Source organism: Eublepharis macularius, chromosome 7 (assembly GCF_028583425.1).
Source record: "Eublepharis macularius isolate TG4126 chromosome 7, MPM_Emac_v1.0, whole genome shotgun sequence".
Taxonomy (NCBI): domain Eukaryota; kingdom Metazoa; phylum Chordata; class Lepidosauria; order Squamata; family Eublepharidae; genus Eublepharis; species Eublepharis macularius.
Genome location: NC_072796.1, coordinates 89377187 through 89521365, shown reverse-complemented (window position 1 = coordinate 89521365; position 144179 = coordinate 89377187). Strand labels below are relative to the sequence as shown.

The 144179-nt window shown below is 41.4% G+C and overlaps 1 protein-coding gene across 2 annotated transcripts; it reads right to left on the bottom strand.

Annotated features, from left to right (window-relative positions):
* Window positions 1–26860: 26860 nt before the first annotated feature.
* On the bottom strand, window positions 26861–142537 carry FAM110B (family with sequence similarity 110 member B). 2 transcript variants are annotated; one of them, XM_054985341.1, is made up of 2 exons: window positions 142462–142537; window positions 26861–30029 (listed from the first exon to the last, which is right to left on the bottom strand). In XM_054985341.1, the coding sequence occupies exon 2, from the start codon at window positions 29677–29679 to the stop codon at window positions 28567–28569; it is 1113 nt and encodes a 370-aa protein (XP_054841316.1). In that variant the 5' UTR covers window positions 29680–30029; window positions 142462–142537; the 3' UTR covers window positions 26861–28566. The 2 variants fall into 2 exon arrangements, with proteins under 2 accessions (XP_054841316.1, XP_054841317.1); XM_054985342.1 differs by lacking the exon at window positions 142462–142537 and adding an exon at window positions 141741–141758.
* Between the last annotated feature and the right edge of the window lie 1642 nt (window positions 142538–144179).

The window sequence follows — 144179 nt, the reverse complement described above, 5'->3', positions numbered from 1 at the left end:
GACTGCCATCTTTAACCTATCCTTCTGCTGGAAGCATCTCTGTAGTGTACAGATAAGAAGCCACATATTTAATGAGAAGAGCTGCAGCTTTACAAATCAAGGTAAAAGTTTCTTTCCAAATCACTCCGAGAAAGTGCCATCATTTCCCCAGTGGCTCAAAGCAGATAAAACATCCCCTTTAAAGACCTCAACAGTTTTTTATCTTAAAGAAAATGCTGAAGGCAAATCATTTTCTGGGCTCAGAAGATATAACATGAACAATGATTCCACTGCACAAAGAGATTTTGCTTGCTGCAATACTGGTATGTCTTCCCTAAAATGTAAATATTTTGTTTTGCACCATAGGGAAGGGTAGAGTGCAGGGAAAGCATACATTTTTATAAAAGTATACATGCATACACATGCTAGGGAAGAAAATAAGCACACTTTGCAATGTGCATTCATTGTTAGAGATACAACTAAATTTTGTATAACCAAATTCATGGAATACAGATTCCTTAATCACACACTGGCTCTGCTAATCTTTGCATCTGTCATTTGGACTTGATCATAGACTGTGTGTGTCTTGGTACAGTTTGGTGTAGTGGTTAAAAATGATGGGACTCTAATCTGGAGAACTGGGTTTGATTGCCCACTCCTCCATTTGTTGTTGTTGTTCTTGTTGTTGTTATTATTACTCTTTATGTCCTGCCTCGTTTACCTTGATTGTCTATTGGGAATCTCCTAAATGCAGCTTCAAATATTTATAGCTACATTATGAAGTCTGTGCTACAGATTGTTTTCCTGTTGCACTTATGCCTTAGAACTAGAGATGGGCACAAAATGAATTACGGAACAAAATTCCATACGGAATGGCCAGTTCGTAGTCAAAAAACCATGTGTTCTGTGGGACCGCATTTTTCTGAACCAAACTAACTTTTCTTACCATTCCGTTGCCGGTTCGGACACTTTTGGTGCCAAATACTCCCTTGCCCAGGCAACGGTGGCAGTCTTTAGCTTGCCCCCAATCTGAGGCCTCCAGGCTTGATTGGCAGCTGTCCATACCAACTAAAGAGCTCCCACTCTGGCCTATCCAGCCAGGAAAAGGGAGGGAGGGTTAGAATCTCCAAGGCAACTGAGGAGATGGGCCTTCAGCAGCCATGGTAACACCAATCTCTTCCTTCCAAAACCATGTTAGGCAGGTTTTTCTGCCAACCAGAGTGCTCCTCTGTTGTTCAGTCTCTTGGCTTTTTCCATAAATAGGGGAAGCCGTGTAATTCCTGGTTTCAGTTTCTCTAGAGTGGGAGAGGGAGGAGAGCTTGGTGGCTGGCTGGCTGGCTGTGGTGTTGGGATTGGGATTGGAACTTGGATCTTTGGCCTGCACTTCTGGCTGCTGGAAAAGGGGCTGAAAAGCTTCTCTTCTTTTCTCTTGCTTTCTTGTTTTTCTTACTGACTGGGGACTGGGGAGGTGTTTGGGGAAAAGGTGCTTTTTTCCTTTCTTTCCCCCACATCCTAATCTTCTCCCCCGAACCTCGAACCGGTTCAGAAATTGAGTGAGTTTGTTAAGTTCGTGTTCCGTGGAAATTAATGAACCACGAACTGAGCAATTCATTTTTTTCGTTCCATGCCCATCTCTACTTCGAACCTATACAACACCTGCAACAAAACGTATTCCACCTTTATTCAAAATTCAAGAAAATGAACAAAGACCGGCTGGTTTCCTTTATTACAACAATCATAACGTGATCGTTGGTTGTTAACTTGGGACTCTAGCTCTAATGAGCAAATTCTGATGACCACACATTTTGTTTTGTAAACATACAAGCTTGTACCAGCTTTTGGCTGGTGCTTTAGCAAGCAACTGGAAGCCAAAAACCATTTGCTTCCCATAGCACTAATCAGAAGGCTTCCCAATTAACTTTGTAGAAAGCTGATGGCCTTTCACTGAATTAGAAGCCCCCATGCACTGTACTGAATAGAAGGTCCTTCACAAACTTGTGCACCCTCAAATAAGTCCTGTTGGACTTTCTCCAAGTAAGTTGTAGTGGAACTACATCAGTTCCCTGATCAAGTCAGCTACTGTGTTAGATCACTGGCAGGTCAGCCCTGATCAGCCATAAACTAAACTACATCCTATTAGCTCTAGAGGTTCAGCTTTATCCCTGCTGATTGATAACGAAGCTGAAATAGACTCTCTTTGACATTCTCTGCTCTGTTACAAACTGCCTAGCTTCTTCCAGACTCAAAAGGAACAAGAGTCCCAAGGACAGCTTGCCATTCTCATACCTCTCTGAAGAACCAGTGCAAATAAAAAGGAGGGGGAAAAAATAGAGCCCCCAGATGTTTTTCTTAGCTTTCTCATCCTTTGCACCTATTCAATGTTTGCTTGAATTGGCTACAATGTACCTGTACTGTGGATGTACCATTGGTTTGGACTGTGAAAGTTTTCAACACAGTCAATTCCCATGAAGTCAATGTGCACACATTTAATATAAACAATCGCTTTTGTCAGCATTGTACTCTGGTCTGTGTTTGTGTAACTGATGTTAGATTTGCTCTCTGCTTCTCAGTTCCCTTAGGGGAGAAGAATTCAGAGTGAACCAGTCTTTCTTTTATCTCTATAATTTCCAGAAAGATCAAAGTTGTATTATCATTAAAATATAAATATCACAGTATTATAAATCTGGCAAACCAGATTGGAACATGACATCTTTTCAGCACTGAAAAGATTATTTTTACATGATGTGACATTTGGGTAACATTTGAGGGCATTTTTGAAAAATGATCTAACATTTTTAAAACAATCTGCCCAATTCTTCTTTGGTAAATAAACTGTTGTACAGTCACTTTACTAATGTTAAAAATAAAAGGTTGTCCCTTGATCTTGATTCTGATCTAGTCGCATCTCCAGTTTATCTTTTTTCAGGTTATTACCCAAGACAGAAGAGTTTATTTTGAGCAATAGACATTCAGTAAATGTGGCCCCAGAGGTGGTTTCCCATCTTCGGAAATTACTCAGGTACCACAGTGAGAGTCAAGAGGTTATAGACATAGAACGTCTATATGTGAAAAATGAAAAGATAAGGTCTGTTAAAATGGTTGTTTTCTGTGGGAACACAAAGGCAATATGGTTTCAATTTAAGTCTGGGAATCAAATTTAACTGTGGTTATTACAGGATTTGAAGCCCTACAGTCTTTGCAAGAGATACAAACAGCTGGTTATCTGAGTGAAAGAAGCCAATTCTCAGCTGGCACGAGTTACTTCATTCATTTGAAGCCAATGAAACTTAGCAGATTTCTCTAAAATCTGAACAAAACTCTGACTCTCTAATCCAGTATCTTTTCTTGATTTTTTTATTCTTGGCACCAGTTCAGAATTGGACTGGAGTCTACAGTTTCTCTAACTTTTCTGTACTTAAACTCAAAGGACGTCCTGGCTTTCCACAAACAATGCAAAACTGAATTATTCAAAAAGGCCTTTTTCTCAGCTAAGGGGATGGTATTGTAGGAAAGGGGTCCCAGATATTTTGCTAATGGGTTAGGAACCATAGATTTCACCATTTTGTTGCCTTACATATTATCTGTTGCTTTAAATATGTACTCCTATATACTACCTGTGCTTCATGTTGTTTAATGTATGTCCTAGAATTGATTATGTTCTGTTTCAGCAATTCTTCAAGACCATATTGGATCCTTGCTAATACTATGTCTTTGTAAACTTGTATTCATTTACCCTATGACATTGTTTATGGAAATGTTCTTGACACTGTATGGAAATGCCTGCCCTTGTCCTTATTTATTTATGAATGAATGAATGAATGTACCATAGGCTGATACCAAAACCAAAGTTAGAAAATAGCAGAGAAATCTGGTCAAGACTCTATAGACACGGAACTGTAATCATTTCTAGAGCTAGTATGGTGCAGTAGTTAGAGTGCAGGGCTTGGATCTAGGAGACCCAGGTTCAAATTCTTGCTCTGCTATGGAAGCTCACTGGGGGACCTTGGGCCAGTCTCACTCTCTCAGCCTAACCTACCTCACAGGGTGGATGTGAGGATAAAATGAAGGAGAGGAGAATGATGTAAGTTGGGGAGAAAGGTGGGGTAAAAATGAAGTGAATAAATAAATGATACTGGTAAGCTATTCAGATGCTTTAATTTGAATTGGTATAGTTATATAGGATATTTACAAGAGATAAGTCTGGACACTTCTACTTGATATATGTGTGTGTGTATATACTTGAGCAGAATAATTAAGAAAACAATTCTGTTTTTAATGAAAGCAAATTACAGAAAATATGTTTAACTACTTAATTCAGAGCTAAACTACATGAGTCACCCAGCACATGTCATGTTCCCACAAGTTTACCCACAAGTGTAGTTGAGCCTTGCCCCCGAGCTCCCAGAGGAAAGCTTGAGTGGAGTGGAGCTTTGCAAGAGGGCAGAGGGCATGTCAGAGCAGCAGCAGAGCCAGAAGGATGGGAAGGAAAGAATCAGAGAGCGTAGCCCAAAGACAGCCCGAAAAAAGACTTCAGCTGCTGCTAGTTGCCTGTCAGCTTCAGGCTCGGCTCTCTTTGGGCTCCCCTCACTGACTCTTTCCCTCCCACCCTACTGCTGACATGCCTTCCCTCTGACATGCCTTCTTCTGCCTTCCCTCTGACATGCCTTCTTCTGCCTCTGAGCTCCTGGAGAAAAACCCAAGCAAAGTGGATTTTTCCAACATAAACTCTTGCAAAAAATCATTCCACTTGGGTTTTCCTCCTGGAGCTTGGGGATGGGGCCCAACTACACTTCCCAGGTAAACTTGTGGGAACCCAACACATGTTTGACGTCTCTTGCAGTTTAGATCTCATTCTCATTATTTATTTATCTTGTATTCTAGTTTTCTTCCTAGTTCCCCCACACAGAGTTATCTCATTTTAGCCTTTCAACAACTCAATTAAGAAAATTAAACTGAAAGGTAGGACCTATTTAGTCATTATTTATTTAAACTCTAAATCAGAAGGGGAGGTCAGCATATAGAGGACACAAGAATTTTTAAAGTACAAGTGCACAGGACCTGATTCAGAAGAGAATGGTGTTGTATATGCACGCATGTGTGTGTATGAGAGAGGGGGGAGGGGGAGAGTTAAGCTACCTCCCTCCTGCACCATTTTTCCAATCTGAAACACCTTTTATTTGCTCTATTTTGATATTGTTTTCTCTAATGGGGGAAAAGCAGCTCTTCAGGGCCATTTTAGATAGGAAAAGTTGGCTGATGGGGGAGCTTACCCCCTCCTCCTGTGTTTTGTTCCCAGTCTGAGTTAGGGCCCTATATGTCTGCTATTGTTCAAAATTCTTGGCAGCCCAATACATGAAACTCCCAGTGTCTTGTATGCTTTGGCCCAGAGAACCTATTTGGCTTTCCTCCTTGCAATTCTCTCCTCCTCTCCTGTTTTCTAAGGAGACTCCGGGAGCACCTGTATTCAGATAAACATAGGATCTTACAGTGCACTGATTTCTTAACCTAGCAATCAAAGAAGCAGTGAGGCAAGAGGTAACACAGAAATCATGAATCTCAGTCCACTTCTTATATCATGGGAATCATGGGGATCAGGCTTGTTATCCCCAAGACTACTCACTGAGCTTTGATGTGAAGCAGAGATTTCAACCTATATGAGAACCAAATTGCTTGTTAAAATGCCCCCATCTGGGCATCATAATAGATTTCCATTAAACTGAAGAGTTCCTTCAGCTCTGCATGTGAGGGGCAGAATCATAGGAACCTAAGAATAAACTAACCACAATATCTGTATAGACAGGGCTTTTTTTCAGCTAGAACTTGGTGGAATGGAGTTCCGGAACCTCTTGAAAATGGTCACATGGCTGGTGTCCCTGCCCCCTCATCTCCAGACAGAGGGGAGTTTAGATCTAAACTCCCCTCTGTCTGGAGATCAGGGGCGGGGCCACCAGCCAAGTGACCATTTTCTCCGAGGGCAACCCACTGAGTTCCACCACCTCTTTCCCCAGAAAAAAACCCCTGTGTACAGATATGATATATGAACATAGCCATACAATGCAGATGATATACTATAAGAGCAAAAGAATACTGCTCGCAAGGATTCAGATGTCCAGTTCAAGAAACTGACTTGCTGTCATATGTAGCAAGCCATTTTATTATTCATAAATGTTTGGGTAAAAACGCTTAAAAGTAATAAAACCTGTTAATTTAGTGTGAGAATATAAATTAAAGCATCTTGTCCAGACTATACATTTTTCTAATTTATTGGTTGGAACTCCATACAGAATAGCAGCAGTCAATGAAAAAATGTGTTTTGTTATTTATAGCATAGTCCAAATTTTATTCAGCATCTGCTGTGATCACATTTTTGGAAGCCAAACAAAGACTGAGAAAAATTCTAATTCTAAAATTTCCATTTTTGCTTCTCCTCAGTGTTATTTCAACACTTTTGTCCTTTGTGCCCCAAGTAGAGTGGTCCTTCCTTTTCACTGATCAACCCCGACCTTTGTCTGTAGACAAAGGAATGTCAGCTGGAACTGGAGAGGGGAGGGGGTTTGCAGCACCTGGTTCATCCTCGACTCATTGGGTCTCTCCTGCACAGCCTGGGAGATACATAAAATAAATAAATAAAATCCCTTATATTGCTAGTGCATCAGGCTGTACATGCTCAGTCAATTCTCCTGAAGTCTAACAAGACCTCAAGGGAATCTTGAGCTGCACCAACATCCTCTTTTCCTCCCCCCATTGCCCTGGTTGGGCTAAGCTGCCACTAGCTGTTGGCAATGATTGACATGGCGCCTTAAAAGGCCCAAACGGCATTACTAATGATACAGCACTTTTCCTTGTTGCTGCTGTTGTCCCGGATGATTTGGCAGCTATTGGGTGTGGTTGAGTTGGGGCCTTAAAGGGCCAGTACTGTGTTGCTGTTGTTCCAGCCTTTTCTCATATGGCTACTGTCCTGGTGGGCTTTCCTGTTACTGACACCTTAGGCTCCCAAGTGTACATCCTTTAACTGCTGGGTAAGTGTGGGCGTGGCTCTGGCAATGGAGTTGGGCCCACTCTCAGAAGGATACAAATAATTCTCAACAAATGACCTAAAATGATGCTACTTTTATCATATGATTTTCACCATATCCAAGAGCAGGCCAATGAAGTGTTATGAATCTGTACTGAACTTGAAATGGCAGAACTTGGAACCCTAAACAATAGGGGCAACAACAGTCCTCCACATTATGGCAAGAAACTAGAAATTACCTTAGGCAAGGTATTGCATTTTTTCAGTGGAATTTTTACACACACACACTCCCTACCAAAGGCATATCAACATATCCAGTCTATGCCATCAGGCCACGTGCAGACAGAACGGACTTTCTACAGATTTAGTGGAACCCCAGGTTTGCAAATATATCCAAAAAAAGCAAATAAAAAAGATGAAGGGTGTTTAAAATGTCCCCCATAATGGAGAATGCCAGCTGAGATCTCTTGAAAGCTTACAAGATAACAATTAGAGCCTGGAACTAGCCAACCCAGTTGGAGACCAGCTATCTTCAGGACAGGAATTATCTTGTGGGATTCCACAGGGCATAATCTTATCCTCTATGTTATTCAACCTCTATGTAAAGCCTTTAGGAGAAATCCATCATAGGTATAGAATTGGATGCTGTCAAATATATGGATGGACACACAACTCTACTCTATCCAAATCCCCTGAGGATGTATTAGAGATCCTAAGTCGCTGTCTGACAGCTGTGGTCAATTGGTTGAAAGTGAACCAATTGAAACTGAACCCAAGCAAGATGGAAATAATGCTGGTTGGGAAGCCAGAGATATTGAAGGACATTGTCCTTTCCACTTGTGATGGAGTTCAGCTGACCCTTGCAGACTTGGTTAACAGTCTAAAGGCTATATTGTATCCAGCACTACTGCTAGAAAAGCAAATTAAGCAGCTGCAACCCCCCCCCTTGTACAAACTAAGTCTAGCCTGTAAGACAGCCCCCTGCCTTAACATGGACCCTGGACCCATGGCATGTAACATCAAGATTTGAGTACTATAAGGACTCTACATAGATGTCCCCTCAAAGTCAACTTGAAGACTCCAGTTGGTGCAGAACACCACAGCTCTGATATTGTCAGGAGCTAGGCAGAGAATCCTTATTATTCCCATTCTGCAGTCAGTTCATTGGCTACCCACTCTCCTTATGCTCTGCCAGAATAGCTTCGCTCATCTGAACATGGCCTTTTGCAAGTGCCACCCTGCAAATGGGCAAAATCTACAGCCACCTGTACACACACATTCTCTGTAGTGTCCCCCACCTTATGGAATGGTCTGCCTAAAAAGGTCAGGAAAGTTCTCCTAGCTTTCGGCAAACTGCAAAACCGATTATTCAGGAGGCTTTCCTATACAGGTAATAGGGCTGTGCTGTAAGGAAATAGTTCAGAGAGATCTGTTGGTACAGGGATAGGAACTGTAGACTGTAGTACTACATACTGTCTGTTGCTTTAAGTATGCTCCTACTGGATAGTTCCATGCTGTTTAATATGTCATATCAATCTTCTTATGTTTCTTTTTGCATTGTTTTCATCTCTGTATTGAATTTCTGCTTGCTTTTCAGCTCTGTATTGGATTGCAGCTTGTTTTCAAATTTCTGCTGTTCTTACCCTATTTTTTATTGCTTATTAAACACCCAGTTGTTGATCATTGACTTATATTATGCAATCTACCTTGAGTCTCAGTAAGAAAGGTGGACTATTAATAATGTAAATTAAAAAATAAAAATAAAAAACCCTGACAGGACAGAAAGGCTAGGAGAGGAAAACAAAGCAGTAAGTGGGGAGGGAGAACAGGTGGGGAAATCATCTCTGTGTGTAACAGGATGGGGAAAGATAGTGGATAAAAATCTGAGGAGAGAGGGAATGTGTGTGTGTGGGGGGGGGATAATGGGGGCAGGAGAAAGTGGAGGAAAGGCTGGGGAGAAAGAGAAAGTGATGTCAGTGTGGGGAATAGCATTTCCTTCCCCACTGAGTCTTGTGGTCTCCACATTGTTATAAACTATTTTTAGAACTTCTCTCAAATAGCTGCCATGAAGCAAATTCCAGAAACAAAGTCCATATGCCACCTGAGTATCATAGAATTAATTCCCATCCTATAACTTATCAACATATGACATCACATTGGCAATTTGAAGTATTCATGCTTAACACTGAATAAGAACATTCCTGCTTCAATCTGATGAGTCTAGATCAGTGTTCTTATTAATAGGCAGGGCATATATTCTGTTAACTTTTGATTACAGCTTGGCAGCCTGCTTCCTATTCACATTGGGTACAAACACTGAATAATGAGGAAGCTCATTAAACATGATTTATATCAACCTGTGCAATGCTAGAAGCACCCCGGCTTGAAACAACTTAATTTGTCTGTAATAAGAATTGTCTGAAAGACTAGCAATTACTGTAGCAGGACACTTATTGGGAAGAGAGCATCATAAATACAGAAGCAAAACTCTATGCTAGAATTTTATACGCTACATTAAAAGGAACCTTGGCACAGTGTTGCAAACTGATGACAATTTATCACAAGTCTAATGATGTACAGTGCAGCTTGTAAAACATGATCAGTTTTTAAGTCCCACACAAAGCAACTTTGAACATGTATTATTTAGTGGTTTGTAATCCACAAATCACCCAATCAGTCTTTAACTCTAGATTTAAAACATTTGGTTGATTATGTATCTTGCTTTTTCCGGATTAGTTACCCCATGTATGCCAATACAAGTGCTATTTGATATTTAGTGCTAATTTGCCTTTTTTCTCTCCACAGCAACACATTATGTTTCCCCCCCACAAAGGATGTATAGTTCACACTAGGAATGTGTAACCTGACTCAGTTGCTGCATAAGATCTAAATAAGATTTTCAAATTTCAAAAGTAGAACTTCTATTGCATAAAGAGTAAAGCATCATTTGCTAAGTTAGCATTTTCAGTATGGGAAAACTGCCTTTTCTCACCAATAAATATAATACTTTCCCAACTGCTGCATCAATTCATCTTGAAAGCACTGGATACTGGGCCTCCAACACTGGCTGTTGCCTGTGATATTAAATATGAGTAGGAACAATACACTTGCCCCATCATGCATGTTCGCAGGGCCAGACTAGAGAGAGTCATAATCACAATCTCCCCTTTTATTTTGTGCTACAAAGCATTGAAGTTTGGACTAGAGATGGACACGAACTGGAAAAAAACCGAACCATGTGGTTCGTGGTTTGTCAAATTTCACGAACCATGAACTTTCACGAACCTGCCCCTGGTCCGCAAACCAGTTCATTTGGTTCATGAAAATGTCACATCCAGGTCAGAAAATCATCACTTCCAGGTCAACAGAAGGTCACTTCCGAGCCAGCCGAAGTTCACTTCTGGGTCAGCAGAAGGTCTGCAGGAAGTCCATCCCCTGTTGCCTAGGAAACCAATTGATTGGCACCAGGCTGTCTGCAGTGACGAACCAAAAAACGAACCAAACAAACCAGTCTAAAAGTTTGTGGCGGTTCATCAGAAATGGGATTTGACAAACCATGGTTCGCGAACCATGAACCGGCCTGGTTCAAGCTTAATTTGATTCGTATTTTGCTTTGTGACCATCTCTAGTTTGGATCCTAATTTAATTGGGGAAGCGGTGCTGAAAAAAGGTTGTTTAACCTTTTCCTTTTTTGCTATTGAACTAAATCTCTCCCCCTTGCAGCTGCTATCTGTTCTAATGGGGGAAAAATATAAGTGTATCTCATCATGTTAGAATCTGAGAAAGAAACAGACATAGCAAAAAAGCAAACTGGTGGGTTTCTTGGTATCCATTTCTTCTTCCCTAAAGCATCTCTTCCACAAAGCAAGCAGCCAGCCCTGTCTTTCCTCCACCTCACTGGAGCAGGAGGTGCTTTAAAAGAATCTAGTAAGAATAACCTTTATGCCTGCAAGGAACACCTATTCAGGAAAAAGCTTCTTCCATCAGACGATTATTGACTTGCAATTTACCAACATTTTGTGTGTGTCACAGTACCCCATGGTAACCATTTTGTGACTGGCCTCTTCTCCTCATTTTGTGGTGGTGCCCACTCCCCTTTCTCAAAGTTCCAGAAGTATCACGGATTGATCACGTTTGAGAACCCCTTAGCTTCAATATTCCACAGGATTTTAGGTAGCAGAGTTGGGAAAAGCCTGTACATGAGGCATCTTGGACAGCTACTGCTAGTCAGAGGAAACATAATTGGGAAGGATGGGCCAATGATCTGTTTTGGTATAAAGAAGATTCATGTGATCATATTTTTAGTTCTATCTTTGGCAGTAACATTTTTTTTCTATTTCTCTTGCCTCATCTGGGAAAAACAGTGCTAGAAGTGTACTTATTGTGGTGTAGAACATAAAAAAATGAAATGGTTCCTATCCTAAGGATTTCAGTGTAAGCAAAATAAACAGGACAAAAGTAAGAAACAGGAAAGATGGCATAGAAGATGATAAACTATCAAGGAGTAAAGTCATAGAGTACAGTTGACTATTAACTGGGTTAAAAACTGGATTTATTATCAGTCCTATTCCTTGCTGGATCCCCAAAAGACTTCCTGATTAAATCCTAACTAGACATGGCTACCTCATCTAAGAAATGACATGTTCACAGCTCAGTTGGATAAGTAATCTGACAGTGCCGTCAATCAAATGTCATCCTTTTCTGGTTTCCTAGGCTACCAGTTCTCAGCAATAAAAGTTAGTTACAAAACTAGCCCAAAGCCAAATTGTAAAACATTTAAACCTTTTCTTACCATTTGGAGTTTCTAAGATTTGAAATAAGGAAGATATATTTTAAATAATTTTAGTAAGGGTATTTCATGTCTGTCATCTTTAATGACAAGAAGAACTACAAAAACCTTTAAAGATACCTTTAAAAGCTCTACAAGGGCAATGTTAACACAAAGATCTAAAATCAGATCTACAGATCAGATAACGATCTACACATCAGGGTTTCTAAGGCCAAGTTACTACATATCTGTGCTAACAATGAGCTTCATGCACTGGAAAAGTAGCATGGGTGTGCTTGCCTCTGCTCCCATGCAGATAATGTCACTTGCCTTACCAAATATAGACTCTATTATCCTGGTTCTTTTTCCTCTGGGAAAGGGAGAATGTCATGAATACAGTGCATTTATATAGGCTACCTGGGTCACCAATGACAGTGCCTGCATGTTGAAAGGAAGGGGTGCAACAATATTTGTTCTCTATGAGAATTCCATAGCCAGACTCTGAAGGTAACAAACTAAACATGTGAGAACAAATGTGTGTTCAAGTGCTGAGAGGTTTTTTTAATGCAGCCATTTAAGAAATTTATCTAGATTCCTTAAAGCCTGGCAAACAAGGAATTAATGGAGTATTGTCAAAACAATATAGGTGACCTTCAGTGACTGAAACACCAAGAAGCCCCAGAAACCAAGTGGAGTGGAGCCCATTTGCTTGAGGAAGACTAGAAGTGAAGCCTGGCATACACTGGCAATCTTTGCTGGGTGTTAAAGCTACACTAATGCATACATGCTACATTAAAAAGGCTATAGGATCATACATCTTCCAGACCTCTTTATACAGATATTCAAATGCATATCACACTGCTTATTCCAGGTGCTGGAATATTCCATCCAACTCAAAGATGGATGACTTGAAAATTGTTTGTCTTGCCTATCATTTACCACTCCAGAGCTTGAATTCTGTCAGAAGCCTGAAACTGTCTCCCTCCCATCCAGAGGTCAATTAAGGTCTGAAATGTATTAAAGCACATGGCTTTGGCAATGTGCAGAATGCCTTTCTTTGAAAGCTGACTAACTCACATATTTAAGATTAGAGCTTTAAAGGTAAGAAGGAAGGGCTGCTGAGGCACAGGGTTCACACAGCCTCTAATATTACCAGCACATTTCACACTTAAAAATTACTTGACTGTACAGGTCAGAATTATTCATTTTTGATGGCTTCACTTTAGATGAAGAACTCAGTAGCATTTTAAAGGTCTTCAAACATTCTGTTGTAATGCATGGTAGCTTGCAGAACAGCATGTGGCGAGCCTATGCACCTGTGATCTTCTGGATCACAACCAAGATTACATATTTTGCTACATAGGCATTTAGCGAGCATTATTGGCATTCAAAGGGTAGGATATACTTCAGTTTTCTAAACAATGTAAGGGTACTCCTCTTTTGTACTATAGGATATTTAGGAAAGTGCCAACTGGATAATTAGGAAATGCTCAAATGGGTACTCACTTCTGAGTTCCCAAGATTTCCTTAGTTTCCATCCCTCCTCTGAAAGGTGATTGGAGACTACAAGTATACACATTGGTCCAGCAAAATCAAAATACAAAAGCCTTGTAGTGCCATTTCTTAAGTAATATTATTAAGTAATATTACCTAGAAGTGTCTAAAAGAAACCTCATAAGCAGTTTCTTCCCAGTTAATTTTCCTCCAGTTGGATAATCTTAGAGTTGACTAAATCAATGTATTTCCAAAATACAGAATATCCAAAAGATGGGTTATGTATCCATCAAGCCAATACATGCAAATCACAGAGCAAAAATTGATTGAAGACCATGTCAGGAGGCTGTCCTGCCCCTGAAAGGTAAAACAGCCACTCAGCTGTGTCATCCTTGCGTCATCCCTGCCCCAGCATCCAATCACCTTTCAGAGGGGGGATGGAATGCTGGGGGAAATGCAGCAGCAGTTCAGTTGGTGTCTGCCTCAGCAAAAGAGCAGATAGTATCAAGGGTAGTGTGGCAGAGGGGTAGTGTGGCAGAGAGGTTTAGCTCTGCCTCTGGGAGAGGACAGAGTGCCCAGTGAGGCCTGTCACTGGTGATGAGTAGACCTAGTACCAATTACTCAGATACTTGGGAAAGGGCAGGCTGATGTTAGTGTTATCTTGTGTGCAAGAGGATCAAACCTGGTGGTGAAACTATGAAAACCAATTTGTAACTGCAAGCATTAATAGGAATTTTAATCACAATGTGAAGCCATAACTAGCTGAAGTTTAAATGCCTCAGCCAGGTTTCTTCTATGAGTGACTGTCTGGAGAGCTAGGTTGCTGTTCTGTTCTTTCAAAACCATCTGTGTACTCTTCGGGTGTGATACAAAATTTACCTCACAAGAACAAACCCAAAACCTTTACATTTGCTACCATAAGAACATCTAGCAGCTGAAGGGAAAGATAACATTTCAAAACAAGCCAAGTTTCCCTCAGCTGGAATCCAGAGAGTCTGTCAAAAAGGAAAGGCCTGTCGCAAAGACTACTTACAAGAGCACTGTATTGGTTCTTGAAACATGTTAGATAAATTCTTCTTAAGTAGCACAAACTGTATCAACCGTTAATTCCTGAATAAACGTAACTTGGAAAAAAACCCAAGATGAACATTGTAAAAGAAAAGAGCATAGGCTTTGCATATAGGTGTCCTTCCTTTTTCTAGCTTGCCAATATAAGCAATTATCAAGGAAAAACATATTTACCAGTTCAAAAGTCACAATGCTGAGACAGACACTCTTTTCATGTAATACCATACAACGTCACGATAATTCATACCTGTTCAACTCTATGGTCTACACAGCCAGTTTTTTTCCTCTGTGCGTTTCTTTCCCCCCCTCTTTATCCCATTGTCAGTATGTGGGCTAGGGAGGCACCTGAAAGGACAACTCACAAGTAAGCACATAGTTGGCTGTTTTCTAAATTGTCTCAGGTGCAATTCCACAAGACGGGTCATGAGAATTATGCTATTCTTAAAGTTTGAACAAATCATATTGAGGAAAATGACTGAATCAGTTAAGGTTCCATTACCCAAACAGAAAAAAAAATCAGTTTAGTTTACAATAGCTCATAAAACTGAACACTCAAATACCGCAAATACTTGCAACAGATTTTAAATAGTGGGATGGACATTATGGCAGGATGTGGTACTTGGAAGTAAGCTGGTTCCAAGCTGTTTAGGGCTTTAAAGATGAGAACTGATGTTTTGAATTGTGCTGTAAATAGGCAACCTGTAAAGTTCTTTCAGACTAGGGGCATTATATAATTCCTGGATCCAGCCCTAGGGATGAGTAAATGTTCCCTATTTCTTTAATTTCTTTAAATGTTTTCCAATTTTTTAAAATGTGTTTATATTTTAAACTTGCAGTTAATATTGTAAGTTGCCATAAATACAGTTTACAAAGAGACAGGATATAAACATGAACAACCAGGATCAGCAAATACCAATCAGCAAACCAGAAAAAGAGCAATAAAATCAAAAGATTTAATTACTAAGCCCTGAGGTATTATACTAGTTTTAATAAATACACTACACAGAAATCAATCATCATGTTGTACAAATTCAGTTATTTAAGGGCTTGGCAGCAAGTCATTCAAACCAACCTCTTTTCTAAATGCCATAGGTATCCAGTTTTAATAATTTCTGAATTGTAGGCCATACTCTCTCAAGCTTATCTTGCAGATCCACATTCCTCAGAATATTTGTTCCCATTAAGATAGGTTTGCAATATACATCACAAAGTCCTGTTTGCAGAAACAGAGGCAAGGATTTGAAAAATAAAACTATGCAGGGAGATGTAGATCCATTATTTACTATTAGTTTTGTTCTGGATATGCAATATGAGACAGAAATAGACATCAGCATCTGCAACTTTTATGACTGCTTACTAGAGTTGTTTGGAGCATTTGATCTTTGTTGTAATGTTCATTGCCATTTCCTCCTCTCGTATTTTGTGCAGATTGAGCATGTCATTGGCAATTTTATTTGGAACTAAAAATCTTCCAGTCTATGTTAACTTACCTTTGTTGCTTTTGAAAACTCCTGCCAAGATCTTGGGCTTTGATCAAATATAGGTATCTAAACTGTTTTGCTAGATCTAGTGGCAGAGCCTCTTTTTAAACAAAATCACTAGTCTTTGCATCTTCCAGGAACTAAATTAGGTCCTTGGTTATACCCAAGGATGAGAAGATGAAAGTCACTTGCCTGCAGTTCCTATTCAATGATCTTCACACATAGAAAAAATAACTTTATCCTGCACACAAAGAAAATAGTATATTGATCAGCTGATATTTCCATTTAAAAAATCCATCGAGGATTTCTTCCATAAAAAATCCATCTGTCTGTGGTTCTTTTACCTGTGCCAGCAGTTCGATACATATAAGACATTACTTATTTCTTCAGTCATCAAGGATGAAGAGACCCCAACAAACTTGAGGCTGATTTATACTGAATCAGACCATTGGTCTATCAAGATCAGTACTGTCTACTCAGACTTGCAGTAGCTCTCTCAAGGTCTTTCACACTACCATCTACCTGCTCGTTTTAACTTGCGATGCTGGGGAATGAATCTGGGACCTTCTACATGCAAAGCAGAGGCTCTTCCATTGAGCCACAGCCCAACAACCTTATTATGTCATGATCTGACATAGGCTACAGCATGATTGATCAGATATAAAGCGTCATCTATGAAAACTCCTTCCATAATTCATTAAAACATTGCAAGACATGTTGATTTTGCTGTGACACATTAATATGGTATTGAACCTATAATACACACATTTCAGCTGCTGGAACTGGGCATGATTTACAGGCCAAATATAACAACAAGTTGAGCAAACATACTTTGTGATATTTGTTCTCCATGGCTCAACACCACTTGAGTTTCGTGAGAACTTATCTGACAGTTATAGTGCTTCATTAACAGTTTAGGCACCTGATATTTCAGCATTTTGGCTTGTAGCAGTATATGTTCAGCGTGTGAGAAAGAGATGGAAACAAAAGCAAAATTCTCATGTAGGTGCCCACATTACATAATTCATGTAATACCTAGCCACCACATGCTTTGTTGTATACCCATGGTACAGAAGTAGACATAGGGAAATCTCCATTTGGCTGATCTAATACTAAATCTAATTGTCTGTAAACACTGGTTAAGAATTGGAAACATATCACTAAAGATAACATTTCTCCATTTATTTCGTACCCCACTTATATGGTATGGTACAGCTTTAAACTTCGGAAACAATACTTGGTTTTGGTCTTATTGGCCTGCTCCAAAGGTCTTCTGAGTATCTATCTGAACATGTACGGCATTTTGAATTAATTTGAAACAGTACTTTATGTTTAACAGCTGGAAAAAGAAAAAAATGAGAACCTTGGGAAACTTGTAGGCCTATGACAGCTCTCTTTATTCACAAATACTTTATAAAACAGAAACATCAGCAGATGGGAGTCCAATCCATAAGCTCACAGGAAGGGTTTTCAGGAGAATAAGTTCATTTTGTGCCAGATTCTTGTAAGCTGATATGCTTGGAGATATGCTTAACACAGATACAGTGAATTAAGCATTTATTGAGATTTAATACTGTAATTTTCATGCAGCTAGGCACATTAAGCGAACACACATTCCCAAGTCATTTGCAGGTCAAAGTTAATAGAGAAGAAATGTGGAAATTGTCTGGCCTAAAACAGAAACGAATTTATTGAACACTGCGGAGACAGCAGCATAATATTCTATTATTTTAAAATGAGTGAGGAAAGGGCACAAATCTTTTCTGTATACTCTAGAATATTGTCTGTAGATGCAACAGAGCGGAAGGAGGACAACTATTCAATCTAATAAAGACAAGATTTTATTTCTCGTTACAGCCTGCCTTTCTGATAATATTAAAACCATTTGTTGTTCCCTTCTATAATTTTAATTTTTCTATTGACAAGCAATTTACATAGCTAGCCCTTTTTTCCTTGTCCCCCCCACTGCCCTCAACCTGGAGTTCTCTTAGCTAATGAGCGCCAGGAGCAGCTGCCATGGGCCCCATTCTGTCCACAGCTTTGCAGGAGCTGATTCCTGCTCCTGTTTGCACCTGCCCCATCTGAGGCTCAGGTAGCTGGCTTCTGGCAGCAGCGGTGGCCTTGCTTGGCCCTGGCGAGGGTGGCACCAGTGAACGGTGGCAGTGTTTCTAGGGCCCCATCCATGACTTTGCCCGTGGCTGCCACTAAGAGTGCCCCCATCCTCACCCATGTTTGCTTTCTTCTAGGATTCAGAATTGCTACATTTCCCCCCAAATGCCATAATACACTGTTTCTATACTCACATATTTCCATTTTAAGATGCAAGTTATTCTTTATCGAAATTTTGATTTTGTTTTGGAATGTAGCAGAAGCTGCTAATATTTCCTCTGTGGCGTCACCTAGTCATTGCTGAGTTGAGATACAACAGATCTGTGAATAGCCACCATCGTTCTTTCATACACTGAAGGCTATAACCTTTACTTCTCCCCTCCAAAAAATCTGAAAATGGGCAAGTAGATCAAGCATGACTGTTTCTAAATCCCAATACTGCTGTACAGTCGGACTAGATGAGAACTCACATGGAAGGCTGGGATCCATGGGGTTTCTCTTGTCTTTGGATTGCCTGGAAGCCATGGTGCATAGCACTAATTAGATACTATGTTAGTCAGCTGCTTTGGTGCTGCAGTCTGCTTCTTTTTCTGATGAGAAACTGAAGTGGGCCAAGGATCATGGCAACAGTTTAAATGCCTTTGGGTATCCCTTCCCCTGACAGAATGGTCAGCTGGGCAGGGCCCCTTTCCCCTGTCTCTGACGCTCCCTGAGGCCACTGCAATAGTGTCCTTCCAAGAAATTAAAATACCCCCCTCAAGTTCTGAAAATTGGCCTAAGGGAAGGTCAAGTAAAACTTACAGTCATAAAGTCAAATTGATTTTATTTTTCTCCCTCCAAGGGAACTGAAACAGCTTATTTTTGGTTTGTTTCACTAGGTGTGGGAAAATTATACTTTGCTTCAATATTCTGAAAACAAATCAAAGAAAAGATAATGAGGGGGGATGTTACCAACTCTGTTCCTTGACTGTAGCATTGCAGCATCACTATAAGTGGTTGAGCTTTGAATGCTACCTTGCGCTCTCAGGGTCCCAACTTTTAACCTTTCAAATTATGGGCATTACAGCCAGTCAGTGGTACAAAATGAGTAGCCTTTAACAGGTATAATGTGTCCAGATTATAACAATGAGTACCTATCATTTTAATTTTCATAACTATTAGAAAAAGAGCTGGGAAACAGGTACACTAATGCCCAATAGCATAGCTCTTTATTATCCTACTCAGCAATTTACATTTTTCCAGAAGGTATGACAAAATAATACTATTTCTACAAATATCTTGCTTTTAAAAAACTTGCTGTTGATCCTGTCCACCTCCAGAATGTCATTTTATTTATCAAGCACACTTTTAAAAAGTTAGTGTAAGAACATTGCTTGGAGGCACAATTCTGTTCAGCAGGATGAAGAAGGGATATTCTATCCATAATAAGTTTTAATATCTGAAAAGGATGGATTTTTCTGAAATATAACAATGAGGACCAAGTAGCATAGTTATGTCCAGAATAAAAAAATAAATAACCACTGTGTAATCCATTATATTGAAAGGAATTTTGAAAGCTTTCCGATTCTCATTCTACCACTCCAGTGACCTAAATTCAAAGCCTTCTTTCAGTTTCAGGGATCTGGTTGGATTCCTATGACAAGGAAAGACTTCCAGAGGAAGACACAGAAGGGACTCACAGGATCCTGCTTAGTGAAAGGGAGTCGCTGGATTAAATCCACTGTTTCAGAGATTATAAATTCAGTGAATTTTAAGGCTGTGGAAACATCTGTTAAAGTTTAATAATAAAGACTGAAAGAACAGCTCTCATGGTCATAAACCATGTATTTTAATGCATTTCAGCTTTTTAGGCCTTGTGGGTTTTACCAGTGTTAAATATTTTACATATCTGGGACATTGCTACAATTTAGGGAAATATAGTGAGGAGCTATATTTTAAGGAAAGGATTGAACATTCAAAAAATTGGATTGTCACTGAATGAATTATTCAAATTATTCATTTTCACTAATCAGCCGGCTGATAACATTAAGGCTAGAAAATAACTGTTTTCAACTCTCTCTCCTCATAAAAATATTTTCCTCAATGCTGTCTTTCCCCGCTCCTTGCTTCATCACTTGTTATATAGAAATACATCATCATGTGATATATTCAGCTGTAATCCGATTGTCACTATTGTATTTCTTTTACATGTTCTTATTTTTATAGCAAGATTGCTTTGTTACATGCTACTTTTTTGTTTTTTATACTTACCTATGACTTATAAAAGATTGGCTTAACAGACCTGTCAGGTGGAGAGCTGCTGTGTATTGTTGTATCTAGTGGCCTAAGTACTGAGAATTTGCAACTTCCACCTGTGAAGATGTTGGTGTGCCAGAAAACAAAAGGAGTGTGCAGAGATAAGGGTTGGGCACATCCCAGTAGCACGAATGGGTATCAGATGAAAACAGTAGATTTGGGTTAAAATTCCAGTTATTCATAAAGGTCACTGGGTAACCTTGTGCTGGTCACTCTGTCTCAGCCTAACATACTTCACAAAAATTGTTGTGATGATAAAATAGAAATGGGGAGAACCCTGAAGAAAGAGGTGGAGACAGAGTGGCTATTTGGCTGGATTTTTAAAAAATACTGCTCTTCATATCACTTCTTTTTCCTCGGGGTTCAAATGAAAGATTTTGAGAGGAGCCCTGTACCGTTGAAAGTGTTGCAAAGAAGAAAAAAAGTACCTGGTATGCGTTCAGATCACAATGGTTCTGTAGTGAGAAAAATTGCACCTAGCAGTATTTCTTCTTTTGTGCAGCTGTGAAGATGCAGAAGTCTCATCAAGGTCTGCTAGGATAAAGACCAGGGAGGGGAGATTTGGGGTTAAAAATGCCTGGGAAACACTTCAGCGATTGTTGGGTCTTTGCACTAAATGATCCTCTAAATAAAGCTTTTTCAGTTGTTTCGTGTGACATGGGCCCCTTTGTTTCCATCCCTAGTTTCTGCCGTTTCTCTCTTTCTCTCTGGCTTCAAACTAACTTTTTTTTTGTATAAGAGAAACAACTTTACTGATCAGTATTTCATTCTTGGGTAGTCTGAATGTTTATGAAACTGAAAAATATCACAAGAAGTCAGAGAACTGGTGTCAAAAGATTATCCCTACCACTAAAATTCCTTAATGTATTACAACAGAGGGCATGTATACATCCTAACCTATAATCCACAGGGCATCTATCACAGAGTAATTCCATTTAGAAAATTTATGTGTCACTCCTCCAGAGATGGGTTGATGCATCTCACAAAATAAAAACAACATCACATATAAAAACAACCACCATAAAACGATCAATATGAAACCAAGCCATTAAAATAAGAGCTTGCCCTTAAACAGCCTAAAGCCCATGAAACAGGTTAGAGACAAATAATAAAAATAGTCTTGGGAAATGGAAATATAGCCTTAGGGCCATAACAGGTGCAACAGAGATCTGTTTCTTTTCAAGGTTAATGACAGCCATACCTCAGGCCCAATTCACATAATTCTGTGAGGTTAAAATTCAAACCTACATGCAAAGTAAAATCTCCCACCCATAGCTATTAGTCTTTTAAAGAAAATAAATGCTTTGCCTACCCTTTTTCCCTTAAAGAACTATAATAGTGCCCAGGGTGCTCATGGTAGCTTTAGTGAAACTATGTATGGGTCCAGCAGAATTGTCCTATACAGCTATTATTTAGCTCAGAAGGGTGGTAGGAAGTTCCGACCAAGGATCTCTCAGCATCTCAACTATTGTGACCTGTATCATTTCCCTTGTGTTAAAGTTTATGCTACTGGTTTATGTTTATTTTTTAAAGGTATTTTTTGGAAGTCTCCATTCATAACACTACAAAAAGGCATGAAAAGTCTGCTCCAGCTGCTGATACTTGGCACCTTCCAGGTGATAGACTTCTGCAGTGAGTTTATTCAGCTCCTTTCCCAGAGCTCCATTAAGCACTTTGTTTCTCATTGAATGAGCAGAGAGACTCGAATCAAATATGTGCAGCTTCCATGGATGGATGAAGCTGCAGTGAAAAAAAAAAGTCAGCAATGCTGATTGGTTGTGTTTTCTAAATGTGTCTTTTGATTGTTGAATTCCTGCCAAACACATTATTCCTTCTCAGCTTGCCCTTCAAAAGCCCTTGATCATCAGATGGTACATTTCCTTTGAAACAAACAGAGCATTTTCTAGTGCAATTTTTTTTTCATAATTTCCATCCCAACCTTTTCACAATAATTTCTCTTTCCATTTTCATTCCAGGATTTAATTGCGAAAGATGAGGCAGCTGTCTTTCCACTTCCTTGCAACTTTCTCTTTTAGGCATATGCAGGAATGTACTGAATTGTTCCTCTAGAATTCTGAAAGACAGTTCAAGATGACACACAGAACTACAAGTAATGTGCCTTCTGACAACTGAGAATTCTAGCTAATGGAAGTACACAAAACAATAGTTTCTGTTTGCATTATCAGTGAAGGAGGAGTAAAGCTCAGTATAAGGAGAATCAATTCCTGAAATGAAAAAAATGGTTCCTGGGTAGGGCTTGCAGTTTTCAAGGGAGGGGGGAAGGCTCTGTTCATCTAACTATCAAAAGGCTCCTATCATGGACTGATACCATCTACACATATATCAGGCCACCATAGAACTCATCCCAACCCAGGCTACACCTGTGCTGCAATAAGAAAGCAGTCAAAAATAGTCTATGTAACTTAGAAAGGTAAGCTGAGCATCATGCCCAGATCAGGTCACACATACGCAATTCAGGAATTTAAGAAGTATTTAGTCATTTTGCAACGGATAACTTATGTCACACTTTTGACTGCATTTACAGCACAGAACTTAAAACACATGTACAACATATAATTCAGGAATTTGAGCCAAAATAGTAATTCAGGTCAAGATACATAAACAATATAGGAGTGAGGAATTATGTAGAAATGCACACCATTTTCTCTTTTCAGAGTAGACCGGAAAGCCACCCACTCAAACACACTGAAAGAGCTGGTGGGCTCTCCCACTTGCTGCTGCTGCTGCTTTCTCCTATCTGATGTTGTCAGGTTGTCAGTAGATCTAAGGAATGACTCTCCACTTGTAGGCAGATGAGAATGAAGGCTGGGCAGCAAAGCTGGTGGCTGTGGCCTGGACTCGAGCGACTAGAATGAGCCAACATGGCTCCTCCTAACCCACCATCCTCCTGCCTCACCTTGGTGTCCCTTCAAGTTGCCACTCTGAGGCTGGGTGGTGGTGGTGGTGGTGAGACAGGCCAACTAGATTCCTTCCTCCTGCTCCAGTTACAATAGGGAGACTGAGATGACAGTAGCTGGATGTGGCAGCCATTTGAATTTAGTATGGGTACTGCTATGTGCACAGACCCCACTCAGTCTATGTGTGTGTACAACACAGGCATATGCCACACCCACCCACAAATTAAGTGCAAATTAACAATGGGAATCATATAGGGAAAGGAAAACTTACTTTCCTTGCTCCTGTCAGGCAACACAGCTCCAGGCATCAAGAAAATTTTCATCTGTTAAGTGGGGATATTTTGTCCCAATTTGCACTTTACATTTGTTTACAATGAATCTTATTTGCGATTTTGTTACTCACTCATCCTAAAGTAGAGATCATTTTGAAGTTTCTTGTAGTCTGCACAGACATTCATCATTCTGAATCATTTGTGATCATTTGCTAATTTGGCTTTTGATTGCTTATTCCTGACTCCAGGTTATTTATGTACCTGTCCCAAAGCAGATCCCAGGATAATCCAACAGATTATCTCTCTCCTTTGGAATGTTGTTTACCATCTTCTTCCAGTACTTTAAGCAGTTACTGATCACTAGAAGAATCTGTTCTTGCCCCATTATTGTTAAGCTTATTCAGAAGACTTTGGTGAAGGACTCTGGCAGAATTTTTAAGGAACTCCCTTTTCAGAAACAAGACTTGTTTTTCTACATCCTAGATCCAGAGGAGTTAGCTGTGTTAGTCTGTAGTAGCAAAATCAAAAAGAGTCCAGTAGCACCTTTAAGACTAACCAATTTTATTGTAGCATAAGCTTTCGAGAATCAAGTTCTCTTTGTCAGATGCATAGTACAGAAACTGGTCAAATATAGAAGAGGAGGGGAGGAGAGAGAAGATGCAGTTAGGGGGGGAGAGGGAGGGTGCAATCAAAACATTCCTTTGCTAGTAAATGTAAACATCTCCTTTTAGTGTCCTTTTGGGGTCAGTTGGCTTGGGTGAGGCTTCAAGGGAGTTTGCCCTGTTAGTTTGCAGCAGTAAAACAGCTAGACCATCCAATTCCTATGTAGTATACGTTACAACCGTATCTGCTCCAATGCTCTCGACCGAGACTTACACTTAAGAGATTTACAACAAGCATTTTTGAGACTACAGTACCCACCAAATGAAGTGAAGAACAAATCAACAGGGCCAGACTAGTACCCAGAAACAGTCTGCTCCAGGACAAACCTAAAGGAACTAACAACAGAACACCACTGGTTGTCACCTATAGCTCCCAGCTCTAACCCATCCAATGTATCATCAGTGAGCTACAACCCATCCTGGAAAATGATACCTCTCTCTCAGAAGCCCTGGGTGGAAGACCTTTCCTTGCCTACAGACAGCCCCCCAACCTTAAACAACTTCTCACTCACAACCATGAATCGGCCAGCAGAGTCACCAGCACAGGTACCAGGCCCTGCAACAGACCCAGATGCCAGCTCTGCCCCTATATCTACTCAGGGAATACAATTACAGGACCCAATGGCATCAACTACACTGTCTCTGGCTCTTACAGCTGCTCATCCTCCAATCTGATATATGCCCTCATGTGCCAACAATGTCCTTCTGCTCTGTACATTGGACAAAGCAGCCAACCTCTACGCAAAAGAATAAATGGACACAAATCTGACATTAGAAATGGAAACGTCCAAAAACCAGTGGGAGAACACTTCAATCTACCAGGACATTCCATCAAAGACTTAAAGGTCGCTGTACTTCAACAGAAACCTTTCAAAACCAAAATCCAACGGGAGGCTGCTGAATTGGAATTCATATGCAAATTTGACTCTGTCAAGCTGGGACTGAATAGGGACTATGAATGGTTATCACATTATCACAGGTAACAGATTTCCTTTACAGAGGCGGGGTCTGGGGGAGCCCAGTGGCACCTGGCATGGGCTTTCGGGGACCACAGTTCTCTTTGTCAGATGCATCTGACGGGGAGAGCTGTGGTTATCGAAGGCTTATACTACATAGGAATTGGATGGTCTGGCTGTTTTACTGCTGCAAACTAACAGGACAAACTCCCTTGAAGCCTCACCCAAGCCAACTGACCCCAAAAGGACACCAAAAGGAGATATTTACATTTACTAGCAAAGGAATGTTTTGATTGCACCCTCCCTCTCCCACCCTAGTTGCATCTTCTCCCTCCTCCCCTCCTCCCCCCTCCTCTTCTATATTTGACCAGTCTCTGTATCATGCATCTGACGAAGAGAACTTGATTCTCGAAAGCTTATGCTACAATAAAATTGGTTAGTCTTAAAGGTGCTACTGGACTCTTTTTGATTTTGTTTTTCTACAGCTTTGATAATTCGAACTTGAATAATGCTTTCTACCAAATTACCATAACAGAATTTAGGCTAATGGGTCCTGGTTTCCCTCAGGTCCCTTTAAACATTATTCTATATATTACACGGGCTACTTTCCAGTCTTCTGTCAGGAGGAGTTTGATAAGCAAATATTGTTGTTTGAAGGTCAAGAATTGTACATTTCAGAATCTCTTTTAGAGCTCTGTGCAACAGGCTTGTGAGGTGTTTTAATTTGTAATTAATCCTAGCGTTTCCTCTTATCAGCTTTTTTTTAAATTTTGCATTTCTGATGCCTTTCTGGAAAAAGGTATTTTGGATGTCTGTATCTCTTTAACATCTCCCATTGTGAAGCTAACTAATAATGCAATTAGCTATTCCTATCCTCTTTCAGTTATGTTTTCACACCTTTGAAATCTAATGGACCAGCTGCTTCTCTGGCTGGTTTCCTGCTTTTGATATACTTAAAATGCTTATTGATTATCTTAATGTTTTTTACCAATGTGATCCTCAAATTCCTTTTTTGTTTGCATTACTATCAAATTACTTTTGCTTTAACAAAATTTATCCTCTTTTCCCCCTTTTCTCACCTGGGCAAGACTCTCTGTAAATTTTGTGGATTCTACTTGCGGACCATGCTGGCATCTAGCTCCTTTTGAGGGATTCCCTGTGTTGAAATTATATGCAACTGTGCTTGACTTTATGAGAAATGCTGCACTTAGAGATGGAATGGGGGGGGGGGGGTTACATTCTTAACTATCTAAAAGCATTTCTTGAATCTGAAAGTTTCTATAATGTAGGATGAAGTTTCTTGGTTTTCATATTTTTGTCAGTCTCTGACCCTTTGGTTCATTCTGGATTGGTACCACTTTAGCATAGTGGTTAAATGGCTGTATTAAGAATCAGCACTCTGCTAGTTCCACTACTGCCATGCACTCTGTACGTGGCCTTGGGAAAGCCATTCCTCTCAGTCCTAGCTCCCCAGCTGTATTGTGAGGATAATAACACTGACCTTGTTCACTGCTCTGAGTATGGCACTAATCTGTCCAGAAGGGTGGTATATAAGCACACTATTGTTGTTATTACTGTTATAAGTGCTGGTGGGAAGAAGAGTTTAAGATTTGTAATTAGGGTTTAATCTCTTTCTTCTATCAGATCAGGATCACTTCATTTATTTCGTCTGAAATAAATACAATAGTATAGGCATATGTGGTATGTGCTTGTATTTCCTATAAGTTTATAACGAAGAGCTGCATTCACATTCACTGGAATCCATCTTCCTTTCTACACTGAAGGTTAAAAAGAGTACAAGAGCAGAAACACACAACCAGTAACTGCACCAAGAGCTATTTATTAGCGTAACACTCTCTTTTTTAAAGATCTCATAAGAACTGAAATATGTACAAAGTCTTACAGCATTTACACAATAAAAAGTTTCCTATTAGCTGATGAAATATTAGATAGTGCTGCAAAGTACTTCAAAGCATGAATATAATAATAATGAAGCAAACCACTGCACTTTCAACTTTTCCGCTACGCACCACAACTGTCACTTTGACATGACAGTTAAACCATAGGGAAGACACAAGGTTGTCAAAAAATGTGTAACAAATTGACGTGCAGCACTAAACACCATAGGAAGGGGGCAGGAAGAGAAGGGGCAAAAAAAAAAAAGAGCTACATACTGTCATGTCTCTACAGTTTCCTAGAGCTGTAACAAACTTCCACAGCCTTAAGATATAACATATTTAAGACAACATTATCACAATTCTCTGATATACTTCAGTTATACTGAGTGTGTTTCATGTCCGGGTAAGAAAGAGGCTCTTATACTGATATGGCTGTGTACTTCCATTTTCAGTTCATGAACTGCTCAACAGGTCTACAAAAACGTAGTCAGCAGCAGGAGCTTGTAATCATGATGTGCTTTGTCTCATTTAAAAGGCATTCAAGATCAACAAATAGGATCTAACCATTCCTGTCAAAAGTTTAAGACAAGGAACCTTCCTTTCAAAATCAACCCATCTTTCACTTGTTATTTTTTTGGCCTCTTCTAATAACATTGTGATTGGTGGAACCATTGTAGTCCATTGTTCACCAATCACCCGCAAGAGTAGCTTATACACTTTTGAGTCCTTTTTTGAGGAAGGTTTAGTGTGCAGGAACCTTTACCCCCACAGAAAACCTTAATCTAAAAAGGATTATAAAAAGGGTTCTAATGGAACCTTTAAAACTAGAAAATCCTGGCTACTTCTTTAAAAGGTGAACATCTTGTTTCAAAAGATTGCATCTTAGGTACTTTATGTACAGATACTTTAAATCATTTTCTGGTGATAGCAGATAAGGTTTTAGACTACTGGTTTGAGCCAAAGGCCATTTTCTGCTGGCATAAGGCACTTCCACCAGCAGCAGAGGAGGACAATGTTCACTAATTTCTCCATTGCAGACCTTCCCACTTTGCTCCCCGTGCTGTTCTTAAGGGTACTCTGTGCCCCACGAATAGCATTTTGAGAAGCTCTATGGGCTGCAGCAGGAGGGGAAAGGTGAGAAATTTCTATTCCATTGTCAGAGCTGGGCTAACAGTACATTGGATCAACCCAATATCTCTTACTTTGGCAATGTTCCTTTTTTGCCTCCAAAATTTATTTCAATTGAAGCTGAAAAGATACCTGTGTCTATTAACTATACCTGCAATTAAGACACAAACATTGTGAGATTATTTTTAAAAAACCAACAAGGAACTACAGAAATATTAAAAAGAAGCCGTACAGCCATTTAATGTAAACATATTTGTTTATAAACAAAGCCCTATTTGGATTCTGGTCTTAAACTTTTGGCAGATAATGTGTGTATGCTCAGCCAGGCTCTGTAGCTAATTATTGTTCAAGTGGAAGCCAGGTCAGTTCACATGTTGACAGGCATGCAACTTGAAAACATTGCACAACAAGCAACACAAAAAGAGATCTGAGAAGTGTATTAAGACTTCAAGTAGACTTCACAACCCTTCACAACTGAATATTCACAAAGATACAGTCCTTGCCTGTTCCCCTGTGCATTTACTTACACATGGGACACTTTCTGTGACTCTCTAGCTTGCTTGATGCTGTATAACCACTTGATGATTCTGGCATTTCTTTCAATTGCAGAAATACCATATGGCACGCGGTCATTGGCACTATCATCGTTTCTAAGGTCACTGTTGCTGTCCTGAGACTGTTCACAATCTGAACTGATCATACTTGCACTGCGAAAATTGAGCGAGATAATATCAGAGTTAGCCCTTGCAAAATTTTCCATCCCAAGATTTTCAAGCTCTTCAGGATCCAGTCCACAGTAGTTAAAGAATCTTTCAACGTCTGCATCAACACGAAAGTATCTGTCACTTAAGTCTGACTTTGAGCGCTGGAGTGAAGGTCTTCTGCTGACGCCACAACTGGGCTCAACCATGTCCATCTCCGGTGATTTCAAAGTAGTGATGGCGGTGATTTTGGGTTTGGGAGGCAGAGGTGGAGCTGAACTACTGCATGGTATTGCTTTTAAGGGTTTACCACTAGATACTTTTCTAATGTCTGATGAGCTGTGGGAAACATGCAGGAATGACTCTGGCGACTGTTCCAGTAGTCTTCTGCTCACGCTGGAGTTGCTTTCTTGAGGACTGCTACGGCCTTGTGTTGGGAATACCTTTAAGGATTCTGCAAAGGAGTGCCGGTTTAGGTCTCCTGAATCTGATCTGTGGGGAGGCCAGTTTCGTGAACTATGTTTGTGACCTGAACCTGAACTGGAGCCCTCTGAGCTGTTGATGATATTTTTCAAAATCTCTAGCTTTAGATTCTCTCTCTGGACCCCACTCTCAGTCTTTACATTATTGTTGAACACTTTCAAGGTAGGGCTGCCCAAGGCTCGCTTAGCTGCAGGACATACTGGTGGCTTGGCAAGCACTGCTGGCTTCACAGGCTCTTGCTTGGCATTGATGACCTCTTGGCTCTTCACATATTTTGCCTTGTCAGCTTCCAGCCTCTCTACCGCACTAAGTCTTTTTGGATTAGGCTCTGCTTGCCTGCGGAAATAGTCAGGTCCTTTGTTCAAAATGCGAAGAGGGACAGCGGAAGTGAAAGTGATGGCAGGGCTGACAGGTTTGACCATGCTACCTGTCTGTAGTGTTTCTGTAGGCATGTTTGGTGGCCTTTCCCCAGCAGCCGTTTTGAACTCCTTTCTGGAATCTTCTAAATGCACGGTACAGAAACATGTATATTAAGCACAATGAATAGCAGATGAATTTTGGAATGTGAGGGTTAGGAGCACTGATGGTGGTGGCGGTAGCAGCAGCAGAAACTGTGCTTCATTTCACAGCTCATTAAATATCATGGTGTTTCTTTCTTTCTTTATTCTCTTCCAAGGCAGCCTTTGTACCAAAAGGCCACCAGAAACAAGCTTGCATTAATCCTGCTCTGCTGGCTTCTTTCTTCTCATTGAAGGATGTGGAGGCTTCTGTGGTTCCTTTGTGCTCAGCTATAAGCAGTGATCTGAAACGCAAAATAGCCAATCACATGTTAGTAACTGTGCATGATATCACAGCAATAGCAACAGAGATCCATCTGTACACTCTTTCACTTGTTGGCTGGACTACACGTAGTGGACTATACCAGCTGAAACACTTCTTCATACCTTTTCCTAATGATTTATACCTTATTAAGATGGTAAGCAAACTGGGATTAATGATTCCCATTTACATGTCTATACAGGTGGTATTTATTCATTTTATAAAGATGCTACTGATTCATAACCTAAGGGTTAAAAAAGATTTCAAATTATAGTAGTATATCCCTTGGCTTATCAGGTAATTCATATTTTCTGCTTAGAGACCTCATGTGGTTTTAGGCTTCCTCCATGTGGTGACTGCATTTCTGACTTTCACGGGAAACAATGTTAAGGGCTGTGATGAAAATGTATCTTTTATCATTGAGCCATCCAGGAAAGGCAGGATAAAATAATTTAAAATAAACAAAATAAACCTGCTATCATGCCTTACACACAGTTCATGTATGCACCCCCCACCCAGGGTTGGTATTTAGGCTAGCTGCCTTCTTTATATTTTATAACAGCAATTCATTTTCTCTTGCCTGGGCTAAAAATATTTCTGATAACCATACAATCAGAATGAGTACATGTTCTCTCAGAGGCAAATTAATTCTGAAAATGTATTATATAGCATTGGAAACATATGCCCTTTTTGCCTCCATCTGGCTCCTCCCCGTTTTTCAAGATGGCTTGTTGCCATCTACTGCTTGCTACTCTCGTTTAACACACCTTTCTCTCTGATGGGCTTTCTGTTTCCCTCCTGCTGCTGCTATTTGCAGTCAACAATGTGGGGCTCTTCTTTGAGAAAGACCAACAGGAAAAGCAGAAAAGCAGCAGATGCAGTGACAACAAGGGGTACTGGCAGAAAAGAGGGAAATGATGTGGCTGCTTTGGGGGATTATAGCTATTCAATAGACAGGGCAAGTTATATGGCTGATAAGAGACATCCAAGTGTCATGAAATAATGCAGGAGATACAGGCACATCACAATTTTCTTGCCAAACAATATGCAATTAAGAGAGGAGCCAAAGACTACTAGGCCAAGACAGCCAGATAGTGTTCTCACATATAGTCACCATGTATCTGTCATCATCACGGGGGTTAATAGATGCCAACAACAGTACAAAGATATGATAATCAAGAGCCGTGTTTGAAAATTGCAACTGGTTCAGAATGGCATGGCCAGACCCCAGGAGCAGGCTGCTGGGAATTTTTTTTGCATCAGCTACAATAGCTATCTACTAGTTTTAAAGTCTAGTTCAAACTACTTGAGAATAATGGTTTTAGACTAGGAATGTGCAATTTGGCTTTGGTATTCAGTAAAATCGTTTGTTATCTATTAGGGAGTTCTATATGAGTTTAAATTATTGTGACCTGCCGTAAAGACAGAAAGCTGAGCTAGAAATATTTTTTTAAAAACAACAAGTGATATTGGCGTACTAGACAGTGGTTGGTCACTGAATGGAGAAAAAATGCTCTAGAGGCAACTAGTTGAACCCATTTTCAAAATTCTAGCAACTTTTTACAAAATCTTTTTTAAAAAGTTACAACAATTCTTATGTGGCTGATATACAACTCCAAAGTTCTTATCTGTAGCCTTTGCTTAGCAATTTCCCTGATAACTGTTTTTGATATTGAAGAAAACTAAAGCAAATCTAGGGGGAAATGAGGTTATGCTGTTATCCTACCTCTTATTTTTGGCAACAACAATCTAGAATACTCATCTTAATTATGCTTTTAAGAGAATGTCTGCCACAGGGGATCTTTATCAATCTGCTTTTCAAAGTAATATACTGGCAAATGGATCACATTATGATCATCATATTACCCCAATGAAATAAAATACCCAATTGAAATAAAATAGGAACACAGACAACGCTAACACACACATTCAAAAACCTGGTGACTAGATCAGCTAGGATGTCCTGGAAGTTGTTAATTCATCGGGTTGCCATAAGTTGTAAGTGACTTGGTGGCATGTACACAGATCAGCACTGATAGCAGATCAGCACTGCTGATATACCCTGACATGTCATACATTCAGCATATTATACATAATTCTTTTATGGATAAATTGTTACTATTTCAATGTTTCTGAGGGCAAAACCAGATGAGGATCCAGGAATTCCACAATAAAGTGTCCCTCATTATAAAAACATGCAATTATCAGGTGCACAGGGAAAGGGATCACAGTTGGGATTGCAAGTATGCATAGTTTTGTGATCTGAAATGGCTCTGGGAATCACTGTTTGCTTCACTGAGAAAGTATACAAGTATGTTACCTGAATGAGGCAAACACTGGTTCCCTGGGGGCACTTCTGATTGGGAAAAACTATGTAGAAGGGAAAGCTTAACCCTGGTTCCCATTGTGCCATGGTCTAATCCAAATCATGTCCCTCCCATGTTTGATAATTTCATTTAACAAAATGCTTGGATCTCCAGTCACGAAACTCCCAACATCTTGTCTGTTTTGGCCCTAATTGGTCTGAATAAACATGCGAAGTTACGAGTAAGAGTAATAAGAATTTATTGTATATGGCCATAGGCCTTCACAATCCAAAACCTTTCATAATAAAACATGCATGCAGATACAATTACAGTATGCATTTTACCCAAAATATAAACAGCTTTAAAATCAGATGATTACGAACAGACTAAAAGGCAGCAATCTGTATCAGTTGTTTACTTTCCTAGTTGTCACATTTTCTCTTATTTTCCTGGCAGCCAGGGCATAAAGTGTAATTCTATTGGAAATAAAAGGATCTATATCTGAGAGCATAAAGTTTAATTTATCAAAATTAAGGAAAAGATCGAGACCACATAGAATATTGGCAAGAAATTTTCCCCTTGATTCTTGGTATAAGGGACAGTTTAAAACATAGTGTGGTAATTGAGGTTCCATAGATACATATATGCTGATCAATGAATTAAAAAAAAATCATCTGAGTAGCATCTCGGTTGGTATAGACTGGAAGCGTAATGATGTGAATGCTACCTTGAGGTTGTACATTGTAATTTCAGTCAAATAATGCGCTCTAATGTGATCTTTCTTTATGGTTTTGTACCACGGAGCAAATTTTGATTTACTGATTAAAAACTGGTCAATTAGGGCATCTTCTTTATAAATCCATTCCTTTAAGTCGACATTGCTTCCTGGAGGTTGAAGTAATTCATCTGGGATGGTATATCGAGATGAAATATCATTAAGGAAGGCCCACTAAATTTTGTCCTTACTTTGCAACAACTGATAGCTCAAGTTACTGAAGGAACCAGGATTTGTTAGTTGGGATTTTTTCTGCAATGTAAGAATCACCAAATGGGCGAGTGCTCTGACTCAAGTTCTGCTCATAACAAGGCCGCTGGTGTCCCTTTTGGTGGGGCAAAAACATGCCTCATGAAAGCAAAGCTACGATTAATGGTAGAGATTTTGATCAGCTGATTTCCTCTAAGATCAAACTGTGTGGTGGACTAAATACTGTTTGTTTTACTGTCAGGCTTACTGCCTAATTAACTGCAAAGAGCAACTGGAGTTGGACCCTTCTAGAACCTTATTTTGAAGCATCTGGCTACTCTGTATAAGGATCATGTGGCAAGGAGTGTACCTGCAGTGACATGAAAGGAGGGCTCCATGTCAGTTCATATGGGTTTCCATTCAAATGACTTTGCATGAGGCATCAAAGTGGGTTTTTTATAGAAAAATGTTCTTCACTTCAAATGGTTCAAAATTAGTAAAACATCTTTAAAACTTTTTTTTTATTAAACAGCCCATTGAACTACTTTATTGCTATGGTAAAAAGTATAAAATTTCCCCCCAACATTTATTGAAATGAAGGCACTGTAATTATTTGTAGAGTGAAGATGTTATGAAAGTTCTGTTTTTAATTACCTGAATATTTTACCATTATGGGCATTTAAAAATGTAATTCTGATAACATTTTATTAAATGCACCTGGCAAATGATGTACACAAAGTACAAGCTGTTTTTCTCTTTTAAGGGCATCACATTGCATTAAAAAATGGTAAAATATTTATAATTCCTTAAAATAAAATTAAGATGCTAGTAATTCACATACATTATGCATTCTTATGAACATTCTTGGTATAATGTTTTTATTACTATCCATCTCAATAAAAGTTTTTTATACTTCATATACTGAGAGAGCTTTATTATACTTCAGTAGTAAGTGCAGAAATAAACAATGCAATAAACCCAGAGCTAAACATCATTTAGTCAGTTTAGGAATATAGAATGAACTCTTTAATAGGCATTATTAGACTAATTATGAAACAGTAACACTACAAATTATTAAGAAAACATTGTACTTAATATTCCATCAAATGTAAAATGCATCTAGTACTGCAAAACATAATACTGCAGCAGAATGTGGTTCGATAAATTTTCCAGCTGTACAAATTCTGTTTTTCGGATATCTTTTGTAATAATGTTTCTTTTGGGGGTTCTTGAATAGGTATTCTTACAGAATACAAAAAAAAGTGTGAATGTGATCATCAATATATTTAATTCTCAACATGGCTGCATTTGTACTGACGTTTGAGGGCTAAGGCCACGGAGAGAGAAAAAAAAGTTGACTACAAATCTGGGGGGAGACCCAGGTGTGCAGAAAAGCCCTAATGGGAGGGAATTTAACCCCCCCCCCCAACAGAACAGTTGTCTGTGTACATGCACACAGCTCTTCTTTCTGAGGCAGGGGGCATGTGAGGAGAAGGACAGGGTAGAAGAAGCAGATGCTGTTGCTCTCTTTTCCCTCAGTGGTGCAGTGCTGAAGTAGCAAAACTGGAGAGGAGCAGAGGACAAGGTGGGGAACCTGCCAGCCTTCTCACAGCTGCTGAGAGTGACAGTCCTCCTATATGGTGGTGCCAAAGAATGGAGATGACTGAGAGTAGGGGTGAGGGGAGAAAGGATGACAGAGAAGGGGTGGGGGGGAGAAAGAAAGAATGGGGGAGGGAAAAGTAACAGAGAAGGTTTGGGGGAGGGGTGGGGGCAAAGGCAGGGAGAACAGGATGCTCCTTCTGCACAAGTTCCTTGTGGATCTCCAATTGTCAATATATCTAATTCTCAACATGGCTAAACCTGTGGAAACTTAAATCCAAAAACTGGATTTAAGTGAACAGACAAGAACATCTTTTTACAAAGCAGAAAAAAACACTCCAGGTTTGCAAAGTCTTTGTGGGTTCCCTAAAGAACAACTGGTTCAATGCCCTGTCCAGGACTCTTCTGGTTTTGAGAGAGTGTGTCTATTTTTGGGAGTATAAGACAGGATTGGATTTCAGTTGGTTTACGGCTCAACCTGCTCCCTAATTGTCTCTCTGCCTGGGTGGAGGTGGTCTTAGAGATGTGTTCTGATCTACAGGAGGAGGTGGACTGCCCATTGCAATTATTTTGCTAAGCACTTTGCAGATAAAGTCTCTTGCATCCATTTCGACTTGGTCTCTACATTACCAGCAATAGGATTGGATGGTCCCCAAGTGCCAATCTGTCCAGTTGTGCGGGATACCTTTCAGGTTGTACAGTCTGAGGATGTGGACAGGATTCTTGGAAGTTTAAGACCTACCACTTGCTTGTATGATCCTTGCTCCTTTTGGGCTGCTCAAAGCCACTGAGTGAAGTCAACCAGAGATTTGGACTGAGTTGCCACCAATATGAGGATGACACTCAGCTCTATCTAGCCCTATGAGCATATTAGAGGGAAGCTGCGGAAATTGTGAACAGGTACCTGGAGGCAGTTTTGGAATGGATGAGGGTTGACAAAACGGAGGTGCTACTGGTGGCGGGGATGGGGGAGGTATGACCCAGGAAATGGAATATCTCCTGTTCTAAGTGGGGTTGTACTTCCCCTAGAAGAGCAGGTTTATAGCTTGGGGCATGCTGCTGGACCTGGGCCTCTTGTTAGATAAACAGGTGGCAGCAGATGCCACAGTGCCTTTCACCAGCTTTGGTTGGTGAGCCAGCTGTGGCCCTTTCTGGGCAGGAATGATCTTCCCAATGTGATGCATGCCCTGGTAATATCTAGATTAGATTACAACTATGTGCTCTATGGGAACGCCCTTGAAGACTATCTGGAAGCTTACAGTTGGTACAGAATGTTGTGGTGAGAATGTTGACTGGATTGAGTCTTGTTTCACCTGCACTGGCTTCTAGTTTGCTTCCAGGCCCAATTCAAGGTGTTAGTATTGACCTTTAAAGCCCTCTCGAGTTTGGGTCCAACATACTTTAAGGACCCCCTTCTCCCATGTGACAATTTGGAGGCTTCACTGTCCTTCCTTTTGCCATCTGATAACCCTTCTGCAAGGGCTCCCGCAGGCCTCAAAAAGGGGGGGGGGGTGCAGGTTTGGCTTGTGTCACCCCTGAGCCTCTGCTAATCCCCTGGAGGGCTGCTTCCTCTTTCTCTTGCGCTGTCTTTCTGGGCTTCCTGTAGCACCTCTGTGCTCCTCCCCAGCCTGTTCTTGGAGCCCTCTTTTATCCCCCTCCCTCATTCCCAGCCCCACCTCTATTCCTATGACTAGAGTGTTGGTCAGTCCCTGGGACAGGGGCTGAAGCACAGTCTAGGGAAAACTTTACTTTTTCCTTGACCCACCCCCACCTCTTGTGACTCCTGGCCTTGTCCAGGCTTCTGATTGGGGGCTGCAAGGGGGTGGGCGGGCCATACCCATCAGGTCCCATCCCTCCTGCCACCTGCCTGAGGTTGCCTTGGGGGCTGGTTCCAACGCAGGCTTCTGGATTCCTGGTCAGCCTCTTGAAGGGTCAGAGCTCTGGTCATGAGGCTGCCAAGGCCAGGGAGCTATGCCTGATGCAGAGTGTAGGCTCTGGTATATCTTAGGAATGATCTTGAGTCTGATTAAGGAGTGAATGAAGAGAATTTATCAGGAACTACAACTCTGATAGAAAGCAGAGAAATAGAATAGATACTATCTTACTAAACTTGGTGGGACTTCTGTGAGGAAGCAAGCAGGAAGTATCTTAAGCATATCAATCTGGAGACATACAAGGAGGACAGAAGAGACTCAGAAAGAAAGATCTTATTTTGTTGTCTATCTAACTGTCAGATTTGCTGCCCCCTGCAGGTATTCTGTGTTTTCTGCCTTCTTTGTATACAAGACACTGTATTATCAACACCCTTTCTCAAGGTCTAGTGTACAAAGTCCACAAGGTTTAACTTCTTGCGTAGACTTTCAAACTTGTCTTTAGGGAGTGGCTTAGTGAGTATATCGGTGTGGCAATCTCCAACTGTGCAGCAGTTGGACTCCCAGGTAGTAGGTGATAACTCCTAACTAGGGGTGTGCAAAGGCACACCGTTTCGTTATTCTTGTTTCAGTTATTACCGAAACAAGAAACCATTGCAGTAATCGCTAATACTGAAACGGCAAGCCGTTTCGGTATTTGCGATTTGGTAATTGTTTCGGTATTTCGGCTTGTTTCGGTAATGCATTTCAATGGGGAAAAGCCTCCCCAGGCTCCCCCTGAAGCCTGGGGGAGGCATTTTCCCACCGAAACAAGCCAAACTTGGTGGGGACCTTCCTCTAACTCCTCTCTAACAACCCCCCCAAGTTTCAGACAGATTGGACTTTGGGGGGCCATGTTATGGCCCCCCAAACCAGGTCCCCCATCCTCGCCTAAAAAGGGAAAGGTTTTCGCTTGCTGCTGCTAATCTCCTATTTTGTACTTGCTGCTGCTGATCTTCATTATTTCCTATGGGGAAAAAATGAAGAGGCAGGCTTGTCTTGCCAGGGGTGGCATTTTGCATGCAAAATGCACCCAACCCTCAGGGGCCCTTCTCCCACCTTTCCCCCCACCCCCCACCAAGGCTCAGACTGCTCCCACTTGGGGGGCCTCCCAAAGTAGGTGCTCCCCCCCTTTCTCCACTATTTCCAGCTGGGAAATAACAGAGGCTTGTCTTGCCAGGGCCCTTGCCAACCCTCAGGGGCCCTTCTCCCACCTTTCCTCCCACCCCACACTGAGGCTCAGCCAGCTCCCACTTGGGGGGGCATTTCATGGCCTCCCAAAGTAGGTGCTCTCAGCCCCCAAAGTCCACCCCCTACAGCCCCATGCATACCCAATTCCCCCCAGCTGCCACACACAGACCCAAATCCCCCCAGCTGCCACACACAGACCCAAATCCACCCCCACCTGCCCCACACCCATAACCCTAGGAACAGGCTGGCCAGCCCTCCCCCTTTGTTCCCTATGCTGGGAACTTCTAAACTCTCTTTCCCAGGGCAATTCTGCACAGCCCAGGGGTGCCACAATGGTGGGCACACTTCTGAGTGCCAGCTTGTCCGTGTGAAAGAGCACCTGAACCACAGACACCCTCCCTCAAATTCCCCCACCACCTACAGAGATGGCTGGCTAGCCAGCCCCATTGTTCCCTATGATGGGAACCAACTGCACAACAAAGAATAAAACACGAACAACACAGAATAAAGTTTTTTTAAAAAGTATTTTCTCACTTTCAAAGTACAAGTAGGCAAAGCATTATGACATATTACACCAGCAGTCCCCCACACAGAAAAATAACACAACTCACTTAACACCAGAGAATCACAAAAACACAATTTCTGTCAAAAACACTTTATTTCTTGAACAGCTTTAGGTTACACAGCAGGGGGGCACACCAAAGGGTATGCCAGCAGTATTTTACACAAAAATAACACAACTCACTTGACATTAAAAAATCACCCCAAAACACAATTGCTTTCAAAAACACTTTATTTCTTTAACTGCTTTAGGTAACACAGTAGGAGGGCACAACAGGGCATGAAAGCAGTGTACTACACAAAATAATACAACCCAGTTCACCATTTTTGACAGCACTTGTGTTTGGGTGATTCTCTGATGTGAAGTGAGTTGTGTTATTTTTGTGTAGTAGACTGCTTTTATGCCCTGTTGTGCCTTCCTACTGTGTAACCTAAAGCAGTTAAAAAAATAAAGTGCTTTTGACAGCAATTTTTTTGGGTTATTCTTTAATGTGAAGTGAGTTGTGTTATTTTTGTGTAAGATACTGCTGCCATGCCCTTTGGTGTGCCCCCCTGCTGTGTAACCTAAAGCTGTTCAAGAAATAAAGTGTTTTTGACAGGAATTGTGTTTTTGTGATTCTCTGGTGTTAAGTGAGTTGTGTTATTTTTCTGTGTGGGGGACTGCTGGTGTAATGTGTCATAATGCTTTGCCTACTTGTACTTTGAAAGTGAGAAAATGTTTTTTTTTAAACTTTATTTTGTGTTGTTCGTGTTTTATTCTTTGTTGTGCAGTTGGTTCCCATCATAGGGAACAATGGGGCTGGCTAGCCAGCCATCTCTGTAGGTGGTGGGGGAATTTGAGGGAGGGTGTCTGTGGTTCAGGTGCTCTTTCACACGGACCAGCTGGCACTCAGAAGTGTGCCCACCATTGTGGCACCCCTGGGCTGTGCAGAATTGCCCTGGGAAAGAGAGTTTAGAAGTTCCCAGCATAGGGAACAAAGGGGGAGGGCTGGCCAGCCTGTTCCTGGGGTTATGGGTGTGGGGCTACTGGGGGTGGATTTGGGTCTGTGTGTGGCAGCTGGGGGGGGGAATTGGGTATGTGTGGAGCTGTAGGGGGTGGACTTTGGGGGCTGAGAGCACCTACTTTGGGAGGCCATGAAATGGCCCCCCCAAGTGGGAGCAGTCTGAGCCTTGGTGGGGGGTGGGAGGAAAGGTGGGAGAAGGGCCCCTGAGGGTTGGGGGCATTTTGCATGCAAAATGCCACCCCTGGCAAGACAAGCCTGCCTCTTCATTTTTCCCCATAGGAAATAATGAAGATCATCATCAGCAAGCACAAAATAAGAGATTAGCAGCAGCAAGCAAAAACCTTTCCCTTTTTAGGCGAGGATGGGGGACCTGGTTTGGGGGGCCATAACATGGCCCCCCAAAGTCCAATCTGTCTGAAACTTGGGGGGGGGGGTGTTAGAGAGTAGTTAGAGGAAGGTCCCCACCAAGTTTGGCTTGTTTCAGTGGGAAAATGTCTCCCCCAGGCTTCAGGGAATCCTGGGGGAGGCTTTTCTCCATTGAAATGCATTACCGAAAGAAGCCGAAATACCGAAACGATTGCTGAAACATGCCGAAATGTTTCGGTAATCGCTGTTTCGGTATAACCGAAATGTTTTGGTAATCATGAAATGTTTCGGTAATACCGAAACAAACCGAAACAGGTATGTTTCGGGTTTTTCCTGGTAATCTTTTTTTTAAAAAAAATTTTTTAATTGGAATTAGAAATATTTCGTCATTTATAACATTCAAATTACTTTAATATTCCAGTTCTAACCCCCTCCCTTTCCCCCCGTTTGTTGACTTCCAACAGTTTTCCAACCCTTTGTCTATTCTTCCCCTACTCATTTCAACTTATTTTGTCAATTAAACATATACTTTCACACTCTTCTAAGCTAGTCTATTATAACACAGTACTAAGTCAGTTTCCCTTCACTTATCAACTAATTAATACATTCCTGGCATATTATTCAATAGTAATAATACTGGTAATATTCTCAATATCCTGTACTCTAACTTATTCATTCTAATGTCATCAATATGGGACAAACAATTTATCCCTCCCTATACATAACTTGAGTGCTCGTAAGTGATGAATACATTTATAAGTCAACCAATTTAACTTATACTCTATATGTTACTCTTTACTTCCTCTTATATCTCTTATCTTTATAACATAAAGTCAATCAATTTGACTCATATTCTACACATTTTTAAATATCGCTATAACCAAATATACCTTCAGCATAAGTCAATCAATTTAACCTATATTCTATATGCTACTTCTCATTCCCCCCTTCTTGTATTCATGAATTTTAATTCTATTAATTCTCAATTACACCCCTATCTGCCAGCAACATAATTAATTAATTAATTTCTATTCTTATATATCACATAATAACTATTACTTAATACTGTATAGAATAATCAAATAGAATAATTGCTTAGTAATTCTTCTTTAACTCTCCTCCCCCCGGTATAGTCACTTCTCTCTTCTTTTGTTTTTCTTCAATAATTTTCAAACTGCCACAGTTCTCCTCCCACCTCCCATTTTTTCACCAAATATTGTTTCAGCTTCTCCCAATCTGTGTTAAACTGTCCTGGATCAAGGTCTCTTAGTTTTCTTGTCAGTTTATCCATCTCCGCCATGTACAGCAATTTGTGAATCCAGTCCTCTATAGTTGGCACTTCTTGTACTTTCCACTTTTGCGCATACAAAAGTCTAGCCGCTGCTGTCATGTAAAAAAGCAATGTCCTATGTTGTGCTGGAATATCTTCCATTCCCAAGTTCAGTAGCAGGAGTTCTAGGTTCTTATTAACTTGAAACTGTAAAATCTCACTTATTACTCTTATTATTTCCCCGCAGTACTGCCTGACTACCTCACAAGTCCACCACATATGATACAAAGATCCTTCATGCTTTTTACATTTCCAGCATTTATTAGACGTGTTCACATTCCCTAGCGCAATTTTCTTTGGTGTCAGGTACCAACGATAGATCATTTTATAGACATTCTCTTTAATGTTAATGCATGTCGTAATCTTCAAAGTATTCTTCCACAAGTATTCCCACGCCTCCATTGTTATTTCTTTATTAAAATTTATAGCCCACTTCACCATTTGCACCTTAACTACCTCTTCTTCAGTATACCATTTTAACAACACTTTATAGACCTTTGAAATTTCCTTTTTGTCTTCTTGTAAAATTACTTCCTCCAAGTCCGAGTTCTCCATTCTTATCCCTCCCTTGGCACAATCCGATTTATAAAGATCTCTGAGCTGTCTATATTGAAACCAATCATAGTTTGGAGACAACTCTTGTTTTTCCTGGTAATCTGATTACCGAATTGTACACCCCTACTCCTAACTCTTTCACTTCAACCTCTTGACTCAGATGTTGGACTATTTCATCATAGTCTTTCTTCTCTTCATAACACAAAATCACACTGCCAACGTAAACCAGAATGTAAGTCCATCTATTGTCTTGGTACCTCGAATAAACCATTGTTCAGCTTTGCCTTGCTTAAAACCTTCTTTGGTCAATATTTGGTGTAGTTTTTCATTCCAACATCTTGCAGCTTGTTACCAGGGCATCCAAACTGTTCCGCTTCTCAGCTACAGCTATTATTTCTCTGTCCTCTTTAATGAGACATTGTTTCCCAAAAGATACTTTCATGTTTTTCTCTGCAAGTACGTTTACAGAAAGCAGGCTAGTTTCCAAAGTTGGTACATAGAAACACTTTGTTAGCAAGATGTCCCAGGTCTGTTTGTTTGGAAGTTTGCATCTTAATGTTCCAGACCCTATGCCTGCTATTTCTACAGATCTGCCATCTGCTACATGCAACACCACTCTTTTTTCTTCCTTTAACATTTCAAAGAAAACTTTATTCCCTGTCATGTGAGCTGTTCATGCAGAGTCAATATACCAAAATTGTTCTCTAGGTTCTCTTTCTGCTAGCAAAAGGATTTCTGTGCAGGTTTTGATTTGTCACATTGGAAATTCCTTCCTGCTCCTCCCTTTCCTCCACGGAGGAATCCCTCGGATTGGAGAGAAAGCAGCTCCTTTTGATGTGCCTGCTTTTCCCGTATTTATGGCAAAATGCATCAGCTTTCTTGCTTAAATTTACAGCACCCATAGCACTTTCACACTCCCTCAGTCCAGACCCTCTGCCTGAGTTGTAGAATTCCTTATGTCTATTATACTCTTCCAGCATGCTTATGGCTTGACTCAGAGTCAAATCTTTCTTAGCTTCTACTTGATTTATGTAACTTTCATAACCTGGTCACAGGCTGATCAGCAACAATATTATCAGATCATCAAGATCTTTTCCAGATGAGCGAAGCTGCTGGACTAAAGCCAGAAAATCATCCAAGTGCTCACGCAAGCTCTGATGCTCTCCTATTCTAATACTGAACAACTTCCTTTGTAAAAACATTCTACTCTTAATAATAATAATAATAACATTTTATTTATATACCGCCCTTCAGGACAACTTAATGCCCACTCAGAGTGGTTTACAAAGTATGTCATTATCCCCACAACAAAACACCCTGTGAGTTGGGTGGGGCTGAGAGAGCGAGAGCTGGCTTCGAGTGGAGGAGTGGGGAATCAAAGTGAAGTATCTACATAAAGTCTTTGAACTTTGTCAGGGCTTGCCACGGCCACCACTGGGCGGGGCACCAGGCGGTCTGCTCCTGACGTCAGAGGGGTGCCAGGGATGCTGCAGGACCCTGCTCTGTGAAAGGAGGGGTGGTATACATCACCCAGAATCCCTCTCAATCCACTCACTGGTCTGCTCAACCTGTGCCACTCACCCCCTTTGTCCTCTGGCCTCTCCTCCTCCATCTACTCTCTTCCTGGTCTTTGCTCTCGCTCTACTCCGCTCCAACTCCACTCCATCACTCCTACTCAAACCCACCACCCCAGAGCTCTTCCCAGCCATCCTTTATAGGGCTTCCTTTCTCTGCTCCACCCTCCTTCCAGCCTGGTCTTGGGCTGCCCCAAGTAGTTGCAGCTGGGGTAGCTGATCTGGCTCCACTGACCAGCACCAGCTGTGCCTTGTTCTCTGGCTGCCAAGCATCCCTGCCTCTGCTGATTACCGAAGGCAGGTCCAGCTGGCCTCCCTGGTTGAGCTGATTGCTGAAGGCAGGCCCAGCTGTGGCCCCTTGGCTGGCTGCTGAGCTCCTCCAACAGAGTGCCTCCAGCAGCTCCACCTGGAGGGGCTTGGCTTTTGGCCTCTCCTGGGCCAGGCTACTATCCTGTAACTGGGGCGTGGCTCTGGGCTGTTGGGGCTGCTGCTCCTTCTCTTCAAGTAAGGGCTCTGTGTGGGCAACTGCTGGGTCCCCAAACCCGCTGTCCTTGCCCCCTTCCTCTGCTCTGCTTAGCCCCCTTTCCTCCCCCAGGGGGGTTGGACTAGCTGGGCTCCCTTTGTCTCCTCTCGCCTTCTGAGGCCTTGGGGCCTCACCCCTTCCCCCTGGCACAGGCAGGTTCTGGCTCTGTTTGCCAGTCAGAGCAGTTGAACTGCTGTCTCCTGGCTGCCCCCCGCCGCTGCCTCCCGGCAAGTCTGGGGGCTGGGCTGCTGACCCCAGACAAACTTCTCAGATATTTTTACCTTTATCAATATGAATCACCCACAACATATCCTGGTCCTCCAAACCTTTAAACAGGATCCTTTTGGCTTTGTTGCTGTGTTTGTCCCATTTTCTTTGCTTTACAGGTTCCTCATTTACCAGTCTTGGATCCTTAATTGTGTTCCAAACTCCTTGTTCCATGAAATGGGTCTGTATGCTGGCTTTCCAGATTACATAGTTTCTTTCATTCAGCCTTTCTGTACCTGCAACTTGGTGAACACTATAGGTGGCCATTTCGTCCCTTTGTTATATCTCTCACAGAGAGCCTCAGGGCCAAACTACAAGTGACGAATGACACAGGTTGGACACTTGTCAGCTTCCCTCAAGTTTTGATGGAAAATGTAGGCAGCTTGGTGGAATGTTGGACAAGTGACAGTTGAAAAGTCCACTGGACAGCAGTCAGAGAGCCAAGCTGAAAGACCAGGATGCCTACATTTCCCATCAAAACTTGAGGGAAGTTTTGTACACAAGACATATTTCCAACACAGAATCTGGGCTTCTGCTTGTTGTTTACTCGCTGCAGCCAACTGTTTTTCCAATGATGTGAGAGGGTAAGGTGGAGGTGTTATGTCCATCTTTCTAGGCAGCATCACAGTCACTGCTTTAGGCAGTTTTTCAGTCACTGTTCAAAGTGCCTGGCTGGGGGTGGGGCTAAGTCTGGGGCAAGGGGAGACATTGGCCCTGGGCATCTGTGGATTTTGACATACTTAGAAGGCTTAAGTATGCAGAAAAACATTATTTTGTGAATTAAAAAAGAGATTCCCCCTATCAAAAAAATTAGGACGGAACACATTCAGTGCCACTGGAAAGTTGAAAGAAGCTGAAAGTCAGCAAAAGATGAAAAAGAAATTGGTTGGGAAAGGGGGCGTTCACCTGCTAAAAGTACTCATAGTATCCTGGATAAGATGTTATGAGTCAGAAAGAAAGGGAAAAAATCTACTGGTAAAGTCCTCATGGGCCCCCATGTTATAATACTTACTATACGTTCTTGAAGATCATATCAGGTCAAGTTTGCATTGTCTATTCATTCTAGTTCTTGTGGGCAACTGCAGTACTTTAAACTGCAATTTTAACCACATACCTATGCTGACTCATCATGGTTGAACAGATGAGTGGATATAGATCTCTTTACTGCAAATATAAAGGGGGAATAGGAGATCACCCAGTGCTTGGAAGGAAGTAAAAGAACTGTTGAGAGTATTTAAATCAGGCATAATGTATAGGAAAAAAAGAACTTTAAGAACAAGGGCAAGAACTAGATAGTGCAAAGTCAACTTCTGTTTGCATACCATCTGCTCAATGAAGAGACCTCTTGGGCAGCAACTGACAAGTCTTCTTAAACTGACAAGCCATGAAATAAAAATAATGAAAGACTACAAAAGAACTAGAGCACTAATGTTATTTAATCAGGCTAGAAGATCAGAATATTCTGCTGAAATATCATCCTGTTTCTTGAATAGTGATTTGTAAATAGTGATTCATAAAAGTACATAAAGTTATGTCTTCTCACCTTCTGATGAGAAAGCTTTTCTCCAGTAACTGCAACACAGTAAAGGAGACTAGTGGGACGAGTGCTACAATTCAATGAAGTTTTGAGGATTCAGAGAAGACCACCACATATAAGACAGATGTGCAGCCCAATGATACTAAGTTTTATTAATGACAGGTAACTAAGAAAATCAAGGCAAGCAAAGAGAACAGGATTATGATAGATTACAGATTAGTCAGTGGATGTTTAAGACTGGTTTTCTATACCTCCCATAATGGATACCCTCAATACGTAGATGATACCTAGCTCTATATCTTGTAATCTAAATCTCCTGGTGATGCAGTGGAGGTACTGAGTCACTCCTTGATAGCTGTGTCAATTAGCTGAAAGCAAACAAACCAAAATTGTACCCAGACAAGATGGAAGTGATGCTGGTTGGAAAAGCAGAGATCTTGAAGGACATGGTGTTTCTGACCTTTGATGGGGTACAGTTGGCCCTAGCTGACTCAGTTAGGAGCATGGGGGTTATACTAGACCCAGCACTGCAGCTAGAGAAGCAAGTAAATGCAGCTGCAAAAAGGCCTTCTTACCTTGAAGTGGCTGCTCTGGCCATCTGGATTCCTGCCACAGGTTTAAAGAATGGTATTTTCCCCTTCTCCCCTTTAATTGATTCTTGGGATTCTTAGCTTTTCTTAACATTTTGTACCCTTGGAGCATATTTAGTCCCCCCCCCCATTTTCTTTTGTTTAATTTACAAAGCCTTTTTTAAAAAATAAAATAAAACTGGGTAGTCCCCGGGAAGTCTCTGCCTTCTGGTCTTGAGATTGGTCTGCTTTTGCTACTTCTGTGACTGGCACAGGGCCCAACCACTTTGCTATTATACACTATGAGTGTCAACACTCGCTTCCTTTCTGTAACTGCAACTGAACAACCTAAGCCTGGGTGCCTGCCATGGAATCTAACCATCTATAATAAAATGTATATGGCTTGGATCCCATGACATTGCTCTAACACTTCTCTCTGACCACTGCAGAGGCTTTCCTCCGCTGTGGTGCTTGCTTCATTTGCTACTAGCACTTCCAGGTAAGGAATCCTTGAAAAAACATTGTTCTTGCACACATAGAAATGCTAAGAACAGAGAAAATGAGCACCACAGTAGTGGAAAACCTCTACAGTAGCTAGAGAGAAATGTGAGGAGAACAATGTCATTGGATCCAAGCCCATGTTTTTATTTCTTCCTTTTCTTCATCCTCTCTTATTCAAGTTAAGAATTTACCATCAAATTAATATGGTACAAATGAAGCAATAGGTTTTTTAATTTAGTTGAAAGCCAAACTCTGTTCTTTGTAAATGGTCACATGAACACAACACTCCTATTCATGTGTATGCTCTTGAAAGAGCCCTGCAAGGTACTGGAAATAGTAATGAAAAACTGTTAGTGAAAAACCAATAGAAAATCTCAAGCAGGGCTATACTAATTAAGTTTAGTCACAGACTCATCAGCTCACAGCTACTGGAAGCATTTCAAATGAGGAAACTGATGGTATTCCCATAATTTCCAAGGCAAAAAAAATGCTGGGGTGGGAAGAGAAAGGTGAGTGGATGGGGAAGATGTGTTCTGATGAAAATCAGGAAACAAAGTCCCATAAAACATCTACTGTAGATTAACGTCACTTGCAAACAAGGGTTATCATTGTTAAATGCTTGTGTATCTAACCATTCAACCAGCGTTTAGAACACAGTCAGTGTTTAGCAATGAAAAGAGTAGTGAAAGCCAATCATTTACGAAATATTTGAACTGATCACGCTCCGTATGTAGTAGCACAAATAGGTCATCTTGTTTTTCCATTTGGTCTCAACAAATTGCTTTCCTGAGTAGATTGTTTTCTCTCTGTAGAAACAATTCATAGACAGATTGGCATGGTTCATAGATCAAGGAATTTTGCAAAAATGTCTCCCCCCCCCCCCAAGTTTCATGATCCAAGACTGTGTTTACCAATTACAACTTTGCATAAACCAGTCAATTAATGTAGGCATTTATCAGACATAGCTGAAGTGCAAACAAGTCCTGCTAATGTGAGCAAGGGATTCTTCTTTCTAAAAGTATAATGCTAGCAATGTCAATGCAATAGTAACTCCAAATATTTTCAGTTACAGCGTGGTTTTATGCAGCTGCAGATACCTCACCAATGGCAGATTTCCTAAGCTCAAAACAAATTCATGCCTGGTCTTCAGCCAGGGATATGTTCGTAGCTGTGCAAACGTATGGTGTGGGAGTGGGAGAAGGAAAGACGGGTGGGTGGGGGCAAAACAGGCCACCTGGAACATTTTGTTGCAATAGGATAGTTGCATCCAGTTTATTTTTAAAAGGCATGTTTCAAGTTATTTTACTGCACAGCACATTCCAGCTACACTACAAATAGTCTTAAGAAGAGGAAGCTTACGGCTTCCTTGTCCTTTTGTTGCCACTTTAATGAATATCAGTAGAAATTTCAGTCATGTGCAGTTTTTTTATCTTATGATCAAGAAAGATCTGATGATATCATGACAGTTTTATTCATGATTATATTCATATACCACCTTATTGCCCACTAAAGCCCTCAAGATGCCTAATGGATACAATGCTAATCTGAAAATTTTAACTAGAGCTAACAACTGTGGATATGGCCATTACTCTTGATACGTCATTTCTGTCCTGGCCTAAGACCTAGTTACAGGCACTTCTACATTAGTAAAGGAGTTTTGTGGATCCTGTGAATAACAGAGCCTTGCAACTTCTCTGCCAAAGTGCTCCACAGATAACCGGAAAGAATAATACCTCCCCATCCTTTACTCCGGAGGAGTTTTCATTGCTCACATAGTCAGACACAGACGACTCCTTCCAAGAAACTCTCTTAAACTCAGATAATCTCACCTAACAACAACAATAATAACAACAATAATAAGTTGCAACTGACTCATGGCAACCCCAGAACCATGGGGTTTTCATGGCAAGAGATGAGTGGAGGTGGCTTGCCATTGCCTCCCTCTAAGTAGCAACCCCAGTCTTCCTTGGTGGTCTCCCATCTAAATAGTGGTGGTCTCCCATCTAAATAGCCAATCCTGTTTAGCTTCCGGGCTCTGTTAAGATCAGGCAAATCAGGACTATTCAGGCTGCTTAGCTCTCCTTACCCTCCAGTAAAAAAAAATATGGCTATGACAACCCATGTCTCAAGAACAGAAATCTCCAGGGAGGCAAGGTTTATGACATGCTTCTGCTTGGTGGAGTATTTTAACCATCAAACCACTGCTGAAACAACACTCTGGTTTCTAGTTTTGTGATCAAGGACATAATCTTGTAATATGCTGTATTAGGACCAATCCAACAACAAATATGAGTCAGATCAAGGACATGTTAATTATCCCAGTATCATTTCTGATCTTCACAGTGAACTGGCCAAGGTACTGACTGACCCTCCACTGACTGACCCTCAGACTGCTGGCTGAACCTAACAGTCTGGCCTTGGATAAGATTTACAGGAATTTCAAAGCCTCTGGAGTTCCTTCAAAACTTGTCCTCACTACTCTGGGCAACAGTTTTACATAGGTGCTAGACATGAACAGTAGAATTTACAAAAGAATTTCAGGAGAGATAAATGTTTATACATCAGGCCACCAAGCTGAGAGGGAATATAAATTTAACCTGAAATGCCTTGTAATATCAACCAATGGATTTAGATATTTTTGTGAAAGAAGAGTTTATCGCTTATTCATCTTACACTCAGACATTTAACCATCTACATAGGATTGTATCGAATGTGTCTGCTCCACTGGCAATGAAGTTTCCCTCCAGCCTGTGGAAATCTCCATCCACAGATACAAAACTGAAGCAAGCAAGCAAAACTGAAGCAACTAAATGAAGCAAGTTATTGTTTATATCCCAGAAATGTTGTTAACTGTGAGCTACAGCGAGAAAACAGAACAAAGCAGGAATATAAAATTATAAATAAACCATTTTGGGCAGCCTGCCTATTAGATAGACATAGTGTGCCAGAAAGTGGTGGTGGTGGTGCGTCAGGGACACTAAAACAGGTTTGCTGCAAGTGGCACCCCTAGTCAGCCTCTCCTGCCTGGCCAGGAGGGGAAGGAGAGAGTATCTGGCAGTTGAGGGTGGGGGACTCCTGGACTAGGGTGCCAAAACACACCACCTGTTTTTTTTTGAGGAGTGATAGGGTTTTGCTACAACAAAAGAACATCCACCCAGGAGTACCATGGAAGAATCTGAGAGTATAACATCTTTAACTTGTAATGCCTTCATACAACTCTCCATTTAGTGAAGTGTATAAGTATATAATTCCTGCTTCCCTTTACAATAATTTAATATAATAGGCATTTACAATGAAAACTCATAGCAATATATAACCCTACAGAACATATACAACTCTTCAGTCTTTAGTCTGAGAAGTAGGAAGAAGCTTTTGTTTTTATTGTAGCATCTCATGAATTCCATCTGTTACAATGACTTATTTCCATTCAGTTGCATTCTTTTTAGTTGCCTGGCAGTTGGGACAACACATGTACTCCACACTGGTGATTCTGATTGTAAAATCTGTCCAACAAGTGTGAAAAAACCAATAATTAATTTTTCTGACATCCACCCTCCATGTCTATTTGAGTTACCCACAAAAGCAAATTTGTAAGCCAAATCATCATCCTAGAAGTGCTTTGCCCAATTTATTCCAGAGACCCAGAAATATCAGAGTAAATGGAAGAAGCCAACATTACTTAGCGGTATGAGGATACAATAGGCTCTAATTTCTTTAAAAGCAAATACAAGATTCAGTTGAGCACATGTTTCTCGGACTTAATAAAATAAGAAAAGCAAACTATCCTGAAGAGTCGAATGAGACGAAAGCATTCACTTGTACAGTCAGCCTGCCAGTTAAGATCTACCTCCTAAGTCCTGCTCTCTGCAGCCCAGTACAGATGCCCCCCCAGGTGATGACTGAACATGCAGGGAGGGAGAGCAGGCACAAGTGTTCTGGCCCTGCACCCTGCCTTCACCAGTGTTAGCAAGGCCCTCTTCCTAAACGTGTGCTGTCTGACCAAACTTCATCTTGGCTAAATTATCCTTGGCAGCCATTTTAGGAGCTAGCAATGCCTTACTTTGGAGAAGGTGAGATCAAGGTGCTCCTCAACCAAGCCATGCTAATTATTTATTTATGTCATTTATAGTCCGTCTTTCTCACTAAGTGGCCAAAACCTTGGGCAGGAGCCTGATTCAATGATGGGACATCTGCACGCCTACCCATTGTCACAGGGGGGCATGCAAGTTATCATAAAGCTTGGTCTGTCAATGTAATTTTGTCATCAAGTGCAAGTCTTCCTGAGTGCAAACTCTAATTACTATCAAGCAGCCATGTGGGCTTCTTTACTGTTTGCTTACTTTTCCTGAATGTCTCCTACCAGCCTACCTCAGGCTTGGATGAAGCCTCTGCACTGCCAGCTCTTCTGTCCACCTAGGATATTCCCATGCCTGGATGCAATAATCTTTTTTTACTTTCTGAGAAGCCCCCCCCCCCCCGGGTCAAAGCCGAGAAATCCATAGACTTTCATCCTGGACTCACCATAAATACCTGTACTTTAAGTATAATAATTTATTTGACATTCTTTTGTGCTGGCTCCTATAACTATCACTGCTCTGCCAGCCAAAGTGTGGTGGTGGTCTCTCCCTCTTCACTTGCGTAGAGGCTACTAACTCCATTTTCCTTTCCCGGGGATTCCAGGATGTTTCCTTGCCACATAGGAATGTCCTTCCACTGCTCTACTTTTTTATTATTTTCCCAAGACATTTGGAAGCTGTGCCTAAGTCTCCTACTCCTCAATTTCTGGATAATCAAAACAGACAGCTCAGCAGAATGAAGATAAGTAAACTCCGTCTCTCTTACTGGACTTAGAATTTTTTATCGTCTCTCAAGAACTCTCCTTACCTTTTCTTTAAATCCCTCTCTCTCCTAGTCCTCCAGGGTTGTTTCCTGGCACAGAATTCTCACTCAGCCAAAGGCTTGGGTCTCTTTCACCTTTTCTCAAGTAACTTTTCATACACACAGTATGAACACAGTAATTTCCCTGTTCTTATGCCTGATTAACTTTTCAATTCCTGTACTGCATATTACCCTTAAATTCTAAACTTCCTTGGTTGTTTCACGGTTACTGGCAGCCTATGAGAAGCACTTTGAGCTTGCCTGCCCACTATCCAGGTAAAGATCCCTAAACCACATGTTCTGCTCCCCTAACTGGCAAGCACATTCTGAAGAATTTCTGAAGAATTTTTCAAGGACTGGGGGAGATTGAAGGAATATTTGGAGAAAAAGTGGTATGTGAAGGGGAAATTATGGCAATTTGAAAGTTATTAACTGGGAGAATTATTAGAGATAGGGATCTTTACCATTTAAAGTGAAGTTTTAATTATTGTTAAGTTTAAGTTTTGAATAGATCTGATTTTAATGGATATTATTAGTTTATTAAGGAAATACGGGATAATATCATATAGAGGGAATAGATAAGTAAGTAATAAAATAAGATATGGGTTGGAAAGCTGTTGGAAGTCTGAAGAAAAGGGGGGAGGGAAAGGGTGGGGGAAATTTGATATTTAGGTTTTTAAATAAAAATTTTATTTGTAATTTGTACTCACCTAATTAAAAAAAATTCAAAAAAAAGAAGCACTTTGAGCTTGCCTGCCCACTATCCAGGTAAAGATCCCTAAACCACATGTTCTGCTCCCCTAACTGGCAAGCACATCAGTTTTCCAAGCTAGCCAGGCTATGGAAGTAGAAAGAGGTTTCTACCTGGCATTGCGCTTAACTCCCCAGAACTGGACATGGTTCTGGGTGAATTTCCTGAACCTAAGTTAGAGTGTCCATACATGACTAAGAATCTCTCTACACGAGACATCTTACATGTGATGCTCAAGTGAAAGATCTTACACTTGTTCACCCATTGTGGATACACATGCACTGCTATGGAGAGAGTACACTTGAATATAAAACCACACAAAAAGTCAGCCACTTGAGTGTCTCCGTGTAAGACATCTTGTGCAGACAGACTCTTAAGGATACACATGAAAGGGTACATGTAGTAACAGTTTTCAACATACAATTGCACGGTTGTCTGCAAGGTGTGACCAAATGAAGAAGTGGCTGTGCCAGTTATCAGAAACATGGCTGATCACAGGGAAAGGCTGTACACAGGAAGAGGATGTACTTCCTCCCCACTGTTGCTCCTTCAGTCAGTGCATGGCAGGGGTCCATTTGTGCCTCCATTTGCAGAACTGGGGTTCTGGGGCAAACAGAAATAAAGCTTTTTTACTGGAGGCATTTTGTCTTTGGAATTCACTCCCCTTGTGGTTTGCCTGGCATCCACTTTACTGTCTTTTAGATGCCTAGCCAAAAAAAATTCTTTTTATTCAGAATTCTGAGGCATTTTTATTTTTTCAGCTGTTTTAAGGTCTGCTTCTAACCTGAGAAGTTTTTATAGATATTTTTAGGCAGTTCAATGGTTGTTTTATAGAGTTTTATGCCTTTGGCTTGCTTATAATGTCTTGCTTTCACAGCAATAGTTTATGATGCTGTTTTTATCATTTTATGATATTGCTTTTACTTGTGAACTGCCTCAAGCAAGTCTCTGGAGAGGTGGCATATAAATTATCTCATTAAGTAAAAGATGTATTTGTAGAATAAATAATGCATCGAAATGGACCAGAATTTTCAGATGACCTTTCTTTCCTCTCCAATCATATAGTAACAGAATCATGAGAACTATGAGAAGAAAATAAAGTACACCTAAACCTACCCAAATATGAATGCATTCATATAATTGGTCTATCAGAGACAGTGGTGAGTTTTAGGTAAACGACTTTCACATCATCAGATCCTTTTATAAATGGAGATCCCAAAGACCTAACCTGGGACAGTCTACATGCAAAACACATGCTCTACCACTAAGACATACCATTTCTTCTGCTATACAGAAAACAAACAAGGGCAATAATTATATACAGAACAGGTACTGAGATTCAAGGGAGAAAAAATTGAATGTTCCACTGTAATAGCTTTGCTCTTATGAAGGTGCTGTCTTGCGAACAGGTATGATCAACAGCTTGTGTGTGCCTGAACATTCTTTGTTGTGGCCCCCACCTGATAGAATCACCTGACAAGGTCAGGCAACTTCCATGCTTCTACCATCCTGCAGAATGTGTAACAGAATAGTTTAGGAGGGTAGTTTTATTAAGGGAATTTGTATAGTTTTAATGGTTCCACAAATAATTTTATGGAGATGGACATGCATAGGATTGTGTTGCAAATATTATGTTCATCCTTGTGCTGCCTGTTCTGCTAATGCTATTTTAGTTATTTCTTTTGTTTCATGAGAAGTGGGCAATTGAATCAAATCAAATCAAAATACTCATATTCTAAAATATATTTTAAAACAAATTGCTATTTTATTTGTCATTCTATAATTAACATTAATTATTGAAGCAGGAATTGCATAAATAAGAAACCTGAAAACTTTGTGTTGAAATGAAAATTATTTCCATTACTTCCATTTATTTTTGTGTTTTAGAATTCTTACTTCAGATGTCCTAGGATACATGCTGAAAGAGATCAATATTTCAGAAACAGAAGTCCTGAAAGAAATAACTCTAAGCAGCAGCAGTTTTCCAGGAACTAAATTATTATGCATATTTTGCAATAATTTTGCTCCATCCTTTGGTCTAGCTTCAGTAGTTTTCCACGGACAAATCTGGAAACCAAGTATAAAGTAGTCACTCAATTTATGAAGTGCTATCTCAACCCACACCCATCATTACAGGGTGGATGTTAACACCAGAGCAGTTTAAGAATTTGTACAATTTTTAGGCAAACAAAGGAATTTCCATCAGAACTTGAGATCATTTTGTGGTTTGGGCCTTAAAAGGAATCTGGCACCAGTGCAAAGACAACTGATTTTTAATCTCATCATACATACAGGATGATGGTCTTCTCCCAAGATGACCAATTGAGAAAAAAGGTTTATGCAAGATACTAACTAAGCAGTTAATCTGCATGAAGTCGGAGCAGAACTGAAGCAAAATGTCTTTCCAGGGCAAACCAATTTGGCAAGCCATCATAATTCTCTGGCAATGCTTCCCTAAGGAAAAACAGGGAGTGTTGTGCATAATTAAGAGGCTTTGTTTTCAAACATTTGCCACCTCTGGGCAACAGAATACCATGTCTATGTTATAAGTAATAAGTATAATATTTAGATATCTTTCTGTAGTGGGTATGATATTGTGGTTAAGCTCTTTTACTATGGTTGCTTCAGCAGTTGAGACAATAAGAATGTCATGAATTCAATAGTACAAAATTTGAATGTTTTTTATTTGGTTATGGTGATTTATATTGTCAAGACATTATTTCTTTAAAAGTATGAGCAGCCAGATGCTTCCTTTTGAAGCTAAAATGCTGAAGACGTTTACTTCTCCATTTCTCTGTCACAATCTTCGGCTTTGTTGATTTTGTTTTTATCTGAAAGAAAAACATGATGGGGGGTGAGATGAGGGAGAACCCTATTTGCTCTTTCTTCTTGTCTATTTTTCATTTTTGTCAGTTTGACAGTTGAATTGGCAACTAATTAAGTTTGCATTTAATAGTCAGTCATTTTGAGTGCAAAATGAAACATAAATTGTCTGGGGTCTGAGCCTCAGCCCCCGGCCTTGCCGGGAGGAAGCAAGGAGAGGCAGCTGGGAGACAGCTGCCCTGCCACCTCAGCTGGCAACCAGGGCCAGAACCTGCCTACACTAGGGGGAAGGGGCAAAAGGCCAAAGTCTCAGAGGGCTGGAAGGGGCAGGGGGAGACCAGCTAGTCCCACCCTCCAGGGGGAGGATATTGGGCTAAACAGACCAGGGGGAAAGGGCAAAGGCAGGGGGAATAGGGACCTAGCAGCGGCCCAAACAGAGCCCTTACCAGCCAAGGAGGAGAAGCAGCCACAACAGCCCAGAACCATGCCCCAGCTGGAGGACAGTAACCTGGCTCAGGAGATGCTAAGAGCCAAGCCCCTCCAGGTGGAGCTGCTGGAGGCACTCTGTGGGAAGGGATGGGCAGCCAGCCAAGGGGCCACAGCTGGGCCTACCTTCAGCAATCAGCTCAGCCAGAGAGGCCTGGCAGCCAGCCAACAAGACACAGCTGTTGCTGATCCAGGCAGCCTAGCCAGCTACCCCAGCTGCAGCAGCTTGAGACAGCCCCGGCCAATGCTGGGAGGCCAAGGAGGGGTGTGGCCTGGCAGGCAGGGCCTGCAAGGAGGGCGGGGCAGTGAAAGGAAGCCCTGTAAAGGTTGGCTGGGAAGAGCTCTGGGGTGGTGGGTTTGAGGAGGAGTGATGGTGTGGAGTTGAAGCAGAACAGTGCAAAAGCAGAGGCTTGGAGAAGAATTCTTGGAGGAAGGCAGGGTGGAGATTGCAGAGGGTGAGCAGCCCAGGTTGAGCCGGCCAGTGAGTGGACTGAGAGGGAGTCTGGGTGAGGTATACTGCCCCTCCTTCCACGGAGCAGGGTCCTGCGGCATCCCTGGCACCCCTCTGATGTCCAGGCCGGCCCAGCTGACGCCCTGCCCAGCGGCAGCGATGGTGAGTGCTGACATAAATTGTATTAATGATAATATAACAGGTCTCTTGGAATTTATATCAAAAGGACAGAGAAGGGTCCAATGGCTGAGTAGATACAAATGACCTACATCTTTTCCACACTGTGACACTGAGAGATCTCTGTCTTTTGGTGCTACACCTCTGAAGATGCCAGCCACAGCTGCTGGTGAAACGTCAGGAACTACAATGCCAAGACCATGGCAATACAGCCTGGAAAACCCCCAACAACCATCGTTCTCCGGCCGTGAAAGCCTTCGACAATACGTCCAATGGCATGTTTCTGCAGGTGCAAAGACTTCTTCCCATGGACCACAACTTTCTCAGCTCCCCCTTCCTGAGGCAGCCTGAAATATTGTTCCAAATCCTGTCTCTAGGGGAGAGAAGACCTCCAGCATCAGGGTTTAGGGGACCACTTTAGACTGCCATGGGAGAGGGATCCCAAGTAAGTTGTGCTCCATAGGCAGAAGTTCTTGCACTTGTGGCAACGGACCACTGTATTCACTCTATTGTCAGAAAGGCTATACAGCATCTTTTTTTCTTTTTCTTTTTTTGCTTGCAGAAGCAAAAAAGCACATTCAATTCCTGATTTCTCCAGTTAAAGGACTGCATGCAGTAGGGTGTTTGGGAAACTTTTTTTCTGCCCTGGACACTGGAGAGCCACTATCAGTTAGAATAGACAATATTGAGTTAGACAGACAAATGGTTTGACTCAGTATAACAAATATTCATATGTCCATGAGATTTAAAATGGGACAGTCAGCTAAGATAAATCCAAGGGGCAAATATGTTTTTCATACCATATTTGCCTCAGTCTGCAAGTGAGTCTCACGTGAACAAATACTTCCTAGCAAAACAAAAATTCCTTCACATTAAAAACTAGCAGCATGTCAGGGAAAATGCCGGACTAGAATGCTCTTTTCCACATGTAATTTTCCTTGTAGTAGGATTTTTGATATGGAGGAACAGCCAATTATAAGAGTGACTCTTACCTATATTCTAAATTGGCACCTTTAAGCACATATAAACCTGCTTCTATCCAGAAGCTTAAGAATGCAGAGCAGACATACTCCCAAAACACCTCAAAGAGCAAATTTATGCATTCATGGATTTTTATGCATTGATTGATTGTATGACCATACATAATTTGATTCTGAGTAATAATGAACTCTGACTGTAGCAATTTTATTTACATACATATTCTGGGAAGGATGGAGGGAGGTGGGAAAGATTCCAGCGATAGAAATCAGGGCTACATTTTACCTGAGCCAAAACTGAAAATTAAGACATCACACAAACTACATCCTACATTCTCTGTGATTCACTCTGTTTTACTTTTTGCCATCGAACATCATGATCAATGTGTGGGCTGGTGCTGCCAAGCAATCCAGAATCTAGTACTTGCATGCCTAAAAAAAATTAGGTGGAAAAAATGGCAGGAAAAAATACAGATAAGCATTTAGGGACTGTTCAGTCTCTGAGAAACAAAATGGACTGAGAATCATGTATTGTCAATGCCTAGCCTAGCCTAGATATGACCAATGAGAAGCAGAATAACCAAAGATCCTAAGCATCTTTAAAAGATTGTAGTTTATTTAGAGCTGGATGCCTCACAGCAGTCACTGCTGATTTTCCGGCTGCTTGACAAAATTTTTGCTTTGGATGCTGCTCAGAAAGTTTATATTTATGTACTCAGTAGGTAGTACAGATGTTAAGCATTTTGTTAAGCACCTTGAAGATTTGGTGGGCAGGATACAAATGTTCCAAATGAACCAGGAGTGCAATGGTGAAGGAGAGAAGTTACCTTTTACACAACTGAAAACTACACTCCATCTACTCCATCTAAATGTGTTCTGAAAAATCTGGGCAACTTTGATAACAACTCCCATCCCACTTTCAACAGTGGAAAGGGCCACAGTGGGCTTTTTGTTCCTTTTCTCTGGATCCAGCTGCTTAGATCATTACAGCCACTAGTCAGACTTGCTGGGCATCACTATTGCTCTACGTGTACCAACAGTCTTTTACACAGCCAACATCTACCGCAGCTTCAGAGTTTCTAGCTTTAAGGGAAGCCAGTCTTTCATTGCTGATCTTTTTAACTAAGGAATTCAAGGATTTCCTGAATCATCGTTTGACAATTATTAAGCTAGATGAGCTATAAGGGATACTTGATTGCTTTGATTTAGCAGTTCCTCTGTGGCAAACAGAAAGGCTCATGATTACTTTCTTCTCTTTCTTCACTACATAATACATATGGCAAAAGCAATTAGAAAGTCAAAATAGCAAAAACACAGTCAGCATACATAAAGCAGGTCAGATTGCAATATGAATACTAAACATCCATTACTATGAAAAAAGATAACAGAGGATTCTTACAAAGAGAAGCAATGAACAGAAGTATGTGAATTGTTTAAATTCATATTTAATGATTTCAAGGTATTAAAACTTACATTGATAAAACCTCAATACAAGACCACTGATAAGTGTTTGGGTTTACACCAAGTTATTTTTTTCTACTCCGCAAGTACACTGTAGTAAATGGCAAAACATAAACTTCAAATGTCCCATCAGAACAGTACATATATACTGACTGTCCCAATTTTATATTAGAACAGACATACAAAATGTTTGAGCCTGAATTTCCTACAGTGCTTACTTAATCTGACAGTATAAGGAAATTCTTGAACAACTGCATACGCATGCATACGCATGTGTACGTCCCAATACAAATTTTTAGCACCTTCACTAATTAACAGTAACTTATGTTCTGCGGCTGTGAAGGCAGCAAGCAACAATTTCAATTATTGTGCCTGGTTCCTGCAGAAGAACTACTGCAGAAGAACTACTTCGACTGCAACACTAGAACTAACTTAAGAAGAAAAACAGCGGTCAAACCGTGGTTGCAACAGGACCAGGAAGTGGTCTGATGGCCCTTGGGAAGGGGCTGTGACAGTAGAATATTAAGAAGCCACTGCAGAAGCAGCAAGGAGTTCTAAAGCCTGCTCTGCCAGGAAGCAGCTGCTGGCTACTGAAGGTGTGGTCACGAAAGTGATGTCAGCAGTGTTGTACCAGATGCCTGGTATTCTATGTATTTGGATGGGTAGGCAGAATGAAGAGCAAAGTATTTTGCTACTACAGACTAACACAGCTAACTCCTCCAGAATGAAGAGAACAGAGGAAAAGACTGGAGATGAGCCCAGATGAGAAGGGATGGAGCAGGGCAGGAAAAAAAACTGTGGAAGAAGGTGAGGGATAACAGTGAGGAAAATGGATGTGGGTCTAAACCAGAAAGAGAGGCAAAGGAGCAACAAGGAAAAGTGCAAACAAAATGTGCAAACAGGAGGAGTTAGGAGGGATCCTGTGAGGTTGGCACTTACTTTGGGAACCCCTAGTCAAGTACCTCAAAGATAGGGAGCTTGCCCCCTTTTATTTCCTCCTTTTCTCATTCTTCCTCACTACTCCTCTGCCTTTGATGAGATCAGTCCAAGACTGACTGACAGGCAAATGACAGGCAGCAACCTTAGTGCAATCCCTTGAAGAAAAGAGGCTGTAAATTGCATATGTAGCTGCTGTTACTGCCTGTAGGATTATGGGGAGTGGAGGAATTCAAAGTATCCCTAACTCCCTTCAGACATTATGAGGCACAGAAGAAACTCACTCTTACCAACTCTTCACTGCACAACAACCTCTGAAGCTGTTCTTGCTGAATGTGTTTAAACACAGGAGATAGGGCAGAGGTTGCTGCACCTATTTTGTTGCTTCTACAAAGATATCAACTTGCTATTTATGTTAACAAAATGTATCAGTAGTAGGAGAAATATTATATTTCAAAAATAGCTCATGCTATTTAGATTTCCTGAAGTTCTGGGAAACTGAAAACCATCACCCTAAAAAAAATTAAAAGAGCAAACAAGTCTATTACCTAGTGAAGTTTTCAGAGAAATGAGGATTTTAATATCTTTGTGGTTCTATAAAAACAGAGCAGCATGTATTAAAAATGTGGTCAGAAGATATGCTTCCAAATCCGGTCCCATTTAGGACTCCACTGCACACAAATTGGCATCAAGGGGCATACCAAAGTTCAAATTAGTATAAAGCAAAATAAAATGCTAAGTACAAGCCTTCAGTGAGTGAGTATTATTTGCTTCTATAATGTATCTTGCAATTTAACTGAAATCTTCAGGCATGGTACATGCAGACACAAACCCAAATATATTTCATGTTCTGTGATAACTATGGAAGTGTAATGACTTCAGTGGTCAGCTTTGTAAATCTAGTATTGGGAGTGGGGGTGGGGTGGGGGAGGAAATAGCTCAGCCCTTTCATGTTACTCATTTTCATTACAATATATAAAAAACTAGGATAAATCCCCAACATTCATTCTCTTCCTAGAAAGTGAAAGCTGAACACATCCAGGTTTTCCAGTGGTGATTAAAAGCAATAACCTATAGTCTTTGACAACTTGACGTATCTTTTTTAGTTAGAAAAGACGGAAGAACCATTTAGGAGCAACAAAGTTGAACAAGATGACAAATTCACAAAATATTTGATGAATTACTATAAAATGACAAGATAGTAGGGAATATAATAATTTATCAATACCCTCAAAAGGGTTTTGTAGCATAATTTTTACACTTTGAAAGCTGTGATCAATAAACAGTAGAGATAGTTTATCAGGTTAGCAGACTAGGTTGGAAAGAACAGTGATCAGATCACTTTGATCTGTGGCACAGATTACAACAGATTTATATTTGAATCCCACTGAACGATGTATATTATTGATTTTTTTTTTAAAAAAAGCTTCAGAATTGTTTACACACCTCAGAGTAGTTGTTGGGATTGTACTCTCTTTGAAATAGGGATCAACATTCATTACTATTCAAATATAATTAGATTAATATTGAAACACGTTGTCAGGGGAGTAGCAATAGTAACTGGACAAATCCTGACTTTGCTAATATCTGATGGCGCACAAGGGAAAAAATGATTCTGCCATACCACTTTCAACTCTCATCAAAGCTATCCTCTACGTCCAACCTTCTCTCTTTGAAATGTGTAGCATTCTATCTTAGAAAAGAACTGGAGGAAAAGGCTACACCTTAGAGCAGAATTACTTGTTATATATTGTTCTGCGATCCTTTAAAAGAATTACACTATGCAGCAAAAGATGCTGCAATTTAAAGGGGAAGTGAACCAACACCAAGGAGGGACTTAAACTTTCCCCCATGTGCCATTTTCCTGCTGATAGTAACTACTGTAAGCCATTTTTTAACCACTGTTGGGGAAAATTTACATATACCTGCACATTTTCCACCCAAGGGCCAATAAAAGACCAATGGTAGCTGCAAGTGGTTATCATGAGTGTGTAGTTCCTTGCCCATCACACCAATTTTCACCTTTAAATTGCAACCCAAGCAGTTGAATTGCATACATTATAAAGAGAAAGTGGTATGGAACTGATACAATCAACATTACAAAAGTATTAAAATAAGATTATGATCCAGAGGATGCATGCATATTCAATCTCACTCAATAGGTTGTTATGTCTGAGCCACATATCAGCCATGCAAATATTGATGCTGTTGTCAGCAATGCTAATTCTAATGCAAACCTGTTGTCCTGAACCCATGTTTCATGCTGTAACTTGTTATAACTTGATATCATATTGCCAATGCCATAACTGTTTCTTTCACAAGCTGCTTGCAGGTATTTAACGGACTGTAGAAACTTTCAGTGTTCGTGACCTTGTGTGCTACTCACTCCTGTGAAATGCTATGTCTTGCTTTCTCAGTGACTCAACTTGATAGTACAGCTATGCGAGATGTTCTCAGGGCAAAGTCGCGCCAAAAATCCTGTTTACTATTGGGATGAGGAAGAAGCAAACGTGTGTGTTAAGAGGAAGGTTTTTCCCAAGAATTACTATTCCTGTCAATCTTGCTCTTACTGCTTAGATGCTTACCTTGCTTCTGAGTAATCCTATGGAGATATATATGGAAATGATTTGATTTCTAAATAAAACCATGTAACCAAGAGCCTGGACTTCTTGTTGCAACGGTACAGGGATCTGTCTGCCATATCCTGTCATCCATAGCCTGACATAGCCTGGCTGTCTTGAATGTTTTAATGGTTCTTTGCTGTAATCATGCTAATACTATGTGTCTGAGTCAAAGGAAGATTCAGATTTGTAAAAAACTAGAGGGTGTTAACCATGATTAATATGGACTATAAAAGGAGAATAACTGTATTTGGGAATAGACAGCAACAAATTAAAGGGGCTAGTCTCAGTACAGTAACATCTTTGTTTTGACGCCTGTCTCTTTCAACATGCAGGCTAGTGGAAACTAACGCCACTTTGTAATAACTCACACCCAATTGCTTGACTATGATAACGAAGAAAAGTCATGTCTTTGGAAGAATTGAGCACCACTTTTATTTATAAGCATTTAAGTCAGAGATGGCAAATGTAGATCACAAGGCAATGTGCTCTTTTCAAGGTATCAGGTATGGTGAAAAAGCATCTTCTTAACTGTGATACTTGTCATTATGGGCACTTTAATCCATATTCTACCATGTATTTAAAATGTACTTCTGACTCCATTAAGAATCTGTATTTCTGAAAGTTAAACAGGAGGCTAAGGATGGGGTGTTATTTTGTGGGGGGCCCACAAACTCCTCAGAGTGCAAGTGGCCAGTAAACCATTTTTTCCTGCTTTGTTGGCCAGGTACAGCATCAGCTGGGTATAGCTCTCGGGAGTTGCTTCACTCTGACCCGTGTGCTTTCCACAGACCCCTTCCAGGCTTTCCACAGTCCAAGAAAAACTCTGTCTCTGCCAACAGTGGCTGCCATAGTCAAGCAGGTTAAGGAAGGCCAAGTTAGGCTAGTCCTCCACAGCAGGTTTTACGTCTAGTGTGATTTTTTTACGTATGAGAAGGCTATACTTCCTCAGCCAGTGAAACTTGATTGGCCCTAAGACAGGACATTTTAGTTCTAAAGCATCTCCAAAGATTTCCTTTTTTGTTGATGAAAACATCCATGGAAGGAGAGATTCCATGGATATTCTGACCCCCTTTCACTGTAGCTCTAAGAAAACTTCTGTTCTATGTGCATTTGTTTAGCAAAGCATTTAACAGTTACTTAAGACATAGGATCTTTAACATCTTCTTAGAATACAGACATAGCAATAATAGCCCAAAGGGTTTTTTAAACTGGTAAGAGTGTTTCTTTTGTGCCTGGCAGCAGGCATACTGCAGCTCTTCACAGAGTCCAATTTGGGCCCCATGAAGTGCAGGAGCATGCCCACTGCTGGACGTGATTACATCGCTTCCAAAAGTGACATCATTGCATTCGGCAGGAGCGTGCCTGCTGTATGCTGGCACGGGAGGTTTTCTGCCTCCTGGGCCCATTTCCTGCCCCCCCCCCACCTCCACCAGCCAATTGAGTAATGACGGGAGGCAGAGACAGGGAGTGAGGGATTGGCAGCCCTATTTTCAACATCTGAATAAAGTCACTGGGAGTTATCTGGAAATTTGGGCAGAGTTGTCTCCAATATGCATATGACATTCAGCTCTATTTTGCATTTCCAGCAGATCCCAGGGTGGCTGTGGAAATGATGAAGAAGTGCCTGGAGGTAACTTTGCAATGGATGAGAGCTAGCACACTGAAACTTCACTGCAGCAAAACTGTGGTGCTACTGGTGAGGGGAAAGGCTCAGTCCAGGAGTTGGGATATCTTCTGATTTGGACAGAGTTGCGCTATCATTAAAGAAGTAGGTTTATAGCTTGGGGGTGCTGCTTGACCCAGGCCTCCTACTGGATAAACAGGGGGCAGTAGTGGCCGGGGGCACTTTTCACCAACCTTGACTGCTGAGCCAGCTGCAGCCCACTGTGGGCAAGAAAGAGGTTGGCCACTGTAGTGCATGCCCTGCTAATATCTAGATTAGATAACTGCAATGTGCTCTATGTGGGGCTGTCAATTTGTACAGAATGTGGCAGACAGAATGTTGATTGGAATGGACCACTGAGATCATATCTTTGCAGTCTTGTTCCATCTATACTGGCTCCCAGTTTGCTTCCAGGCCCACCTTCTCTCATATGAAGTTTACTGTCCACTCTGGTCATTTTCAAATGCCTGCTTTGGGTGCCCTCAACATCTGAGGCTAGACAGGAAGGGAAACAGATAGCCTCTAAAAGAAAAGAACAACTTCACTGATTACTTTAGAGACTATCAGTGCTATCTGCAGCAAAAGGAGCACAAAGAGAGATGCATGCCACCTAGACCCTTTTCCTAATTTCAGTCTTTTCAGACTGAGCCAAAATTGCTGTGAACAACTGCATTAGGCAACAATGCTAACCCTTACCAGGGCTGACCAAATAATAAAAGATGGCTGAAGAATTACAAAAATGGATAAAGGAAAAACTACGAAGTACATGGCTAGGGTGATGGTGGTAGACATCTGTATGCAGCCCTAATATAAGAGGCCCAAGTTTACTGCAAAAACAGACCACAGCATAAACAGGTTTGTTTTCACAGGCAAACAAAATATTGAGCTACTTTAAATGTAAATTATTAGCTTTGAAGATGAACTATCCCTGCACTTATAGAGATAAAACATGATAGTGATAGATAATGATATGGCTACTGCTTCAAGCAACCAAAGTTAATAGACAGAACAGGTAGGTCACAGTGGCCTGTATCCAGATGCCAAAGATTTAAGGGCACGTTTAGGAGATCCAGTCAAGGTAGTTTTAGGTGGGTAGCTGTGTTGCTCTGCAGTAGAACAGCAGTGGCACCTTAGAGAGCAAGAAGGTTTTCAGGGTATGAGCTTATGCCAGTCAGAGCTCCCTTCTTCAGATAAGCATCTCTAAGGTGCCCACAGGACTGAGATCCAGCCAGGAGCTCACCCTTTGTATAATCTGCCAGGCAATCATGTGAGAGCTGAAGTTTGCAGTGTGCCTAGTAATGTGTGGATTTAAACATTTTTTTTTAGTCTTCTTACTATTTTACGGTAAACCGGGGCAAAATTTTAAACACATTCTCACTGTCTGTTACAGGCATCTTCTCTTGTCTGAAGAAAAAAAAATCTGACAAAGCAAGCATTACTTTTTTTAAAAGCAAGAAGGCATTATGAAGCAATCAAACTGTATTTATAACCAACTAGCAAAAGTGATCCAATAAAGTAAAAAATATTCTTTTGCTTTTGGCCAAAATGTCATTTCCCCTTCTTAGGACACTCATAATTCTTTTCTACTTACTATTTAGCTCCAGGAATAGAAACAAAAATTAAAATACTGCTATGTGCATCCCACTTCTCAGAGCAACTCCAGAAGTAGCTCCCTTTGGGGTGAAAAAGCACCGGAGACATTTTTGCTTTATTCACAGTTGTCCAGGTAGAGCATAGGTGGAGGCTGAGAAGCACTCTTACAAGGCAGCAGTCTCTCTACATGCCCTCCCACCCACATAAAGACAGACATCCTGCAACTCATAGCAGAATCCATGGGCTTCTCTCGGCCTCGCAGTACATTTTAGATTCTGACAGACATCTATCAGTCCCTTCCTTTAGCAGGGGAGGGGGATCACCTTCTGCAAGGCCTGATGATTAGTCAGAGCCACTTCCTGCCACTTAAGGTCCACTGCTACTTACAACCATTAAAACACATTACCATTCCCTTCTGGAACGTAGACTAGATTTATCCATAGTAATCTGTATCCAAGCCCATAACATTTCTATTTTGAATTAACAGACAGTTTCTTATAATTCTTCTAAACAGAGATGCTATGAGGTCTTGGGTGTTGCCCTGAGACCATCCAAGCCCCACACAGCCTTGTGGCCTGAATTGCTTCCCTGAAATTGCTTTCTGCGTTATTGGTTGCACTCTACATTATGAACCAAGAATGTGGGAGGCTTGCTGTACCAAGTAATTTCTGAAAATGGCTATGGCTCAGCGACTCATTTTAAAAACAGGAGCTATATTTTAAAGAGGTCAAGGGTCTAGGCTCCACCTTTAGCCCCCTCCTCCCCAGAAGTTCCAGCAGCCATGGCAAGGTTCTCCTTTTTACAGTTGTTTCTCATTTCCATTGGCCTGTGACTTGGCTCACATGAAGGGATCCAGATAAGTATAAAACTCTGCTGCTGTTTTACTAGGATGCCTCCTCCCAATTGAAGTTGTAATTGAATTGCAAATTATAATCATCCCTACTTATCAACAGAGAATTCTAAATTAGCTCGTAAGATTCTGCACATGTACAGAACAAGGTGTTAGCTGAATGCATAGTCAGACAATAACTGCTTAACTCTCTTAGAGTTACAAACACCCAGACATCAATGGAAGTTGGGTAAGCTCCAGAGTCTTAAATCTCTAGGAAAGAAAAGCACGCTCCCTGAAGCTGATCTCGAAGCCAAAAGCCACTGAGGCTCAGCCCCTACTGTCTGGCTATTTTAAAAAAATCTACGGTGAGCTAAAACAAAAGTTATCATCAAAAGCCTATATTATCAAATGTATTTGCAATGTGCAAATATATTTTAAAATTGAGCCACTGGGAGCAATATTTCTCTCCCCAAAAACCAGTAGTTCCAAAAGCCTATGGCTTGAAATACATTTATGATATGCATGTTAGATTGAGGATTTGAGGAATAATGCTCCCATCCGATATTAACTAAAAAGAACAAGATATTATATGAGAATGGCTAAAAGGGAATATATTCAAAACTTGTGCAAAGCCATTGGATAGAGAAACTTCCCAGAGTTTGGTCAGTCAAGTTCAAGCATCGCAAGGCCTCTTATTTTTAGCCTGATGCTCAAGAATCCCTTCACAAAGTATTACCTATTGCAGCTTTTTTACTTAGTTCTGTTTAGAGCTGCAACTAGGGCTAGTGAGATTTGAACCAGCAGAGTACTGATTCTCAGCCCAATCACTTAACCACTATGATATAGTAGCTTTTAGTTCTACTTGGGTTGGTTGCTATAATTGTAGTTTTTATTTTATTTATTTTATGTTTTTGTTTATGTTATTATTTTATGCTTCCTTGAGCAGTTTTTGGAGAAGCAGCGTATTTTGTAAATAACTAACAAATCACTGACTTTAGAGCAATGGTCAAGATACTTTGTCTACCGTTCTGATAACCTTGTTTATGTAATTGGCATAATTAACACTGTAAAATAATGAACATAACTTTTATTTAATTGTAACTTACTATTAGTTAAAGTTGCTATAAATGTAAACAGTCCTCTTTGGTGTTTATCCTGGAACACCAGAGTCAGATAAATATTAAATAATTACAATGAAAACAGTCACAATACATAACTACTAAAATCAACGATCAGTTCTTTAAAAGCGTTTTTTCCAGTACTTTCTGGTCCTTCAATCAGACCAGAGTTGATTCCTTCACAGGAGCTTTGAAGAGCAGACAGCCAAACTACATGGAAAGGTTAGTCTCTGGTTTCCGCAATAATAGTCAAGGTGGATACTTTAGAGACAGCTTTCATTCCTGGCTTATTCTGGGAACAGAAGGTGGCTGCATGTGTATCAGGCAGCTAATAGGAAAAGCTTTGCTATAGCACAAACGCGGTGCCCAGACTCACTTGAGGTGCTGGTTGCAAGCGGCGGGGGGGGGGGGAGAAGAGGGCGAGGAGCATGTTCACTGGCTACAGGGCTCCCAACAGCCATTGTGGGCAGCTCTGCATGGCTCCCGTTTGAACAGCCAGCCGGCCGATCACTGCCAGACGGCTGGGAGCAGGTGGGGGTGGGGAAAGCCCGGTGGACTTGGGAGGCAGAGCTTCCTCCCAGGTCTGCGGTGTGCAGATAAAAGGGGGACTGGCTCCGCCCTCTGGCCTTTCTGCTCACTGCCGGCTTCCCACCCTGCCCTCCCTTTAGTGCTGGCATAAGGGGATGAAAGTGCTGTGGGCCTAGTTGCAGTTTGTCATGGGTGCATGCTGGAAAGTTATGTAATTGTTTCAGTGGTGTAGTGTGGGTGGGGCGACAGGGACGGTTGTCCCAGGAGCAAAAATCTTATGGGCGCAAAATTTCAAAAGGCTGAGGAGGCTGATGCCAAGGAGACATTGAGGAGGGTGTCCACAGGTAGACTGCCCATGCCGCCCTAGCTGCCTGCCGAACTGATGTGATGGTTGGCTCACTGGGTGCCAAGCTGACAGCTAAAACTGAGCTGGCAGTAGCAGCATGGGTGGCAGCAGTGGAGGGGGTAGGCTAAGACATGACATCCACGCTCAGTACTAGTGCCCGGCCACCAAGAATATGCAGGCTGCCGAGGAGTGGTACCACTCTAAGTTCACCTCAGTGACCAAGCTGGCCAGCTGCAACCAGGAAGCAATGTGGAGTGTCCACTAGGAGATGGTGGAGTACTGGTGCCTGCTGCAGTCCCACTTGGCCAAGATTGAGGCCCTGCGTGGTGCCATTGACTCTGCACAAGCAGCTGGAAAGCCTGGAGGAGGAGCAGAGTGCCAAGATAGCCTGCTGCCAGGTAAGGGGCGTGGAGGTGAGTGGCCTGAATTGGCCCGGATTGGGACCCTGTGGAGCACAGGAGCGCTCCTGGGGTGGCCATGCCCTGCACAATGATGTCACTTCCTGTGTTGGGTGCTTTTGTCACCATGCCCCCCTTGCCCTTCCTTCCCACATAGTCGCTAGCCTGCAACATTTTTTCTTGATTGTTGCAGGGCAAAGGGGCAAGCACATCCAAATCCTACCTTTGCTAATGAATGACACTACAGTGAAATTAAAAAGGTCAATGCCCACTTGCACAATGCCATTCTTGACTCCATGGAATACGGGAGCGCAATGAAATAAGGGACGTAATGGGACTGTGAATGGCATGAGACTTCAGTGACCCAGGGCCGGATCTAGCGTGCCCGGCGCCGGGGGAAAACGCTTGTAGGTCCTCACGCGCGTGCGCACAGCACGCGCGCTCCCAACGCGGCGTGATGACATCATTTTGGTGACATCATCGCACTGGCGCCTGAGGCAGCGTGCGGGGCTGGGAAGCCACCCGCGCCATTCGCTTCTCCGCAGGCAAATGGCGTGGTCGGCTTTGCAGCCCCCCACATTGTCTTTCGCCTGCCCCGTGGGACAGGGGGCGGCCGGCTGCCCCCTCTCCTGCGGGGCAAGCAAATGGCGGGGCACCTGCGCTGCCCTTTGCCTGCCCTGCAGGATGGGGTGCGCAGCAAGCCGGCCGCCCCCTGTCCCACGGGGCTAGCAAAAGGCAGCACGGGAGCCTGTGAGGCTGCCCGCGCCATGCACCTGCCCCGCGGGACAGGGGGCGGCCAGCTGCCCCCTCTCCTGTGGGGCAAGCGAATGGCGTGGGCGCCCGCGCTGCCCTTTGCCTGCCCTGCAGGACAGGGGGTGCACTGCAAGCCGGCCGCCCCCTGTCCCGCGGGGCAAGCAAAAGGCAGCGCGGCTGCCCATGCTGCCGCCTGCGCGCTCCGGCAGCTGGGAGCTGCTCCCGGCGCCCCCTCCCTGGCAGTGCCCGGGGGCAGACTACCCCCCTGCCCCCCCCAGATCCAGCCCTGCAGAGACCTGCCAACAAATCTTGAGTTAGATGGACTCAGCTCAGGAAAGCATGCGTCATGGCGCTTTCTGTCAGGAGTCATTCATGTGGCCATGGTTCAAGGCCTCACAACCCTGTTCTGAGAACAAGCAGGACCAATGCAGGTCTGACATTCCACGAAGACAAACTGCTTCTACTGCAGACGGTGTGCTGCTTTTGGTGGAAAAGAAAATTTCTTCCTTACATTCAAGATTTCCAAATATTTTGAGAATATTTTCTCATTCTAGTATAGAACTATATGACTTCTACTGCCATATACGATAGACAAATATTTTATTTATTATTATACAAGTTGTGACTATTAATGAAGATACTTAGACAATTCAGGTATTCTGCCCAATAACTGTCAAACTTTTCTCTCAAAAGTTTTTGGGCACTTCATCTTCAAGTAACTGGTGTTGTTAAATGTCCTTATATGGTCCCTTAGCTCTAAACAGGTTATCAGTTCTGCAGTGCAAGAAACATGAGGGGAGTAGGGCCAGAGATTCTGGATGTAGAAAGTAATATTCCATTCAGTTAATCATGAAATAGATGAACCTGGAAACTTAACTGTTTAATCATTATATACTACTGTATTTTATAATTTGTTTTTAGCCTTAAATCACTGTTTATTAGCTAATTTTACTTTGTCACAATATATACTTCCTTTCCAGGAAATCAATGGATAGGATAGCAAGAAAAGTACACCTAGCATCTTACTACCAAATTTTCTTCACCTTGCCCACTGAAACCAGTGACTTCTCCTTTACACTGAAATATAAATAATTCATCTACACAGAAACATCCTGAAGGAAATCTATGTACAGCTTTAAACACACAGTTCTTTAATGGGAAAAAACGTGTATTTTTGAAGAAATCAGGTATGATAAGATTTTAATGTACATTTTGCTTTTAGTTCTAAACAGAAAACAGAGCTGTACAGTTCCTGAGAGTTTAAAAATAATCAATAACTCTTTTGCTTTTAAAACAAACCAGTAAAGAAAATGATAAATCAAAACTTTGCTTTTGCTCAACATTTGCAATATCCAGGGCTCAAACAACAACAGTTTGAAAAATCAAAGTGATACAGAGGACAGAAGTACTTCAAGTTGGATTTGGACTAACAGGAGCAATGAAACTTACTGGATAGGCTTGAGCAATTTGCCATCTCAATCTCTCTTACAGTGGTGGTTAAGGCTGCCAGGTCCCTCTATCCTCCTGTTGGGAGGTTTGGGGCCCAACGCTCACCTTCTGCCGCTGTATTTCAAACCCTCATGTGCTCCAGTGCCGGCGAGATGATGTCACTTCTGGAAGTGATGACACCACACTGCTTGCGCGGTGCCATCACTTCCGGAAGTGAAATCATTGCGCCAGCCACACGAGCATTTCCACACTCTGCATGGCTCCAATTTGGCCAGTTTGGAGCACAAATCAGCCCCAAACGGAGCACAGGGATGCTCCCATGGCTGGTGTGATGATGTCACTTAAGGAAGTGATGTCATCGCACCAGGTGGGAGTGTGTGCATGGCATGTGCTCCTGAGGTGCAAGCCCCAGGAGTTTGCCCCCTTCCACCGATTGCTGGCTGATCGGTGGAGGAGGGGGCAAATCACCACCAGCAGGAACCTGGGAACCTTAGTGGTGGTACTCCCTCCATGGAAAGCCACATACAGTTATCATCAATGAAAGGAGCCTCATAATTACTGAGTGTACCACCCCACCAAACGCTCACATTCAATAATATAAGACATAACTATTTGGATCAAATATGTAACTCTAACCTTTTAAAGACCAGATTACTTTTATCTCCCCATCTCTGTTGAACCTGTGTGCCCTTTACTTCCCTCTCTGCCTTCTTGCTCTCTCCCCAGCATGAGGCACAGCAGGTCAGGTAAGAGAATGAGATTGCCAATGTTTCCACAGGAGGGCCAGCTGGCCATGGAGAAAGGGCATTAACCCCTCCCCCACTCCATCATGTACGGCATGCTGTTTTTTTCTAGGTGGCTGTTGGGGTAACAGTTTTTACTCTCTTCTCCGCAGCTAATTTGCTGTCCTCCTGGTAGCTGCCTAGGTACTGAGATAAACGTGCAGAGAAGGGTGGTGTAATGTTTTATTAAATAGTTTGTGTTTTGTTTCTAATGGTTAATGTGGGAAGGGGGGTTGAATATTTGTTATTGTGGTTTTAAATGCCAGGCCTCTGAATCAAGAAGAGGAGAGGGGCTGGAGAGTGATCTGCTTGGATGGCAGCTGTACCCTAAGGGGTGAAGTGAAATGCAATTTTTAGTCTGAGTCCTGAAGGAAAGTTTAGTCTGGGGATTCACTCTGTCTAGTTTAGTAAGAGAGCCTAGTTCAGAGAGTGTCAGGTTCAGTGAACCTGTGTGGAAAAGCCTGAGTGAGTATGAGTGGGTGAGAGAAGTGTTTATTCAGTTAGTAAAGAAATGAGGGAAATAAATCTTTGTGACTTAGATTTTATTATTTCTAGCCTTAGTGAAAACGATGTGTAAAATATAAATTCTATTTATGGTTAATCAAGATGCCTGTTTCATATGGAATACAAGCCCCCCCCCTTTTTAACTTCACAGCTGCCACTCCCATGCACTGACCATTCAGTAATACTACCATCTATTACTAAGCCTTCCTATGAAACCAGACAAACTGAAAAGATATATGGTGGCAGTGAAAACCATTCTGAAACATTAAGAAAAGCAGGAAGACAACATAATACACCCTATAGCAAGGTGCCATTTTTAAACTCTAAGAAAAGCAGGGAGACAGGTGCCATTATAGGAGTTACAATATATAGGTCACATGTATACTGTGGGCTGTAGGCTCACAGCTGTTGGGGGGGGGCTTGCAGCTTACTCCTCCTGCAGCCACTATTTCAAGGTGAGAAGCACCTACAAACCACAAGCCTCACTAAGCAATGCCACTGCCTTGCCAACTTTTCTGAAACATCGGGTTCCCCATTAAGCAACAGTGCTCAGAAGATCCACAGGTTGCATGTCAAAGACTGCACCGTACAATAAGCAGTGTTAATAATTGTTCTTTTTTTTCTTTTCTTATGATTACTAAAATTACAAGTAGAAATAGGTTTGAATTTTGCATGTGTAGTTCATTTTGGTAAAATATTTAATTGCTATTTTAATAATGATAAAGGTCATCATGACTTTGATACTTTGTATTTTAATAATCCTTGTAGTACAGTTTTTCATATCTGCTTTGCTTGTCCCCTTTTTCTCCCCTTCTTTTCTGTACCCTATTTTTGCTGTAATAAAAATTAAAAATTTTTAAACCATATGTGGCTCCCAAGCAACTAAGTATCTCTGAGTTGTTGAAGCCATGCACTTCTTGGAAGTGGGGCATTCCTAAGTACTACGTGTTTCAGTCTTTCCAAAGCAGAATCCAATGTTGCACTGTTGGAAGATAATAAGGAGTGAAGAAACAACACTTTCACCTGATAATGCCTTTTCTAAAATTAAAAAATCCTCAGGTAAGTATATTAGTGTTTAAGATTCTCTATAGCAAGAATCCTCCATGCACTCCTAATTACTTCTAGTACTTTATGCAACATTCTGTATCCAAACTCTGCAATAGCAAGTGAGAACTGTAAAACATAAAGCCTGTGGGGCCTCACATTAAAGCATGTCCAAATACTGAGCTTATATACAGCTGAGTTATTATATTAGTTGTGAAATGAGGAAGTATCTGGTCTGCACAGCTGCACTTCCATTCTGCAGCACAGGAGAGTGAAGATGTTGCAAGAATCAAACTTCTGCGAAACGAGATTCAAAAGAGTCACTCCCCCGAATTCCTTTTCTAAAACACTAAACAACTCTACCCCCAGTTTAGAAACTGAACACAACCTTGCTGCACAGACCTGCTTGTAATGTTGATACCATCACCCAAACACCAACCTTTTCTGCTATTTTGTGCCTCAGCTATTTTATAACAAACAAGACTCTAAGATATGCAGCCCATACAATGAATGGGAACTATATAAAGAATGCTGATGCTCTTGCACAGGCCCCCTATATTTCACTAGGGCATGCCAGGCAAGTTGTCCATGGTTATTTATATATTTACTTTATTTAACCACCAGCTTTCTCCCATGGTGACCCAATGTGGCTTACATCAATGTCTTCTCCATTTTATCCTCATAACAACACTGCAAGTTAGATTAGGCTTGGAATGTGTGTCTGGGCCAAGGTTATCCAGCAAGCTTCCATGGCAGAGGGCATGACACAGCTTTTCTATGCACAACCCAGGGATGCAGCAGCTATTTTACCTCAAGATTTCCATCACTTTAAAAATACTGCATAGTCCTGAGCCTGCTCAAGACTATGGCACAGAGGGAAGGGCTCCTCCTCCCCCCTGGATGCCATTTTTGGATTACACTATGCAATCTGGCTCAAGTCAGTGAGCAAGGTGAACTATAAATACATTTTTTTAAAAAAAATGTTGGACACTTTCCATGCCATGCTAACATTTTTAAAAAATGTCTTCCAGTTTTTAATTGCTTGGGATTTTTTTCTTGCCCCTCTCCTATTTTGTTTATAGTCATATTATAATTGGCTGTTGTTGTTTTTAGTTACTGTTGCTGATCTTTTAAAACTGCTTTTAATTTTAGCTTGTCTGGTTGGTTTCTGTAGAGATCAGGGGTCCCCAACATGGTGTTCATGCTTGCCACAGTCCCTGCTGATATTTATTTAATTTGTTGGATTTATATCCCGCCCTTCCCACAAGCTCAGGGTGGGTCACAACATCATAAAACCACAGTTTAAAATACAGTAAATAACAGTTAAAATCATAAAACAATAAAATCAACAGATCTCATTGGACAGTGGAGCAGAACAAAACCAAACCTTTCTTAGCACTGACCAAGTGCAGGGCCAGTGGGGCTTTTGCCCAATAGGGCTTCTGATTGGCTGTACAGAATTTAAAAAATTACTTTGGCAGTGGTTGACACCACAGCAGAAGAATCTTCACTTTGTGACTGAAGGTAAGTTGTGTGTATGTTCAAAAGGCATCATGTAGTTCAAAAGGCATCCTGTTAAACTGCTCCTCTGACTGAAATGTTCAGAAGTTACCATGTGCGTCCTCATTCCCTAACCTTTTGCTGTTGCCTCTGACTCTTCTGACAGCCCTCCTCCAGCTGGCTCTGCCTCCTGCATCAGCCCTTTTTTTGTTGCTGAAATCACCACCCTGTATCAGAATTCCAAAGTGCCTGCAGGCATGTTCCATTGTTTTCTCTTCAGCTAGAGGGCAGGGGCAAATTCCCTCCAAGCATGCAATCTTTTTGTATCTCCCTTCCAAAATCATTGACGGTATGGCATCACATATGGCTAGTGTAAAAACCCTCCTGTGGTGGGGGGAAGTCTAAAATTTTAAGATATTGGGCTGTTTTCATACTGAATTTCGTCTCCTCAGGGGCCCTGAATCCAGGGGACTTCATTAAATCTTGTTGGCATTCAATGTCACAAATCTTTAGCTTAGTTGTAAGTTTTGCCTGATCAAAGGTTTGTAACAAAAGAGCACCAGGTGAGAGGCCCATTCTTCCTAGGCTTTCCTCAACCATATGTAGCCATCTCAGTTGGTAGGAATCCTGCATTGCAAGGGGAAGAAGGCCTTTTGGATTCATGCAAATATTAAGCCATTGGAAAGTGGATGCCAGCAAAATCCTTGCTTCAATCCTTATTGATCCAGTTTCTAAACGAAGAAGAGAGTTAGGGATACCTGGGGGGAACTGCAGAATGGCATGTAAAAAATTAGATTGTATCTTTTCTAAAGACTTCAGACTAGGCTTGCCAATCCTCTGCCCAGGGTGGAGGAATCCCCTGCTCCCACCTCTTCCCCCCAACCCCACTTACCTGGCCAGCAGGTGGCGCCCCCAGGGCACCCCCTGGTGGTGCAGCACACCCCGGGTGGTGCGGCATGCCCCCACGTACTGCAATGGGCCCGTTTCAGGCTGAATTGGGCCCGCGGGTGGGATTCAGCCCTTTGGCGAGTGCGCAGGAGTGCACGCCAGGCCAGCCTTTGATCAGTGCAATGACATCACCTTGCAGAAGTGACATCATCACGCACGCCGGGAGTGCACACGCGCAGCGCATACACGAGGAGATGCATCGAGGACTTCGAAGGGTAAGTGCCAGGCTCCCAATCCCCTGCCGGGGGACTCAAGGGATCTGGCTGTAGCAACCCTACTGAGACTAGTACCCGCAATATCAATAAAGGTGCCATACAGGAGCTGGGCTATTACTGTGGCCTGGAAAAGTTTCAGTGCAGCAGGTACATAAAGACCCCCCTTGGAACTGAAAAATAATATTGCATGCATAGTTTTCTCTCTGCTCTTGGGTTACAACCTGCAGCATTAGATCCATTTTCCTGAACTGCTACCCCAAGGTAGATGAACCTATTAACTTGCTCAATTCTATTTCCTTTCATCAGCCATGTTCTCTTTTTTGGGCGTCTACCAAATATATGGTGTGGAGACAGTATATAAACAAACTTATATTTCTGTTGGCCTAGAACAAAACGGGTAGGCTCTCAGGCACCAATATACAGGGCTGTTAGCCTATGGCTGGCATAGTAAGTCTCAACTAAATTGATAAAAGTTTAGCCATCTTGATTTGTCCTTGATGGTATTCTCTTTGTGGGGAGGTGGTGCTCTGTTGTCTTGGTGCTGGAAGGAAGGCAGTGGGAGGGCTTCTGGTGTCCTGGCCTCACTGACAGTCCTTTAGATGGCACTAGATTTCTAGCCACTGTGTGTGACAGAATGTTGGACTGGATGGGCCACTGGCCTGATCCAACATGGCTTTGCTTATGTTCTTATGTTCTTATGAACAAGCTCATCATCGTCCTTGAACAAGCTCAGAGTGGCATACATTTTAATTCTCACAACAATAATGTCAGGTAGATTAACTTAGAAAAGCCACAAAGTTCACGATGTGTCAGGTGAACACTCAAAGCATTTTATTATTTGCAAATATACTAGCAAAAGCATGGAAGTGAAAATACTTCAGGACACCACATGGGTAGATGACTCCTTAAGCTTAAATTACAATATTGGTTTCTCCTAAACTCAGATGCGCTCTCTCTGTTAGCAACAGAGGAAATAGAAAAGGAAGTAAACAGTAACATTCCTACATTTTCTCAGAGTATGCAAAATCTAGAATCACAGTTTTTACCAATAGCCGTGATGAATCAGGATTATAGTTAGATATCAATGCTATGCATACAAAAATCTTTCCTCAAGGTATATACACTGCAGGATTCTATATTTATTATGCACTGCTGCTTGGACGACAGAATTATCTACAGTCCTTGACAGTAAAACCAGCACTATTGCCAAAGAGAACAACTTTGAAGCAGAGAATTTTGACAGATGTTTTGTGCTATTTTGTGCTATTTTGGACTGTCCTAACAAAAGCATTAGGAAAGTATTTTTTCCTTATGAGTGAGGACAAATCAACCAAAGACTTAATAGCACCAGGCAGAAATCAAAACTGCATATGCAAACAGACTGTGCAAACCCATAGGTTCTATCACTGAGCCACTGAACTTCTCCTTAGTGTTGTAAGTTAAAAAGTAAATCATTTCATACACTAACAGTTCTGAAAAACTTTATTTGGCAAAGAATTTTAATACAAATTTTGTCATAGCGGTTTTCAAACTAAGTTCTGTGGACACAAGTTTGCATCTTACAATTCTAACATATATTTGGAACAAGAAAAGAAAAACGTCAGTGCATTTGTCTTAAATCACTCCTTGAAAACATATATTCATACAGATATATTCTGATAGCAGCTTCTTAATCTTTACAAATCCTATGGTATCCAAATTTAAATCCCACAGAAGAAATACTTCAGAATACTTCAGCAATCCCTTAAAATCCCTGTGAATTTTTCACAATGAACACATAAGGCTGCCTTATTCTAATCAGACTCTTGGCCTATCAAGATCAGTAATTATCTGCTCAGACAGGCAGCAGCTCTCTAGGGTCTCCGGCAGAGGTCTTTCACATCATCTACTGCTATGGTTGCCAGGTCCCCCCACCCCCTGGGTGGGAGGTGAGAAGCCCAGCACTCATAGTTTCTCCATATGCGCTCCCAGTCTGCACAATGATGTCACTTCCGGTTGAATTGGGCCCAGATCAGGCCTCTGCAGAGTGCAGGAGTCCTGCTGTGCTCTGCAGTGGCCTGATCCGGGCTGATTCCACCCCAGTTCAGGCCTGGGAGTGCACCCCAGTAGGTGTGCTCCCCCCTGCTGTCCAGGTACGTGGGGGTGGAGGGTGGGAGGAGAGGATCCCCTGCCCCAGTGGGGAACTGGCAACCCTACCTACTGCCTAGTTATTTTACCTGGAGATTGAACCTAGGACTTTCTGCATGCCTTTCCTTTATATATAATGTTTCTCGGGTTGCCAGCCTCCAGGTAGTGGCTGGATATCTCCCGGAATTACAGCTGGTCTCCAGGCCACAGAGATCAGTTCACCTGGAGAAAATGGCTACTCTGGGGGGTGGACTCTATGGAATTATACTATGCCAAAGTCCTTTCCCTCCCCAAACCCCACTTTCTCCAGGATTCACTCCCCAAATCTCCAGTAATTTCCTAACTTGGAGCTGGCAACCCTAAACGTTTCTCATTGCAAGAGTAAAAGAAAAATGTATTAACCTTATGTATAAGCTCACCTTTTTGGGGCCTGGCAAATCTTTAAGTATATATAAAAAAAAATCTTCTTTACCCTTAGCACTAAAAAAAAAAAAATGTTTGATAAATTCAAGCCTGGATAAAACAATCAACAAAATACCTGTTTTAATCTAACTGCCCTTTTAATAAAAACAACCAGGGCTCATTTTGAGGGGGAACGTGCTGGAATGCAGTTCCGGCAGTTCCCCAAAGATATCACATGTCATGTGGCCCTGCCCACCTGAATCTTGGCCATTTGGGCCCATTTCAGCCTGGATTGGGGCCGAAATGGCCCAGATTGGGCCTCTGACAGGTGGTGGATTACTCTCCTGCTCAGCAGCAGCCCGAACCTGACCATTTTGGGCCCCTTTTTTGCAATTTTCAGCCCCTTTTTGCCAATTTCAGCCCTGAATGGCCAGGATTGGGCCAAAAACAGCCAGGATAGGTTATGTCAGGGGGTGTGGCATATGCAAATCAGTTATGCTAATGACACATTTCTGGTGATGTCAAGGGGCATGGCATATGCTGATGAGTTATGCTGATGAGTTATGCTAATGAGTTCCTCCCGCTCTTTTTCTATGAAATGACCCCTGAAAACAACCAATGACATACAACATACTGCAGCAAAAATAGATAAGTGAATTGGGGCAGCTCAAAAAAGGAAAGTTATGGAGCAGCTGATTTCAAAACAAATGTATTTGAAGACACCAATTCAAATCTGTGTAGTTAGTAGTTTCCAGCGCTGCTTATGAAATCCATAAACAAAAATGTGCATTCCAACAGCTAGAGCTATAGTCTGGAACTGGAGTTCAGTCTAGAACTGTGATGCCTTTTAGAAGTACAGACTGCCCACAATTTCCCCCTCCAAGTCTGCGATGACTGTGTCAAGGTGGCAAGCCCATCATAAACCACTCTTTAGCTATCTTGTTTACCTCCTCCCCCTTTGTAGCCCTTGCAGCACATGTGTCTAGTACCTTTTATTTTAGTCAGACCTTGGATGAGAGTAAGCACTACCAGATATACTATTCTCATTTATATTGTCAATGGCGGAAACATTAACAATATAAAGAACAGTTTTAACTTGGGAATTCTCTAGGATAATCTATGACAAGCACCAGTGAACATATTTCATAACTGTGACGTATATATGTTTTATGATATCAGCTCAACAGCATAATGTGAAACTTTCAAACTGATATACTATGCAATTTCAAGAAAAATATAGCAAAAACTGACCTAATGTCAAAATTAAAAACATGGACAACTTTGTATGTAAACTATTAACCATATTTATAGTTTACAAAAGGATAAAAGTACTATTTTTCTGCAAAATATGCTGATTGCCAAAACTTAATTTATTATGACTGTCTTCATGGTACCTTTTAGAAGGTATCCTAACACAAAAATGTGGAACAAGACCCATAATGCAAGTCACACAAAACATGTTCTCCTTTAGCAAGCTAGTATCCTGTGCCCAGAAACCTAGTTCTGATCACGCAAAGCTACTACTTGGACAGAAAAACAGGTTATCCTTATTTTGAAATAAAGTTGTCTAGAGATGTCACGTGAGTAACAGTCAACATCTGCTAAGCACCTGCAGCATCATGCCACAGAAGAAACGAAGATAGCAACAATGAATTTTCATCTTTGTAGATTATTAGAAAAAGAAGCAGGTTTATCTTGCAAATAAAAAACATGGACAATTATAACTGGGAAACATAGCATACAGAGGGACAAGCGGATGGCAAGCGACTGTGCTCCCATTCGCACCATTCATCACTGTCCTAGATTCAACTGTTGCTATGCAGGAAGAATCTTCTATGACTACAACCTCAAGCTGACTCACACACACATCTCCTGCTCCGCACAGGTTCATGGCTCAGGTCTGCACTGGTAAAGGAAACAAATTCTGGAAACACAAGACTGAAATTTCTTTAAGACGATTAAGTACATAAATAAGCTATTTATGTAGCATTTCCCCTACATGTTCAAAACACATTATGCCAGCAAACTTTAAACAACCATATAAACTAACCATCTTTGTTATATTTTGGAGCTGGGGGGATGTGGGTAATAGCTGAGAGGTTTGCCTAAAGCCACCTGGTAACTTCATAACTAGCCAAGATTCAAGACTGAGAGATCCTACATTTGGATGTCATAATATCAACCACAGGCTATTCGAACACTGCAAGTATCAATAGAACACACTGTATTAACAATAAATATAGGCTACAAGCAGAAGTTGGTGATTTAGTCAATAAACACCTTGTTCCTTTCAATTTGTTCAGTAATTCTATTTGAAATGTGTAAAGTTTGCAAAACAACCAAACTCCATTTGTATGGATTTAAAGCAGGTAACTACACTCCATCAGATTTTACCTACTGATGTTGTCAATCTGCTATTAAGGGGAAAGGCAAAAGATTAGAATAGATAGGAAGTGAAACAAAGTAGTTAAAATCCATTCTGTTATCATTCAAGAGAGGCAAACCTCCATTACCCAGACGCATGGTGGCTATATGCCAACTGGACAACTGGTGACCTAATGCACATTTATGTAGTCCTCAGTAGTCAAAACAAACCAAATGAACACTTTCAAAGAACCTCTCCTAGAAAAGCCCCACTGAAATGACCATCAGCATGTGCAGCTTCCCATGCGCTTCATACAGGAGGAGATCCTACTGTATTGCTACCAGAAACATCCGTCATCAGGAGTGAGACTACATCAGGACAGAGCTGTGTGCCGCGCTTCACGCGTTCCCTGCTCTTTTAATAATCAACTCTAACAGCATATATACCTTTAAGAGCAGTTCTGAGTAAGTTTAGTTCAGATTGCATGAAAATCCCAAAATATAAAGAAAGCAAGTTACAAACACCCAATTCTGAAAACATTTCAAAGATCCACCCCCCTCTCCCCCTCCAAGGCTTGTCCAAGATACCAATGCACCATAGGTATCTTGATTCATTCCACTGTAATGAGGGGAAAGTCTTTAAAAACAGAGACACTGGAGCCTACAATTTACCTTTTGGAACAATGACTGTACAGCAAGGGGCATCCTGCACTATAGATGGGCCACTGGTTGTTGCTTTTAATAGCAAATTCAAAAGATCAAACAAAGAATCCATCCAAATATGAAGGTTTCAGCCAGACAATGGAGCGTGTTAATCTAAATTCCTCTCTCAGTATAGAAATATGCATGCAGTTAATGTCCTGACCAAATTACAGAGTCTATCTCAGACTGTAACTGCTTATTATCTAGAAATATTTTCCTTTCCATTAAGAGGAACAGTCATACATGCACCAATTCAATTGTTCATACCCTTCCACCACCCAAAAAATTAATACGCTGCTTTCACCACAACAAAAAGGGAATTGAGGGCAATTATTTACATGCCAGGCTCCTGATTTCATATGAGAGCAATTTCCTCATACAACATACATTATATTTCCAGTCTAAATCCTTAGTAAAATAATGTGTTTTGTAATGTGATGACCATCCCTCTGGAGTACACATGATATTAATGAAAGCAAGATCAAATTAAACAGATGACATGATTAACTGTATTCATTTCATGCATGAACGTGTTTTATGGGGAGTGATAAAGACTTGAAAGTAATTACCATGAATTGAAACTCCTTCACTGACCTCTGCTTGCAGCCAGCAGTTGTTAAATGCTGATAGGTTTATAACAAAGAGGAAGTCTTTTCTTTTATGCTACAGGAGAAGCAGAGCTCCTCCACCGTTGCATGAACACTGTACCTCTGTATCTATGTCTCTAATGCAGCATAAAGATTACTGTGGAAACCTATCAAATTGCAAGTGCAACGTCAGCAGCCAATGGGAGAGAGATACATGCAGAATCTAGCACATGCTCTCTGAGGCTTGGATACTGTCACTGCTGTTTAGCCGGCTGCTAATCTAATTATAGCAGTTTGCTAGCACAGTACTATGAAAGCAGGGCACATGACCAAGAAAAAAATAATCAAACACCACAAAGAAGGTAGGTGTACCAGGGAAGTATTTTGAGGGTTTTTTTAAATTAAAATGCAAAACTCAGTTTCACACAGTTTATTTCAATGCCCTCTCTCGGTATCCAAAGTGGTGAGCATCATTCAGCAATTTCAAAATCTTCCATCATGAATTACTTTCATTCCAATCTAACATTTAAGAATATATACTCAACCTTCTTGCATTTATATGAAGTGTGGTCATTTTCCTTGATACCACAGATAGGAGTGCATGTTACTGAATAATTCCAACTCTGATTCAGCACTCCAACATATAGCTACCCCACAAAAGAAGTTACTAAGGCTATTTGAACAATATAGCCTGGATATTTTTGCAGTGTTATGACCCTCTCTGCTTAAAAACTTCTTTTGTTCTGATTAGGAATTCAGAAATCAATTTACAGTTGACCAGAAGCTTCACGGCCGGCTCAGGAGAACAACCCTGTCCAGAACCCTGTCCAGAACAATTGCAGGGAACTCAGAGAAGAAACTAACCTGCATGTTGGGAATAAGAAATTAAACCTGTAGTCCTCAAAGTACTTGGGCACGTGCAAGAAACTCAGAGGAAGAACAGTTAGAGTTGGAAGATATAGGCAATCAAGGGACAGGAAGTAGGCTCATGAGATTCTTCAGAGATGGTGGGAGGAAACAGGGAAAAGAACTGCCTGGGCTCAATATTTTCTTTCAGCCACAGGACCAAAGTCTACGTAGAGGTGGAAAGCTGGACAGGTTTCTAGGCTGCGGCTCCTCTCCCTCCCAATAAGTTAGGGAATGTCACTCTTTCTCCCCATCCATATCCCTTTCTGCTGTTGAGAGTATTAATTGCTGTATACAGGAAGGGCTTGGTTTGCAGGTTACAGCAGCATGATAAAAGAAAAGAGAATTCCTCCTATCTCCAGTGACCCTTGGAGAGGAGGGATTTAGTGGAAGAGACAGGTAAACACAAGGAGTTAACTGCTTTATATTCTGTGAGGAACAGTTAGCTCAAGTAGTATATTGTTCAAAACATGCAAGTGGTAGTGGGATCAACACCCATGTTCCTCAGTAATTGTCTAGGGATGAGCCATGAGTCAGTAGTAGTGTACCAGATTTGCCTATAGAAAGTCCCAAGTTTAATCCTTGGCACTCCCAATTTAATGGATTTGGTAGTAGGTGAAATGAAAGACAAAAACCTAGACAGCTACTAAAATTTGGAGTAGACAACACTGACTCCATATAAGGCAGCTGCATACGGAGTGAACAAATCCAAAATGTGTGGATATTAGGGTGTTCACATAGGTGCCAATATATAAAATGCTATTCTTTCAATAAACTTCAATTAAAGGAGATATAGCAACAAGTTCAATGGCATCCAGTCCATGATACATATAGGATTTGAACCCGGGTTTCCAAAGTCAGCTTTTTCAACACTGAATCAACCCTATTACTTGAATTAAAGATAAATCACATTAACAGATTTATGTATTAATTATGCACTATTGTTACTACATCCAGGGGCTCTAATACTATTTAACATGCTCAAGTTCCACCAAAATCAATGGGATGTCAACATGCTTATTTTTGTACTAGATTAAGCCCACTCAGTACAACAAAGAGAAATTAAACACACTGAAGAATAGAACAAATAAATCAGGTCTGCAATTTATTCCAACACCACCACCACCACCACCACCCCGCCAGTTCTGTAATTAATCACTCTTCAATGTAATTAATCACCCTTCAATCACCTTTGGCAGGCCTGGCAAGTGGCACCCTATCTCTCAGCCTAGGACCTAACGACAGTGATCCATGCAACGGTCACCTCCAGGTTGGACTACCGTAACTCGCTCTATGCAGGGCTGCCCTTGGGCTTGATCCGGAGACTTCAACAGGTCTAGAATGCTGCTGTGCATGTCCTGAGCTTCGTGTAGGACACACATTACGCCTACTTTGCAGCAGCTTCACTGGCTCCCAGCAGAATTCCAGATCCGGTTCAAGGTGTTGGTTCTGACCTATAAAACCCTAAATGGACTGGGACCAGCATACCTAAGGGACCGTCTCTCCCCGTATGTGTCCCAGAGAGCGCTTCGTTCAACTGTAAAACATCTACTCGTGGTCCCCTGGCCCTAGGGAGGCTTGGCTGGCCTCTACGGTCCTGGTCCCAACCTGGTAGAACTCTCTGTTTGAGGACACTTGGGCCCACCATGATCTTGTATCATTTAGGCAGGACTGTAAAACAGAGATGTTCCACCAGGCATATGGTGGAGGCTAATTTTAGTCCATCAGTGCCGAGCCTTCTACCAGTCTCTCTCTATGAGGGGTTATAGAGGGTCTACTGCTGGCTGCCCGAAAAGGGGTGCAGTAATCTATCTGTCCGCTACTATCTCCCGTTCTTGTATGCTGACGGGAAGGAGTGCAGGACTGCCTGTCTTGGAATGGTTTTATTGATTGCTATTTTTATGCTGTGTTTATTGATTTTATGTTGTATTTTAATCAATGTTGTACCTACCCTGAGCCTGCTTGTGGGGAGGGTCAGTTAAAAATATAATAAATAAATAAATAAATAAATAAATAAATAAATAAATAAATAAATAAATAAATAAATAATAAACATACTTTACCTGTAAAGAAGACCTACCAAGGCCCAAGTCTGTGTGTCTTCAACAGGACATTTCACAAACAATGATGATGACCAAAACACTAAAAGGGAATCAATGACAGAAAAACTGCATCTTCATAAAGTTACTTACCACCCACCATTTTTTTTATGGCCAAAGATTTTGAGTCTCTCAATAAAATTCAAGAAAGACTGAGAGATGTCACCTCTGCTTGTTCCAAATATCTGGCAGGATTTTATATAAATAAGAAGAAATCTAAACTGCTTTGTAAAAATATATCTAAACAACAACAGCAAGAGTTAATGAATATAACGGATTGTGAAGTGGTTCATAAAATAAGGTATTTAGGTATTGAGTTAACTGCAAAAAATATCGACATTCAAGAACAATTATGAAAAGTTATGGCAGCAAATAGATAAAGACATGATGGTATGGAATAGGTTAAATCTGTCATGGTTGGGTCGTATTGCTGCAATTAAGATGAATGTCCTACCAAGGATAATGTTTTTAATGCAGACAATTCCAATAGTGAAAGACAATAAGCAATTTGAAAAATGGCAAAGGAAAATGTTAACATTTGTGTGGGCAGGGAAAAAGCCTAGAGTCAAGATGAAGGTGTTATGTGATGCAAAGGAGAGAGGTGGACTACAGCTACCAAATCTGAAATTATATTATGAAGCTATATGTTTGGTTTGTGTGAGGGATTGGATGCTGTTGGAAAACCATAAACTATTGACATTGGAAGCGTACAATAAAACCTTTGGATGGCATGCATATCTATGGTATGAAAAGACTAAGGCTGATATGATGTTTTTGCGTCATTTTGTGAGGCGAAGTCTATTTGCTGTATGGGCTAAATATAAGAGATATTTGAATGAAAAAACACCAATGTGGATTGTACCAGTGGAGGTTGTCAATCCAAGGACTGAATATGGAGAGGAGAGGACGACATATCAAAATAGAGTGGACCAGCATTTATATAGTATTAAAAACAATGAAGAATTGCCATTTCGATATGGTTGGTTTCAATATATGCAGATAAAATATTTGTATGATTCTGATTGGAGGAAAGCAGGTTTTAGGACAGAAAATTCAAAGCTGGAACAGTTACTTCAAGGGGGAAAAATTGGTATCTAAAGTGTATAAAATTTTGTTGAAATGGTTTACAGAAGACGAGATAGTAAAGGTTCAAATGGTAAAATGGGCAATAAATTGTAATAAGGATATATTGATGGAAGCTTGGGAGAAATTGTGGAAGAATACTATAAAGATATCAACATGTACCACGATAAGAGAAAATGTTTATAAAATGATTTATAATGATTTAAAATGATTTATAGATGGTATCTTACACCAAAAAAGTTAGCTAAGGGAAACAGTCAGATGTCAGATAAATGTTGGAAATGTGGGAAACATGAAGGTTCTTTTTACCGTATGTGGTGGATGTGTGAAAAAGCTAAACAGTTCTGGGGGGAAATAGTAGACGCTATGTCAGATATATTACAGAAAAATGTTGTTAAAAACCAGAATTGTTATTGTTATGTATGAACCTTGAAGAATTTGATAAAATGGACAGGATAATGGTGTTTTATATGATTATAGCGGCTAGGATACTATATGCTCAGTTGTGGAAGACAAAGGAGATACCATCAGTGGAAGATTGGATCCTGAAAACATTGAATCTGGCAGAAATGGATAAACTTACGAGGAAACTACGAGAAGAAGTTGCGGAAGAATATATAAGAAGCTGGGAGAAATTTAAGAATTATATGGAAAAAAAGTGGGACATTAAAGGGAAAGTGTGGTCTTTGGATACTTTTTAAGGGGAGGATAGTGCTCTGTTACTTTAACTGAATATAGAAATAGAAATTTTAACATTATATTGGAAAAGGATAATATAGTTTGTGATAATATACCAGGCTATAGCGATGCATTTTGCTATAATACACTAGGTCATAATAAAATGAGATTTATAGGGTATACACCAGATTATGGTATATTGTAGGACACTGAGACAATATATCTTAAATTAATATTGAAAATAACAATAATTTTGAATGTTATAGATATGGTATAGTAGATATATATTATTTTGGATATGGAATATTATAGGTTATACTATTATAGAGTATGTTATTATAGAGAGTGTATATGTTGAGTAATAGAATATATGATTCATTGCTAGAATATACTGGATATTATATAGTATTAAATATATGATACATATTGTTAGAATATATTATATGTTATTGGATAACTATGTTATATAGAGTTTAGGATGGTTAAGGATTATATATTAAGAGATAGTAAAGTTAATTAGATGAAGGGAATGGAAAACTGTCGGAAGTCAATGGAAAAGGGGGGGAAAGGGTGGGGAATATTACTATATGGGGGAGATAAAATAATGTGTTGTATGTGTGAATTGATATAATGACCCATCCAATAAAAATTCTTATATATATATAAAAGAAATACTAAACAGGCTGCTATAAACAAGCTATAAACACTGCCTTAATAAGGCCAAACTAAAAATGTACACATCCCATCATCTTGTCCATAGAAGCATTTAATAAATATCATGATGCATGACAGAAAGAATGACAAAGCAATAATCAATTTCCTACAAAGGACTTCCAAGGAAAGAAAATAAATTCATCCTATTTGTACTGTAAATATGGATTCTGGAACAGTAGCTAAGTTTGGAATCCTAACTAAAAACTCATTCATTATTTACTTACTTCTTAAAAAAATAGCAAACCCTTTTCTGCTAGCAGTCTCAAAGCAGCTTACAACAAAAAAAATTTAAACACATGTCCTAAAATAAACAGGAGACAGATAATAAGAAACATCAGAACAGGAAATGCAAAAATGAACAAAACCAGTACTAAACTGCCTTCAGAACCAAAATCAGCCGACAAATATCATATATATAAGCATCTAACCCAACATACATTTATAGTAAATGAATATATTGCAAATATACAGTCATCCTAATTTATCAAGCAACCTAATTTGTGTAGACTTCTACATGTTTCCATTAGCACATTAGTGTTCATATATGGCTAACTGCCCATGACTAAACATGGGTAGATGTATATATCTTAGATACAAATACGTATAAATTGCACTCTCTGGGGAGGTGGTAAGATAGAGGAGTGAGGAATGGTTGACAACCTCCAAAGAGCACCTCGAGATCTCCTGGAATTACAACTGATCTCCAGACAACAACCGGTTGCCATGGCCAGAAAGGTGTTACTATTATTGCTGTCGTCCCTTCTGCTTTCATTTTGCTTACCGTTCTTGAAATTAGGGGTATAGAGGGAAAGGCGTAAAATAGACTTCCTGACCAGCTGATCTGGAAGGTATTCCCTAATGAGTTGGGCTCCTCCCCCCCGCCCAGGAGCAGAATAAGGGAGCCTTTTTGTTTTCCTCTGTGGCAAATCGGTCTCTCTCTGGCCAGCCCCAATCTTGAAAGATGGGTCTGATGTAGTGGTCCTTGATGACTCACTCGTATGTGTCTGTGCCTAGCCTGTTCAACAACATTTTCTGGTCCAGGTATGTGTACCACTTGTAAATGGATACTGTTTGACAGCCCATTCCCACAACCTTATGGCTTTGAGACACAGCAACCAGGATGAAGCTCCCCCTTGTCTGTTGATATAGAACACTGCTGTACAGTTGTCTGTCAGCACCTGTACATTTTTTCCCCTGAGAAGCAAATTAAGGCATAATAAATTTCCCTGAGCTCGAATATATTAATGTGCAATGGCCGTTTGTCCTCCACCCAGGTGCCATGGGCCGAGAGGTCTCCACAATGCACCCCCCACCCAGTTGAAGAAGTGTCTGTAGTGATCGTTATGTCAGTACAAACTGGACCAAATTGGACCCCTGTCATCAAATTTCTGTCAGCCAGCCACCAGTGCAGGCTCTTAAGCACTGTTCTGGGAATGGAAAATTTCTTTTCCGGTGCATGTACTTGAGCACAATAAACAGAATTGAACCATAGCTGCAGTTGTCTCATACGTAACCTAGATAAGAGATCACAGCCGTGGTCGAGGCCATAAGGCCTAACAGAGTTTGTATTCTCCTAGCAGATTGGTACCTATGTCCAAGGAACATCCTGATCATACCCTTCAGTTTTTGGGCTCTATCTAATGGCAAAAACGCCCTGTTCAGTGAGTCATCTAGGATGGCATCTATAAATTGTACCCTTCTGGCGGGAGTTATCTTGTATTTTTTATGGTTTATGATCAAACCTAGTTCAGAACAGGTATGCAGGGTCAGTTCCACTTGTCTACACAAGTCTTTTTTTTTTGAAAAGTTTTTTATTGGGTTAGAACATTATTATTTTTACATTACAATCAATTTTCCCCTAATTTTTCGTTTCTAACCCCCTCCCTTTCCCCCCCTTTTGTTGACTTCCAACAGCTTTCCCACCCTCTGTCCCTTTTCCCTTACTTCTATTAAATTCCTCTATCTAAAACAGATATACATTCTCCATTATATTAAGCAGTACATCTTTAACTCCTTTACTTATTATACACCCAAACTATACGTCTTTAGATAAACAATTTATCCCATTTTCCAGTTTTGAATATTTCTATATAAACCTATATATCATAAACCATAAAAATTTCCCACATTTAAATCAAACAATTTGATTTGTTCTCTATGTATTACTCATTTCATCTTTTTATGGTAATTCTATATAACTCCTCAGATACTCAATCAATTTAACTCTTCTGTACATTCAGTTTGGTGCATATAAATCTTGTCAAAGAAAGAAAATATTATTAATTACTCAATCCTCATGTTTAAACCTTATCATTAATTATTCTCTATCAGTTAACCTATACATATCTATATATATCTCAATCAATTAATCTAACTGCTTATAAATTCACATTTCTCTTCCTCCCCCGGTAAAGTCACCCCTCTCTTTTATACTTTTATTATACTTCAGTAGTTCTCAAACTGCCACAGTTTTCCTCCCACCTCCCATTTCTTCTCCAGATATTGTTTCAGCTTCTCCCAGTCTGTGTTAAACTGCCCTGAGTCCAGATCTCTCAGTTTTCTTGTCATCTTGTCCATTTCAGCCATATACAGCAATTTGTAGATCCAATCTTCAATAGTTGGCACTTCTTGTACTTTCCATTTCTGCGCATACAAAAGTCTAGCTGCTGCAGTCATATAAAAAATCAACGTCCTATGATGGGCTGGAATTCCCTCCATTGTCTACACAAGTCTTGTTGCGACTGAGCTGCGAGCAGCCAGTCATCTAAGTAAGGGTATATGAAGTAGCTGAGGGTCCTCAAATGAGCCACCACAACTACTGCCATGCATTTGGTAAATACCCTAGGGGCTGTGGATAATCCGAAGGGAAGCACCTGGTACTGATATGCCTTGTCTGTGCATGTAAAACTCAGGTATTTCCTGTGGGAGGATAGATGGAGATATGAAAGTATGCATCTTTCAAGTCAATCACAGTGAACCACAAACCAGTGGGAAGTAACAACATCACTATGTTCAGTGTAGTCATCCTGAACTTCTGCAATTTAATAGACTTATTGAGGTTCCTCAAGTTTAGTATGGGTTTAAAACCCCTATCTTTCTTCTCTACCAGAAACAAGTTGGAGTAGAACCCCAGGTGTTCGTCCTGCACTGCTACCGGTTGGACTGCTCCCTTGTCTATAAGCACTTTCAATTCCTTCAACAACTCAGGTTGAGGAATCGAACCAGTTTTACCAGGAAGGTGCAGACAAGAGATGGGCATGAAATGGGGAAAAAATGAAACGAGTATTTTGTCGCATTCCACGAATCACAAAGCACAAACTTTCATGAAATTGTCCTGTTCCATGAAACGATTTGTTACTTTCGTGATTTGTCAGAACCCAGGGAACTTCAATGGCCCCCTTTATATCCAGATATGCCAAACTCGCAGGGAAACTTCAGCAGGCTCTCCTCCACCCACCCTCACCCAACATGCCAGCAAGAACAAATGCTCTAAATAAGAATATAAGCAAAGGAAATTAAAGATAAAAAAGGTAGGACACAGTCAAGCTAGGCCCCAAAGCTAGGCAATGCCGAGACTGGGGTTGGGTGGGGTGGAGGAAAGAAGGCATCCTCACCCAACAACATTCCCAGCAAGGACAAGTGAGGAAAATAAGAAAGAGGCTTTTCAGTCTCTTTTAAAGCAGCAGCAAATCCAGCCAAAGCTCCCAATCCCACTCTCTCACTCCAAACCCCAGCAACAGGTCCTCCCTCTCCCTCTGTCTGCTGGAACTGAAAAGCATGAGGCAGGGAGCTGTGCCTTATATAAGAAATGCTCACATAGAGCAGAACAGGAGGTCTCTGGTTGGCAGGCAGACCTGCCTAACAGGGTTTGGAGGGATGAGATTGGTGTTCCCATGGCTACAGAAGGCCCATCTCCTCAGTTGCCTAGGGGATTAACCCCCCTGCTCCTTGCTGTATAGGGCAGAATGGAAACTCTCCAGTTGGCAGGGAGAGCTGCCAACTGGTTATGTGGACTAAGATTGGGGTTTCCAATGGCAACAAAAGTTCTGCAGACATTCCAGGCCTATGTTGCCTAGGGAATCAATGGATCAGCGCCAGCCTGTCTGGCATCACAAATCATTCACAAATTCAATGAACTAGGCTCCAAAAGTTGTGAATTTCGTGAAAACCGTGGCCCAACAAAACGCATTTCGCTAAACACTAATCGGCCTGATTCGTAATGAAATTTGATTCGTATTTCAATTCGTGCCCATATCTAGTGCAGACACAAGTAAGTAATCAAATTCAATTTTATATCCAAACTGAATTATATCCAATACCCACACATCAGAGGTGATTGAGCACCAAACCATATAACAGGCACGGAGCCTATCACCAAAAGGTTTCCCACTGTTCTGGCCTAGTCAGAACTGCTTCTGACCATGCTGCTGTTCCTTGCTAGCATGTGGCTGCGAGGCATGCCTAGGCCTATGTGATGGCTTCTGCTTAGAAACACACACACCCAACTAGGCTGATAGGGACGGTTTTGCAGACACGGAAAGATTTGGCAGGGCTGGTAGCGATACTGCCTCCCCCTATACTACTGCTGCTTAAACTGTGGCTTGCTGGATCCCTGTTGAGTCGGAGGGAGGACTCCATATGACCTGGTGGTCTGTTGATCCTTTCGCTTCTGTGATAGGTACTCATTTGTCTTTTCAGAAAATAGAGTCTTGCCCTCAAAAGGGAGATCTTCTACCTTGTTCCTAGTGTTCACAGGCAGAGGCGTGGATTTCAGCCAGGCATGCCTCCTTAAAACTATGGCCAACGTCAATGCTCTGGTCACAGTGTCAGCCATGTTCCTGCTGGCACTGATCTGGTGTCTGGCAAGACACAATATTTCATCTCTGATGAGGTTTCTGGACCTCTGGTAGTTTCTCATGGAAGGCAGCTGCCTTACCCCAACGGGAAAATCTGGTACGCTCCCATCATGGTGGCATAATTGGTGATTTTGATGCCCAATGCCACCGAGGTGTAGATCTTCCTGCCAATAGTGTCCAGTTTCCTACCTTCTTTGTCTGAGGTCGCGGCATGCATTCCTTGTCATTACTTTGACTGCATCTCCTCCATCACCCGCAATGGAGGAGGAGGATGCATTGAGAGAAAAGGGCAGGATTCGTTTTTAGTTTTATATATAGATTCTGCCTTCTTAGCAGTAGGGGTGTTGGAGACTGGTTTCTCGCACGAGGTCATCATTTCGACAAAACCTTCGATAACTGGGAAGGTCACACTAGACCTAGTCCCTGAATAGAGGTGCTGGAGAATCTTGTCTTTAGGCTTGGGATCAATTGATGCAATGTTGATCTCCAGCGCCTTAGCCATCCACATCAGTTGCTCTGAGTAAGCATGGAAGTCATCCATGGGTGAAACTTCACCAGTCTTTCCTAGGGTCTCATCTGAGCAAGGGTCCTAGGGCTATCCTCCCTCTCTGGCTTCTGGAATTGAAAGGCTATTGAGGACTCCTGGATGGAATGTAACCGCCTCACCGAACTCAAAGGGGATTTAAGAGAGAAGAGTGGATCTGTATAGAAAGGTTCACCCACATCCACTCCACAGTGTGTTGACATTTGCTGGTGGTACCATGGAGAATATCAATGAGAGCAGCATTGTCCTGAGTGAGTAGAGTGAGAGCTCCTTCTGGACGCTCGATCCCTTGAAATTTCTCCTTCCTCTTCAGATGATGAGGGTGACGGGGATCTAACAGACGGGGTCCTTGGTGTCTCCAAAATCTCCACCTCAGAAGAGTGCCATTTCCTCTGAGCCCTGGTCTTGTTGGGGACCTTATCTACTAGATGTTTCATCTTAGCTTGTTTCTTCCTTGGTGGTTCAGATGACGTTGTAGCAGGGGGCTCAAGTGGTGTCGGATCCAGATGTTGGGCTTGAGTCGGAGTTGGCATCCCTGGGCATCATGCTGATTCCGAGTGCATCTGTGATCTTGATTCCGAGAGGCACTTCTTTCAGATACAAGCAGAATCCGACAAGCTTGACACACACCTCGGGGAAAGGAGGATGGTCGGTTCCAACAATGTGGTTTGGCCCAATGAGGTCAGCATTGGATCCAACTGTCCCGCCGCACTTTTGGGAGTCTTTGGTTTTGATCCTGGTGTTACCGCTGCTAGTGCCTTCTCCCAAAGGGCTGCCTTCAATCGACTAGCAGTAAAGCCCTGGCAAGTTTTACATGTTTGAGTGTTATGCTCTTCGCCTAAGCAAAGGCGTAACAACTGGCCATCGGTTTTAGACATCTTGGTGTTGCCTTTTGAGCAACACTTGAAGAGAGCCTTTTTGGTCATTATTCACAAGAAATATCTCTTATCTTTCCAGGCGAAGACGAAGAAATGCTGACCAACTCATGCTACAGCTAGCCTCTCCTGCCAGCAGAAAAGAGAAACTGAGGGTGGAAGGGGCTGCACGTCCCAGGATATAGGCTGTTTTGGGGGGAAAGAGGCATTGAGCACCCTCTGGGAGGCATTGAGCACCCTCTAGTGACTTTTAAGCTACAAAAAAGCCACCAATTGGCAGGCCTGCGCATGCGCAGACCCATGTGAGACTGCATCAGAAGACCGACAATGAAAAACAAGTCGCAGAAAGGAAGTTCAATGTTCTTAGAGCCTTGTTAAAAATACAAATACTATGGATATTGTATATATACACATATGTGAAACGGTTTAGTGAGCACTTTGTCAAATAAATGTCCACTAACTGATTTTCGTGCTTCACTTATCAAGGATAGAGTTTGGCAATAAGTTTGTGCCTTTTGAAAATCAGATAGTTCAATTTATTACCAGTTTGGTGTAGTGGTTAAGAGCACGAGACTCTAATCTGGAGACCGGGGCTTGATTCTTCACTCCTCCTGAAGCCTGCTGGGTGATCTTGGGCTAGTCACAGCTCTGGAGCTCTCTCAGCCCCACCCACCTCACAGGGTGTTTTGTTGTGGGGATAATAATGACATATATTGTCAAAGGCTTTCACAGCCGGAGAGTGATGGTTGTGGATTTTCCGGGCTGTATAACCGTGGTCTTGGCATTGTAGTTCCTAATGTTTCGCCAGCAGCTGTGGCTGGCATCTTCAGAGGTGTAGCACCAAAAGACAGAGATCTCTCAGTGTCAGTGTGGAAAAGATGTTGGCAGGTCATTTATATCTACTCAGGAGGGGTGGGGTTGAGCTGAGTCATCCTGTAAGAGTTTCCCAGGGTGTGGAATGCTAATGGAGGGAGGCTTCACTGTATCCTGAGGAGGTTCTTTTTCATATGGATTGGTGCTTGATGTGCTAATCTTCTCTGCAGGGCTATTGTCCGGTATAGAGTGTTTTGTTAGCCTGGTGTTTTTCAGGACTGGAAACCATGCTCTATTCATTCTTAAAGTCTCTTCTTTCCTGTTGAAATTGTGCTTATGCTTATGAATTTCAATGGCTTCCCTGTGCAGTCTGACAAAGTAGTTGGAAGTGTTGTCAAGTATTTTAGTGTCCTGGAATAGGATACTGTCCTGTTTGAGTTAGGCTATGTTCAGCCACTGCTGATTTTTCAGGATGGCCAAGTCTGCAGTGTCTTTCATGTTCTTTTATTCTTGTCTGGATGCTACGCTTTGTGGTCCCGATGTAATCTTGTTCACAACTGCAGGGTATACGGTATACTCCTGCAGAGGTGAGGGGGTCTCTACTGTCTTTTGCTGATCGTAGCATCTGTTGTATTTTTCTGGTGGGTCTGAATAGTGTTTGTAAGCCATGCTTTTTCATAATCTTTCCCATCTGATCAGTGATTCCTTTGATATATGGCAAAAACACTTTTCCTGTGGGAGACTGTTTTTCCTTAGTTGTTTGATTTATCCTTGGTTTACTCACTCTTCTGATTTCATTTCTGGAGTAGCCATTTATTTGCTTGAAGTGCGTGGTTTAGATGATTAATTTCCTCGTTGAGAAAGTGCAGTTCACATATTCGTCTTGCACGGTCTACTAATGTTTTTATTATGCCTCTTTTCTGTCAAGGGTGGTGATTGGAGTTTTTGTGTAAGTACCGATCCGTGTGAGTTGGTTTCCTGTAGACATTGTGACCTAACTGAAAGTTTGCTTTGCGGATGACCAAGGTATCTAGAAATGGAAGTTTACCCTCGGTTTCTTTCTCCATGGTGAATTGTATGTGCAGGTGGATATTGTTGAGGTGGTTTAAAAACTCCATCAATTCTTCCTCACCGTGGCTCCAAATGATAAAGGTATCATCCACGAACCGGAACCAGACTGTAGGTTTGTGGGGTGCTGATTCTAGAGCTGTTTTTTCAAAATGTTCCATGTAGAAGTTTGCTATAACTGGGCTGAGAGGGCTTCCCATGGCCACCCTATCCATCTGTTCATAGAATTCGTTATCCCATTGGAAGTAACTGGTTGTCAGACAATGGTGGAATAAGGCTGTTACATCCTCTGGAAAAATCTGATTAATAAGTGCGATTGTGTCTTTTACTGGAACCTTGGTAAATAGGGATACAACATCAAAACTGACGAGTATGTCCTGTGGATTGAGTTTCAGAGAACTGATTTTGTTGATAAAATGTGCTGAATCTTTGATGTAAGACGTGGTTTTTCCGATATGGTCCTGTAGAAGATTGGCCAGATGTCTAGCTAATTCATATGTCGGTGAACCAATGGCACTCATGATGGGTCGGAGTGGGACTGAATCCTTATGAATTTTAGGGAGTCCGTAATAGTCGTGGTGGCTGTGCTTCTGTCTTGCATAGTTTTCTGTGCGTGTCAGGATGAAGTGAGGAATTTTTGATCAGCACATTAGTTAGCCTGGTGATTTTGCAGGTTGGATCTCGTTTTAGTTTTTTGTAGGTGGAAGGGTCCAGGAGTTCCTTAATCTTCCTTTTGTATTCTTCTGTTTTCATTATCACTATGGCATTGCCTTTGTCAGCTGGTAGAATAATGATGTCCAGATCCGCACTGAGGGTCTTGATGGCATTCCTCTCCATGCGTGTTATATTGCTGGTGGGAAGTATTGCCTTACGTAGAATCCTGGCTGTCTCTCCTCTTATTTCCTCAGCTTTCTCTTCAGGTAGATGATGAATGGCAGCTTCCACATTTGCAATGATGTCTTCCACAGGAATTTCGGTAGGGGTGACTGCAAAGTTTCCTCCCTTAGCCAAGATGGAGGTTTCTTCTGGTGAGAGATGATGATTTGTCAGATTGATGACAATGTGTGCATTGTCGAGCATTGGGTTTGTCTGTCTTTTTCCCTGTAATTTGTTAATGACATACTTTGTAAACCGCTCTGAGTGGGCATTAAGTTGTCCTGACGGGCACTATCTAAACAAATGTTGTTGTTCTTGTTATTATTATTATTAAGTATAAGTTTGTTTTAGATCTTATGAAGCATGTTGCGCAATGTTATTTTTGTTGATTCCACAAAGGGGTATTTCAGTCTATTGGGAATCCGGCTCCCAACCTTAGATGGGGCACTGTTAGTGCCGGTCTCATTAGTCCGGAGTCTTGGAGTGATACTGGATTCCTCCTTATCAATGGAGGGCCAGGTCACAGCAGTTGCCTAGTCTGCATTTTCTATCTTCAACAGGCCAGGCAGCTTGCACCCTATCTATCGACTCAAGACCTAACTACAGTGATCCATGCAACGGTCACCTCCAGAATAGATTACTGTAACTCGCTCTATACAGGGCTTCCCTTGGGCCTAACCCAGAAATTACAGCAGGTCCTGAACACTGCTGCATTTGTCCTGATGGGCACACCATACAGGATACATATTACCCCTATCTTGCAGCAGCTGCACTGGCTCCCCGTAGAGTTCCGGATTAGGTTCAAGGTTTTGGTTTTAACCTTTAAAGCCCTAAACGGACTGGGACCAGCATACCTACGGGACCGTCTCTTCCCATATGTACCCCGGAGAACATTAAGATATGCAAATAAGAACTTACTGGTGGTCCCCGGCCCTGGGGAGGCCCGGTTGGGCCTCGACCAGGGCCAGGGCTTTTTCAGTCCTGGCCCCAACCTGGTGGAACTCTCTGTCAGAGGACACCCAGGCCCGCCAAGATCTTATGTCCTTTCAGCAGGCCTATAAGATGGAGTTGTTCCACCAGGCATATGGCTGAGGCCTATCTTTGACCTTCTGATTGCTTAGGTGCCTCTCTACCGGTCTCCCGCTAGAAGGGGGGGGACAAAGTCATCTGCCCCCCATAAGTGCTGTCGCCAGAATATGATCAACTATGGCCCCCACCCACTCTTGGATTGTTATGTTCAGATTGGGGAAATTGGAGGGGGCAGCCATCTGATAAGTTGTTTTAGGTATTTATGTTTTAGTATTTTAAATCTTATTTATATGTTATATATTTTAAACGCTCATTCAGCATTTTATTGTGCCCTGCCCTGAGCCAGTATGTGGGGACGGAGGGCTAAAAATTGAACAAATAAATAAATAAATAAATTTTACAAAACAAGAGCACCAAGAAGGTTCTTCATTACTATCTTAATAAGTAGGCTGGACTCCTAGAAGCAAATATGCTTTTCAGAAATGATCTTGCTCTGACTCAATGTGTAAACAATATAATTGCACGATAATCAGAAAGTTTTTTAAAAAAATCAAACTGGAGATTTTCAGAGCCTGCTTGGTTTTCACCATCCTGAATAATCTGGTGTCATCTGCAGGTAGCCCTTTTACTTTTAAGTGGCCCATATCAGAAACACTTCTTGACATTTCAATTCATGTTAAATAATCTGTGTTAAGGTAGTAAAGTTTTTGCTCATTTTGTATACTAGAATATTAATCTAATAAAGCTGAAAACTGAAGCACTGATATGTGTCTTTGGTTTCTTTAATAAGCCAATCCCTATTATTTGAAGTCATCCATTTATTAACAACACACAATGAGAACTTCTAAGGAATTAACTGTGAATGTTTCAAATACGTAATCTCCTTTTACCAAACTGAGTCGGTGATAACTTATAATTGCTAAGTACTCCTCTAGCAATGTAGACACTTTGGGGATAAGTAAATTTAATTTATGTAGTCTTCTAGGAAGCCAGATGGGAAAACGACATCGATTCTCAACTGAATCCTTTCACAGCCTGTGGCTGCATTTGCCAATGAGTTTTTCGTCTAAATACTCCAGCCATAAATGTACCCATAACTACAACAAAAGAAAATCCAAGCACAGAAAACAGTTTCCAGATAATAAAAAAACCTAAAACCTTGTAGCACAAATCCCTTCTGCTGTTGCTTTCACCATGAACCAAGCAAATTGCTGAATATTCATCTAACACAAAATGTAAACATAACTTTGTTGTTTACCTCAGGTAGAAGTGTAAGAATCATAACATGGCTTAACTTGTAAACAGAGACTTTGTATTAGACTCACATTTTGATTTCAGTGAGAGTATATAACAGAGAATAATACTATCATTAAAAAATTTTAAAGATGAAAATTCAAGTGTGTGTTTTTAAATAGATTAACCACCACTCTTCAAGTGATAAAAGTATATATTGCCAAGTTACAGAAAAAGTTATCTCAACTACATGATGTGCCAACTTCCTTGCTCAACTCTGCATGCAAACTATAATTTTTGACATTTTCAAAGAGGAGTGCCTGGATGTGATGATTAAATGGATAAAAGTGAACAAACTGAAATTGAATACTGACAAGATAGAGATGATGCTGGTTGGAAGGCTGAAGTCTTGGAGAACACTGTGCTTTCTATAATTGTTGGGGTTCAGCTGACAGACTAAATTAAGAGCCTAGGGGTTATATTGAACCTAGCATAACTTGCTTCTCCAGCAATAAATTCAGTGGCAAAACATACTTTCTTCCATCTTCATTTAGTCCTTGATCCTGGCTGATTTGGCCATGTGAACCCATGTCAGTTACACTGAGGCTAGACTACTCTAATGAACTCCACATGGGTCTGCCCTCAACCACAACCCAGAAAATTCAGCTGCAGCTCAATTATTATAGGGAGTACGTATATTACACCTGTTCTGCAGTCACTCTACTGGTTATTGAATTAGTTCTAGGGTTCAATTCAATGCATTGACTATTATCTACACTGTCCTTCATGGGCATTTGTGAAAATTGCTCCTCCCAAAGGCCCCACTGTGACAGCTGTGCTGAACACAGTCTGTTGAAGGTGCCACCTTGCTCATGGGTAAGATCAGCAGCTCCCCATCCTTGAGCATTCTCTCTTGTGGCCTGCACTCTGTGGAATGCCCTACCTGAGGGGCCAGAAAGGCTCTCACACTTCTACAGTTTCACAGACTGTTTAAAACAGAATGGTTCAGAAGGGCATTTTTATGAAAGGGACAAGGCTGTAGCAAAACAGATTTGTTCAGGTGGATACTTTTACAAAGGGACAAGGGCTGTAATTTATGGCACTGAAATTTCTGTAATTCAGTTTTATTATGCTTATCATGTTTAATACTGTTACTATTGCATCATTACATTTTATAATCTGCCTTGAGTCTCAACATGAAAGGTCGACAGTAAATAATGTAAATAAATAATAAAGAAAATTCCTTGCTAAACAAAAAAAAACAACATTTTGGAAGGTATGGGAATTCTGTTCTAGCTGTCTTCAACAGCAGTTTAATACTTCTATCACTGCCTACCATGGTCATAGATCCAGAGGAGTTAGCCGTGTTAGTCTGTAGTAGCAAAATAAAAAAGAGTCCAGTAGCACCTTTAAGACTAACCAATTTTATTGTAGCATAAGCTTTCGAGAATCACGTTCTCTTCTCTGACGAAGAGAATGTGATTCTTGAAAGCTTATGCTACAATAAAATTGGTTAGTCTTAAAGGTGCTACTGGACTCTTTTTTATTCTATCACTGCCTAGGATAACTGATACACCTCTGGAAGCTTCTATGTTGGAAGGATAGGCTGGTTTTAGAGTATACTCTCCAGAAGCAAGTTTGACTTGTATTATGGATCTGGAACCTTAAAATCTCCAGCAATAAATCAGTTCTAGATTTTTTCACCAAAATAACCATAATGTATGCAAAACTTCTTAAGCTATTTCAAATTCCTTCCTTTCCCTAAAATAAGGGAAAGGTGAAGGGAGATCCCAATGTAATGGCAAAGATTATGAAAATCTAATTGCTGTGCCAAATCTGTTGATAACTATTCAACAGCATAAAGAAACACGCCTTCAAGACATGCTGTATAGGAAAGATTATCATTACGGTAAGAGATAAAGAAGCTGTGCTATCCAAGCAGCTGTTCAATGTCAACAGAACTCACAACAATGATCTGCAATTGTAACATTCTAAAAAGGCGGCAACTCCCATGTAGCTGCTTCTCAAAACATTACCCTAATCTCTCCTGTAATACACCTCCTAAATTCTTACAAACCACAATCCATAAGGGCAAGTAAGAATAGCAGTGTCTTTGAAAGCTTTACTTGCTGAATTTGCTAGTGCAAACTTTCAATAAGTTCCTAATGGAAACAAAGCAGTCAATTAAAGCTTAGCCCATAATGTCTCGGAGCTAAAGTGCTGACTAAAAAACAAGAAACAAGAGTCATTACTTTGGGTTTGTGGTACAGAAGTTTCTATTTGAACACAGCTGGATCTCAGTCAGCTTGTTCTCATGACAGCCCCTCCAAGCTGTATTGATTTCTGGAGGAAAAGGTACCATGAATCTGCTTCAGCAGAATTGCATCATTTCTTGAGACTGGCTTGAAAAGGCAAATTAAATGTCTTATGTTAGTAACAGTAAGGCAGACACACAGCTCTGTTTTCATTTCTTGCAGTTTCAAGTTATAAAATGCTGTGTGCCAATCCTTCCTGTTTAATATTTGTAAAAGCAGCAAATTCATACTTATGAGAAAACATCTCTTTATACTACAGAGGACTATGAATTTTTTTTTAAAAAAAAAATACTGCAGTTGATTTTTGAAGTTTTCATTTAAACCACAGGAGGAAATTGAAGCAAAAGCCAGGACTCCCTCTGGGGAAAGAAAAATTGGGGTGGGGGGGAATCACAAACATATGAGCAGGGCTGCGCTACAACGAAGACTGAAGTATTGCTCTGAGCAATAAGAAACCAGAATTTCATTCCAGGTAACAAGCAAAGTACCCTTGATCAATTATTCATACAATATGCAACAACAGTTAACACTTGCCTCAGCGAAGAGAGATAAACTAGGACAAGCCTTGCCTTGACAGCTTTAAAGTGGAATCTTCCATTTTCTTTGAATGGTTGGCAATTGTTTTATTTCAATGTTTTTCATTAGTACCCTCTTCCCATTCTTAAGGGCCAAAGGGAAGTAACAATTTTCTGCAAAAAAGGCATAATATTTAAAGCTCCACCCCTCCACTGCTTCTTGAAGTCCCTTCTCACCATACTAGTGATCTAAAGCTACAATTTACTAAGCCCTCTCAGCTCAGTGAGAATGCAACCTCTGAGTAAACATAGTTGAGATCACACTGCATTTTTAATGCAATTTGTCTGGGGCAGTAAGTCACATTATCCTTGCTTTTAAAAGAGTAATATTTTAGTTATTTTGTTTCAAGAAATTATGCATTACAACCTTATTTTCAGCTATGGCCTTTAACAGATATTTATGAAATAAGGCTGTAATGCATTCGCAGGTTTCAGAATGCTGACAGAAGGAAAGCCACCAGCATTTTAAGAACAGCTACCAGAAGAACGTCCTGCATTATTCAAAAGATATGTTTTAATTGATGAGTTTAAAAAAAAGAGTTCCATTCAGAAGAATGAAATTCAGTTATTCATTCTGTAAGTGCTAAGCTGGCAGCATTCCTTTTAAAATAGCCAACATTTAACTCTAATGAACTGTGTTACCATGGGTCACTCTTGTTGTTCCTAGTGCCAGTCAAATAAATATAGCAGGCTATAAGCCAAAACATTACAAGACTGACTTGGTTCCAAAGGCTCCCTATCAATATGCTGGTACATAGAATTGGCCAAGGCCACTATAAGTAGTTATACCGCTTGGACAGCTACTTGGGATTTCACCACCACCAAGGAATCCCAGAGAAGTGTCATCATTAGGACAGAAACAGAACATTGGAGACCTGAAAACACAAGCAAAACAAAGAGAATCAGCTTTCTACTCACTTCTCCCAATACCCTAGACAATATAAAAATTTTAAGAAAATGCATCAACTAGTTGCTTCACTGCCCTTACTTCTCTCTTTCACAGATGTATGAAAGCCAGCATGCAGCCTTCTGTTGAAATAAATTTTAAGGCAGAAGGATTACTGATCTTCTTACAGCACTGCTGATAACCTTTGACAAATAGTAGCTTGAAAACCACTGGTTTAAGATAATAGCAAATGTTGCTTCACACCACTACTACAGCACAGCAAGGAAGCAGTGCACTGAGAATAGTTGCTGTCCCTTTAGTCCCTATCCAAAACCCCAGTCTGTTTACCCAGATATGTGCAGTGCTGTCCTGACTCCTGACTAAACTGAATAAATAGCCTAGTACCACACTAGGGTAAAAATAAAGAAGAGTTGCAACAAGCAAATAAGATGGTTCACAGATATTCCATGGGAGAAATGACTTAAGATAGAAATGTAACAGGGTAGAGGTTTTAAAGGCAACCACAGGGATGCAAAGTGAAGGTTGTGTTTTTCTGAAAACCATGGAAACATGACTAAAGACTACAAAGAAATCATCCCCAAGAGAAGCACTGGTGGGACAACAGATAATTGGTCCAAAACAGGGAAGAGGCTGGGGGAGCCACTAAGATAACAGCTCATAGGTCTATAATGTAAAGAAGCTACAAGCCCACAACTATCTATGGACAGCTGGGAGGGAAAAAAAGGTTATTGCTATAAAGCTAGTCCATGATCTTCTGTGCTCCTTACAACTATTTATATTTCTATAATTGGAGCATATAGTTGAAATGAACAGATTCATTGGTTTTTATCTGGGTTGTGGGTGCAACTCAAAAGTGCAAGTTTTAGCCTAAAATCCCCAAATGGCCTTCTTCCATCTAAACCTGAGATCATATCAGTGTGCACCTTCTTGGAGGTCAGGCTCCAAGTTCTATTATGTGCCCCAACTCTAGAAAGCTCTTTCCATAAAGAATCTATTTTGATTTAGTTGCATGGGTTTTTTTTCTGAATAAAGTTGTTAAAAATATTCACAAGGCACTAGGGAACTTGCAATATCACTGTTTTTGCTGTGACAACACACTGGAACAATTCATTATTTGTAGGTATAGGAGAACTGGTGTAGCATATGAGGCCAATCAATGTACATGCTACATTGGGGGCCCATGATCACATTTCCCACATTGGGTGCCATAAATATACACAAGGACCCTATATTTGGTCCAGGGTCATAGCTGAGGGAAGGATTAATCCTCTACACTGTTTTTTAGATAAAACTTTCGCTTTTGTAACTTTCTCTTTTTCCTGCCAAGACCAAACAGCAGCTGGGTTGGGTTGTGTGTATTTATATCAGCAAAATTATACACAAGTAGAGGGGAGACTTGAATTTTCTCGTGCTCCACCACATAGACTGACTCCCAGGTCCAATCATGGACTCTAACATATAATACATGAATCATAAAGTACCAAGTTTGAATGTCATCTTGGGACGTTAATACACTTTCAGGCCTCAGCCATCTACAAGGGGAAGATAATGTTGACCTATATTAAAGGGTGGCTGTAAGGATAACAAAATAACATATGAAATGTCTTTTAATTTTCTAAAGCACTATATAAATGCTAAGTTTTAACATCATCAGTACATGCATCAGTATGTACAAGATCCACAGACATCTCCCTAAAAGCTGTCAACTCATGAACTCAAATGGGAGAGAAGTGGTCAACTCCAAATTTTAACTTCCTTCTCTATACACCTTTTTAAAATTATTATAGTATCATTTACAGTCTGATTCTCATTGAGCCAATAAGCCTCTGCCTGGACTATACCCTTACAGACTGCAAAATAAGAGGCTCGCGTGATTGAATATTCTACCATAAGTAAAATCCCCTCAAAATAGCAACGTACAGACATGCATAGAAGGGTCCTAGCCAAGCATTTGATATGTAGCTGTTAGAGTGTGTCAGCCTAGGACCTAGGACAACCTGGAGCGAACCACCACTCTGCCATGGAAGCTTACAGAGTGACTTTGGACCACTCATTCTCTCTCAGGTGAACCCATTTCATGGGGTTGTTTCTGTGGAGATAAAGTGGCTAAGTGGAGGCCAATGCTATAAGCCTCTTTGGGAGAAAAGTGGGGAATAAAGGAATTTTTAAAAGTGTCCTCACCAGCACAATGAAGTGGTTCTATTGTGACAAAAATGTACCACTTCAGTGAGAACTAAGCATAAACAACTGTGAGTCTACAGAACTGGGTATATTAACCTATGGGTGTGGGGAAACAAGCTATATAATAAGCACGTGAGAGTGCCTTAGCACATAGTCCGAGCTCCTGTTTTGCCAGTCTGCACCAAAAGCTGATTCGTTAGGCATGGAAATGTCCCAATACTGAGAGACTTTCTCTGTCCATGACCTAAAGACAGTACTCCTTAGTTAGCATTCCAGGAAAATCCCTGCAGTGTCTTGAACCAATAGCAGGTGATCAGATTGATGGGTTTAAACTCTAGGAACATATTTTTAAAAACCATAACATTAATCTGTTAGAGATCGCTTAACTACACAAGATGGGTAACCGTGTTAGTCTGCCTGTAGCAGTGGAAAAGAGCAGGAGTCCAAAAGCACCTATAAGACCAATAAACTAAGACCAACTACCACTAATTTTGTTGGTCTTATAGGTGTTACTGGACTCTTGCTCTTTTCCACTTAACTATACCTTGAGGTGTTTAAACATTTTCAATGGCCAGGTTTAAACTGGAATGGGAGTCCAAGGGAAGGGAAAAATAGACAAATTATTAAGAAAAGTTCATTCAGTCACCCTAACCTTGAGGAAAAGTCTGGGTGACCAAATTTTTTTTACTTCATTTTTATATCACCACATATGTATCATTTCAAAAGACCAGGTGGGCTGGTAGTGGTCTGCAGTACTGGTTAGTACTGCCCACAGTCTCTCAAAAGAAAGAAAAGGCAGAACTGCAACTATATAGAAGTTATTTAACCTGCAGAAACTTTGGAAAAACCCATCAAAGTTGACTGATTTTGTTTAAATACAACTGATTTCAATGAGAGCACTGTGCGGATGCTTGAATCTCTCTCATTAAAAGTTAATGGTACTCCAACACGCTTTCCTTTGGCTGGCCTGCTTTCCACAAGTTTTGTTAACTGTTGCATATATAACATTTTGGTTACATAAAAATTTGTAATATATAAATTTGTGATATATAAAATTTTGTTTCATAGGCAATTAGCAATGCTGAATAAGTCAACCATTGAAATTTTGTTTCAAATGAAAGGAGCTATTGATGGATGGGACCTTTACCACAAAATACTTCAGCTGCTGTATGAAAGGGGTGAAAAGGCTACCAAAAGTTACATGAACCGCAGCAATTTAAAGCTTCATGATGGGATTTTTTGACATAGATTTCTTTAAATGGTCCCATAATATTTACAGTCAGAACCCAAACTCTCTCTTAAATAAGTGTTTCCTGCTCTATAGAGTACAAAAGTATCTTTGTGGACTCCTTTCAATAAGTGAAGATGACACACAAGCTCTCAGGCAATACTTGCATGAGATAACAAAAGAGTCACTTAATCTTTGCCAGATTTTAGGTGAAGTCAAGCAGCATTAGAAAATAACCAACACACTTCATCTCACTTTACTGTTCACTTATGTTTAGGAGTTAGAACATCTAGGATTGACACAGAGGGCACGATACAGCATACTCAGCTGCAGTTTGAATGGGTCTCCTCCAAGAATGTCTAGGAGAGCAATTCTAAGCAGAGCGATATCCTTCAAAGTCCACAGGCTTTAATGAATTAGAATGGTATAACACTGCCCTGGATAGCAGCCCCAACACTAATGACACATGAGTTAGCATAGTTTGGGACTTATGGATCAGGACCGCCATTGTAGTGACAAAGTAATCCTAGTCCTAGTTAAGAGTTACTCAACAGTGGAATAAGCTTCCTAGGGATGCGGTGGCAGTCTTCAAGGAGTGGCTGGATGAATACTTGCTAGGATTCTTTAGGCTGTTCCTACATTGGGCAGGAGGTTAGACTAGATGGTCTGTAAGGCCCCTTCAGACTCTATGATCCTATGATTCTAGATCTTCTGGGATCTTCTCTTCCCAGAGCCATAGTACTGAATTCATAAATATATACACACTTGCTATTTCAGGGGATATTTTCAAATCTTACATTTATAATGAAATAGCAGGAATTACAAACAACTCTACAATATCCTGTTTATTCACCTATTTCTTTGGAATTTGTTTTTAAAAGGAAGGTTTTATATGCCAACTCCATTTTGGTCTCTCTCTTTGGGACACCATTCACCACACCATCGGCTATGGCAACTCAATAAACCCTGATTACGTAACACATTGCTCTAATCTTTCAATGCTAGGGTATCAGTTTTGTTTATACTAGCTGAAGTTTGCTCATGTGACATCTTCTGACCTCCTTTTGCTCAGTTGTATACATTCCATTGCTTGTGAAAGTATACAGTACTAAGTTCCCAAAACAAGCCAAGGTTAGTTTGGAACGGTCTAAGATTAGATTCATTTGTCATTTTCAGCATTCCCAGAACAGTCACTACATGAATTTAGAGCTACAAAATGGTATTAAAGATTGTAAATTATCACAATTTGGTATCTGACAGAACATCTAAGAGCTACTAATACAGTCTTATTGTGACAGAGAATTAACATACTAATGAAAGCCAGAAAAAGTGCTAATCATAACTCTAACTACAGGGTTCTATCTAAGCTGTTTGGCTGAAGCATGACATTTATACCAAAAGGGATCTTTCCCTTCCACTCTACCACTAAACTAGGTTACAGCAAAGGGCTATTCTTCACCAAAACAGAAAAGGTGTAGGAGGTCCTGGATTTGCCTCTAATTGGAAACAGAAACTGTTTGCTGTTGGATGTCATGACAAAAAAACCAGCCTGTAGAACATACACTTTCAATTTGAGGAGATAGGCAGGCTGAGTCACTATTCTCTAAAGTATATATACCACCTTGGCAGAAATAACACAAGTCCAAATAAGGATGCAACCATCAATTTAAAGTTATTTAAAAGTTACATTTATATTTTAAGGAACTAAACAGAACTGTATCTCTTCCACTGAACATATTCCCTCCATCATTCCTACATCATGTTGATTATATAAATCAGTAACAAGCTCCAGAAACTTAAACACACATAGAATGCAGAAAATTCAAAGGATATGCTTCCTGTCAAGCTATTCTGGCTGCATAAAATCAATGATGCACCACACTGTCAGTTTATAACTTAATGGACCTCTTTAGCAGGACCCAAATTATTACTGCAAGGGAAACCTCGATCATCAAATTTACCAAGTTCTGAAAACTAACATCTGGTCTACATGAGCAGTTATGTGTTTTGTGAAACCAAATCTTCCTTTTTAAGGTTGTTCATACAACTGTTTGTGACTGACTGTGAAACTATTTTCTAGGTACTGGTGGGAGAGAAGAGGGAATGTGTCACCACTTTCCAAGCAACTGGCCCAACATTCCCTTTGTCAGGATCTGGTCACATTTTAAGTGACTAGTAGTTGAGGCATCCACATCCTTCCCCAACTGGACACAAGTAACTATGAAACTAAAGCTGGACCAGGACAGAAGTCCCACAGCACAATACTGGCAATCAATGATAAAACCACTGTTTGGCAAGATAGCTACCTAAGCAAGTGAGTGCATTCCTTTTCCACCTCCAACCCCTTTCAATTCAGAATGAGAATAATATTGATTAGCTATGTGGCATCGTGAGGTCATCTTCTTATGGTCCATTATATAAGTTTGAGTCAGGCAGTGAAGAAACCATTTCTAGAGGAAAAAATATAATGGCACTAAGCAAGATCAGGGAAACTAACTGCAAACCTGTACCCTGCAGAAAGCAGGGGGCAATTCTTTTACAAATTCTTTTTCCCCAAACTGCATTTTTCACATTGAACCTCATGAAAAATTCAACACAGTATTACTGTGAGCTACAACCAAGTGTGAAATTTCAATTCAGTATAAAATTGTCTGGGGAAGTTCTATGTATGTGATGTAAAATTTGGACCCAGTGCTGCTGTGCTTTTCCTTCTGCAACTAGTTGCAGAATTTATTGATAACAAATGTTAAGAGCTAGTTTACTATGCAAAGACAACTGACTAAGAAAAGTATTTTTTTATATTACTGCTGAAAATCATATCCTACAAATTCAGAGTTATAAATACCCTTAGAAATCAGTCAAAATCTGAATACAGACAAGGGTTTTACCGCAAAAACAATGAAATGCATAAAGGAGACTTTAAATTATGATCCTTTTAAAGCCCTTCCAATAGAGACCAAAAAATCATATAAAGCTTCCTGATCCAGGAAGCAGCTATGACAGTCTGACATTTTTAAGGCTTAGAAGCGAGGTACAAACAGCTGAAGGACTGTGAAGTGTTAATTCTTCTCAGAAACAATAAGCCTTGAGTGACAGACTATTTCAAGGAGTCTGATTGGGCCAAAGAAAGGGGATCGCTCTCTAGTGAGAGGAGAATTTCCCTACCCAATCAAACAGAGGTAGCTCTGAAGACTGAAGAGATCCCTGGTCTGGTGTGGTTAGAAATTGCCTTTGGAGACCTTAAGAGTAAGTTAGAAACTCAAGATAAGTACTGGTGTTTCAAGAGAAGGGGTTTGGGTACTGGAAAGAGGATACCAGCCTTCTGGAAGCCAAAAGAGTCAGAGAATACTCAAAGAAAGCGTACTAGGTGTTTGGGGAAATACTGAAACAAAAACCAATATAAAGATTTAAGTAACTGTGAATAGCTTAAGAAACTCTCATTGGCCTGAAACATAGGAACTGATGTCCATGCATGTACTGATTTTACCTTTTACCTCAGCGTTATCTATACTGAGTTACCTCAGAGATTTTCAACCCCTAATTTGACCCGACCTTTCCCCTCTATGTTAAATAAAATTGTGTTATTAGTGAAGTTCAAAATGCCATGAGTGCCAAGAAAGGAGTAGTGTCAAAGCAGCAAACAGCTAATCAGCCCAGAGATGTGAAGGCATTCAAACAAGAAAGGGGAGAGCTCCCCAGAGGTCTCTGTGACATGAAGTATCCATGCATTCAAATCCTGGAACTTTCACTTCGGCTATACTAAGACTGGAAACAAGCACAGGAAGATTAAGAGCGGGACCACAAGTGACGCCTGACACAGGTTGGACACTAGTCAGCTTCCCTCAAGTTTTGATGGGAAATGTAGGCATCCTGGTCTTGCAGCTTGACTCTCTGACTGCTGTCCAATGGACTTTTCAACTGTCACTTGTCCAACATTCCGCCAAGCTGCCTACATTTCCCATCAAAACTTGAGGGAAGCTGGCAAGTGTCCAACCTGTGTCAGGCATCACTTGTGGTCCCGCTCTAAGACACTTGAGGCTTTAGACTTGCCGGAAACCTCTAATGGGAAGGAGGAAGATCCCAAGTCAGGCAAAACCATCTCTAGGCCTAAAGGGAGCAGAGAATTTTCCCCCAAAGCAGATACACCTGAAAAGATTTCATCCATGTACACAGTATAAGTGGAATCGTTTTACTGTGTACCCCATGAGATACAGACACCTGGCTCCTCATATATGGCTCTGTCTTAATCGGCCAGCAGTGCTTTTGCCATGACTTGCAAGGGGTCTGATGAGAAAGATACTCATTTAACAGTATAGTCCATAGAAGAGCTCATCCAAAAACGTTTACCTGGATTTAAAGGAAATATTAAAGTTATCAGTCCAACAAATCTTTCTAATTTGAATTATTGTTGGAACAAATAACTCTAAATCTTAGTTGCCAACTAGGTTGTATGGCTCCATATAACAATCAACACAGCAGGGCCAGACAGCCAGAAATATTGACTCCAGAAGATGACACAGTGCCACGTGTTCCAGAACCCCCAAGCATCAGAGGCTCTGGCACAGATTAACTTGCATAACCTATCTGCTCATACTCACTTGCTAGTTTCTTGCCTTGTACATGGGGGGAGGGGGCGCAGCTGAGCTACAGAACTCCAGAGAGATGTGTGTTACAGAAGCCTCTGCTGACATTTCAAAGATGAGAACTGCTGACTTGCATAATAAGAGTAGGGGGGGAAGCTATGCTGGGGGCCCTGCTGAAAAGCCTGGCTCCAGAGCTCAGGCCACAAATTGCCAGAAGCAAAAACATTTTTTTTCATGCTCATACAGCTATGTAAAGTAAACAGCAGCAAAATAATCAACAGTATTTTGATTTTAAAATGCCATCACTCTGCCAACATATATATTATCATCAAAAATATTTCGTATTAATTTGCAATTATCAAAAAACCAGATTTTTATGGTGTTAAAATTGGAGAAGCATTTTAATTTAATTTATTAGATTTCTTTCTCACCCTCCCCACAAATAGGCTCAGAGCAAGTTACATTAGTAGAGTACTACAATAAATTAAAACAACGATATACAATAAAAGATAAAATACACAATTTCATAATTCCAATACAAAAGTTAAAACAAAAAGTTTTCATCTATGTATTTGATTACCTTGGCTCCATCTGTGTATATTTAAATCCCAAGACTGGGGCCATAAACAGACAGAACAGATCTTTCAACAAACCTGAGAAAAGCCAAGGAGTGCAGGGGGGAAAAAAATCAATTTTTTAAAAAAGCCAAACTAAAAACAGCACCGGTAGCTTTATGAAATGGATGCCCTCTGAGGTCTCAGTGGCTGTTACCAGGCAACCACAACAGTACTGGCAAACTTCAAGCCTTGATTTCTGTCAGTAAGAAGTGGGAAGATGAACTGTTTTGGCCTTTGAGGGAAGACTCATTCGGTCCAGGCCTTGCAACCACCACTGGGCAACTTGCTATGATGTGACTTGCATGACTCACCCAGGGCCAGCTGCTTGCTACTGTTCAATAGCAGCCTCCCCACAGAAGCAACTGTTATATTGTGGTTACAGTTCTAGACTAGGATCTGGGAGACCGAGGTTTGAATACCCACTACGTCATGGAAGCTTACTGGGTGAATTTGGCCCAGTCATACAGCCTCAGCCTAGCCTACCTCACAGGGTTGTGGGGAAGGAGATGGGGATAATGGGGGGAAGGGGATGCAGGGGTAATTAGGTGCCACCTCCCACTTGTAGGTTTCCCACTATGCAACTGGGCCAGAGTTTTCTAGGGGAAGCAATAGCAGGAGAAGAAAGGGATGGGAAATTGAAGGGGGGGCAGATAAAAGTAGATTGGCTGGTGGGTAGGAGAGAAAGAAAAAACAGGGAGAGGCTAGTGTTACTTTCAGGGAAAGTAAAAAGGAAGCAGTGGAAGAAGGGGAAATTAGCACAAAGATCCCTGAGAATTATAGTTTTCTAGGTTTCTTGGCTTTACTAAATACAATTGCCAGAGATCTTTCTGCTGGAAATTTCTTGTAATAAGCATTTTGCACCCACTCCCTTCACAAGTAATGCTGCTGGAAGGAAAGTTTATTGGTAAAATAAGGCAGAGAGGGCTCATAAGTCCAAGAAGCTGGAAGGCAGCAAATATGTTTCTGAGAATTTTCTTCAGCTGCCGGGGCTGTGGCAGGGGCTGGGTGAGGGGAACCTCCTCCACCGCTGCACTTGCCTCACCTCACCTTCCCCCCATGCTCTTTGCCATCCATGGCTCTGCAACGTGCATCATGTTTCCACAGGGCAGGTGAGTCTCTCCATGGTGCCCCTTTCCTTCGCAGCTGGACTCACAGCTTAGCCCCATGGAGATGCTGGCAAGCCAGGAAGGAAAAGAAGGGGAGGAAAAGCACGTGCACGGACATGGGAAGGAGGGAGACAGAGTAGGTCAAGGGCTGCCCCTTCCTCCTCCCCACAGTCAAGCCCCCAAGCTGGGCCTCCCCGGTGGCAAGTTCGGCCCCCAGCTCACTCATCTGCCCGGCCCTCCAGAGGCCTTCAGGTTGGGAGTGGGCTCCTTCCAGCCCCATGCCCACCTTCCAGCCCTGCTCTCACCAGGCACAGCCCAGGCTCCTTACTTGCCAATTTCCTCGTACAGCTGATACTCGTCGGTGAAGTGGGTGCAGGTCATGGTGGTGGCCATTGCAGCTGCAGCTTTACTCTGCAATGAGTTGCCCGGGCAGTGCAGGGGCTTTCCTCATGTGTGGCGCTGGCCCAGGGTTCTCCCGTCATGCGGCCCAATTGGAACCTGGGGTGAATTGGTCTCTGTCTGGATATCGGGGGCGGGGGGCAGGGCCACCAGACACATGAATATTTTCAAGAGGTGCCTGAATGCTGTTCCACATTCTGGCTGAAAAAAAAGCCCTGCCTCTGAGTATAGAGACAGGCCATCTCATTCATACAACTGAAGAGCACCAGTCTCAGAGTTTGCAGCATTATCTGTCCCTCTACTTTACAATCCATAGTTTTCATTAATCTACTCAGCATTGTTCTGGTCAATATCTTCAGTGTGTACACATGTGATCAGAATCAAAGTAAAATTGGCAGGCTTTAGGCTGCCAGTTGGGATAACGTATTGCCTTGAACATATGAACTAGTTTGCAGACATATTTTTATTATTCTTGAGTGCCCCTCTTCCTTTTCCAAAAGTAGGAGTACAACATTATGGACTCCCCCTTCCCACTATCAAAGTAAGTTTGGACAGCTCAAAAACTGTAATCAATTCCAAAATGGAAGCAGCCCATCATATAGTAGGGTATGATGGTCAGTACCTCTTCTGCCATCACCAAGTACTCTACTACTACTCTAGGGTAGCATTGGCTGAATTGGCATGAAGGTTTTGAAGGACACTTATTTATGCTGATTCCCTGCATTCAAATATTTTAAAGGCATTTCATCAACCATCGTACTGAGGATAACCAAAGGAATTGTTTTTGAATTGGAGGTAGAGAGGTAAGGGCAAGGATCCACTTTTGGTGAAGCTCCAGGGAAGATGTTCCCTGTCTTAATGATTTATTGATACCATTTATACCCCCATCTTTCTCGCCACTGGGAACTCAAAGCGGCTTACAACATTCTCCTCTTTTCCATTGTATCCTCACAACAATCCAGTGTAGATTAGGCTGAGCAGGTGTGACTGGCCCAAGGTCATCTAATGAGCTTTCATGGCAACAGGATTTGAACCTGGATCTCCTTGAGCCTAATCTATTACTCTAACCACTACACAACACTGGCCTCACTGGCAGCATGAGTTTCACTGCCAGCCAGCACTGAATGAGAAGACATTCTCTGTAACTCAGCGGGAATCACATACACTTCAGTGCAAATTATGCTGAAGCAATTTAAAGGACATGCAACAGCATTAGAAGAACAAGGGAGCGCTGTCTAGCTTCCTCAACAGAAGAGACGTGTTCTAGCCGACTCTTGCCCCTTTGTGAAGAAGTGCAAAAGCATTCAAATAGAGGTGAAAATGATTACCAGAAAGGGGAGGAGAGCTTTTTGAGGGGCAAAAGCATTCATGGCATACACCTCCTAGGGCAGCTCACAGCTTCTGACAATCTTGAAGCCATATCAGAAGGCAAAAACATTTATACAACAACTTATATATCACATGTTTAGTCACCTTGTAGTGATTACTGCATATTTAGTATTGTTATAATTCTTACTTATGAGTGTATTTGACATTCAACACTCTTGGAAAATCCATGTTTGTGTCTTCTAGAGTATCACTTAATATGAAACAGATTTTTTTAAATACAAAGATGTTGTACAGCGGCAGAGGGGGAAAGTTTTCCCATTGTTCTCCTACAGGATGCCAAAAACCCCAAGGAAACTATTTGATGGTACTATACAAACACAGCCAAGGAAAATGATAGAGAGTATAGATGCAGAGGAGTTAGCCGTGTTAGTCTGTGGTAGCAAAATCAAAAAGAGTCCAGTAGCACCTTTAAGACTAACCAATTTTATTGTAGCATAAGCTTTCGAGAATCAAGTTCTCTTCGTCAGATGCCTGACACAGAGACTGGTCAAATACAGAAGAGGAGGAGAGAGAAGAGGCGATTAGGGGGAGGAAGGGGGAGGGTGCAATCAAAACATTCCTTTGCTAGTATATGTAAACATCTCCTTTTAGTGTGTGTATCAGTTGGCTTCAAAGGAGTTTGCCCTGTTAGAGAGGAATCTGTCCTCTCACATGGACTATCTTTTTGCCCAGCCAGACCCACACAAACCATACAACTTTGTGGAGACCTGGAGGCCTATTTCAGATGCCTAAGACTGAAAGAATTCTTCAACTACTCTGCTGAACAAAATGAGGAACAAAGCACTGAACAGACACCATCACAGCAACCATCACCCTCCCAACCCAGCAATACACAATTATCGATACAAAACTCCAGAAAAAAGAATTCCACATGGACACCCCCTGAGGGCCGGAACTCTTCATTGGACTTTAACACTGAATGCTTCCGTCGATGCACCCAGGCTGAAATAATTGACAAACAACAACACCTAAAGCAGAACCTCAGCCATGCAGAAAGAGATGCCATAAACAGCCTCCAAAACAATTCTGGCATCGTAATCAAGGAAGCCGACAAAGGCGGAGCAGTGGTTATCACGGACAAACAGAATTATATACAGGAAGCAGAAAGACAACTCTCCAACACAACATTCTATAAAATACTACCTGCTGATCCTACGGAGCAATATAAAAGAGAACTCAATAAAATATTAAAGACTCTTCCCGTGGACATACAAGAATGCATCCATATGGACAAACCCCAGGAACCACGGCCAGGAAAATTCTACCAACTACCCAAAATCCATAAACCGGGTAACCCAGGACGCCCCATTGTCTCAGGAAGAGACACTATCACGGTAGGAGTCTCAGGATACATGGACTCTATCCTCAGGCCCTATGCCACCAGCACACCCAGCTATTTACGGGACACCACTGACTTCCTCAGGAAAATACAGTCCATTGACAACCTACCTGATGACACCATCCTAGCAACCATGGATGTGGAGGCTTTATACACCAATATCCCACATGCGGATGGACTACAAGCCATACGGAATATTATCCTGGACAAAACCACAGCACACCTCGCCACTGAACTTTGTCACTTCGTACTCACTCACAATTACTTCGAATTTGGTGACAACTTATATCTACAGATTAATGGCACAGCCATGGGCACACGCATGGCACCACAATATGCTAACATATTCATGGCGGACTTGGAACAACGCTTCCTCAGCTCCCATCCACTGGAACCACTACTATACTTAAGATTCCTGGATGACATCTTCATCATTTGGACCCATGGGAAGGAAGCCCTTGAGAGATTTCATCAAGACTTCAATAACTTTCACCCTACTATCAACCTAAGCCTGGACCACTCTACACAACAGGTACACTTCCTGGACACCACTGTACAACTACATAATGGACGAATAAATACCACCTTATACCGGAAACCAACAGACCAATACTCATATCTACATGCCTCCAGCTACCACCCTAAACATACCACTCGGTCTATTGTCTACAGCCAAGCTTTACGTTACAACCATATCTGCTCCAATGCTCTCGACCGAGACTCACACTTAAGAGATTTACAACTAGCATTTTTGGGACTACAGTACCCACCAAATGAAGTGAAGAAACAAATCAACAGGGCCAGACTAGTACCCAGAAACAGTCTACTCCAGGACAAACCTAAAGGAACTAACAACAGAACACCACTGGTTGTCACCTATAGCTCCCAGCTCAAACCCATCCAATGTATGGGTGAGCTACAACCCATCCTGGAAGATGATACCTCTCTCTCAGAAGCCCTGGGTGGAAGACCTTTCCTTGCCTACAGACAGCCCCCCAATCTTAAACGACTTCTCACTTACAATCATGAATCGGCCAGCAGAATCACCAGCACAGGTACCAGGCCCTGCAACAGACCCAGATGCCAGATCTGCCCCTATATCTACCCAGGGAATACAATTACAGGACCCAATGGCATCAACTACACTGTCTCTGGCTCTTACAGCTGCTCATCCTCCAATCTGATATATGCCCTCATGTGCCAACAATGTCCTTCTGCTCTGTACATTGGACAAACCAGCCAACCTCTACGCAAAAGAATAAATGGACACAAATCTGACATTAGAAATGGAAACGTCCAGAAACCAGTGGGAGAACACTTCAATCTACCAGGACATTCCATCAAAGACTTAAAGGTCGCTGTAGTTCAACAGAAACCTTTCAAAAACAAAATCCAACGAGAGGCTGCTGAACTGGAATTCATATGCAAATTTGACTCTGTCAAGCTGGGACTGAATACGGACTATGAATGGTTATCACATTACCACAGGTAACAGATTTCCTTTACAGAGGTGGGGTCTGGGGGAGCTCAGTGGCACCTGGCGTGGGCTTTCGGGAACCACAGATCTCTTTGTCAGATGCATCTGGCAGGGAGAGCTGTGGTTGTCGAGGGCTCATACTGCATTGGAATTGGATGGTCTAGCTGTTTGACTGCTACAAACTAACAGGGCAAACTCCTTTGAAGCCAACTGATACACACACTAAAAGGAGATGTTTACATATACTAGCAAAGGAATGTTTTGATTGCACCCTCCCCCTTCCTCCCCCTAATCGCCTCTTCTCTCTCCTCCTCTTCTGTATTTGACCAGTCTCTGTATCAGGCATCTGATGAAGAGAACTGTGATTCTCGAAAGCTTATGCTACAATAAAATTGGTTAGTCTTAAAGGTGCTACTGGACTCTTTTTGATAGAGAGTATGTTGATGCAAGGTGTGAATAGCTAATTAGTCAAGGGGCATTCGCCCCCCTGTCAGAAGAATGAGACAGACACAAGGCTTTGGAACGAAGGGCCGCTTTATTAAATACAACATCTACTCTAAACTGTGGCAAAGGCAAACTGGCAGTACAGGTCAAGCCACGGGGTCACTCCGGGACCTCTGCCATGACTTGTCTGGGGGAGCCCCACTGTCCTGGGCGTGAGTCATTCTTGCCGGCCAGGCAAAGGGTTCCCCTCATCAAGCTCCTAAAGCCTCAGCCGTACAGCATGAGGGAAAGATGTGCACTTGGGGTTCCCTGGAGACGGTCTGCACAGGTGGTGGTAGCCATGAAGCATACCATCCCTCTTGGCAGACCCCATTTCCCCACCAAGGCCCGCTCCCTGTTCCCCAACTTTCTCTTGCCCTGGAAAACCTACCAGGCAACCAATTGCCTCAAACCCCTGATGCAGTACAAGGTAGGCAAAAGCCCCTTCCCCTCTTTGCCATTTTGGGAGAATGGGAAAAAATTTCTACTTGGCTCTGAAACAGCAGCTGGCTAATCCTGCACTGAAACAGAGTGAGGAGGTGGACCAATCGCACGGAGCAACTGCGGCCTCGGGGGATGCCCGGGACAGCCGCCTGCCTTCTCCTCCTTTCGAGGAGGCAAACTTCGGCCACCAGCATAAGCCACTATGTGGCTGCCGGGAGACGCTGCAACACAAGAACAAATGAAAGAACTCTGTCATTAGCAAAGGAAAAAATGTTTTAAAAGCAACCATAAGACAACCAGAAGTCAAAACCATTCACAGCACTCTCCAAGAGAAAGGATCTCGACTGATCAGTATTGCTTAAAACATTTCCAGCTTTGTATTAACGTTTTATACATTTGCGGGTGCTCCATATAAGACCTTGAATTTTCCTTTCTCCTCAATGGTAAGGAGATTCTAAAACACACACAACCCTAGCTGTTCCATGCTAATCCACCAGCTTCAATATCCAATAAAGCTGCTGTTGCTCTGCTGATGTAAACAATTATTATGACTCTTCCCTCTGTCCGATTTTGTCCAATTTACTTTCCACTGGGAAAAAATATCAGTGGCTCGACAAGCAGTAAAATAGAGTGAAAATGTTCCTCTGAGCATAAACATCTGTCAGTGCTACATCACTCTCAACAGGATGCATGTTCCAACACACATGTTCATACACAACAAAAATGAACAATAAACACACATAAGCCTTCACATTATTATTATATGCTCCGATCTGCATATTCAACATGACATCAAGAAGTCCATTTTGCGCAGCCAATAAGACATGTGAAAATGGTCTGTATCTGAAGAAAACAGACTCTGTTCTATGACTCCTATGTTCATCTTTTAGTAGCAGAAACTCAAATGTTCCTGGAAAACTTTTCAGTCCTCTTCACTTTTATATTAAGTTCTTTTTGACAGTAATTTAAATTAAGCACTGTACTAGTCCAACAAATACAACGTGCTTATAACCAGCTGAAATACTTCGCGTTGCTTTGGTTGTTCCTGCCCTCCAAGGCTAGATGGGTAGCAACACGAGAAAAAGCCTTCTTGGCTGTGTCATTGAAATTATGGAATTTCTTCCCCAGGGAAATTAGTCTATCCTTCTCAATCACTGTCTTCCACCCGTTTTACTTCTATGTACCTTTTAAAAGCTGAATTTTAATATCTTAATTGTTCACTACCTTGAGAGCCCCAACTGGGTAGAAAGGCAGCATAAAAATGTTTAATACATATATAACACCTACATCTTGTGGAACAAACAACCCCCCCCCACACACACACACACACATATTCAGTTGTTATGCATTGCCCCAAATTCTTGTTAATTTGCAGGGGAAAATTATCAGAAAATGTACAGTACAAGATTCAGTCATTCTATGAATTATCTTATTGTTACACATAATGTGTTTGTAAAGTACCATCAAGTCGCAACTGACTCATGGCGACCCCAGCAAGGGGCTTTCAAGGCAAGTGAGAAGCGGAGATGGTTTGCTATTGCCTTTCTCTGCAGAGTCTTCCTTGGTGGTTTCCCATCCAAGTACTAACCCAGCTTAGCTTCCAAGATCTGATGAGATCAGACTATACCATGCTGCCTTCCCTCCATTACACATAATATTGTGGTGGAATTGAATTTGGCTAGTAAAAAGTAACAGCTGGCTATCAACTATAGATGGATGTGAACAGCCAATGCTGAATAAAATAATTTGAAATAAATGCCATTTCTGATTGCCTTGAAAGGGATGCAGCATGTAATAATCTTGAATAAGTAAATTTTCGATTTTTTGGTGCCCTCAAGATTTGCTTTTGATCCCTGCTTTCTTCCTGCGCAAAGAACTTGACAGAATCAGAAGTTACAATAAAGATAAGTAGGACAAACATTTTATTTATTATTCATGTATGGTAATGCCTCTGATATGCAGCAAGTTATGTTCCCAAGTGTTCAAGAAATGCAGGTTATGCCCACAGGAATGCATAATCTAAGGACAGTTGGGAAGGGAAGAGAAGTTTGCAACAAAACAACAACAAAAGAATTTCCTGCTGGGGACATGTTGAAAAAGTTCTCTTTAAGCTATATGAAGAGAATAAGTAATGCTTTTTACGAAGCAGTAGTATGGACAGAAAAAAAGCATCAGGTTCAGAGCAGAAGCCTAACCTCTCCAGCATTTTAACTTGCATCTATAGATTCTCAGTCCAACAAACAGGAGAAGGGAAATCTAAATGGCTGAGAAGCTAATTGCATCATTGCCACCAACCAATCATAAACATTTCATATCAGCTGAAGTTATTTAACTTAACAGGGGAAAACTGTTATGGATGTTGATATTGCAACCTGCTTCAATGTTCATGTTGGGAATATAATTTGCATACTATGAAATGCTCACATGTTGCCCTATAAGTACTGGGAACGTATCAGAAACAATGTCCACTATAATCAAGGGCAGCCCTTTAGCACTCCTAAAGGTGAACATATTAAAGACTGAATTATTAAGTCATACATAGAACAAACTTATAGAAGAAGGGGAGGTATGGCTTCTACAAAGGGAAATGCCGTTTCACTATACTTTTGGATTCATTCTTTGAAAATATTAAAAAGAAAGTGGATAGGGCTGACATTATACACTTGGACTTACATGCTGCTGACATTATATACCTGGACTTACAACTCAGGTGTATTCACTTACATTGTGTTTTCTGGGTATTCAATCCATGAGGACTGGATCTGCTTTGGGCCTCTGTAATTCTGCACCTGAGGGAGCCAAAACATGTGGTATCTGTTCGTTTTTTGACACTAGAAAAATGCCCTGTTTGTGCTACAGGCTTTCTGTTTCATCAGTTGATTGACTGGGGACACATTAGTTTCATCAGCTGATAGGCTGAGGAAACTTGCAAGGGTTTTTTTTTTTAAAAAAAATGCACCAACATTGCAATTTCGCAAAAAAATTAAAAAGGAACTTATTTCTTACTACCGAGTTTAGTGTGCACATACAACACACTTTTATGCCATTCTTAAAATTTCTCTTAGCTATATTTCAGCTGATAGGCTGAGGAAACTTGCAAGATTTTTTAAAATATATACCAACGTTGCTATATTGCAACCTTGGTTTTTTTAAAAAAAATTAAAAGAGTAAATTGGATTGGTTACTGTTCAACCAATCAGGGTGCAGAAGGACAAAGGGGAGAGTGAAAGGCAGGGCTAGGACTAGGTCTCACACCAAAAAAATCATTCTGAACTTCAAAAAAGATATAATTTGACTTTGCAGCAAAAAAACACCAGGGTATGTGCTTAGGGAGAAACACTGCAGAAAACCTAGGGGGAAATGGATTCTGCAGTTGATGCAGCCTTTCACTGTGCAGAACATAAAAAAGCAGTTTGGAGACTGAATCAGGGTATTTTAACCATGCACGCAGAACTCTGGAGAGAAATCGATGCACTATGGGTCCAGAGCTAATGAAAAAACCCAGATCGGGAAAGGCCAGTCACCAAAGGCTCCTCAGTAAACTTACAATAAGAGGACAGATCTGCTCACAGATAAGTTACTGAATAAACAAGAAGCACAGAGTAGGAGTAAACAGACAGTTTTCACAGCTGCCCCCCTCCCCAATTAGGACTGTTTTATTAACATTCTTCTTTAAAAAAATCTGAACAAATGAAGCTGCTTTGTGTTGATTCAGACCACTGGCCCATCAAGGTCAGTCTTGTCAACTCTGACTGGCAGCAGGACACCAGGCAGAAGTCTTTCATATCACCTACCACTTGATCTTTTTAAATGGAAATGCTGGCAATTGAACCTCAGACCTTCTGTGTGACCAGCAAAAGCTCTTCCGCTGAGCCATGGCACCTCCTAAAATCAAGAGTAGGCAATGAATGGCTCAGCTTTATGGATGACAACAGATCCTTTAAAACAATGGAAATCAAATCAGACTGAGAAAAACTCAAGAAAAAATTCTCAGCACAAAGTGAACTCAGCACATGGTGAACTATATTCATCGTAAAGATAAAGTGATGTGCACCAGACGAGAGCAATGCTAACTTTCCACATACATTAGTAAACTCTGAATGGGTGGCTAAATAACCAGAAAGAGATCTTGGATTTATTGTCGAAGTATTTTGGTGTCCTGTAATAAGATACTGTGCCCTGTGCCCTGGATACCTTGGTCATCCGCAAAGCAAGCTTTCAGTTAGGTCACAAGGTCTACAGGAAACCAACTCACACTGATCGGTACTTACACAAAAACTCCAATCACCACCCCCGACAGAAAAGAGGCATAATGAAAACATTAGTGGATCGCGCAAGACGGATATGTGAGCCGCACTTTCTCAATGAGGAAATTAATCATCTAAACCACGCACTTCAGGCAAATGGCTACTCCAGAAATGAAATCCGAAGAGCAATCAAACCCAGGATGAATCAAACAACCAAGGAAAAACAGTCTCCTACAGGAAAAGTGTTTTTGCCATATATCAAAGGAATTACTGATCAGATGGGAAAGCTTAGGAAAAAGCATAACCTTCAAGCAGTATTCAGACCCACCCGAAAAATACAACAGATGCTACGATCAGCAAAAGACAATAGAGACCCCCTCACCTCTGCAGGAGTATACCGTATACCCTGCAGCTGTGGAAAAGTTTACATCGGGACCACAAAGCGTAGCATCCAGACAAGAATAAAAGAACATGAAAGACACTGCAGACTTGGACAACCTGAAAAATCAGCAGTGGCTGAACATAGCCTAACTCAAACAGGACACAGTATCTTATTCCAGGACACCAAAATACTGGACAACACTTCCAACTACTTTGTCAGACTGCACAGGGAAGCCATTGAAATTCACAAGCATAAGCAAAAGGACTTCCTGTAAGCATCTAGATGGTCAGCAAGAGAAACAGGATGCAGAATTAGATGGGCCACTGGTCTGATTGAACAGGGCTTTCCTTACGAAAACCACCGTGGTGTAGCAGTTGTAGTGTTAGACTAGGAACTGGGAGATCCAGGTTTGAATATCTTCGCTGCCATGGATGCTTCCTGGCTGACCCCATGAGCCAAGCTACACACTCCCAGCCTAACCCACCTCTCTGGGTCGTTGTGAGGATAAAATGGAAGAGAGGAGAATAATGTAACTGCTTTGAGTCCCTACTGGGGAAAATGTCTAGATATTACCAAAGATGTCATGATATAATATTGGCACAAGCTACAGTGTTGGTCTACTCAAGAACACCAGATTGCTAGTTAAACACTCTCTAAAAAGCAATCCACAAATGTAAACATCCCGCCCCCCAACAAAGGAATATATGTAGCATATGTATGTACACAGTGACTATGAAGAAAAAAATTCTGATCCACAATATTTTTATATACTACTGTCTTGCAACAAGTTCATAGGGAACTGTAATTGCTATGAATGTTTGAGGATAAAACAAATGATGTGTTTCTGAACAAGGTCAACAAGGCCTGGCGTATGCTATGTTACAAAATAATTAAAAGGAGCCAAATTCTTCTGGCCTAGTACCTCCTGGTTTTTATTCTTTATTTACCAAAACAAACAAACTCACTCTGCAGTCAAGCTGAATCAGTAACAAAGTTCATAATTTATTAAGGCAACATTACAAACCAAAACCATAAGCATAAGGGGAGAAGAGGCTTTGGCTACTGATATTTTATACCATAAGTGGCCCCAGCTCATCCAAAAAGAACATTCACCTGTTGTGAGCTCTCTAGAGATTTCCCCTCTCATATCCCTGTTTTGGGAATTGTGTATTTATAAGCGCTTGGAGGGGAAAGCTGCTTTCTATCAAAGCTGGCATTTTGTTTTGTGGGAGGAAAAGGAAGTTTTGTTAATAAAGGTTCCACTCATCCAGTGGCTTAACTGAACTATCAAACAAATCTCAGTTTATTCATGACGGACATGATCCTGAGTAATTGCCAAGCTTGGGCAATTAAAGACAGAAGGTAACCAAAGAAGTTGGAACAAAAAACTGAACTAAATAGAATTACAAACATAATACAAATGGATAAAACACAGGTATATAATTTAATTCAATAAAAGGACAGAAACCAGTTTAAACTTGATTAACATTCCAGTTACTCAGATAGAAACAAACCTCAGCTTGTGAAAGTACATATATTCAGTTTCCATAACTAAACGGAGAGAGAATTTGGCGGGCCAAACAAGGAGAAAAAATATACACAAGCTGAACTCGATCCATGTCTGAATTGAACCAGTATATTGAAGACTTCCATTGTTCCCCTTGAAACTAGGACCACCCTCATCATGATCCCATCATATTTTGCATTACTCTCACCACTGGGATATATTTCACCTGAGGTGATCTTACAATACTTATTTCCAAACAGAGGAGTGCAGAGCTGCAACTCTATGCATGCTTATCTGGTTTTAAAATCGCCTCTACACATCCACAGCAAAGGAATACATTTAGTACGGCATGACTTCACACTGTAGATGCAAGTATGTGAATGCAAGTAGTCAGGGCCAATGTGGTGCATCTTCCCAAAGAACTGAAACCCCACAGAACAGGGAAGCTGCCAACTCTACAGAAAAGACCCAAGCAATCAGCCCAACTCAATTAAAATATTCACATGTGCAACACTCAGGTGGGATCACAGCACATTGAAATGGCTCCAGGACATGAGTGTGAATGCAGTCTTAGTTGCACTGAGAACAAGTGCATAGAAGTGAGCTGTAAATCATACTGGGAGATATTGCTATTAGAACTACAGAAGCTTAAAGGCCTTGTTCAGTAGTACCAGTAGAAAAAGAAGTCAAAACAAACAACACACACAATCTTACATGACTGCAGTGACTGCAGAGAGAAAAAAGAAGGAAGGTCAGGAGACAGGGTAAATTTTTTCAGAACAGAAGAAACAGAGAGGAGGCAGCTACTGAGAATAATTTCTTTTGAACAGAGCCTTAAGTTATTAATAAGACAGAATCTCTTGACCTAGATTTTCTCCGGAGCTTCAAGAAGGAAAAAGGCTCTACATTTTTTAAAGGCAACATATCATAGAGCCACTAACAAGTAAAACCCTGCTTGACTCTATATAACACTGATGAAAGAGAACTCTGCTATTATTTGTATTTTTGGTTAAATCCCTGTTCTCTTGAACATAAAGCTACAAATGTTTATCTTTATGAACTTTTTTTCTGTTTGATTTAGTTTCGGTCAGTGTGGTAAAACTTGAACCAAAACTACATGTAGACATCTCTAGCACAATGTCTAACACTTGTATCCCTCACGCCATACCCATACCCACCACCCACACCCAGCGTAGTATACTGATTGAGTATCAGATTAGCATCTGATATCAGGTTCGAATCCACACTCTGCCACAGAAGCTCACTGGGTGGCCTTGGGCCAGTCACACACACTCAGCCTAAGCTGCCTTACAGGGTGGTTGTGAGAATAAAATGGAGAAGAGAATTATGCAAGCTACCTTGGGTCTCCATTGTGGAGAAAGGTGCAGTATAAACAGGGTTGCCAGGTGTCCGGTTTTGACCTGGGCAGTCTGATATTCACTTGGACTGTCTGAGGGAAAGGGATCAAAATACCAGACACCCAGCAACAGCCCGTGAGGAAAAGAGGCACCCTGGCCTTGCTGCCACTCCACCTCTGCTTGGTGGTGCCACTGCTTGGGCTGAGCCTCACTCTGCCGCTTTGCCCCTCAGCAAGGCTGGGCCTGCAAAAGCCACTGGAAGTGATGTCATCAAATAGGGCCTGGGAGAATGGACACAACATGTAAAAGGGAAGCTCCGGTTTTGTTTTCAATTCCATCTGGCAACCCTAGGTATAAATGAAGTAAATAAAATTAATAACTTAATTGTATTTATAATAGGCCTAATATGCACAATCAATCAGAGCAACAGTTTTAAAGAAAAATGTATTTATTTGTTATAATCCCAAAGAAGAGCATACAAACAAAATCAGTACTGTGTTGTGTCAGTTAGAAACAATAGAATAAGAATTAGAAATGTTTTTAAAGATCAACTATCCCAGCCTTCTGGTGCAACAGAAGTCTGTGGATTTAAATTATTCTAAATTCTGTATAGAGCTTGGATTCAATCTAGATTTTCCACCAAGCCATGAAACTTAACTGTGCTTTGAAGAGATGGCTGAATTTACAAGCCATGCTTTACAATCAGCCAGGAAGCCAGAATCAGAAATCATGGGTAAAGCAGATATTCGAGCCATGGTTTGTACTAACTATAGTTTGGCAGGTTGTCAAAACTGACAACCCATTGTTAGCACAATGGTATTACTTCTTGAGGTAGCTTAATTGAAACAGAATGGATAAGCAAGTAAGGAAAAAAGCTCTTAATCATTATTTTCTTTTACAGTAAAAAACAAATCACAGCTTGGTTTTGAACTTTAGTGCAAATCATGGATGGAGGGATATCTAAATTTAGTTTCAGAATTCTGAAACATTACTGGGAGGGGAATACTCATATATCCAAATCTATGGCTGACACATTGCTTCTCACTTGAAAGCCGCAGTATGGTGGCAAAAACAGAGAAGAAACCCACACATCACCATCCATCTACAAAATGCAAACTGCAGGATGACACAGCCTCAACTTTCTTCAGACTGTAATGGGACAGAAGGGCTTCCATTCAGTTTTTAACTGAAATTGAACTCCCTGCACTCCTCTTATTGAAAATGTGTATACTCTGCTATTATCTACCATGTAAGACTCAAAGCAGCTTACAAAAAGGTAAACTCCTCAAAGCAGTCAACCAGCAAAATGACATGCAAAACCCAATCTCTATCAACCTTCTAGTTAAAATGGTGAAGAACACTTACCCGTGTTCCCAAACAGTCTCTTGTCTGAGCACAATGGTCCACAATCAGTGGCTCACCCAGAGCCCCATTTGCAACAAAAAGAGTCACATTGACTTCCATCCCTGGCATGATGCATGCACCACACGGAGTCTTGCACCCTCTTTCTCTGGTGGTGGCTGTTTCAATGTGGGAACCAAGTGCCAACCACAAGCCCCTCTGGGAAAGGGCCTTGCCCACTTTCCTGAAATATGAAACAGAAGTCAAACTGGAGAATGGTGCTCAGAACAGCCACAGGCTGCATGTCAAAGAATCACATGTGGCACCTGAGTAGGGATGCCAAGCTCCAGATGATCGCTGGAGATCTCCCAGAATTATAACTGATCTCCAGGCCACAGAGATGAGTTTCCATGGAGAAAATGGCTGCCTTGGAGGGTGGATTCTATAGCAATAAACCTTACCGAGGCCCCTCCCCTCCACAAACCCCACTCTCTCCAGGCTCCACCCATAAAATCTCCAGGAGCTGGCAACCCTACACCTGAGCCAATGAGTATCAGTGTCCTAATATTTTGAAGGAAAGAAAAGACAACCTTTAAAATTACATCATCTTTTCCTTTTAAAAGATAAGGACAAAGTTGGTAGTCCTGTTTTGAAAATGAAAACAGAGCAGATATTGAACAGTTAAATGCCTCTTCCTTCTCTTCATGGCCCAGATGCAAACTGAGGCTGCACAATCCTGCAATTTCCATTTTATAGCTGAATGGATATGCATAGTTTTTGTCCTGTGAGTGAAAGGCCAAGAACCCAATGTGCTTTGGAATGGGACACAGTGCTGAAGTTTGTAATTACCTGGTTTAGAACATAAATTTGTACAGTTCTAATGCTCAGTCCCATTATAAAACTATTTCCTCCAGAACTTCTTCTACAGTTTGGAATCCTAAAGTGGATCCAGCATTCAATAGACCAAATACTCAAAAACAGCTGCTTTGTAGAAACATGAACAGAGATTCTTAAGCTCTTAGTTCCACTGATAGCTGTGAAGCCACACAAAACGGGCATGAAATTTATAAAACAATACTGTATTGCATGAACAACAACAAAAAAGCCAGACTGTCTGAGGCACTGTGTTGCAGCATCCATGGTTTCTGCAATTTCAACCATGCATCAAGTAACAAGCCAAGTACTAGGCCTATATGATAATACACCTGTGGGGCCCCAACATCATACATGGGTCAACTTTACAAGCAAATGCTCACTGAAGAATTGAGCTGGGGGAGAGCTTACCTATTACTACTTAAAACTATGAGCCAGGCCCGACAACTTTCCCCATATCTGTCTTAATCCAAGCTTGCCACAATGGCAACATCCAGAAACCAGTGGGAGAACACTTCAATCTACCAGGACATTCCATCAAGGACTTAAAGGTCACTGTAGTTCAACAGAAACCTTTCAAAAACAAAATCCAATGGGAAGCTGCTGAACTGGAATTCATATGTAAATTTGACTCAGGCTGGGATTGAATAGAGACTATGAATGGTTATCTCATTATCAGAAGTAACTGACTTCCTTAACAGAAGCAAACTGATCTCCATATCAGAAGCTACTGTTTCCATTTACTCCTCCCCTCCCCTCTCCACCTATATATCTGACCAGTTTCTTCTTGCCCTCCATGCATCTGACGAAGAGAACTGTGATTCTCGAAAGCTTATGCTACAATAAAGTTGGTTAAAGGTGCTACTGGACTCTTTTTGATTTTGCTATCTAATATTCTTTTGTGAGGTGAGCAAGTTGCTGTGCATTTTCATCTACCTGCAAATTTATGTTATTCACAGGGTTTTATAGGCTGGGGTCAGGACTAGAGTGTTTTTTAATTATTGTATTACTGTGATTTTATTGAGCATTATATTTTTGTATTGTTTTAACCATTGTAATTGTTGTGAATAGCTTTAAGATCTCAACTGAAGAGGTATAAAAATAGAATAAAATAAATGAGCCAAAGGGAAAAAATTTACAGACTCTCAGAGTCTTTAAAAAAAATGAAGAGTGCAAGACTTTATATTAGTGATACATAATACTTCTTTGGCACACACGAGTGCATGTGTGCACACACAGCCCCCTCTTGAGACTTCATATACATGGTAGACATTTTACTAAATAGTATTGCTGATGCATTTTGGTGTAACATGGCCCTTGCAAAGGAGGTTCCACTGTTTCTCTCCACTGTTAGCTTTGTTTTTTCTTATACACATGATGCACATTGAGCCTACCACAATGCTGTGTTCTTACGGAACTCTTAGGATTCTATACCCACCATATTTTAATTTTTTCTTATTTTGAGGAACATGAGTAACTCTCTGCATAGAACTAACACAATGTCTTTTTAAAATCTTTGTTTCTTCAAAATCTCCACGTATTTCAAGATACCTCCAACAATTCTCTCACCCCTCCCTAAAAGGCAGACTATTCTCTTCTGTCTAAGTGCAGTGGTACGCAATCAGTGGCTCACAGATTGGTGGCAATTGCCACCAATGAAAAGAGCCACATTTAATTCCATCCTTGGCATGACGCCTGCACCACAAGGAGGAAGCAGGTGAATTTCTTCTTCTTTAAAAAACAAGCATGACCAACACTATATCTTTATAACCCCTTTTAAAAAAAACCTCTTATGCCAATCTCCTTCCCTCTGTCTAAAAGGCAGGCAAGTCTCTTCTGTTCCGCTAATTTCTGAAGGGGACAACGAAGAAAGTAACAGACTAGCACTCTGCTGAAGTCTTTCAATTATTCAAGAAACTGTTTGTCCTGATAGCACCTTGCCCAGGAAACACTCTAGCTGTTTTTACAGGTTTAAAATAAAGCAGATTTGGGTGGTGGTGGGAACACAGGCTACTGATAGTTTGTACACAAACAAGAGTACAACATCATACAGAAACATGAAAATACAACACCAGCTAGATGTTGAAACACAAGAAATACTTGGTGTAGAAGCAGCCCTGCTGGTAGAATGAACCCTTCCCATCATTTCCCCACACCACACCAAATGCTTCTAAAGGTCAAGGGAATAGTGTGAACAGCCGCATGAGAGGGAAATTCATAGATGTTTCCTTGCATGACTAGAAGAACCTATATTTGCACAAGGGATCTATGATGTTCCCTTGTCCTTAAACAGCAGAAATGATACCAGAGGTGTTTTTAAAATTCAAAAATAACTAACTGGTCTATTTATTTTAGAGGGGAAAGGTCAGGTGAAATCAGGTAATTCAACATATATATATCTCTGAGGTAAAAACAGAACATTCACAGACTTCAGTTCTTATGCTCTTCACAAATATTTAAAGGTTTATATTTTGAGGCTTTGGTTCCCTTGTTTGCCCCCAAGCACTCTATGATACTTTCTTTCAGTATCCTCTCTCTCTTTTGGAGTTAGGAGTGCTGGTACCCACTTTCTAGTGCCCCAGTCCCCTTCTCTTCACACACCAGCTCTTTCCTTCAGTTGTTAATTGAATCTGAAGATCTCCACAGGCAGTTTTCAACCACACCCGACCAGGGATCTGTTCACTCTCCAGAGCTACCTCCCTGTTTGACTTGGTAGGGAAAATCTCCTCTCCTTAGAAGATTTATCTCCTTCTCTTTGGCCCATTTGGGAGTCTCCACCTATTTCTCAAACTTCCTTGCCAACTTTTCTCCAGTTCTCGTATCAGTGTTAAAACTGCTCTCTGTTAGGACTCCATCTCCCAACTCCTCACATTTGATTCTTCTTTCAGTTAGGACTGAAAAAAGACCCTCCTCTTACCAGCTCATGCTAGCCAATCAGACCCCTTGAAGTAGCCAGTCACTCAAAGCATTCTGTGTCTGTGAGGGACTAACCCTTAACCATCCTTCAGTTGTGTGTGTGCAACACTGTGATGGACTGCTTTTTAAAATGTGCAGTTCATCACAGGATCCAACCCTATATTTTAAAGATATGTTTACAAACTCTCTTCTACTTCTAGAATTAGGTAACTATGCTCCCTCTTTCCCTTTGACAGTTCAATACTGCTGCAATTTTCTAGACTTTCAAGCAGTCAAGGATGTCTAGATATGAAGCAAGATACAGAAAAACAGATACATGTTCTGCCAGGGATAACCAACATTAAACTTTTTAAAGCACATCTAACCTATGTTTCTACCTTTCCTCAACAACACAACAGTCATATAAAATTTCTTCAGCATTTGTCTTTTCCCACACTAGCTGTGCTTCTTGATTTCCCAGGGGCTGGCCAAAGGCAGGCACGAAGGAGCTGGAGCTGGCAAAAGCCCAAGCCAGAGAAAGAAACATTAGATTGGTAGGCACATCTGGAAACAGTTATATAAATGTGGTTTCTCTTCCCCTCACGAGGATTGCATTTTAATCGAACAGGATTTTGTAACGTTTAGTGTCTACAACTAGAAAACTGAATTTATGGCAGACCACTCAATTCACCCACTCATCAATGACAATGCCACCCACCTGTTCAACCCCCCCCCTTTAGAAAGCATACAATGGTGATAAGCCTCTCATAGAGGAGCAACGTGAAACAGTTGGATTCACCAAGTAGATCACATGATCATCCCATTAAAGTAACTGACTGAGCAAGATTTCTGATAAGCTGGAGGGGTGAAATGAAGGGAGAAAATAACATACCCTTCGTGGCTTGGAACCCAGACATCTGTTACCTTTCCCTGTATGAGTCTGTACACCAATTAAGGTCATCAGGCTCCTCACTTCTGCTGGTCCCCTCTGCTCAGGAAGACTGTCCAGCGAACAGCCCATGCACACTCTTTTTCAGCGACTCCCCCGACATTTTTTAATACCTTGTTAGATATGGTACAGAAAGCTCATACACACTCTCTCTTCCATAAAAGGTGCAAAGCATAATTATACCCATACATCTTTAGAGGTAGCAACTAATTAGTGACTCTGGCAGCTGTAGTGGCAATGTTTTAGCTTGCTATATTTTAATGTATATATTTTAACTGTTTTATAGTTTTGCAAGTTTTGTAAGCTGCCTTGGGCACTGTGGAAAGGTCAATATAAAATTTTAAAATGAATTCTTAAGGTCTCTGAGGCAAACAAAAATGCAAATATATACAAAATATTTAAAACTGTTAAATAAAGCTCAAACACAGAAACACAAACAGGGAGGAGGGCCAATGAGAGTTAGTAAGGGAACATGATCAGTGCAATCCTAAGAAGAGTTACTCCAGTCTAAGTTCATTGTAATCGATGGGCTTAGACTGGAGTGACTCTTCTTAGGATTGCACTGTAAATGAAACAAAAAAAGTCGAGGAGGAGGAGAAGAAGGAAAAGGGGAGTCCTACCAATCCAATGGTATACTTTTTAGTTACTATTAATATACAGAGGAACTTGTACTTTACTTTTCCAAGTAAATCAGACATGAAGTTTCAGCATCAAGAAATCAACCATTTATCAGCAACTTAAAGAAAGATTTTTGTAATTATTTACTTTGAAATACCAAGAACAGTGGTTACTTCCCACACAGTTACCTTCCCTGTGCACAGACTTGACTTTTCAAAAACTGAACAAGCAAAGAAATAGAAAGACTGTAAAGCAGCCAGACACATTCAGAAAATTCTTAATCAACGTATTCAAAGGACACTGCCCTAGCCAGAGTATTTTCATGTAGGAACCATAATTTACAACAGATCTCAAAATGCTCTTCAGTTGCTTGCTCCTTTCAAATTAGTATACTATTGTAACAAATAATACCCTCAGTGAAAACAAGTGAATGGTTTCACCAACTCCTTTACTCCTGGAAAAATTCTTCAGACTGTTCCATTAGTTAGAATTGCAGACTTCATTATCAAAATATTCACTAAGATAGTTCTCTGAATAGCATGAGGTAATGCATTTCAGAATTAAAATTAGTTTAGTGGGGTTTTTTTACTGTCCAGAGTTCTGTCTAGAGGAAGACAAATCCATAAATGCAAAAGTCAAGGATTCAGTGGGACAGAGACCAAACTTAAGAGCTTTTCAAGCAGCTAAAGGCAACAAAGTAGCCTCCTCAAATAAGTATTTTTAAGGAGACATAATTATGACTTTGCTACTAAGACCAAGACTGCAATCCTATCAATGATGTGTGCGTCAGAACCATTTTCATGACCACTTTTCTAGGCATGATAGCTGTTGCTCCAACTGGCCACAAGCTACTGTTACTACAAGCTGTATTTAGGGTGTATTTCAAATTCAGTGCCTGTCACTTTAGCACAGCCCTGCAAACACTTAATAGTAGCTACTGTGAGACAGTGTGGTTTAGTTGTTTGAGTAATGGACTAGATCCTCCCATTTAAATCCCAACTCACCATAAAACTCATTGGATTACCTTGGGCTTCTCTGAGCCTAATGCACCAGGGTTGCTATACAGATAAAATGTAGGGTGGAGAGGAGGATGATCTGAATACACACGTTAGCATCCCTCACATGATTGCCTACACCAACGGTAACAACAATTTGCCATCAGTATAACCAGTGGCTACCAAAGCAGAAAGAGGCCAGAAAAAAGGCCAGAAAAAGAACTTAATAAATCCTAGACATCAGGTTACCATGGTGCCTAAAAATCTCATTGTAGCACCTAGTATTTTTTGTGGTAGTAATAATTAAGAAAATATGGTCAAATATAACCCTTAATGCTGAAATATAAGGTTAGCTCCTAAATTTTGGGGCTGGCTTCAAGGCCTGCTATAGGACCCTCAAAATTCAACAGGACATGCAGGAACAGGTCTGCAAGGTACAGGTCTGCAACCCAACACTAGCCCCCATTTAAAACACATGCACTTATTTAATGTAAGTGCAATGCATGCAATAAGTGGGTAACTTTTCTTTCTTTGCTCAAATGCTATGACAAGGTATGCATAAAAATGATCTCCTGGCAGTGCAACAATACTTTCAGATTCAAATGTCCAACAGGTAAGCTCCTAAATTCCTTACAAGCAACCCTTTGATATTCTACAATTTCACACAAATTTTTATACTGATAAAACAAATGGAAGCAAGTGCACTCCTTTCATAAACTTATATTTTAATAGAGTCGGTGTGCTATAGTGGTTGGAGTTTCAGCCCAGGATCTGGAAGACACAACTTTAAATCCCCACTCTGGCATGGAAGCTTGTTGGGTGACCCTGGGCCAGTTACACACGCTTAGCCTAACTTACCTCACATGGTTGTTGCAAGGATAAAGTGGAGGAGAGGAGAACAATGTAAACTGCTTTGGGTCTAGGAAAAAGGTTTGGGAGAAAGGTGGCATGAACCTATAATCCCAGCTGCTGGGAGGGCTGAGACCAACAGATTACTTCGCGCTCAGTTCTGGGCTGCAGTGAGCTATTTCAATTGGGTGTCTGCACTAAGTTCAGCATTCATACGGTGAGCTGGGGCCAACCAATCTGCCCAAGGAGGGTGAGCTGGCCCAGGTTGAAGATGGAGCAGATCAAATGAAATAAATAAACCAGTCAATAAATACTTACAAACTGTAAGACTACAAGTGTGGTTTTGCCGGTTATTAATTTTGTCACTTCTACCTTAAACAAAACAGACTCTTCCTGAAAGGATTATTCCCAAAGGAGTTATACATGTCCATAGGTCAAATGTAAAAACAAAGACCCTTTTGTTAAAGTACTACAGCTGAATATGGGGAAACAAGGGAATTATTCTCCATTTTCTTATCTTACAATTATATTCAATAGAAGCAGGCAGCATTGGGCTCCTATCTTACATTCTGAAGTGTCCTACTGAAAGTTTCACTGATGCAAATTACACTGATCTCCAATATGCAGGCTATGTTTGATATTAGCAACTAGAGACTGAAATAAACACTGTTTCCAGTTTCAAAAAAAGTAAGCACAAAGAGGGGAAGGTGCACACATGGCAGAACAGCGCTTTCACTGATACAGAAGAAAACCAAACACACCTATGATATTAACAATAATACATTAATACCAATTTTACATAGGAACAATTAATCTAACTATCAGTGAAATCTTAAGCAGAGCTGCACTCTTTTAAGCCTATTAACTCCAATTGACTTAAAAAAAACAAACTATAACTCAGCTGGAGGTTGTACTGTACATTTATTCCTCAAAGTGTACTGTTTCCACTGAAATTAACGCATACTGTTTCACAGGTGATTTAGAACACTGTTCCTTTTATTTAAAGGACATAGTTTGCCATTGTCCATATTCTTTAATATAAATGTTAAAGGTCTAAACCTATTACTCACTTCCTGTACTAAAGCATGCAGTTTCTCTGCTTCTCTAGAGAAAATGTATGAATTTGGGGAGGGGGGGGAAATATCTATAAAACCACATATGGTTTCTGAATTAGCTACCTGAAACCAACAAGGGATCAAGGCAAAAGCACAGTTGCAGCACGTTCTCCCCCAGCCCCTCTATCAGTGTTCCTCAATGCCCAACCTGAAATTTTTGTATCAATCTTATATTTCAAGAAGATTTTTTAAAACAGGCAGCATACTGGAAAGTGCAATTAAAATATTCAGAACTATTGAAGTGTGACCAAACAAAAAAGCACTATTAAAATTCAGAAGGTTATAAAAGGATGGGGTATGCATTTTGGCTCCAGGAATTTGCAAAAAGCTGGGTTTATGCTCACTGAATATAATCTGGCTTTGCCAGTTCTCCAGGTTGAACCCCTGGATCCGACCCAGGAGCGGAACTCTGCTGGGCCAAATTATCTGGCCGCAGGAGGGAAATGTAGGCAATTGCTGCAGGCAGCCACCTTAGGCAGCTGCAGCAGTGAGAGGGCAATGACAATGAAAAGGCAGGCAGCAGTGAGAATGGAGCTGGAGCCAAGCTCTGAGCTGCTGCAGAAGAAGAACATGAGGCTGGCAGAGCGGGGGAGGCAGCAGGCAGAGTTAATTCCCATCCCATTCTGCCCCTCATGGCCCCCACTCAAGCCCCCACCAGCCAGCCACCTTTTAAACTCTGTGGCCCAGCAAGCCTCACTTACCCCCTTACTTCGGTAAAAGAGATTGTCAGGGGGATTCTCTGGTTTAATACTGACAATCTTAATTGGGATTCTCTGCAAGGAAGTAATGTAGAACCAGAGAATCCCAAGCAATGGGGGATAGGAATGCTAGATGTAGAGTTTTAAAGCCTTGGAAATGTTTCCTCCATAGGAAACAATAGACAGCTGGTGAAGGCAGCTTAGGGGACAGTCAGGACTAGGTTCCCTGCAAATTTGGGGGAATTAGCTTGAAAAATGTTCCCCCAACCCCCCTGAATATTTCCCCCCATAGAGAATAACAGTGGCTAAATCTGGGATCTTCCAACCCACATTAGAGAATATGATCAAGATTTCAGGCATCTTGGATTCCCCCCCCCCCAAAGCCATAGCTTGGTTACTTGGTGGTGTTGGAGAGGGGAGGTTGGTGCACACCTCTATTAACAGAACCAAGTGACAAACTTTTGAAAGTTGCTGGGGGAAATCATGCCAACCAAAAATTCCAGTGCGTGCTAACTGTCCTGTAAGTTTTGAATTGTATTGTAGGAAAGTCTATCCAAAAGCAAGATGATCAAATATTCTGTATAGGCGAAAGCAGAAAAAACTTGACTGTTAAAAACCTGAATGGAAAATATATGGACAACTACAGGAAATAATTTTCCTTTCTTTTTTGAAAAGATACAATCATTAACATGAAGCCATGTCCTATATTAAGCCTGGCACTTCCACATACCTTCCAGAGCAATCCCAGACTTGAAGTCAATGGTCTGAGAATGGCGTTTAGGATTACATGGTTCATCTATCAGTAACTCCTATCTATAAATAACATAAATAAATAAATACTGGCTTCTGTGTATATAGTTAGACTAGTTATAACAAATATCTTGTGCCAGCAAAAAATAACAACTTAGAATGGTTTAAGAATATTAAAGTAACAGTTGCTCCTTCACCACAAATATAGGCAATGCTTCATCCTAATACAGATTGCATTACTTATTCCAGTTTAGTGCTGCTGTGTAGAAGATGGATTAAACGGAGCCTTTTTCTAGAGATGTTTGAAAAACCTACAAAACAGGCAGCCTTGCCAATGAGGGTACACAGATATTCCATTCAGTTGGTCACTACCAGCTCATATATCTAACCAAACTAAGTGTTCCCTCAGTAAAATAATTTGTATGTCTACAGCAATATCTAAATGGAAACACTTTCGGGTAATGCAGTGTTAGGTTGAATATCCCTCTTTTATTCAAGAGAAATAAAGAGATAGACACAAAACGACAGCATGTAATAGCTGATTATTAAAAGAAGAAACGTAACAAAAAGGGGTATAAAAAATAAGAGGCTTGTGCTGAGTTAGTAAACAGATTTAAATTCCAAACCATTACATTCAGAGTTGGATTCCATGGTAGATTTCCACTCTTTGAAGGTGAAGTAACTTTTACACACCCCACAGCCCTCTAGCTCTCCCCGGTGCTATTCCTGGATGTCCCCCAGGAGAAGCAATGGGGAAGCAAGAAAGTAATATTTCAGTCCTTTCTAGCAACTGAAATAACTGCTTGAGCCAACCCTTACAGAGCAATTCTACTCAGAAGTCAGTCCCATTGCACTTAATGGGGTTTATCCTTAGTATCTATACTTAAGATTGCAGCCCTGGTGTATCTGCTGTGTACGTCTCAATTAAGTGAACAATGTTGAAGAGAAGAGCTTATCGATATAACAAGGGAGACATGGCATTTTAGAGTCCAAGAAGGCAAGTCCATGCCATAAGGAGCCTACAGTCTAAAACGTGACGTAACAGACATAACAAAGGTGTGAAAGTCACAAAAAGAAAGGGAGCTGAAGGTGAGGATGTACAAAGGAAGAAGGTGCATTCATTTCAGATTCATGTGTTTCGTCTTGGCCAGCTTTTATTCAAAAAATGAGAAGAAATCCAAATAAAACAACAATATTCAATTGATAAAATACAGAGGGGATGTGAAATACATGGTACACTAAAAAAATCAGCTTTTAAATGTAGTAAATAGAGTCCGATCTGAGCATTACGAATTGTATTGTATTCTTCACCTGCTTCACCAATGATCAATAAGCTGGTCAACTATTCTCATTGCATCAATGCTTATCCTTCCTCTAATATTGAGACAATGCTTCTTTGGTCGTTATTTCTTATCTTAAACGGAACTATATGGATGTCAACTTTCAAACAATGGAAGTATTATGTCTATTCTATCTTTTGATCAGATGATTTCTCAACTTGCCCAATTCCATTTTGCCTATTGTGAATATACTTCACATAGTTTTAGAAACTGGTTATTTTAGGCTATATTATTATTTACTTAATACAACGCAACACCCCCTATGACACTGAATTAAGTCAGTACGGTCCCTGACACTTTCAAAACAGGGTAAGAATGCTTGAGCAAGCATCACAACCTCCTGGATTTCCAATCAAAAGGGTAGGCTACCAGCTCTGGAAGGGCATTCTTGTATCCATGGATTATTTTATTGCTGTCAAAGAGGCTACCAATTGACTGAAATCCCACTACTAATACAAATATCCTTTAAACAGATGAGGAATATGAGGAAATAATGTCTGTGTACTACTTTGCCCACACAAGGTCCCCCCACAAAAGAAAAAAAGCTTGCTTTTGAAACCGGAACAGTGAGCCAGTTCTTGAAAATGCTGGGGTCATACAAGCCTAGGTTCAGGTACTGTTGTGACAGATGGGAACCAGATTTGGGACAGGACAGAGGCCTGGACTACAGGAAAGAGCTTTGCATTTATCCATATATCATGAAAGGTACATCACAAAAATCAAAGCATAAATATGCAAACTGCTGGCCTATGTGGCGAACTCCCAGAGCTCAGTCATATTTCTGGGTCACTTATATTAAATCTGCAAAGGTTCGCTCCTTGGCAAATCATAAATAGTTATTTCAGCTGTCATATACAGCATGGTCATTTAAATCAAGTCATTGGCTATATGACAGAAAAGCTTCAAACCATCTCTCATTAGTGAGGATGAGTAACTTGGACTGACATTTTGTGCTGACTCAGTGTTGCACCAACATTTTGCTACCCATAACACTGAACATAACAAAGTACTTATCATGTCAAAGTCTCTTCCCTATATCATGTAATTACCTAATGACAAATTGAAAAAAATAGCCAAAGCACTGCTCTTTCCATTATGATTAATAGGAAGAAACAAAACGGCCGTTTGAGCACTACCAACTGCACACACAGAAGAGTGAAAAATGCTTCTGCATGGGGATGTGGAGCATGGCAAGGGGGAATCTGAACAGCGTTGGCTCTGAAACTTTATTCCTCCAGGAAACTCTTACCACTTCAGCTTCCAGGAACTCCTGCAATAAGCATATTGCAGAAGATCCTGAGCATATTGTAGAATTCTAACTCAAGAGATGCATGTGCTGGTCAGAATGCTGGGCCTTATCATCACCCTCATCATTAGCTTGCATTGTTTTACTGACAAAGGGAGCTCTGACTCTTTAAGCTCATACCTTGGAAATTTAGTTGGTCTTTAAGGTGCTACTGGACCCAAATCTTACTTCTTCAATTCTGTAATCCTAGTCCTACTGCATGGTTTATTTCAGGTGGGTAGCTGCATTGTCTGCAGTAGAACATCAGGATTTGAGTCAGTGGTACCTTAGACACTAGTGGTACCTTAGTAAGACACTAGTAAGGTTTTCAAGGTGTAACTGTTTGAGAGTCAGAGCTCCCTTCTTCAAACATGAGTAGGAATGGAGGTACCTGAGCCTTTATATCCCAGCCAAAAGGTGGGTGGGGTGTTACAAGGGGAGGGCATCAGTATGTAAATGTACAATATAACTTGATTAGATGGGAGAGGTGTAACAAAGGAAGATGTCAGAATGTAAAGGTACAATGCAGCTTGATTAGAGCAGAGATTACCTTCTGTAGTGAGGTAAGAATCCTAAATCTCCATTTAGGCCTGGAGAGTCTATTGTTCTGAATTGGTGAATGAATTCCATCACACCAATCTAACACTATAATCTTCCCTTGAAGTTTTTCTGCTTGAGGACAGCCACTTTTAGGTCAGCAAGCTAAACCTTCCTTTGCTACACCCTTCTCATCTAATAAAGCTGCATTATATCTTTACATCCTGATGCCCTCCCTTGTAACACCCTAATCACCTTTTGGCTGGTATTCTATTCCTACTTGTGTCTGAAGAAGGGAGCTGTGACTATGAAAGCTTACACTCTGAAAAGCTTGTTGGGTCTCTAAGGTGTTACCGGACTCAAATCCTGCTACACTGTTTACTGGACATATTATGCAGTTTGACGGAATTATTTTCTGTATTGTGTTACTGTGACCACGGAAGATTGCAAATGGCAGAGTATGGATGAAGTGACATAAAATCCCACGTGTACCAAAAGACCAGACTAGAACATTGTTCTTCAACATTTCTAGATGAGGAAAACACAAAACAACCATTGCTGTACGGCTGTCTTATTTACTTCATTTACCCCAGCTTTTTCCCTAATGGGGACCCAATGTGGATTACACCCTCCATTTTATCACAGCAGCACAGGGCCCAACAAACTGCCAAGCATGTGACATCAGGAAAGAAGCCAGAGTTATGACCTCACCAACAAGAAGAAGAGTTCCACACTGTAAGCACATGTGATGGACTGAGTGCAAGGGGGCAGCCAGAATAGGGGAAGACAGAAAAGGCTAGGAAGAACTTCTGTTAGGAAAGGACCTCTGAGTCTGCCTGCTCTGAAAACAAACATTTCTACCATTGAATGATCTTACCTTGCCATCTGTCTACCATCTCAGCATGCAAGAAAAAGAGGCAGGAGATACAGCACCCCCACTCTCTAGAAATGCACACCAGCAATAGGCAGCTCTACAGAGGGTTGCAAGCCACTTGAGTCAGGACCTGAGGACTGAAGACTTCCAGCTTAGAATACTCAACAGTTCCCTATGGCTGTACAGTGCAAAGTTTTGGTGTGCACTGGAGGCTACCAGTAGCCAGCATAAATACTGGAGTAGACTGATCACCCTGCACAACCAGCCTCTCAGTTAGTTCTCTATGTTCTGCACCAAATCAATCTTCCAAATAATCATTACATAAAACTGGAAGTTGTTTTTTACACTGGAACTGCACTGGGAGTAAACCCTGTTGAATACACAAATAAGCCATCCTCTGTACCAAGATTTTCCACTGCTGATAACCAGTCAAAAAGTACTTCAGGGCTTCCTCAAACACAGCTGAAAACTACAGATCTATATGATCAAATGAGCACGCATAGTAAGCAGCTTTCAGCCACTGTGGCTACCACATTTTTTACCTCATTCTTTTGAGGCCCATTCATTCCTGAACCCCTGAGACCAAAGTAAGGAATGGCAGAAATGAGGATATTTTGTTTTTCTCAAGTGCTGAAAACATTTCATGATATTCTGACAACATCCTTTGTTATACCTATTTGAGCTGAAGTTGAGAGGTGTCTTGCCTAAGGTCAGTTGGTGAGTTTGTAGCAGAGCTGATATTTAATTAATTAGAAACTTTCCAAACTGTACATCATATTCTTAATTACATGGCACCAGTTCAAGCATAGGAATTAATAATGAGTTAAGGCTACCATGACAAGGGCCTACGAACAAAAACAGTGAATCACAAGAATTGGAGCCGGCATCTGTCAAAGATGTTTCCAATATTAAAGAGCTTCTGCCAAAGGGTTGCACTTCAATCCACTTCCAGATCCTTGCCAACTCTAGGATTTTGCACTTTTGAAAAGAGTTAAGGAATATTAAAACATTTAACAAATATGGCACTCTCCTTTAGAAGGCTAAGGGAGAGCACCATATACAAACTTTTCTGAGATATATATATATACCCTGTTCAAAAGTTAGTCCTACTGAAGGTGAAGCCAGAGCTGCCATTATAGGGTGGCATTTGGAGGCATCTGTTTCCCAGGCACAGAATGCCCGGTGCGCTCTCTTCCAGCATACTTCCAACCTGCGGCTGTCCTCGCCGTTCCTCGGACCGCAGTCAAAGATACTGGGAAGCTCCGAGTCAACGACCTCATGGATGCAGAAGCTGCCCCCGGATCCTCACATACAGGCAGCGCAAACCCCCACCACTGCAAAGCGAAGGGGGCTTTCCTTTCCCCTTGGTAATCTCGCGAAGCGACTCGCATCGCCCAGGTTTGCAAGCAAACCACAAAGCACGACGACTCCTCTCCCCCCGCCCTCCCCCGGGCAGCAAAGCCTGGGGGAGGGACTCCCCTCCCGCGCTCCTCCACCCGCTCGCCATCATTTGCTCAACACGGTAGCTCCGGGGCGGGGGCACGGGCCAGGTGGGGATGGCACACAAAGCCCAAGCGCCTGCCCGCCTCAGTGGCTGTACCTGAGACCAGGGAGCGAGGGTTGCTCTCCCGACAAGCCGAAGAAGCCAAACCTCCGGTCCGAGGCCGCCAAGGCTCGGCCCTTCAGGACCAGGGAGCCGAGCTGAAGCTGCCTGGGGCCAGACGAGCGGCGAGAGCCCTCCTCCTCCCGCCCCCGCCGTCTGGAGACGCTCGGCGGCTGTGCAGCCACGCTCCGGGCTTCTTCGCTTACCTGCTCTTCTGTCCTTTCCCAGATTGTAAAGCCGGGCAAGAAGCCAGACCGCCGACAAGGGAGGGAGTAGAGGGAGGGAGGCTCTCGGTTGCGAAAGGGAGCCGAGGAGGCAGCGCCACGGGTCGCTCAGCCGCGCGCCCCCGGGGCTTCCTCCACACATTGAATGAAACTCCCCCAGCCGCGCGGCCGCTGTGCCCGCAGCCGCTAGCGGCGCCCAGCTCCGTCCTTCCCACTGTCTGACCCACGCGCAGGGGAGGCGAGGGACCGGCGCCTCCTTCCTCCGAGGCGCCTCCTTCCCCAGAGGCGGCCTCAGGGAGAGCCAAAAGACATCGAAGCGCTGCCCCTCGCGCTTCGGCCTCGACTCCCTCGATCCCGTGCCTCGCAAGCCGACCCTGCCGCTCGCCTTTCCTCCTTCAGCCCCCGTCGGCCTTTCATGGTTTGGTCCGCGCTGAAATGGGGAAGGGGCGGGGCGGGATGCTTCTCTCGCACAATAGGCTTGACTTGGGGTAACGGAGCAGACGCGGGAGGAGAAGCGGCGTTTCTCGGCTTCCTCCTTTGTTAAATGGGGCTTTGGTTCACAAGGTGTGTGGGGTGCCTCGCCCCCATATAGCCATGACCTGAGAGGTGAAAAATCAATGGCTTGGGTGATGTATCTGCAGTCATTTAACCTCACCAAAAGGCATTATTTCTTCACGGCGTGATGATGTCTAATAATAATCCTTTTAGTCCCTCCTACAATTCGTAGGAAAATCGGCAGCAGGATTGTAGCCATGCTTACTCGGATGTAAGCCCACAGAATTCAATGGAATTCACTCTCTGGTCCCCAAAACTGCCGTTTAAAACAGAGGACCATTTCACCAGTGGTTCGAATCAGTTTTGCATACTTCAAGCTGTAATGCCAATGTAAAACTGGTATTGGGTACATTCTGCACTGTTGCACTGTATTCATTATGTTGATGCATGGAATGAACAACAGAGGATCAAATGTACACCAATTCGATATTGAGAAGGGAAATACTGAAACAGTACAGACACTTTGTCAGACTGCACAGGGAAGCCATTGAAATTCACAAGCATAAGCAAAACTTCAACAGGAAAGAAGAAACCTTAAGAATGAACAGAGCATGGGCTCCAGTTCTGAAAAACACCAGGCCAACAAAACATTCCACACCCGACAATAGCCCTGCAGAGAAGATTAGCACATCAAGCACCAATCCATATGCAAAAGAACCTCCTCAGGATACAGTGAAGCCTCCCGCCATTAGCATTCCACACCCTGGGAAACTCTTACAGAATGACTCAGTGAAGCCTCCCACCATTAGCATTCCACACCCTGGGAAACTCTTACAGAATGACTCAGCTCAACCCCACCCCTCCTGAGTAGATACAAATGACCTACATCTTTTCCACACTGTGACACTGAGAGATCTCTGTCTTTTGGTGCTACACCTCTGAAGATGCCAGCCACAGCTGCTGGCGAAACGTCAGGAACTACAATGCCAAGACCACGGCAATACTGCCCGAGAAACCCACAAACAAAAGGAATGTTCATTTTATCTTAGTGCAATAAAAAAACACAAATGAAACTGTCATCATGACTATGAATATTTGTTTTGTTGGATTTAGCAGAGGGTCGCTGTCATTTACTTCAGTTATACCCTGTATTTCTCTCTAGTGGGAACTCCAAGTAGCTTACATCATTCTACCCTCCTTTTTAT

Bases quoted from the DNA above. Each gene is read 5' to 3' on its own strand.
- FAM110B (XM_054985341.1), bottom strand. From the start codon at position 29,679: ATGCCTACAGAAACACTACAGACAGGTAGCATGGTCAAACCTGTCAGC.